Source organism: Hyaena hyaena, unplaced genomic scaffold (assembly GCF_003009895.1).
Source record: "Hyaena hyaena isolate Hyena2069 unplaced genomic scaffold, ASM300989v1 scaffold_582, whole genome shotgun sequence".
In the NCBI taxonomy this organism is placed as follows: Eukaryota; Metazoa; Chordata; class Mammalia; order Carnivora; family Hyaenidae; genus Hyaena; species Hyaena hyaena.
Genome location: NW_024081214.1, coordinates 123,412 through 227,332, shown reverse-complemented (window position 1 = coordinate 227,332; position 103,921 = coordinate 123,412). Strand labels below are relative to the sequence as shown.

The 103,921-nt window shown below is 38.0% G+C and overlaps 3 protein-coding genes across 3 annotated transcripts; all 3 read left to right on the top strand.

Annotated features, from left to right (window-relative positions):
- Positions 1–11,541: 11,541 nt before the first annotated feature.
- Positions 11,542–46,353, top strand: LOC120248338 (cell surface glycoprotein CD200 receptor 1-like). The gene is made up of 7 exons (XM_039256645.1): positions 11,542–11,843; positions 35,822–35,881; positions 39,144–39,461; positions 39,586–39,834; positions 43,908–44,013; positions 44,558–44,603; positions 45,276–46,353. The coding sequence occupies exons 1-7, from the start codon at positions 11,777–11,779 to the stop codon at positions 45,384–45,386; spliced, it is 957 nt and encodes a 318-aa protein (XP_039112576.1). The 5' UTR covers positions 11,542–11,776; the 3' UTR covers positions 45,387–46,353.
- A 16,697-nt stretch (positions 46,354–63,050) lies between these two features.
- On the top strand, positions 63,051–75,889 carry LOC120248328 (cell surface glycoprotein CD200 receptor 1-like). The gene is made up of 3 exons (XM_039256632.1): positions 63,051–63,132; positions 72,500–72,559; positions 75,537–75,889. The coding sequence occupies exons 1-3, from the start codon at positions 63,069–63,071 to the stop codon at positions 75,887–75,889; spliced, it is 477 nt and encodes a 158-aa protein (XP_039112563.1). The 5' UTR covers positions 63,051–63,068.
- A 79-nt stretch (positions 75,890–75,968) lies between these two features.
- Positions 75,969–82,644, top strand: LOC120248327 (cell surface glycoprotein CD200 receptor 1-like). The gene is made up of 3 exons (XM_039256631.1): positions 75,969–76,227; positions 80,317–80,422; positions 81,673–82,644. Exons 1-3 carry the CDS (start codon positions 75,969–75,971, stop codon positions 81,791–81,793), a joined length of 486 nt encoding a protein of 161 aa, XP_039112562.1. The 3' UTR covers positions 81,794–82,644.
- The last annotated feature ends 21,277 nt before the right edge of the window (positions 82,645–103,921 follow it).

Below are 103,921 nucleotides of genomic sequence, written 5' to 3'. Positions count from 1 at the left end.
CTCTCAGAAATAAATAAAACATTAAAAAAAAAATGTTGAGGGGCGCCTGGGTGGCTTAGTCGGTTAAGCGTCCGACTTTCGCTTAGGTCATGATCTCGCAGTTCGTGGGTTCGAGCCCCGCGTCGGGCTCTGTGCTGACTGCCAGCTCAGAGCCTGGAGCCTGTTTCAGAGTCTGTATCTCCCTCTCTCTCTGACCCTCCCCTGCTCACGCTGTCTCTCTCTCTCTCTCTCTCTCCTAGAAATAAATAAAAAATATTAAAAAAAAATGTTGAGCCCTAAGTCATTTTTGTTTCTTTCTATAGAAAGTAAATTTTATATCATGCACCTCTTTGCTTTGTAGAAACATTATTTCTATGGACTCTTGAAGTCATTGGGTAGAAATAATCCCTTTTAATAGACATCCAAATTCGTGTATATAGAGCATAATCGAATTATCTAGTATTTGTACTTCAAGGGAATAGTTTTTGGAAGAAGAAAGCTAGTGGAATAAAAGACTGTAAATAAGGCATTAAAAACAAAAATGGTATTTAGGAAATACTTGAGCATGTCACTTTCCCCAAATTAGTTCCAATCTGTGTATTGAGTCTTATTCATTAATCCAATCTGTGTATTGAGTCTTATTCATTAATCCTGATATCCCAGGAGACAAAGAGTTGTTATTTGCTTCCACATGGGCCTGAAACAAGTATTCAGTGACATATTCCTAAGTCCATCTTGGACAATTCCACCATGATGACTGCTCTATGACCTAGAGCCTTCTTGGGTACAGGACTCCCACTTTCACATTCTTTCCCTTTTTTTTGAGCCACAACCTTAAGTATACCCTCCAGGCATAACACTTTGATCCAGAGATATGACTGTGACTTACATCAATTGTTAAACATTCTCCCGGGTGGTCCTCCAGCAGGTACACAGCCTCTGGGGCTATCCAAACAGGTCCTTGGTGGGGTGGGGTGGCTGAGCTCTACTCATCTTGTGTCTGTAGAGATGCACTCTTGTCTGTAAGCCCCCTTAATGAACCATTTCTCATCAAGCTGGACTTGTCGGCCTTTTTCTTCAGACTTTGGAGGTCATTTTGCATATACCTCCCTTTCACGGAACACCTGGGAAAACTTAACCCTTAGCCATTGTTATAGTTTATTTTCCTCCTTTCCATATCATAAACCAGATTTAAGTAGTCATAAAATGCATTATCTTAGAACAGAAATTATTTAAAACATGTACAATGAACAAAGATGAAAGCAGCCTGCTCTTCAGATCATTGCCTCTTTCCTTTCTCCCAAAAGTATCTCCCAAAACTCAGGGCGTCCTCCCTCTGGATGGAGGTGTCTCGAGAGAGAGATTGTGATAGTGACTGGCTTTTGAAGATAGAGGAATGACTGCTCGTGTTTCCGGTGCTGTTGTTTCTGGGGTTCTCGTTTTGAAGAATTAGGGTTTATAGATCAGCTTGTGGTGTAAGCTTATACTAGATTCATTCTCACCAGGGTTCCTGAAACCAGAGGGGCTCAATCATAATTGGTTGACTCACTCTTCAGACAAATATGTTAGAAGCTGGGCCTGCTTCTCACAGATCTGATTGCTTTATCATTGTCAGCTGAGTAAAATATAGAAACACTAAAAAAAAAAAAAAAAAAAGATCTTATCTACCTTTTCTCAACACAGAGCATTCAACATCTAAACACTTTTAAGTCTCATAACCCTTTTCTTTTCTTTCCCCCCAAAGGTGAGATAATCTTAACAGTATTCTTTAGGAAATTCCCCTTGACACACTTTTTTTTTTTTTAATGTTTTATTTATTTCTAGGAGAGACAGAGAGAGAGAGAGAGACAGCGTGAGCAGGGGAGGGTCAGAGAGAGAGGGAGATACAGACTCTGAAATAGGCTCCAGGCTCTGAGCTGGCAGTCAGCACAGAGCCCGACGCGGGGCTCGAACCCACGAACCGCGAGATCATTACCTAAGCGAAAGTCGGACGCTTAACCGACTAAGCCACCCAGGCGCCCTGCCCTTGACATACTTTCAAATCATGTTTAACCACTCCAAAACTATTGGCAGCATATTAAATAAAAAGAATTTAATCAGAAGAAATGAAGCATACAAGAAAGAAAGATCACTAGTAGGAAAGCAGTCAATGGAAAATAATTTAAATAGATGTTAATGCCGCGAAAACTACTCAAGGAAAAATATCTTAATGTAGGACTTCTGACTTTAAAATTTTTTACATTTGTTGAATGGAGTATCTGAGCCTTTACATTTCATTAACATAATCAATGCAACAGGTGACCAAAATAAAGAAAGATTTGAATAGAGCAGACTTAGGGAAGTTGTATGAAATGGCAGATGCCACCAAACACAAGGGTTCTTCAGCTCCTGCTGTCTATCTTTTTGCTGCTGTCCAACAGTTAAGTGAGAGAGTGATTTATTCTTTTTTTTTTTTTAAATGTTTTATTTATTTCTAGGAGAGAGAGAGAGAGAGCGTGAACAGGGGAGGGTCAGAGAGAGAGGGAGTCACAGACTGAAACAGGATCCAGGCTCTGAGCTGGCAGTCAGCACAGAGCCCGACGCGGGGCTCGAACCCACGAACCGCGAGATCATGACCTAAGCGAAAGTCGGACGCTCAACCGACTAAGCCACCCAGGCGCCCCAAGAGTGATTTATTCTTAAAAGCCATGCTTTGGAATTCATAATTTTATCCTCTTTTTCTTTCCTTCCTTCCTTCCTTCCTTCCTTCCTTCCTTCCTTCCTTCCTTCCTTCCTTCCTTCCTTCCTTCCTTCTTTCTTTCTTTCTTTCTTTCTTTCTTTCATGTGTATTTATGTGGCACCTGACTGGGTGGCTCAGTCGGTTGAGCATCTGACTTCATCTCAGGTCATGATCTCTCAGTTTGCGAGTTCGGGCTGCACGTTGACCTCCCTGCTGTCAGTGCAGAGCTTGCTTTGGATTCTCTGTCCCCCTCTCTCTGCCCCTGCCCCTTTGTGCTCTCTCTCAAAAAATTTTGAGTGCACGAGCGAGGGAGGGGTGCAAAGAGAGGGAGAGAGAGTCCCAGCAGGTTGTGTACTGTCAGTGCAGACACAGGGTTTGATCTCACCAACAGAGAGATCATGACCTGAGCGGAAATCAAGAGTTGCCTTAACTTACTGAGCCTGTTTTCTTTCTCTCCCTTTCTTTCTTTCTTTCTTTCTTTCTTTCTTTCTTTCTTTCTTTCTTTCTTTCTTTCTTTCTTTCTTTCTTCCTTTCTTTCTTTCTTCCTTTCTTTCTTCCTTTCTTTCTTTCTTCCTTTCCTTTCCTTTCCTTTCCTTTCCTTTCCTTTCCTTTCCTTTCCTTTCCTTTCCTTTCCTTTCCTTTCCTTCTTTTCCTTTCCTAACCCAATATAGTGGAGACTGGTAAAGTGGTCAAGTTCAGGAAATATTTAGATGAATAATCAAAAAGATTTGTTGAGGGGCTGTGAGAGATGAGGAATAGTAAAGACTCAAAGGATGAGACTTCTATATCTGGTCATGGCAGACAGGAATTTAGACCAACTTTCTCAGTGAAGAAAAGTAGAAAATAATAATAATTATTATGATTATAATTCTGCTGGAATTTATCTGGGACCATGCAAGGTAACAAAGAATTACCTGGTCAAGATCAAGGGGAAAAAAATACAATTGGTGAGGCTGGTATTTGGAACTACATTTACTTTGGGATATTTATTGATATAGATGAACTGACTGAAAGATTAGGGATGTTTTGACAGCTTCTTGGGGCCGGGGAGAGGGCGGTTGAAGGGGGAGAAAATAAAACCATTCCTTACATAGAGCAATCCAGCTCTGGGCACCTGGTGGTTTATAAAATCTGTCCTTAAAATTGGATTAAGATGATCCCAGGTGGCTAAATTCACAGATAGCTGGCAGAAATAAATGAAATTTGTCTCTGGAGGAAGATAAAATCATTATAGGCCCTCAAATTATTTCCACAGTTTGAAAAACAAAACACAATACCTGGCACATGAGGAGAACAACTTCACAGAAAGAACCAGAAGAAACAGTGGATTATATTTACCCACGGCCACTTTCAATATTGGAATTATCAGAGACTTTAAAATACCCTTTTAATGTTCAAAGAGACCAAAAGTAAAATTAAAGTTTTGGTAGAGAACTACAAATTATAAAAATGACAGATTTTTAAAAAAGGGAATCAAAGAAACATAAAAAGAATAGAAAAAACATTATAGTAACCAAAAACTAAGTTGCAAAACTGAAGTGTGAATTGGAGAAGTTTAACTTCAGAGTTCATATCTTAACAGCTACTTTCAAAACTAGGAAAAAAATTCTGACATTTTCAAACTTCCAAATTTCATTCCTTAAAGTTCAACCAACTTAGACTGCTTTCTAGTTATTTCTTGAAAACATGACATCGTCTTATAAAAGACAGGCAGTATGGTCAAAATGTAATTTGGAAACAAATTTTAAGTTGCTGATATATTAAAAGCGTGATAGATGAACATAACATTTGTTATTCTCCTGAAAAAGGTCCTTTATAAATTAAATGAAATCACAGACAAGTATCAGCTTTTCATTTTTCACATTCTTTTACTAGAAAGTTACATAGAAATAATTTATTATTAATTTAATACTCTCTGAGACATTTAAGGCAATCCCATTTGGCTCATTCTGGAGTATTTCTTTTTCAAATTTCCTACCCCTTCTTGACTCTAGTAATTGGGCCATTTTAGAGATCAGATGTTACCGGTCTCTTTATAGAACAATTTGCCTGAATGTTAGTTTTTAGCTAAGATATAGGACTTAGCTTTTCATTCTTTTCAATTCATTTCTGTATTCTTCTGGACTTCCCCTTCCCAGTTGTCAATCATAGATGAAAATAACATTATTACCTCTAAAGTCCACCCCCAGCCCCCACTGTGAGAATTGCCATCTGCTCCTGAAGTTGCCAAAATCATCACTGAAGATTCACTCAAGGTGCCCAAAGGGAATGAAGGGTCTCAAACACTTGATTGAAGAGCTGGCTGGGAATTTTTAGAAAAGGGTAAAGGTAGAGGGGCTCCCAGCCATCTATCCCTCCTTTTAATACCACGAGAAAGGGGTCGTCCTCTGGCCAGCTCCCCACCCCTTGTCTAGTTTCCCTTTGGGGAGGTGAGATGTGGGGACATCGGAAGAAGGTGTAGGGAAGAAGGTGCAGGAAGGGGAGGGTCCTGGGATCAGGGTGGGGATCACTTTTCCATCTGCATCTTAATGCACAGCTCTCCAAGGTTACATTTTCAATAAGGTTTCTATTTAGTAATTTGGTTTCTTGGGAGTGAAAGACAATTGGTTGACTGGCATACCACTGTACTTGAGGCCAGAATTAGATTTGATTATTTTCCAACATTTACCCACATGGCAGACATTGTGAGGTACCACCTGATTCCTTTAGGGAAGGATTTTCTGCTCCAGTGTTGATAGTATTGTTAGTTAAAGTCAGCCCCTTCATGAATTGCCTCAGCCAAGGCCTTGCACCTTCTTAGAGCTATATCTAAGGACTGATAAATGCAGCAGTATAAAAATATGTCCATTTTAGCATAACAGATGACAACTCTAAAGAACAGTTCAAGCTCAAGAGCTCCCCGTGGGGTTAGCTGAACTTGTGGGCCTACCTTGTAGTTTTATTTCTGGCTCTGCCCACCCCAATTTCTGTTCCTTCATTTTCACAAGTGATGAGTTCAAGGTTATTCCTTAATAAATATCTTTCACATAGACTCCATTTTAGAGTTTGTTTTCCAGGATATTCAACCTATGACAACTTTACTTCAAATTTCTGTGGAATGAGGCATGGAATCTATGGTCCATCCACCCATTCACTCATGCATCCATCTACCCATCCATCCATGCATTCACCAATCCATCCGTTGCTTTACACTACTGTTTTTATTAAGCCATCCTTGCATCTCAGAAGATTATAATTCTTTTCAATAATATTTCTTTAGGTTTTAATATCTACACTACTCATCAAGTAGTCATTTGTTATGTTTAACTAGCCTCCAAAATATGTAAATAAATGTGCAATGTGAGGTAATTGCAATGTGAAGCAATCAAAATCACATCAAAATGTTACCAAAATCTCAAAGTGCTGCTGTTGCTGAATTTACGAAATAAGTTTATGGAAAGCATCAGCACCAAATTATCTCCAGGGGGCAGCAGAGAGTAATCTTAATGCAAATAAAGGATGATAGTCTGAGCTTTTTTCTCTTTTCTTCCTCTTTTACTTACTTCTTTTCTTCTTTTCCTCCTTCTTTCTCCCCATTTTTCCCCACTCTTCTCCCTCTCCCCCCTTCAAAACAAACAACTGTGAAGTTGTAAGAGTGCCCAACTGGGAAAAAGGATGAGTGAATAGATGAATAAATTTAGGAGAGGTGAGAAGTGCAGGAGATGTATAGGAGACAAGGCAGAGAGTTAAAAAAAAAAAAAAAAAAGGTAGTAAATAAATTAGTCACATATCTAAGGGATAGACTTTGGAGTGAAATTTCCTGGGCTTGAATCCTGTCCCTATCATTCATTAGCTGTGTGACTGGACAATTTACTTAAGCCCTCTGGTTTTAGTTTTTTCAACTCTAAAATGGGGATATGAGGGGATAATAATATGTACTTCACAAGGTTGTAAGAGGATTAAGTCAGGCCATATTTACGAAGTGCTTAGAAGTAGCGCTTTGATACTAGGCCAAAGGTTGGACATATGTTGTTTACTATGGATATAAGTGAGGCCTAGAATTAATATTTAAAAAAATATAAAATGTAGTTACTAATTTCCTTGGTCTGGTTTTATTTGCTGATATTGCATACATTTTATTCTCAAACATTTCTAAATTTTGCTTTTTGCATAATCTGTGAATTTGCATTAAAAAAATAATGCTTTTTTTAAGAGAGAGAGAGCACAAGTGAGTGAGGGACACAGAGAGAGGGAATGTCATGAGGGGCAAAGTGAGAGAAGCAGAGCTCTCCTGAAGGGAGCTTGAGCTCACCCAAAGTGGAGCTCAAATTTACCAACTGTGAGATCATGACCTGAGCTGAAGTCAGATCCTTAAATGACTGAGTCACCCGGGGCCCATAAAAAAATAACGATTAGCTCTCATGTGGTATATGTTATGTCAAACTTTTTAAGAAGAATTATAGAGATAACATAGCATCAACTGTATATTGGAAGTAAAACATTTCAAGGTAAATATCGATGTAATAGTAGAAGGTAAAAAATACAAATAACATTTTGTAAGACTCTTTTAAGTTTCTCAGCAGTGTCTTTAATGACTGAGCATGGAGGAAGATCCAGGATTTCAGATGAGCTTGAATCTTCAGAGCTTGAATCAATGAAGACTGCAGAGAAATGAATGGGAGAATGGGATATAGAGTATGGCCAAGAAGGCAGCCATTTCATGCAATTGTGCACTGAATTATCATGCCTCAATTAAGGTGGTAATTCATTAGCTTCAAATCTCACCACTGTACCATGAGGGCAGGGCAGAAGTAAAATACAGACTGGAATGTTGTGGAATTTGAGTTCCTTGAAATTCTACACACTACTAGGCATTGGTCTTTCACCTCTGTGAAATCATTACATTGGTAGTTCGGCAATAGTAGGACAAGGTAAATTGAAGAATTTGGGACTAAGTGTGTAGTAGTGTGCTTATAAGAGAGAGAGAAAGAGAGAGAGAGAGAGAGAGTGTGTGTGCGTGCGTGTGTGCACATGTGTATATGGAAGGGTAAGTCAAGTCGTGTGTCTAAGCCAGAGAGCTCACAGAAAGTGAAAATGATAAGGCAAGTAGGTATTGGCCCATTTTTGCAAGAATACACATCCAGAAAATTCAGCTAAGAAAGAGAGGTGAGTAGGTACTTGAGTTCTAGGCAGACAAGACTCAAATCCAGGAGATGAAAGGATAGGCAGTGGAGAAAGGGGTCAGAGGTAAATAGCCATTAGAGTCTGTGCAGTATGTATTCAAGATCCATGAAATTTCTACATAATGGACAGGGAAGCAACATCTTCCTAACTGGCTTCAATTATCGCTAAGTATGAATCTGACATTGGAGACACTTCACTGGAAGATATTTACTTCAAAAGCATTTATAGGCAGGTAAATGAATTTTTTAGTAAATCAAAAGTGCAAATTTGGGGACATTATATATTAAAGCTGCTCTAACTTACTGAAACTTACTAAGACTTTTTGTTTTGACTACCACAACATTAACCTGCATAATGTCATTTTCTTTGTCTCTCGTGTGCCTGATTCCTTTTTTTTTTTTAATTTTAGTTCCAGTATAGTTAACATACAGTGTTAAGTTAGTTTCAGTGTACAATATGGTGACTCAACAATTCTATGTATTTCTCAGTGCTCCTCATGGTAAGTATACTTTTTATCCCCATCATCTCTTTTACCCTCCCCATCTCCCACCTCCCGTTTAGTAACCATCAGTTTGTTCTCTATAGTTAAGAGTCTGTTTCTTGGTTTGTCTCTCTCTTTCTCTTTCCCTTTGTTCATTTGTTTTGTTTCTTAAATTCCACATATGAGAGAGATCATATGGTATTTGTCTTTTTCTGACTGACTTATTTCATTTAGGGTTTTACTCTTTAGCTCTATCAATGTTGTTGCAAATGTCAAGATATCATTCTTTTTTTTATGGCTGACTAATATTCTTGTGTGTGTGTGTGTGTGTGTGTGTGTGTGTGGACACGGGCTGCTTCCATATGTTGGCTATTGTAAATAATACTGCAATAGACATGGGGTCCGTAGATGCCTTTGAATTAGTGTCTTTGTATTTCTTGGGTAAATACCCACTAGGGCAATTACTGGATCATAAGGTAGTTCTATTCTTAACTTTTTGAGGAACCTCCATACTGTCCTTCACAGTGCCTGCACCAGTTGGAACTCCCACCAACAGTGCATGGGATTCTCATTTCTTCACATTTTCTCCAACACTTTTGTTTCTTGTGTTGTTGATTTTAGCCATTCTGACAGGTGTGAGGTGCTATTTCATTATATGATTTTTTTTAAAATTGTGGTTTTGATTTGCATTTCCCTGATGATGAGTGATGTTGAGCATCTTTTCATGTGTCTGTTGGCCAGATGTATGTCTTCTTTGGAGAAATATCTGTTCATGTCATCTGCCCATTTTTAAATTGGATTATTTGGGGTTTTTTGGTATCGAGTTCTATAAGTTCTTTATATATTTTGGATACTAACCCTTTATTGCTTATGTCATTCACAAATGTTCTCTCCCATTCAGTGTGTTGCCTTTTAGTGTTGTTGTTTCTTTAGTTGTGCTGAAGCTTTTTGTTTTGATGTAGTTCTCATGTGCATTGATTCTTAAGTGGCAATATTGAAGAGGAGTTAGAAGACTGAGGGGGTAAAAGGTTTGGATTTCTGCTTTGAGCTGTACCTTTCTCTTGATCCTGTCTTGTTCTTCTGCTCTGCTTTTGTATTCCTGTGCCAAGGGGCACAGCTAAGGAGAATCTGGGGACTTAAGATTTTTCAAAGAGGTCCATTTACTAGACAAGCACATTTTTCTCTTATTATATTGACTTTCATGGCATATCTTTGGTGGGTGATTATGCTAGCAAGCTCTTGGTCCCTTCACTGGTTTCTCAAGCACTTGCTCTCCATAAGAGGTAAGGGTGAGAGCTGGTTAGGGAGTGCGGCTTGGAGTGGAAGAGGTGAAGGAATGGGGAAGAAAGTCTCATCGTCCCCTATCTACTTTGAGAATTCTATGTTTTTTGACACCATTCTCTTACTCTTAAACTGTTAATTATAGATGTGGTCTGACTGAGATGAGAATGTGAGAGCTTTTCTATGAAAGTTGTTGCCCTAGAATTCAAACCAAAGGAGTTGAGTGGGGGGAACACAGGGCTAACCAACATGAAACTGTAGTTTTACTCCTCGCCATGTTACCAGGTCACTTTGAGATCTTAGGCAGGCCAGTTAGCCTTTCTGTGCTTTAGTTTGGGCTGTGGCATTGAATGGGCATTAAATAGTTGGTCACAGTTTTTTGATGATGTGAGAAAATGCTCATGTTAACATAATACTAAGTGGAAAGAACAGGTTACAGAATTGAATCAGAAACTTGTCTAGTATCATTGGGCTAGTAATTGCCCACCAGAGGTTCAACCCTAGGTCTGTTATCAAAACCCATGATCTTAACCTCTGAACCTTAGCCTCTGTGGTAGAAACCAGAATGCTTTATTTTAAATGACATTTCATCACTGATTTTCTGACACGTGGTGAAATATTAGACAGCAAGGAAGTTGTTTTCGCCAGAGTCCACCATTGTTAGATAGCACATATGTTCAAGTGCTCCATGCCTTCAGTGCCTGATTTCACTGTCTCAGTCACACTGGTTCACTGGAAGGAAATATTGAGAAATGGAAGGAGGAAATATATACAATTTAATGCTTGGCAAGAGAGAATATGAAACTGCTAACCTAAAAGAAAAAAGTGCATGTTGTTTAATCTTTTTCCTGTTTGCAATATTTTCTTCCTCTTCCTAAGGGTTGTGTCTTGGGGTAGAAAATTCTTAGCACATAGAAGATTTCTTTCCTTCCAAACATAATTTAAATGCATATGAACTGATGACATTATGGCAGGGTTTTTTTTGGCAAGTCTAAGTTCCAGATATGTGACAGCTAAAGGTGAGTGTTTATTTATAATTTGGTACAAATGATCAGTCTGGCTCTTCAAAGGCAAAATTCAATGAGAATGAGTATGCAACTGTGAGTGACAGATTAATGGCCTCCTAAAGTGTCCATGTTCTAACCTCTGAAACTTGTAAGTAGGTAACCTTACAGGGGACAAGGGACTTTGCAGATGTGATAGGTTGAGGATTTTGAGATGGGGAGTTTATCTTGGATTATCTGGGTGGTCAGTCCAATGTACTCACAAGGGTCTTTGTAAGAAGAAGGCAAGAAGGTTACCATCAGAGGAGATGTGACAAAGGAACAGAGGTGGGGATGATGTAATCACAAACCAAAGAATGCTGGTGAGCCCTGGAAGCTGGAAAAGGCGATGTAGTGGTTCTCTCTGTGTATCCAGAAAGAATGCAGCCTTGCTGATCCCTTACTTTTAGCCCTGTAAGATTCATTTTGGACTTCTGGCCTTGCAACTGTACGATAAATTTGTGTTGTCTTAAGCCACGGAGTTTGTGGGAATTAGTTAGAGTACCAGTAGGAAACTAATACAATTCTGATTCTTCTAGAGTTGTAGCCATTATAGACAGTAATTTCACCCAAGAATATTCAAGGGAAGATGTTTTATTCCAAACTTTATTACTGAAGCTGTACACCTCTTCATTTGGAGAAAGCTCCTTAAAGTTATTGTGACTGGGAAATTTAAAGGGGTAGGTCAGAGCAGATGAATATCCTGTGTTGCTTTGCAATCCAGGCTCAGACAAATCTGTTTATCTTGAGCGCATGCAGCGCCTTACTGTAAAGTTGATCTGTGTAGAGCAGAAGTGCTAAGGGGACCAATGAGCTGACAGAGAACTCAATCAATCTGCTTCCTCCGTCTCTGCTTCAGTGCTTCATACAGGAAATCTATTGCTGTGTCAAGTTCCAGAGAAGAGTTTCTTCTCTTCCAAGTTGCTAACCAGCCTCAGACACAGAGTTGAAGGAAAAGGCTAGAAGAAAAGGAGTGTCCTGCTCCCAGTGAGCTAAGAGGATCCAGCACAGAGCAGTTGACCAGAGAGAGCCTCACCATGCTCACAGTTCCCCTCATACCTGTGTGGAAGCTAAGTACCAAGTAAAGGGCAGAAAACAAGCAATCAGAAAATGCCCTGCACTTGGAGGACTTTAGACCTATGGCTTCTACTGATTTCCACTGTCTTCTTAGTGGCTGGTAAGTCTGAATTCTCTTTGGAAGAGTGACAGAGGAATGACTGGCGAGAAACTTGGGTCAGCTTTTGCTGAGTTTCCTTTGCCTTTCTTCTGGAGCAATGCAAGATAATGCAATCCCAGAGATGGAAGAGGAGGTTACTCTTGGATTTATTTCAATTTGTTATCCTTAGTTTGCTCTTTGTCTTACTTATTTTACTTTGTATCCTACTGCTTTGTAAATTTCTTTATAATTTCCCCGCACTGTCCACTTCCTTATTTCCCCATACTCCCTCCCCCTTTACTGACCGAGGCAGAATAAATGAAATGTACTCTAGTAGGAATCCAGGTCATCTGGGTTCTCTTGATCCTCTTCTCTCTCTCTCTCTCTCTCTCTCTCTCTCTCTCAAAAAAAAAAAAAAAATCCTACCCCCATTTGGATCAATGTTGTTAACAGTATAAATTAGGAAAGTTTATCGCTTTTGAGAACAATCTATGGCCAGGTGCTTTTAAAATGTAACACACAGTTTAGTAATGCAACTGGGATGGGTGTCTGTATTTATCTTTAAGATGTGTAGGCTGTAAAAGACACTTTCTGGATGAGAGGACACACTCTTCAACATCTAGGTTCCTGTAGGAGTTTGTAAAACACTTGGGGCAATTGTGGGGGTGTCCGGGTTTCATTACAGAGGGTTGGTAGGAGTTGGTGTGGGAGGGAGATTTCAGGTTTCACTTTTAGTAAATGGGAGCAGCTGCAAGGGAACGGTGTAGTTGGGTTTAAATTTTATAATTTGATAATTGAAAAAAGAAAAGACTTTAAAGTATTGCCTACATTCTAGCAAAAGAAAAGCCTGTTTTCCACATGATAATCTTCTGGTGAACCCACGAAAGATAACCCTATAGCATTCCTGTACTTTTCTTTGCAGAATTTTGTCCTTTGATCTGCAAAGCCAACCAGAGAAGTAGGCAAGGAAGACACTTTTCTATTTTATAAAAATCTGAGGCTTAGAGAAGTGAATTGATTTTGTCCAACACTACTAGTCTATGGCAGAGTCACACCCAGTCACGTCTGCAAACATCACTAGACATTTGCAGAAGCATTATGCTTTTCACTGAAAAGTACTACTATTTATAACACCACTAAAAAAATTTATGCCTCAATTTGGTTATAAGCTTAATAGACTATTCACTTTAAAACACATCTAGTGTTGTAAATCTTTCACTGGTTGGGATCTAATTGTAGAAAGCTCTTAGGGAAACCATGCAGGACTCAACTTGGCAGGGAAGCCAGCTAGGCAAGGAGCTGTTTCTTCATGTCAAATTGCATTATGGCTCTTAGGTAAAGGGGGGAAAACCAAGATGAAAATGTAGTTGCTAATTTTGAATTGTAATGGTTTAAATGTTTGAATGTTGAAATTGTTTCTGAATACAACTAGAAGATTCATTGCATAAATCAAATCTCTGAAAACTGTGCTTGTATAATTATAAAGTTATCCAAATGTTTGGAATCAAGATACAAAAACCCAAATTATATTAGATGCAGACATTTGCATGATAAATTCACTGTGACATAATTTAGAATAATGAGAAGCAAACCACTTGCGGCATGACTTTATGTTTTTATTACTAATACTGCACTGTTATTAATACTGCCAAGCAGTATTTTGGCAAAAATAACTCACTTTATCATGCAAGATAAATTCACAAAGGTGCATAAGAGCAGACTTCAAAGTAAAACATGGCATTTAAAAAATCTATTTATTTTTCTGTTGACTTATTTGCCTATAAATTCAAGCAATGTGGTTGTTTGTAGACAAAGTTTATTAAGAAAGTCCATTGGGGGAAAGTGAAAACAGCCTAAGTTATCTGCTGTACAGCAAGGCTTTCCACCTCTTTCTCTGGTCCTCTTCCCTCACACTCTCCTAACTTTAGCCTACCATATTCTACATTTGTCCTTGTGTTAAAATCATATTTTAACACAAGAAAAAATTTTGATTCTACGTTTTATAAGTCCCTGGTATTAAGAACATGATTACTAAAGGACTCCCTCCACCTTTTCTGGTCTTTGGGCTAACTTTGACCATTTATCATTATCTTCCACTAGGGGGCAGACAGTAACAAGAAAAGGAAATAAAAATCAAAACAGGGTGGTTGGTAGATTCAGTGGCTTGCCAAAAATGGGGGGAAAAATTTAAAAGTAATTGCAAAAAAAGAAAGGGTTTGTCTTCATAAATTTCAGTCCTCGATTCCCTTTCTAGCTTGTTATAGTTTTGAATTTACATAATTGTTTTCCTCTAACCATCCATGCTTAATTAATAAAGCAATAAAAAGTCTTTATTAAAAACACTGCATTATTTATGGAGGGTGTGTGTGCATGTGTGTGAAGAGTGCCTAAAAGTTATTAGCAATACAAATTAGGGAGATAAAGCTAACATGACATAATTGGGGAATTATTGGACTGATAATCCATCAGTCTTGAAATCATCTATAAATCTAGTAAAAATCCAAAGACGGGGAAAATCACAGTGAGTTGGAAATGCTGAAGTCTTAATGGAGGAAACGGGTCTTAAATGTTAGGTTCTGATAGATGGGGGAAAGGCAGATATACACATTGGGAGGAGGAGATGGGTGGCCTGAAGCAAGGTACTTCAGGGAGAGAAAGAGCTCTAGCTTGATGGAACAGAGATTGTGTGCTACACTATAGTGGGAAAAAAGACTGAATTCCAGGGGTACTTGATAGCTCAACAGAGGAACTTTGATACTGTGCAGTAAGCATTGAGGACCATCTGTTGCTTTGTGAACAGGAAGATAATATAATAAAGCAACATTGGGGGACAATGTCGTAATAGCAATATTCCACTCAGTGGTAGTGGCACATGGTAAAGATTATTTATTTATTTATTTATTTATTTATTTATTTAAATGTTTATTCAGTTTTGGGTGGGGAGGGGCAGAGAGATCGGGAGACACAAAAATTGAAGGAAGGTCCATGTTCTGAGTTGTCAGCACAGAGCCCGATGGGCAGGGCTCTGGCTCAAGGACTGTGATATCGTGACCTGAGCTAAAGTTGGAGGTTTAACTGAACGAGCTACCTAGGTGCTCTGGTAAAGATTTATTTTAAAGCAAGAGTCAAGAGCTCCTACCTTTGGGCTTTCCATTTTGTAAAGGCCTATTATGAGAGACACTGAGAGCCAAGAAAGGAAGTTTCTTTGCAGAGGACGATATTAGATTTGGTACAGGGAGGGAGAGGACATCTAGGAGGAAAATTCCTCTAGGCACTTAGAAGTATTTGTGAGATCATTTAGGGAGTGGAGGATCCCAAAAAGAAAGTACACATAAAGATAAAAATAGTAGAATGAGCACTAGAGATTTTTGGCTTTGGGTCCTAGGAGTGATAATCATCTCTTTCCTCTCTATAACAGAGAACAAGATCTGAAAAGAGATGAGGAGACAATCTGGGGTATAAATGGAATGCTTAACATTAAAAATGAGGAGGGGAACCCTTCTTAAATTGAGGAGTCAGATGAGAAGTTAGATATAAGGATGATAATAGATTGAGAATAGAAATGTGTAGACAGGGACAAACGAGAGACTTCTACAGTAGATGAATTGTTTCCCAGGAAGGTCATGAGTATTTCAGCTCATGGTGGTATTTAATAAGATAAGTCAGTTGTCACTTGGCTTTATGTTGCACCCAAAAAAACCAGTCTGTTACAGTGATTAAAATGCAGTAACCACTGGCATACTCCCACTTCTTTCTCCTTGTTATCACTGACACACAGTTGATAACCGCTGTCTGGGATTTGGGAGCAGATCTGTGCTTCTAAAATAGCACCAGACTGTGTGATCCTAACAGCTCCTAAGAATCAAATCCACAACCATTACTTTTTTTTTTTTATTGTAACAAAACTAGAAAACAAAGTTGGTATAAAAGTCACAGTCAGCTCATTATTTCTATGAAGAAACAACACTGTTCATGCATTAACAGTGAGCAAATAACCGCAAAGTTTTCTTAGTCTGAATTTATTTGCCTTGTTCGTCCAGACAACCTAGAAACCATCCTAAGAACAAAATTCTATTTGTATTTAAAAAAGCAATATAGAAAAGCCCCAGAGCAAAGTTGGAAAATTGTAGAAGAAAACCATTTTCTTAAAAAAAGTCTCTGTTCCTTTAAGTTGTTAATGCTGTTGCAGGCTCTCCAGGAATCAGACTCTGGTTTGAGAAACGGTTTTGAATAGGGAAAGTTTATTAGGGAGGACCCTCGCAAGACACGCGTGTAAGGAAGGGTAAGTTTGCAGAGAGCGAAGTCCGTCTGTAATTTCAAACACTGACACTCTCATCTGACCTCCGTGGGGGACTGTGGAGTTGGAATGGATGTAGAGAGGCCCTGCATTGGGTCAGAATGGCTGGGGCTTTATACCTCCATCTCAATTAGTCCTTGGATATGGGCTGCCATGAGAAGGTCTGTCTCCCAGTCATGCTCTGAGTAGTAGGAACAAAAAGTCATTCCGTAAAGAGGATTCTGGTTACACATTTTATGCCCCTCATAGCTGCCGTTTCCAATATTCTTCATTCTGTCCTGAATTTCTGAGTTTCTGGCTGGTATTATTTCCCTTCAGCCTGAATAATTTCTTTTATAATCTCTAGCAGTGTATATCTATCTACTGGTGAGTTCTCTTAGTTTCCTTTTTATCTGAATATGCTTCATATTCAGGGATATAGAATTCTGCGTTGGTTTTTTTTTTTTTAATTTCAGCAATATGTTGTGTCACCATTTCTGATGAAAAGTCAGCAGATACTCAATCGTTTCCCTGAATATAATCTGTCATTTTTTTTCTGGTTGCTTTCAAGATTTTCTCTTTGTTACTTTTTTCCTGCCGCACACATAAAGTGTCTGTGTATGGTATTTTTATATTTATTCTGCTTGTAGAGAACTGAAATTTTTGAATCTATAAATTTATGCTTTTCAGCAAATTTGGGGAAATATTTAAATATTATTTCTTCAAATCTGTTTTCTGCCAACTTTGTTTCTCCTTGTGTTCCAGAATTCCAATTGCACATGTATTTGAAGAATTTTTGCTTCTTCATCACACATGCCTGTGGCTCTTATGGTTTTTTTCTTTTTTTCTCTATTCTTCAGATTGGATAATTTCTATTGACATATTTCAAGTTTGCTAACATTTTAATTTAATTTCATTTTCATTTCTTTTTCCACTCCTCTATTAAGTACATCCAGTAAATATTTTATTTAGCTTTTTAAAAGTTTATTTATTTATTTTGAGAGAAGGACAGAGAGAGTGAGTGGGGTAGGAGCAGAGAGGGAAGGAGAGAGAGAATCCCAAAGAGGCTCCACGCTCCTCAGCATAGAGCCTGATGCGGGGCTCAAACTCATGAACTGTGGGATCATGACCTGAGCTGAAACCAAGAATCAGATGGTCAACTGACTGAGCCACCCAGGCATCCCAATATTTTATTTCAGATATTGAATTTTCAATTTTAGAACTTCTATTTATTTATTTTTCCCCAAGATCTTATTAAATTCAAATTAGTTAACATATAATGAGTATTGGTTTCAGGAGTAGAATTTAGTGATTCATCACTTATATACAACACCTCGTACTCATCACAGCAAGTGCCCTCCTTAATACCCATCAGCCATTTAGCCCATCTCCCCATCCCTTCCCTTCAGCAACCCTGTTTGTTCTCTAGAGTTAAGAGTTTCTTATGATTTGCTTTCCTCTCTGTTTTTATCTTATTTTATTTTTCCTTCCCTTCCCCTATGTTCATCTGTTTTGTTTCTTAAATTCCACACATGAGCAAAATTATATGGTATTTGACTTACTCTGATTAACTTATTTCATTTAGCATAATATATTCTAGCTTCATCCAAATTGCTGCAAATGGCAACATTTCATTCCTTTTGAGGGATGAGTAATATTCCACTATATATATATATGTATATATATATATATATATATATATATATACACACTCCATCTTCTTTATCCATTCATCAGTTGATAGACATTTGGGCTCTTTCAATGATTTTGCTATTGTCAATATGCTGCTAAAAATTTTGTGGTTTGTGTGCCCCTCAAAAATCAGTATTTTTGTATCCTTTGGATAAATACTTAGTAGTGCAATTGATGGGTTGTAGGGAATCCAAACTGGTACAGCCACTCTAGAAAACAGTGTTGAGATTCCTCAGAAAGTTAAAGAACTTCTATTTATTTTTTAACTCGTTTTTACCTCTGTTGAGTTTTTTTTTTTTTTTTTTTTTTTTTTTTTTTTTTTTTTTTTTTTTTTTTTTTTTTTTTTTTTTTTTTTTTTTTTTTTTTTTTTTGTTGAGTTTTTTTTTTTTTTTTTTTTTTTTTTTTTACTTTTCACTCACTGTGAGCACATTTTCTTTTACATCATTGAACATAGCTTAATATTTGCTTTAAGGTCTTTGTCTGATAATTCCAATATTTAGGTCACCATGAGGTTGGCCCTCCTTTAATGTTTTCTCTCCTAAGAATGTGCCTCATGTTCCTAGTTCTCTGTATGTTGAATAATTTTATTTGGATTGTGAACACTACATCATAGAGACTTGGGACTCTGTTATGTTGTTCTGTTGATATTTTTTCAGAAAGTATTTACCTTGGTTGGACTCAAACTGTGAACTCTGTCTCTTGCACAGTGTCTTACATCTCAGTGCTTTTACTCTAGCTGGTCAGCTTCAAGTATGCCTCCTCATGTGTGGCTTAAGTTGAGCCAAAAATATGGGTGCAGTTTACACAGAATTTGGAACTCTCAATATCCAGAGACCAAGGTTGCTCTGAAATCTCTCCTCTTGTTCTTTAGAAAAGAGTGGGGTTTTTTATTAGAATTTTAGCTGTCCAGTGTAGTGACAACTTCAATCTCCTCTGAGATGAAAAATGGTCAAATTGGGAAAAAATGGGAATCTATATTCCCCAGTCCTGAGCCATTTCCTTTTTCCAAGGACTTGATTTTGCTTAAGAACTTCTTGCTTCTCTACTCTCCAGTGGCTTCAGGTATTGTTTTTATATGTTGTCCAGAATTTATAGTTATCTATGGAAGCTTACTTTGCTGTAAAGGAAGTGGAAATTTCATCAAGTCTGTATCTTTTTACTATCATTGTGCTTTTGCAAACTGATATTGATTTGGTTGGTTGTATTGTCTTGGTCATTGAAATTGAATGTATTATATAATTTTTTAAACGTTTATTTATTTTTGAGAGAGACTGAGACAGAGTGTGAGTGGGGGAGGGGCAGAGAGAGAGGGAGATACAGAATCTGAAGTAGGCTCCAGGCTCTGAGCTGTCAGCACAGAGTTCAATGTGGGGTTTGAACCCACAAACCGTGAGATCATGACCTCATCCAGAGTCAGATGCTTAACTGACTGAGCCACCCAGGCGCCCCGAATATATTATATTATTAAATGCTCTTTTGCTTCCACATTTGATCCATGAATTGAATATTTTGGAGCTTTTCATTTTCTCAATAAAATCTCAACCTCCTTTCCCCAAATTTCTAAATTCTTACATATCTCTGTGTTGGGTTTAAAGGTTCATCATGAGGTATAATTTTAGCCACTAGCTGTGTCATCTTTAAGAAACTGCTTACCCTCTTTAGACAATAATTTCCTCATTTGTGAAATGAAGGAGATGTATGACAGTTTTTGAGAAATGTTTTCAGACAGGAAGGACTTTAGAAACTTTCAAATTAAATTCTTATGTTTTATACAGGGGCAATTCAAGCCCAGCATTGCTCAAGGAATTACTAAAGAGATCCCCAGCTTTTTTGTAAATGAACTACACTTGAAACTCATCTGTTGTACCAAAAGTATAGGGTAAAAGAGATGTGGCAAGTATATGTGGGAAAATCTATGATTTTTAGGTGTGATGCACTTGAAATGACAGAAGGCATTTGCATCGGGAGAAATAGCAGCTAAAGGGTTGAGATTCTTGTTTAGGAAAAATAAGTCGAAGCTAAAATGTGGGTCAGTTACTCTGTCAGTTAACAAGTAAGAGTGTGCCTGTCATGTGTCAGACACTGTGCTTCATGCGAGGGATACCTGAACAAGATAGACATAAATCGTGCTCTCACAAAGCTTAGAATCTCATCGGAAATGTAGGCATGAAATAAATTCTTGCCCAAGATTAAATAACGTGTAAGTTTGTAAGAATATATAGGGGATGACATAGAAATGTGGAGTTGGTGAATCTAGTCTGGTCTGTGCAGGTCAGGGAGGACTCCCCTTTGGAAGTGATGTTTAAGAAGAAGATGAACAGAAAAGAGCTAGGTAGGAAGAGTTGAGGGATTAACATTCTAGGCAAGTCAAATAGTTTGTATGAAGGGCAGAGGGAGCTGAGCTATGACTGCAGAGCTAAAACAGGAGAAATCAACTCTCTAGAGGCCCCGTGGGGGTTCTAGAAATGGAGAAGCACGATAAGACAAGGTGCAGAGAGAAAGATGGGCTGACGAGACTTTTGGGAATGCCTGCATTAATGTACCTAAGGAGAAAGACAGGTTTGCAGAGAAGACAAAGTGAGACACACAGACAGGCAAAGGACAAGAGTAGTGGTACAGGCTAAGAAAAGGTTTTTACAAGGAAAGGAAAGTGGTTAATAGCATCAAAATCTTCTAAACAACCCAGGAGCACCAGCACTCAAGGAAGGCCATAAGTTTGACTATAAAGGAGCTGATGACCTTCAAAACTGTGCTCTGAATGGAAAGGTATGGGAACCACAAGACTTGGTATTGAGGAGAGAGTGGGCGTGGAGGAAATTGAGCCTGTCGTCATAGACCACTCAATTCTAGACGCTTGGCAGTAACTAAAGGAGAAAGGATCATATCTAGAAAGAGGAAACAGCATCAATTTTTTTTCCCCTCAATCAACATGGGGGAGACCTGTGTGTGTTCAAAGGGTATCATTTGAGAACATTCAGTGATTCAGTAAAGGTACTTCTCCAACTGGGTGTGTGCACATGTGGCTGTTAGCTGCTTAGTGATTTATTTTCTTTTTCCTTGCCATTTTGTTAGGTTGCCATGAAATACTACCCTTTCCCAAAGGTCTAAGTATTGTATGGGAATATCTGGTTATATAGCCCATTTTATGGTATTGATAATTTTTTGGAAAAAATGCCCCGGTCAAAATGAAATCTAGCTTCCTCAAAATGTCTCTGTGTCTAACTTCTCTTGCCCTTTCTGCTTCTCTCTTAGACACTGGTTGTCAGTCTTTCAAAAGCACTCCCCCCCCAACTCTGCTTTGGCCTCATTTCCTTCAGGTACCTCTAGGATCCTGCTTTACTATCACTCTTGTAAGTTCTAGCTCTTCTTCTTCCTATCTACAAATATGCTCTCTTCTGTTAGATACTTTCCCAGTTCTCAGGTCCACGTATCATCCAGCTCTCTCTCTCAGGTTTGACATGAAAAGAGAAAGCCACTTGTCATTCTCCCATACTTTTGAGGCTGAAATCCTTGAAAGAAGAAGTCTGCTGTTGTTGACGGTTTCTTCAGCTTGGCTTTCAATCTTTCTCTCATCCTTCTGTACTAACACTAGTCTCTTACAGCTCCTAAAGATCTCTGGCCACATGCTTGCTAGGAAATCATATTCCTAGTTCTTACTTTAAGACTTTCCCTGCATGAGTTGATATTGATGATTCCTTTCTTGAAATCTCCTCCCTGGTGTAAGGCATTGCATTAATTTTCTTCTCTTTATTGTTTTTGCTACCTTCTTCCAAATAGATTCCTCATTATAAATGTTTTCCACTCTGGTTTGGGCCTCTTCTCAAATTTCCACATCAGAGACTGCAACTTGGCAGCCCATGGATGAGATCTGGCTTGACGGCACTTTCAGTTGACTCATGTAATATTTTTAAAAATCAGAATTAGTTGCCAATACTTTACAATTGGGAGACTTTACCCAAAACCCCTGACTAGTGTCTAGTGTTGTTGCGAGGATTAAGTTAAATTGTGTATATAAAGCACTTAAACCTGGGTCTGAATTTTACATTCAAAAGATGGTATCTTAATTATCACTTTACAGTTTTCAAATATCTTTCATAGATACTATTTTTGAAATGTATTTAATTAGGCCTTACAGATCAAAATCTTTTCTGTTGTTTTCATTTTTCTTTTTGAATTAAGAACTATGTTGGAATTAATATCCTACTACATATATCTCTGTATATTGATATGCATGGATATTCACTATCTATTCAGCACGCTGTCCCTTGTAATCACTAATACACATTTGTACAACATCTGACCTGGGTTAGGGAACAAATCTGTCTCTATTAACTGGTTTTAGTCTATGTGATGGTAACTGCCTGAAAAAAAAATTACCCAACAATATGGGTTTTATTAGCATGCTGTCTTAACCCACTGATACAGGCTTTGTGATGATATCATTTTGGAAACTAGGGTCAAATTCATTATTTACCACAATTATTTTTTCTTTCTAAATTTTATTTCTTCATTGAATTCATTATTGAATTCTTATGTTTTGGAGCTTGTTACTTAAACTTTTCTCTTTCTTTCTCTTTATAAATCATCTGGGTGTCTTATTTTTCTGTCTCTGTTGTATCTGAAGAATATAATTATAGTTACCAGCTAAGACAATTTTCAACGTGTGACTTAACATTATTTGTTGGTCTGTTCATATCTTTTGCCCATTTTTCATTTGGGATGTCCATCTCTTTTTTTTTTTATTGGTTTATGTGTTTTCTGTATGTTTTTTGGAGGATATTAGCTTTTTTTTCAATGTTCACAATATTCAATTGGTTTTTGTGTGTCAACATTAGTTTACACATTATTTTTTCTTTTTTGCCATATAGAAATTTTAAATTCCTTCTATAGTCATCTTTCTCAATATTTTCTTGAATAGTTTCTATTTTGTACCAGGGTTAGAAAGGTTTCTTTACTTACAGTGACAACTGTCCCAGTCTGCCTGGGACTTTCCTGGTTTTAGCACTGAATGTCCTATGTCCCAGGAAATCCCTCATTCCCTGGCAAACTGAGATGTTACTCACTCCATGTCCCATTTAAGATAAAAAGATTATCTGTGTTTTCTTCTAGTACATCTATCTATGTATCTATGTATCTATGTATCTATCTAACTATCTATCTATCACCTATTATTTAAATCTTTGGTTCGTTGTATTTAATTTTGTGTGAGAAGTGAGATGGGAATCTGTTTTTTTTTTCTAAATGAAAAGCTAGTTTTCCTAATACCATTCATCAATGATATAAATTATTATCCTTCCCTTTAGGTATTTGAATGACTATTGTTATCAGATACTAAATTTCTGTATGTATAGATGAATCACTGAGGTTCAGGGAGTAATCTGTGCAAGATTGCAGAGGTAATAAATGGAAGAGCCAAAATATTAGATATTCTTACTCTAATTTTGGTGTTTTTCTGAAGTTGTCTCTGTTAGAACTTTGGGTTTCCACCCATGATTTTGTTTATTGAACACCTAATTCAGTGTTGTCTGCTACCAAATTAATACCTTTGAAAATGTAAATCGGTGTCATAAATTAAACCATAAGAACACAGCATCCTTAATGCTATGATACCAGGATCAATTGCTCACACTGCTATGTTCTAAAAAATTTAAGTACTAATTGTACTTTTTGAACTTGTTATTTTTTCTTTTATATTAACATATATATTTCAGAGTGCATTACACATGTGCATTTCAAAGAACAGTTATACAGTGAGTGTTTATGTAAGTTAAGAAATAGACTATTGCCAGTTTGTCCCCAATTATACCCCCAAACCTTTGCTGCAAGGGTAGCCATACTTTATGGGATGGACATTCCCTGCCTTTCTTAATATTTTACCATATATGTATCTGGCCTTAAACAATGACATTTTTTTTGTATTGTCATAGATGAAATCATATTGTGTATATTACTTTATAGATGCTTTCATTTGCTGAATATTATGTTTGAGATTATTCATGTTTAAGTTTGTACTTATAGTACATTGATATAAATAATCTTTATCCTAAAATTTCAAATGCTTGCAAAACAGGTCTTATCCTTGGAAAAGCTCTGGTGAAGAAATAACAAATATGATTTAAAATAAGAACTCTCCTATTTTGTATTTCAGTTTCTACCTTTCAGAAGCAAGGATTCATGATATTTGAAATTATAAGCTTTAATTCATACAAAGGAGAAAGTTTTCATTTTAAAAACATATTACATTTCATACTGCTAAAATGGCACTTTTATTTTTCTTTTCTGTTGTCCTTCCATAGGAAGATACATTTGTCCCAAGAAAGAAAAGTTCAGAAATCATGATATGAGATAGCATAATAGCAAAAGATGAGATTCTCTTTTTTTAGCCCTGGTCTTTTTTCAGATTCTAGTTGTCTATAGGCCCTCTGGGCATGTTTTCTGCACATAACCGTACTTTTATTTAGGGTATTCTTCCCTCTCTTTCTCTGTCTCTCTTTCTCTCTATTGGCTTCTTGTCTATTGAATCATGTATTAATTACCTATTGTTCCATTATAAATTACCCCCAAACAAATATTTATTTTCTCACAGCAACCCAAGAATGAGAGAGCGAGAGAGCATGAGAGCGCACACCAGGACAGAAACCAGTCTTTTTATTTTTATTTATTTTTATTTTTAAATGTTTTATTTATTTCTGAGAGAGAGAGAGAGAGAGACAGCGTGAGCAGGGGAAGGTCAGAGAGAGAGGGAGATACAGAATCTGAAACAGGCTCCAGGCTCTGAGCTAGCCGGCAGTACAGAGCCCAACAAGGGGCTCGAACCCATGAACCCTAAGATCAAGACCTGAGCGGAAGTCAAACGCTTAACCAACTGAGCCACCCAGGCGCCCCAAACCAGTCTTTTTATAACTATCTCTCGACAGTGACATCTATCACTTTGCTACATTCTGTTTAAGTGAATGAGTGAGTCTAATCCACAGTCAAGAGGAGAGAGTTCTACAGACATGAATACCAGGAAGAGGGAACATCCGGAACCATCTTAGGGGCTGCCCACCACCTCAATTCTAGGATAAGTTGCTCATGATACATTTTTCACACTTCATTTATCGCTATTGCAATTTCACATAATTATTTGACTGTTTGGTTGAGGTTTATTGTCCCTAGTAGACTGAAACTCCATGATAAATAGGCATTTATTAAGCGCCTAGCTATTGTAATTGAATAAATAATTAAGGAATATTATTGTAGCTTCCAATTTCCCTCTACCAGTCCAAAGGCTCTAATATACTTGATAGGGGGTCACTCAGGTGCCATTTGAGTGAAAACTACTAGTGATCATCTTAGAAGGCAGGAAAGAAACATTTCCTATATTTCCAAAATGTATCATAAAATTAACACATTAGTTTTCAGATACTATTAGTAGAGAAAAGGTTCACATGATTCTTTTATGCCAAAGCATTCCTGTTTGCTATTTATAAATAATAGAATTTTGGGGAAATTTTGTGATGCTTTCAATTACTCCTATAGAATGACACTGCGTTTTAATTATATATCAGAAATAAAATTATAATTTAGGATCCCTGCTCCAAAAGTTACGAAGTTCATGGATTTTTTGGTTGAATATCATGGACTTTCACTAGTTCCTAGATCACAATGTGAAAACCATTTCATTAGAGGCAGAAGTGCAGTTAGCTTATTTGGGTGACAATTCATTCTCAGGACCTCTGATAAAGGTCCTGAGACCTTTATTTAATTCCACAATTTCTTACTTGAATCCATTTGTAACTGTTGGGAAATAATACTTTTAGGTCTAACCTACATCCACAATATGCATTTTTATAAACACAACACAAACATTTACTAAAATCTTGTTTGGTATTTTAAGCTTTCCAGAGCCAGAAGATTGAAAATAAAGGTTTCTTTATTGTACTGACTTTACCGTATGTTAATTAGAAAAAGTTACGTGCTTAGTGTAGCTAAATAAAGGTTGTTCTGGCAATGTAATTTGAATTTCTGGGTCTTCGTGTGATTAAAGTCTCAGTCTCAAAGTTGCAGTTATTTTATTTTATCTTATTTTATTTTTCAGGCTCAGTAATAAAAATATTTATTTATTTATTTATTTATTTATTTATCATTTTCCCTTGAAAAATCCTATAATATTTCATTTCTTTTCTGTTTTTAAAATTTTTTAATTTTATTTAAATCCAAGTTAGCTAACATATAGCAATTTCAGGAGTAGAATTTAGTGATTCATCTCCTACATATAACACCGAGTGCTCATCCCAACAAGTGCCCTCCTTAATGTCCATCACCCATGTAGGCCATTCCCCCCACCCAACACCCCTCCAGCAACCCTCAGTTTGTTCTCTGTATTTAAGAGACTCTTGCAGTTTACCTCCCACTCTGTTTTTATCTTGTTTTTTTCAAAGTTGCATTTATTTTATAGAAACCTTTAATCTTTATTATTTTTTAAAAAAATTTTAATGTTTATTCATTTTTGAGAGAGAGAGAAGCAGACAGAGTGGGAGCAGGGGAGGGGGAGAGAGAGAGAGAGAGAGAGAGAGAGAGAGAAAGAATCCAAAGCAGGCTCCAGGCTCTGAGCTGTCAGCACAGACTCTGATGCGGGGCTCCAACCCACAGACTGGAAGATCATGACCTGAGCTAAAGTCAGATGCTCAACTGACTGAGCCACTCAGGCGCCCCAAGAAACCTTGAATCTTTAGATGTGGTGTACTCCTTCTTTATAACTCAGGGTTTAATATCCTGAGGGTTTAATACCTGTTTGTAATGTGCTTTGAATCCCTTCCATGAGTTATTCTTTATTTATTAATTAAGAATGATAAGTCTGTTCTGTGGAGGGGAAAACTAGAGAATACACATTTATTTAATTACCTAAAATGATTCAGAAAAGAAGCAGAGTAAGAAGTAAAACTCATGTCCTTCCTGTTTTGCAGCCAATGCTTAACCCACGATGGTCCAGCGCTGTATTTCTTATAATAACTTGCAGAGTTTTGAAGTCTGAAAGCTTGAAACATCAAATGAAGAATTAAATGGCTATTATTTGGTTTTCCTTGGATAAGATATCAGAATATTCCCACAGATTTCATTGTATTGAAATATATTTCAACATATTCTGTGTTATATATTTTTAAAGTCATAAATTCATTAAATATTAATATCAATAAAAATGACAAAGACCATAATAAGACTTAAGACCATAAGAATGACTTCTATTACTTAGTACTAGCTTTGAGGCCCCAAGTCCTGTAGAGAAATGTCAAAAGAAATGTAAAAATAAAACTATACCACACGATTCCTTTCTGCAGAGACATGGGTATCTTGTTAGAGCGAAGCCAAATATTTTAGGCTCCAGTTTTGCCCCCATTATTTTAGCTTAAAACTCATTTTATTGACCTTCTTACTGCTTTGTCTGGGTTCTCCCTGAAAAACCTGCAAATGAATGAAAGGGCAAGAAATCTTTAACTTTCTTGTTTCCCATTTCCATACCTTAGAAATAATACATGAATCTTAGCAACTGTAATAACTATTTGATTATAACACAGTCCACATTCGATTTAGGTTACTAACAGTTATTCAGCCAGGAGTTTTTATTGGGAGTAGTGAAATATCAACAATGTCTATCATTCACTTTTTTAGTCAGGAGAACACAGCCAACCACAGGATTTTTGAAGAGATAAAAACTGTTTAACCTCACACCAAAAAACCTGTGCTCTTTCTGAGAGCCTTTTTCCCCCTTCACTAGAGGAAGCCTTTGGAGTATGGCTTTGCACAGTCATGCCCATACAATGTCTGTTGTGTGGGTGGCGTGTGCTTGCTCAGACATATGACAATGACGATTTGGGAAAGGAAACTTCTGGTGCTCAAAGTGAGTAAGAGGTTTCATTTGTACTAAAATCACAAAACAATCTTATTTCTACTGATGCTTTTGACTTAGATGGAAAAGTGTTTTTTTTTAAACATTGTTTTCTGTGTCAGGGGTTTTTCCATCTGCATTTTGTTTTGTGTTTGTGTGGATGCATGTTCTGATGTTACGTGTATTAAGATCTCATGTTTCTGATATTGTATTTAATTAAAGTCACGGGCAATTTGTGTACAACTAACTGCGTCTATTTAAACGGTACAGTTTGTGAGCCATCCCAAACAAGATACAGAACATTTTCATTGTTCCCCAAATATTCTTCCGTGTGTGTTTGGGGTTCAATCTTGCCTTTGTCCCCATCTGCAGGCAACCACTGATGTGTTGTTTGGCACCACAGATGAGTTAGCATTTTATATTAATAGCATCCGTTTGTGCGGTGTATAGTGTAGTCTCTTTGTGTCTGCTTGTTTCATTCAACAGAATGGGTTTGAGAATCATCAATGTTGTGTGTTCCTTTTGTTGCAGAGTACTATTTCATGGTATGGACAATTTATCCATTTCTGTGTTGATTGGTATTTAGGTGGTAGCCAACTGTTGGCTATTGTGAATGAAGGTGCTATGGACATCCAGGCACAAGTCTTCGTGTGGACATATGTTTTCATTTCTTTTGAGTAAATATCTAGAATTGAAATGGTAGGATGTATGGTGTGGGCACATGTTTGACTTTTAAAAAACTGCCAGAAATTTTCCAGTATAGTTTCTGCTATTGCCAAAAATGCAATTTCTGGTAATAGTTAAAGATTCTTTTTGCAATTATTTTTGTCAGTAAGTTAAATTCTACTAGGGGCATACAAATTGCTGTGTTTTGAAAGTCAGTTGGAATAGCTGGTCATGCAACCAATTCTACATGCAGTTAGGTACATTTGTTTCACTTTGCTTTATAATCTTAGTGCTTACAAGTGGCTTGGTTATGCTTTCTTCAAAAAACTTTTTTAATGTTGATTTATTTTTGAGAGAGAAAGAGAAGACAGTGTGAATGGGGGAGGGGCAGACAGAGAGGGAGACACAGAATCGGAAGCAGCCTCCAGGATCTGAGCTGTCAGCACAGAGCCTGACCCGGGGCTCAAACCCATTAACTGGGAGATCATGACCTGAGCCGAAGTTGAATGCATAACCGACTGGGCTATCCAAGCTCCCCAGATACTTGGTTATGCTTTCTAATTACATAAAATGGCTACCTGATTCCAAAGTCAAATCTATTAAATCAGGTATATTCAGAAACATATTTCTATTCCTGTTCTCATTTTATCCATTTAGTTTTTAAATTATAAGCAAGGAAAGAAAGAACACACACGTATCCCTCCCATGGTGGCTTAAGTTAATGGTCGTGTACTATACATAATTTTAATGTATCCTGCGTTTTCCACTTAACAATATTTCTTGGAGACCGCTACATAATAGTTTATAGAGCTTCCTTTCATTCTTTTTTTTAAACTTAAAAACAAGTTTATTTATTTTTGAGAGAGAGAGGGTGTGTGAGTGGGGGAGGGACAGAGAAACAGAGAGAGAGAGAATCCTAAGCAGGCTCCACATTGATCAGCATGGAGCTCAATGCTCCATGAGCATCGGCGCGGAGCCCCATGAACCGTGAGATCATGACCTGAGCTGAGATCATGACCTGAGCCGAAATCAAGAGTCAGAAGCCTAACCAACTGAGCCATCCAGGTGCCCCTAACTACCCCTCATTCTTTTTTAAAGTTTCATTATATTTCACTTTCTGGATGTACCATAGGTTAGGACACCAGTCCCCAATTAGTAACCATTGAGCTATTTCTAAAAATCTTGCTATTACAATGTTGTAATGAAGATATATTTTTTTCAAACTGGTGCCTGTATATTTTTAGGATAGATCCTGACAATTGGTATTGCAGTGTTTTGCAGTGTTAAAAGAAAAATGTGCATATAAATTTGCTATATGTTTCTGATTTTCCTCTGTGGAAGTTGTAACATTTTACATTCCATGAGCCTATTGACATGCCTATCTTGCTACAGCTCCAAAGTATGGTCAAATTTTTAGACTTTGGCAGGATAATAGGTGAGAAATGGTATTTCTGCATAGTTTTAATTTGCATTTCTTTTACTATGAATAATGTTTAGTCTCTTTCTATATGACTAAGAGACTTTTGTACTTCTTTTTCTGAAAACTAAGCGTCCATTTCTTAGTACAGTTTGCTATAAAGTTGTGTTGACCTTTATCTTTTTAACACAGCTTGAGCTAGCTACGTGCCAGGGAGCTGTGCAAAGCCCTCTTCTAAGCATGTGGAGTGAAAAATATAGGTGAAACTCTCTGCCTTCATGGACCTTAAAGTCTACTGAGGGAGTGATGACCCACGAATTGCGGCAATTGTCTATCGCCCTTTTTCTTAGTTTAATGATTCCCATTCAGATCTAGAATTCATAATGCTTGTGTCCATATGCCATTATAATCCTAATTCTATGGACCTGTCATTTGATGTGCTCTTTCAGATCTTTGTCTCTCAGTTTCCCCAAAACACGATTTCGGCTTGCATCTTCAGCTCTTTTAATTAGGATTGATTTGGGTAGTGTATTTATCCTAGCACGTTTCTTAGGATCCAACCCTTGCTTTCTAGTCACTCTAGTAGGACCCACCTGTAAAAGAACAGTTGGGCAATTAGAGCAGCTGACAAGCTGGGTGGCCTTGGCTGAACTGCTTCATTATTGTGAGGATAAAATGAAGATAAAAATACCTGTCAGTGTGGAGGGGCTGCAATCAATAACATCTGCTGGTTACCCCAATTTGTTCCGAGTGTAAGTGCTCAAAAATGGTTATTTTAAAACACTGTTTTATTTGGGAAAATGGTAGCTAACAGGAGCAGTGGATTCAAAATTTCTCCAGGAAAACACTGTGCATTAAATTTTACCCTAAAATGCTTCTCTTTGCCGACCAGATACACTCACTATCGGTGCACTAGAAGTGTCTCATTTCCTTGTGAACACTTTCTAGGCTTTTTGTGCCTTCTGCAGTGAGAACCTGCCAATATCTAACCTCAACTCTAATTATACATCCAGTTTTTTTTTCTCACATAATGGTAATTCTGAACTATCTGTAATTCCTTGAAAATTCCACGTGGCTTAATATCTTCTTTTAAATGACTGTCTTTCTGTGTGCAAAAAGATTTCCTTCTATCTTCCTGCAGAAATTCTTCATCTACTGAGATGCAGCTCAAATTTGTTCTATTTAGGGAGTCTTTCCTAATCTCCTGCCCTTGCTCTCTTAAAAATTTCTTCTTTTCAACTTCTGGACATTACAGATACTTCTATCATCACTCTGAAAACATTATGTACATAGTGGCTTCCTCATCTGGACTCTAAGCTTTTGGAGAGAAGAGGGCATTGTTTACTATGCTGTCTCTAGGCCTGGTGAATACTTTGCCAGGAGTTGCTGCTCAAAAAAATGTTTATTAGCAATTCCCACTTAGAGCTTGCCTTGCAGAATTTGAACTTAACAGACAGCTGTCTTCATGATGTAATTTCAACAATGCTTAGAAAAATCCTTTTCTGTTCCATACCAGAACCCAATGAACACGTCACTACTAAACTTTCTTGACCTGGTGTCTAAACAGTCTGTAATACACAGTACCGCGCCCCCCTCCTTTTCACAATTGGAGGTAGACTAAATGCACATAAGCCAGGATGAAGAAATACTTTGACTTGAGGGGCGCCTGGGTAGCTCAGTCGGTTAAGTGACCTACTTCAGCTCAGGTTATAATCTTGCAGTTTGTGAGTTGGAGTACCGTGTCGGGCTCTGTGCTGACAGCTAGCTCAGAGCCTGGAGGTTGCTTTGGATTCCGTGTCTCCCTCTCTTTTTGCCACTCCTCCTCTCTCTAAAAGTAAAATAAACATTAAACAAAAAGTTAAAAAAAAAGAAATAATTTGACTTGAATATAAAGACAGGAAGGTGGTAACAGACACTTTGGATCTAATGTAGGGGTGTGCCAAACAGGTAGGAAGTTCAGGTCAAAAGTTTATCCTGGGGCAAATTCTTCTGAGACTTGCTTGCCCATCATAATTTATGTTTTTATTGGAAACTACAATCCAAAAATGGTCTGAAGAATGTGAAAAAAGTGTGATTTTTAAGTAGGAGTCAGAAATAGTAATGTATTCTCTGATCACCCATCTGTCTTTTTAGAATGCATAAATGCAGGGGTGCTTGGGTGGTTCAGTCGGGTAAGCGTCCGACTTTGGCTCAGGTCATGATCTCGCGGTTTATGAGTTTGAGCCCTGCATCTGGCTCTGTGCTGACAGCCAATTCAGAGCGTGGAACCTGTTTTAGATTCTGTCTCTCTCTCTGACCCTCCCCTGCTCGCACTTCTCTCTCTCTCTCAGAAATAAATAAAACATTTTAAAAAAAAGTAAAAAAAAAAAAATGCATAAATGCAGAAACGAGAAGTCTGGTTCCACCAAGCAACAGATTAAGGCAGCAAGTGAGCAAGGACAATTACAGTGCAAGTAATGGTCATCTTTTAATGACAATTCTACTAGAAATGAGCTTGATGCTGGCATAAGTTTTATGTTTTAGGATGTTGAATTGTCTTAGATGTATTTATAGACCACATTGTTTAAAATTGTCTAAATAAAATATTTATTTTATTATTTAAGAGTACTCTTAAATTTTTCACCCTAAAATTATTTCTGTGCTTGTTTGGTACAGAATATGCTTTATTAGCCAAGAATGTGATCACTAAGTGGACCAATGGCATATTAAAATTTTTTTCATTTAATTTTTAAAATATAAATTATTATATTTCAAACATGGATTTAAAAAATAGGTCTTGGCAGATATTAGTCATTTATTTTCTGTGTTCCTCACCCAGACCGACTGTCTCCCAAAATTGCCATTACAGTTAGCTTTTTATTTATACTTTAAACTTTTATTTTTGTTATATATCTTACTTCATTGAAAAATAGTTCCAGTCATTCCAAAATGCATTCCTGGACTTATAAATATGCTTTCTAATTTCATTCAATTATTCACTATCTAGAAAAATTCAGTTTCAGATCAACTACAGAATAAAATAAGTAAAATAATTATATAGACTATAAATCTAAGGGTTGGGGACAATGCATAGGTGGTGCCCCCTACCCAAGAATGATAGGTTGAATGGCGTCCTTCTCTCCGCAAAGAAATATCCAGTTGGCACCTGTGAGTGTGGCCATATGTGGAAACGGGGTTTTCAAAGATGTTATTAAATTAAAGCTCTTGAGATGAGCTCATCCTGGCTGACAGTTGGGCCCTAAAGCCGTGACAAGAGTCCTCAGAAGAGAAGGGAAAAGACACAGGGAGAAGGCAGTGTGAAGGAGGGGGAGATTGAAATGATACATCTGCAAGCCAAGGAACACTAAGTATTGCTAGCAGCCACCAAAATCTGGGAGAAGAAAGAAAGGATTGTTCCTTAGAGCTGTTGGAAGAAACACAGCTCTGCTGACACCTTGAATCAGATTTCTGGCTTCCAGAAATATAAGGGGGCATATTTCTATTGTTTTATGTGACCACATTGGTCATTATATGTTAAGGCAGCCCGAAGGGGCTAATATAATGACTAATTACGTTGCTTTTCTACTATAAATATGTTCTGAAAAACACAATTCACATTTCTCTCTCTGTCTACACACACTACACACATTGTGAAAGAGTTAAATTGGATTTCTGACATTAACAATGTAAAATTATAATCTTTTTTAAATGCATATTTATTTTTGAGAGACAGCGAGACAGAGCATGAGGCAGGGGAGGAGCAGAGAGAGGGAGAAACAGAATCCAAGGCTCTGAGCTGTCAGCACAGAGGCCGATGTGAGGCTCAAACTCATCAACTGTGAGATCATGGCCTGAGCCGAAGTTGGACGCTTAACCAATTGAGCCACGCGGGTGTCCTGAAAACTAAAACCTTCCTGAACTTCCAAGAAAAATTTGGTTTCAGATGAAGAAATTAAAGAAAGAAATCACAGGATCATTCATTGATCAGAAGTCTTACACATTTGTGGGATGCCTGGGTGGCTCAGTCAGTTAAGCGTCTGACTTTGGCTCAGGTCATGATCTCACGGTTCGTGGGTTCCGGCCCCGTGTCGGGCTCTGTGGTGACTGCCAGCTCAGAGCCTGGAGCCTGTTTCAGATTCTGTGTCTCCCTCTCTTTCTGGCCCTCCCCTGTTCACGCTCTCTCTCTCTCTCTCTCTCTCAGAAATAAATAAAACTTAAAAAATTAAAAAAAAAGAAGTTTCACACATTTGTTTTGCTACTTTGATGTGTACAGAGCTTCCAGCCAGACTGAGTAAGGATGCTTTCTGTTTTCAGTGAAGACGTGATGCTGTATATGAAATTAGCATTCTATGGCAACTAGCTGCCAGTCGAGGTAATAAAACTAAAAGATTCATATACCAACAATTAATGATGCTTAAAAAGTATTTCCAATATCATAAAAATAAATGGAGGAGTATTTATGAAAACAAGCATTTTTTTTTCTCTTCTGAAAATAATCATCTTGCATACTTAAGAGTACCTTCCAACTTGTGGGTTTTATCTTTGGTATGAGAAGTTGCAGGGATAATTTACTGATATTTTTTCTCAGGTCATTCTTTGGAAGGAGGCACATTTTGCTCAATTGTGGGAGAATTTGGTATCTGATTCTAGAGGCCGATTTCTCTATGCACCTTCACTCACTGGAATACCTTTATTAAGGAGAAGTTCTCTCTTTTTTAAAAATTCATTTTAAGTTTTTTATTTCTTTTGAGAGAGAGAGAGATGCAAGGAGGGGCAAAGAGAGAGAGGGAGAAAGAGAATCCCATGCATGCTCTCCACTGTCAGTACAAAGCCAATGTGGCACTCAAACTCACGAACTGTGAGATCATGGCCTGAACCGAAATCTAGAGTCAGACACTCAACCGACTGAGCCACCCAGGTGCCCCAGCAGAAGGTCTCTTTCACATGCCAGCCTCCTGGGAGATCATTCAAGAAAATGCTTGAAAACTTCACTCAAATCAGTTATGAAGGCATCACTTATTGCAAGAGCAGGCTCTTCTAACAGAATCCCATACTACCCAGACACAGACTTAGTTATATCTGACAGGAACTAAATCCTAATATTCCAATAGAAGATGACTAAAATGAGAATCCACTGAAATGACAACAACTTAACAGTTCAGAGCATGAACATCATGTACTTTGTCACTAAAAGTAACAATGTCTACAGGGCATATGAACTAAAATCCAAAGGATAGAAGAAAACCCTTTAAAGGTATCAATCACCACCAAGCTCTTTAAACTTTCCATGGACAACAGCCTGCATCTTTAAAATAGGAGCAGTTCTCAGGGCTGCAGAGGCCAATTTGTTCACAAAAGAAATCCCTCATATACTGAACTAACCTTTGTTACTCATGATCCCCAGACAGCTCCCTTAGCTAGAGTTGGGGGAGGGCTCATTGCAGTTTTCTTATTCCTTTTTTTTTAACTTTTAATTTTTAAAATTTAATTGTGAGAAAGAAAGAGAGAGAGAGAGAGAGAGAGAGAGAGAGACAGCGTGACCAGGGGAGGGTCAGAGAGAGAGGGAGATACAGAATCTGAAGCAGGCTCCAGGCTCTGAGCTAGCCATCAGCACAGAGTCTGACGCAGGGCTTGAACCCACGAACCGCGTGATCATGACCTAAGCCGAAGTCAGATGCTTAACAGACTGAGCTACCCAGGCACTCCTCTTATTCCTATTTCTTATTTCTTATTCCTATCCAGTCCTATTAGGTGCCCTCAATACTTGGCACAAGGAAGGAAAGAAGTGAAGGATGGGGAGGAAGGAAAGAAGGAATGATGGGAAGGAAAGAAAGAAGGAAAGAGTTACCATTGACGGTAAAAATAAAATAGGAAATTAATTTCACTTGAGGGAGATCTTGGCATTGTCAGTGGAGATTTAGTTTATTTTTTACACATAATGATGGGATGACTTCTAATTACTGCTTTGTAAAGGTCTTTGTGGAATTAGGCAACAGTTAACCAATTTTCTATCATGTTGTAAGATGTGGATAAACAGTGGCTTACACTCCATTCAAGTTCCTAAAGTTGATTTCATTTACTTTTCTCTGAATGTTTTGTAGCTTCAACAAATAGTTCACTTACGGACAGACAACAGAGAAGTTCCACACCTCCTGCAGCAGGTAATATGCTTTTAAATTTTTTTCCAGAGGCCAGAGCTAAGGGGAGGAAGAGCTGAACTTCCTTAGAAGCAGGGCTGATGGTCTGGCCAGGGGGCCAGCGTGAGCCCAGCTGAAGAAAACGGTGACCTGAGTGCCGAGGTGTGAGGGACCCCGATGACCCGGCCCTCCTCCCCCGAGGCAGTTCACATTCCCTCTGAGGACTAAGGAGCCCTCCCTGCCAGGCACTGGGCTGGGCCATATGGGGACACGGGGGGCCGGGGGGGGACGAGAGGGGCGAGAGCACCAGAGCACCCTAAGGGGCCCATTTTGTGGGGGAGCCCAGATGTAGCCCAGATGGCATATAACATAGAGGAGATGAGCACCCACATCAGGTGTGCCGGGAACGTAGAGGAGAAGGTTAAGCAGCAAGGCTCTGAGGAGGCTTCACAGCGGATGCAGCATGTGAATTGGCTCTTAGGGGAAGAGGAGCATTTTCGGAGACAGACAGTGGCGTGCAGGCCACCCCAGAGAGGGCAGGAACGATGTGAGGACAGACCTAGATCTGCAGGTGTGCTTGGTGCTTTCTTTGTGAAGTGTGGGGGTGACCTTGGGGTGGCAGGATGGCAAAGGTGAGTCAGTTTGAAAAAGAGGCCTTAGAAGCCAACGCCAGGACATGCAAGGACTGTCTTGGGGCAGAGGGAGGTCTCTGAAGGCTGCTAGTGGGAGGGGATCACACCCGTGTCACAGAATCCTGGACCTGCTGCAAGGCCAGGCGTGAACTGAAGAGTGGAGAGATGGGAGACAGACACAGACGTCAGGAGGCTTCTGCGGGCACCCAGCTGTGTGGACCTAGGGTCTGGCAGTGAGCACAGAAAGGAAAAGCCCAAAAGCCCATGGGGGTTGTCTGTGTGCAGAAGGCGGGAGGAGACGGGAGGAGAGTCGTAGACACAGGAAGCAGGAAAGCTGGGACGTGACTGCTGGTTCCGGAGCAAAGGGGGTGAATCTACCCACTTTCCCTCTGTGACGGGAGGTGAAATCCCCGTAGCTGATCACAGGGCTGTGAGATTATATTTGAGAGACAGGTGCCAGCCCCTCTGAGTGTGGAGGAGACCTGGTCACTGGTAAATTATCACAACCGGTGTGAATGGAGAAAGAGGAAGATTCAGAAAGGGTGAAAAACAGCGGTCACAGGTGGAGGGGGTTGCTGGAGGGCAGAGAGCAGAGGAAGGTGAGAGAACAGACAGTGTCCACGGTGCTTGGGATCCTCGCCCCGGGAGCTACTTCTCTGGAGACGGTGCCCCTGTTAAAGCACATATGATTATTTGGTTAGCTGGTAATTTCCTTTAAAATAAGAGAGTCAGATCTCGAGACTAAAAGCAGGCAAAATATGGAAACCTTAGACTGTTCAGAAGCAGAGGTACAAAGCCCTGAGAACACAAAAGAACATTCACAAGGTCCTCCTCACCAGCCTCTTCCCTTTGTGGTTTCATCGTCAGTATCCCGCTCTTGAGCACATGGAGCTCACCCACACCCCCTCTAGCTGTCCTCCAAGCAGCCACCTTCATGCTTGTTTATAAACCTTGGTCAAGGCGCATTTTCCCTGTGCGTGAGGGTCGCCCCTTCTGAAGTGGATGGATCCTGGATTTCACTGCTCTCTCAGATCTGCTTTAAAATTCACCCCCTTGCTTCACATAGTTATGGGATTTTGATTTGTTTGTGAAATGCAAGGGTATGAGTCCATCACATAAGAAGCAAGTGACACCGGAAGAGAGGAGGAGAGATTTCAACTGCAGAGTTTAGCACTCAGAAGCTCCATCTGGATAGAAGCTTTCCCTTTCACAGCTGTTTCTGCTCATGTTAGACTGATGAGCTCCCTGCCGCTTGCCTGAATCACTGGTGCATCCTAAGGAATGCCCCTACTCCACTCGAAGCAAACACCCCCCAGCCACAGACACATTATGTCAGTTTGTGGGAGAGCCAGAGCTTATAGACTGGAGAATATTCGTAGGTTGTGGGCTCAATTTTTACCTAAAAGATGTACAAAAGAGAGAACTTCTTCATTTAATCCTCATAATTAGGTAGGAAGTACCAGACACTGAATCTGTGAGCAAAATTCACACTTGCACTGTTTGACTGTAGGTGTGACTCAACGGAGAGGAAGGAAGGAAGAAGATCTATGGATTTTATGAGTGTGTGATTCTCCAAATAAAAATAGCTCAAAAAGAGTGCAGCTTGGTCAACCTGAATACCATGTTATTTATAATGGAAGTACCACACGCTTCTTATATTTATGTTTGTCTGAATTACCACCTTAGGGGTAGGCATTTCATTCTGATATTAGTGATGTATTCTCTCTCATTGAAACTTAGGAGGAAAAATTTTCTCCTGGTCAACTTCTCCACTTTTTATCCCAAGGAGCTTGAGTTATTAGAGAAATCTAATAGTCTCTATGACCAAAATATTAGATTCAATCATTTGTCCTTCAATTTATATTGTGTGTTTTTTCATACATATCAAAACTTCTGAATCAATTTTAAGCTCTTAACAATTTCTTTAAAAAATTTTTTTGTTTATTTATTTGGTGAGAGATTGCAGGGGAGGGGTGGAGAGAGATGGGGAGAGAGAATCCCAAGCAGGATCTATGCTGTCAGTACAGAGCCCAAAGTGGGGTGCAAACTCACAAACTGTGAGATCATGTCCTGACCTAAAATAGAGTCAGATGCTCAGCTGACTGTGCCATCCAGGTGCACAAAGCCCTTAATATATTTCTAACACATATGAAAATATAGATTATCTACCATATGTTTTCACTCATATGTGGAACAGGAGAAGCTTAACAGAGGACCATAGGGGAGGGGAAGGGGAAAAAATAGTTAAGGAGAGGGAGGGAGGCAAACCATAAGAGACTCTTATATACTGAGAACAAACTGGGGGTTGATGGGGTGGGAGAGAGGGGAACAAGGGTGATGGGCATGGAAGAGGGCACTTGGGATGAGCACTGGGTGGTATATGGAAACCAACTGGACAATAAATTGCAAAAAATAAAAATAAAAAATATAGATGATCTAAACACATGCAATAAGAAAAACATGCTCATTTTGGAATATTTTTAATGTGTTATATATATTTTGTGCATCTTTAAGTTTTATGTAAGCCTAATATTTTTGGAATAAGATCACCAGGAAAGTCACATTCTCGTATATGTTGTAATATGTTATAGAAAATTTAACATGGATTTCTTTACCAAGTTTTCTATCATCATTCTCTTTGTGTGTGTGTCCAGCTAACACTTCCCTGTCTGTACGTGTGGGTACAAAGGCTGTGCTCTCTTGCCCTCCCGTCACCTCGACAGCTGTGCAGGTAACCACCTGGGAAATAACCCTCAGAGACCAGCCTGCCTGCACTAGAGCCTACAGGAGAGATACGAACGAGACCAGGGCCAAAAACTGTAGTGACGAGACAATATCCTGGGACACCAGACATGATCAGAACCCTGTCCTTCAGATTGATCCAGTGGCCATCACCCATGATGGATATTACAGGTGTGAAGTGGCCACACCTGAAGGGAATTTCTATCAGGGATATCACCTGCAAGTGACAGGTAAGGAGCATCATGTATGGTGGTGTTTCGGATAACCCGATTCGGACTCAAACAAATGTCTCTCTGTATTGGATCCATATCCCTGAGTTAAGACTCAAGTGTTTCCCCCCCTGCATGTCTGCAGTGCCCCCTGAGGCGACCCTTTTTCGAGGCAAGAATGGAACTGTCGTGTGCAGGGCAGCTGCAGGGAGGCCAGCGGCGCAGATCTCCTGGACCCCAGCGGGAGATTGTGACACTGAGGAAGAGCCACTGGGCAATGATACAGTGACTGTGCAGAGCACGTGCCTCTGGGAGGACCACCCGGTGTCCACTGTGTCCTGCTCTGTGTCCCATCTCACTGGCAACCAGAGTCTGTCCATAGACCTAAATTCAGGTTAGTAATTCTAGCTTTTGTATGATGTTTTCATTCTTTCAGAGAAGTTAGGGAAGAATGAAAAAGGAGTGTGTGGAGAATTTCACTCAAGGATAGTCTCCCCAGCCTCTCTTTTATATCCTTCTCTTCCACCGTTAAGGGTTATGTCCACAAGAATCATGCAGAAAATTGGTTTCAGAAGCCATATTTTAAATGATGTTTCCTTGTAAATAATTATAATAAAAATAAATAAAAAGAATTTAAATTATTAAATTTAATTCTTTCTGTTCTATACAAGTAGGAAGTTGGCTTGAGTAGTGAGTGTACTATTAAAATACTACTTATGGTTTTAGGAGAAGGATAAAGTGTGTTTTTAAACAAATATTTATGCTTTTTAAGAAAGGTCCAGTCACTCATAAGTTTTCTTCACAAATGTTTTTGGTAGGATTTTATTTTCCAGGTTCTTCTATAATTTCTTAGCTATTGTATAATAACCTCTATGATCCATTTAAACTTTACTCTTTAGTTTCTTAAAAATATAGGTACTTCCTAATCGTCATAAGCTCAGTGATAAAGTCTGGAAACTCCTCTTACTGCAATTTTCCACATGGCCAAATTTATTTATTTATTTTTTTATTTTTTTTTACAAATAGTTTATTGTCAAATTAGTTTCCACATAACACTCAGTGCTCATCCCCACAAGTGCCCTCCTCCATGCCCCTCCCCCCCTCCCCCCCACATCCATCAGTCCTCAGTTTTTGTCAGCATTCAAGAGTCTCTCATGGTTTGCCTCTCTCCCTTTCCCCCACCATTTCCGCCCTTCTTCTCCCCCTTGTTCCCCCGTCAAGTTCCTCCTAATCCTCCATTACGTGCACACATATGATATTTGTCCTTCTCTGCCCGACTTATTTCGCTCAGCATAACACCCTCAAGGTCCATCCAAGTTGCTACACATGGCCAGATTTCATTGTTTCTCATTGCACATGGCCAAATTTATTAGATAACCTATCATTTCTTTTTTCCCCTGAAGACATCCTTTCTTGAGTGTTTACGCGCTCTTGTTCTAATCTGCCTGCTGGGCCCCTAGACCTGCTGCACAGCTCTGGTCCTGGACACGTTTTGCCCTTGTCCGTCCTCTGCCTGATTCCAAGTCTGTTTAATCTGCGTCCCTTCTGCCTTCCTGACCTTTGCTAGTTTTAGTGTTTTTGGTTTATGTATGAAGCTTTTCTAACCTCTAGTGATCCTTGGTCCCCCGTTCATTTCAAAGTGAGCATTCAAAAGTGAGTTGATTGGAGGCTGTGTCTGTGGGTGGTCCTGCCAACTAGTTGGCATCAATAGGCCGAAAGAGGGTCAATGAACTTTTTTCTAATGAGGGATTCTTTAATTATCTGAAGGTCTTATCTTTGATTCTGCTCAGGGTCTGCAGAAAATAAGTCTCCAGTCTGTTTCCTTAGTGGGCTAAGGCTGACCATTCCTGTTATGGGAGCAGAGAGAGGGAAGTGTGTGTGTGTGTGTGTGTGTGTGTGTGTGAGAGAGAGAGAGACAGAGAGACAGACAGAGACAGAGACAGAGAGGGAGGGAGAGACTGTTCAGAACTCAGCCTTTTCTCTTTAGTCTAGCACGTCATCTCCACCCTCCACTGTGTCTGGATCCTTGACTCTCCAGCTCACTCTGTCTGGGTCAGACTTCCTACTTCCTGCTGTTTGTGAAGGTGTAGTGAGTGACCTGCCTGCTCAGGGTGGGGGTGTACTGGGCAGCCTGCCTCTTTTCAATACAGACCTTCAGGGGCGCCTGGGTGGCTCAGTCGGTTAAGCGTCCGACTTCGGCTCAGGTCATGATCTCACGGTTAGTGGGTTGGAGCCCCGCGTCGGGCTCTGTGCTGACAGCTAACTCAGAGCCTGGAGCCTATTTCAGATTCTGTATCTCCCTCTCTCTCTGACACTCCCCTGCTCGCACTGTCTCTCTCTCTCTCTCAGAAATAAATAAAATATTTTAAAAAATCAATACAGACCTTCAAAGAAGCTTCCAGCATTTAGCTCACACTTCACCCCCTACAAATCCCTTTTTATATATTTAGTCCTTCCTATTCTAGAATCTTCTAGGTCTTCTGTGGGACACTAATATCCTTACTTATTCCACCCTAAATGACTTGCCTTCTTCTGTTCATTTTTCACCTAAAAACAAGTTGAAATATTTCATCTGCTTGTCTTCCTCCATGTTCTCTTTGTCTTTGCAAGTCTATTTTTAAAAAATTGCCTGATATTATAGTAATTTTTAAAAAGGAAGAAGAGAAAAAACCCATTTCTTTAAACTATCATTTTCCAATATCCGTTCATAAAGTGATTTTAAAAATGATTTTAGCAGTATTTCTGGAGAAGAGTAATGGTGCCCTGGTTGTGTATGAAATTCAACCACCAGGTATTACCATATGATGTTATATCAGTAGAATTTCAGAATTGAAAGACAGTCTGGTCCACTCCCAGCCAGTCTCCTTCCGTCTCTCTTGGAGGGCAGATCTTCAGCCTCTACGGTTACGCTTTTTTTGTTTTTATGTTTATTTATTATTGAGAGACAGAGGGAGACAGAGCACTAGCATAGAGGGGTCAGAGAAAGGGGGAGACACAGAATCTGAAGCAGGCTCCAGGCTCTGAGCTGTCAGCACAGAGCCTAATGCAAGGAACTCACAAACTGAGAATTGAACCCAAGGGGGACACTGAACCGACTGAGCCACCCCTGCTCCCCTCTGTGGTTCCACTTCTAAAGAAGGACAGCGCATTAGTTTTCAGGAGGGGGTTTCAAAACAGATGTTGTTGTTTTCAACTGCAAGAAGATGTTTATTTTCAAATAGAATACAGAGAAATGCAATGTGTCAAAACAAACTGTTGAAGGAAGGCAGAGGGAGTGGACAGCAGCCTGCTTAGTCTCCACTCACCCCCTCTGCTGGGGGACCCATTCAGGGCACAGCAGGAGCAAGGTCTAAAACCACTGCCTCTCAGAGCTGGCGATTCCTGTGGTCTTCTTCTCTTGTCAGGCTGAGCTTTATACTGTGACAGCATTTAAGTCATTCAGTCAGCATTCAGCATTCAGTCAGGTTCAGGGCCCTGGAAGAACGGTGACCTCAGAATTAGGTAATTTTCCAAATTACCTCCATTACAGCTCCCCACCCGTTTCTGAATAGTGGAGATGAGAGACCCTGCTGTTCCTGTAACCAAGCAATCTACTCTCCTCACCTCTCCTGTACGAATTCACCATTTTTGAATCCTTAAAACCACAAAATCCCGACTTAGGATGATGTCTTGCCACAATCCTTAGGATCAGAATAGATAAAGCAATTTTATTATAACCATTATTTGAACCCTTAATGGCTCAGAAATGTTTAAAATCACAGAAGTGAATTCCATGACCTATGAGACATCCTTGAATCATATCTATCTATCTATCTATCTATCTATCTATCTATCTATCATCTATCTATCATCTATCTATCTATAATTTTATACTTCATATATATTTAGTTTCAATACACTTTAGTTTTTAGAGCTGTGTTAGGTTCCCAGCAGAACTGAATGGAGGCCACAGAGTTCCCATATGACTCCTGCCCCACCACCTGCACACCCTCCTCCCCTGCCTCCATCACTTATGCCACCGGGTACATTTGGGGTAGTTGATGAGCCAACGGTAACACAACACTATTACTCAAACTATGTGATTTAATTAGGGTCACTCTAGGTGCAAAATTGGTGAATTTTAGCATCTACACAGCTGGCAGGGGTCCCCCATTGTAGTTTCACACAGAGTAGTTTCATTGTCCTAAGGTCCTCCATGCTCCACCTCCTCATCCCTCCCTCCACCTAACCTCTAACAGCCTCTGATCTCTTCACTGTCTCCATAGTTTTGCCTTTTCTGGAATGTCATAAACTTGGAGTCATACAGAATGTAGCAGTCTCAGACTGACTTCTTTCACTTAGTAAGATGCATTTAATTTCTTCTGTGTCTTTTCATGGCTTGGCAGCTCATTTCTTTTTAGTGCTAAATATATTCCATTGTCCAGATGCACCACTTTTAAACCATGTATTTTTTGTCTATATTTGCAGAAGACCAGGCATCATCAAACTCAAAAATCTTATACATCAGCATCTCTATTGCGATTATCTTGATCATTGTGGGATCCATTTGCCTTTTGAAACTTGGTGTCTGCAGGTATTGACTGATGTTTTTTCTTTCCCAGCTTTATTGGGCCAGAAGGGGTCAGAAATAGGGAACTGACAGGTGAAATTAATATACTAACATCAATTGTCCCATAATCAAGAAGCCGTTCTAACTGTGTAGATTTGGACTACTCTAAATGACAACACAGAGTTGTCTTGGTTACTTAGGAATGTAAGCACAGTGAATTAGGCCATTTAGGACAAGATCGTGGGAAAACTAGTGTATGTTAAATTTCTATATCAGTAAATAGTTACAATAATTTAGGCAATAGATGGAGATATCACATTTATTCCATTATATCAAGTTCTATTGCATAATTTCACCCTTATCCCAACATCCAGAGCTATCTTGTCTACATGTATTAACTAAAAGCAGCTTTCTTATTTCTGGTTTCAGTTCTGATTTATTTTGAATTCTACCAAAAATGAACCACACTTGTCCATAGTATACTGTTTTGTTTTCCCATTTTTAACTAAATAGTGATGCTTCCTTCATTCACTCCAGGTCATGTGTGTGTGTTTTTTTTTTTTAACAGAAAATGCAAATTAAAAAAAATAGAAGCTAATTCAGTTGTTGAGGAGGTAAGATAATATAAAGAGAATATTTGCAAACTTGTAAGTCACATGGTCTGAAAATACAGCCACATAATTTGTAATTTGTGTCATATTAGTATTTTAATTTGAATGTATAACTTCTAATTTTATAATGCTAATAGTCAGCCATACTTATTTTATTAATTATCTACCATGTTACTATTTATATACACCATAAATCATTTTTTCCATTTCAGTTACAATATCTTACAAAACACAGAATGTTTAGAATGTAATCTTCAGAGAAACTGAATTGTTTTTTACTCCCCCATGAAACTATCTCTAATCCTTGACTTCCCTTTCTCAATACCATCATCATTTTCCTCTTACCTGGGCATAAATCCTAGCCTGCTCCAAATCTCATATAACTAGTAGCCGACCAAGTGTTTGACCCTCTCCTTTGAAATACCTCTCATATTACTTCAATTCCTCTTCATTCCTACTTTCACACAATCTTTTTCATTTGACACTGAGACCTACATAATCTACACTTTTTTGATAAGATAATAGAAGAAAGTCTTTTATGTCCATCTAAGCCCAGAGATACAGATATTGGCACTATTGGTAGATACTAAAGCTGTGGGCACCAGTTAGGAAAACATAGGTAGTTAATGACTTCTAGATTTTTTTATTTGATTTTGACTTTGAGTTCTTTCTCAGGAGGAAATGCAGCCCTATGCCAGCTACACAGAGAAGAACAATCCACTGTATGATACCGTGAGCAAGGTGAAGCAGTCTGGGGTGTTGCAAAATGAAATTGATGGGCTGTGACTCCAAACTTCATAAGTTACTGGAATCTAGCACTAGGACAAATGAATAAAGATACAGTACAGCTACCATTCTGATTTTCTTAGGGTCTTACAATAGAAAACCTATTTTGAGATTAGCTTTTCAGAGATTCTGAGAACATACAGACTTTTAAAGTGTTTGGTTTCATATTCTTACTTATATAATTGATATTTTAGAATGTTAGCTGCTATTAGCTAGTTCTCTGAAGAACTGATATTATTACAAAGAAAGCAAATGCACATGATAAAATATTCTAACGGCTTAGTACCGTAGATAATGAAAAATTAATTCCTTCAAGAAAGAACTCTGCAGAAGGAACAATCATCAATAGGTTTTATGTATTCCTCCAGAAAATTTTGTGTACATACATATGCTAAAGGTATGTATATGTGTACATTTATAAGGCCTTACATATATACCCATTTCATTGTCAAGATTCATATGGGAACATACCATGATGCTCTTCTGTACTGATAGAAAGCTATAATATAATAGGTCTTGGAGATCTTTTATATGAATGCAATCAGAGCTACCTCATTCTTTTTAATGGTTATAAAACATTCCATTGTATGGTCATGTCATAATTTAAATAGCCATAGCCCTGGTGATAGACATTTAGATTGCTTTAAGTTTTGTTTGCATGTTTTGCTGTTATAACCAATGACACATAGAATGTTTTTTGTGGATATGACTCTTTGTATTTGTTTCAGTATATTTATAGCGTAATTTCCCTGAGTGGAATTACCAGGTCAAAAGGGTTTGTGCATTTTTGTATTGATTGATATGTCAAATCGTATCAATTTACATTCCCTTCAACTGTGTTTGAATGTGTGTTTCCATACACTGTTATTTTAATATATGCCAGATTCCCACTTCTTGTTTTTAATCAACCAGTTAACTAATGTGATGTAAGATTATAATAAAAATTACACTATTTGACAAAACTGGATTTATGTTTTCCTGTCATGTTTATGAGACAGCATGAATGAGAGGGAACACTTGATGAATTAGCTTTCTGAACTCATTTGCTGTCAATAGAGATTTTGATGGCTAATGCCTAACAGTTTTGCAGATGTGGTAAATTTAAAATGAGTATTTTAGTGAAGTACATTTTATTGTGAGGTACTTGGCAAATAATAGATGTTCACTGATTATATAAGCAGCTAAATTTACATTTTGAAGAATTTTTTAAAAAATTTATTTCTGAGAGAGAGAGAGAGAGAGAGAGAGAGACAGCGTGAGCAAGGGAGGGTCAGAGGGAGGGAGACACAGAATCTGAAATAGGCTCCAGTCTCTGAGCTGTCAGCACAGAGCCTGACGCGGGGCCCGAACCCACGACCTGTGATATCATGATTAAGCCGAAGTCGGACACCTAAACGACTGAGCCACCCAGGCGCCCCTGAAGAACTCCCCCCTGAAGAAGTCCCCCCCTGAAGAATTCCCCCCGTGAAGAATTCTTTTTAATGGTTATCCCTAAAATTGGTTTATATGCTAAGAGAATGACCAAAGGATGACATGACCCTTCCCCTCAATTTTTCTGTGGAATGTACTATTCTGTGGAATGTAGTATTAAGAGTGTATAGATTGGGTCACCTGGGTGGCTCAATTGGTTAGTGCCCAACTTGAGCTCAGGTCATGATCTCACAGTTTGTGGGTTCAAGCCCTGCGTCGGGCTCAGTGCTCACAGCTAGCTCAGAGCCTGGAGCCTGTTTTCAGATTCTGTGTCTCCCTCTCTCTCTGACCCTCCCCTGCTCACGCTGTCTCTCTCTCAGAAACAAATAAAACATTTTAAAAATTTTAAAAAAAGATAATGAACTTATCCATCACCCCCAAGTGCTCTTATTCTTCTTGGTAATCCTACGCTATACTCTTGCCCTCTTTCCTCCCCAAGCAACCACTGACCTGCTTTCTATAACTATATCAGTTTGAATTTTCTAGAGTTTTATATAGATGTGATCATACAATATGTGCTCCTTTTTTGTGGGGAGATAGTCCTAGCATCTTTCATTCAGCATAATTATTTGAAATAAGTTCACACATTAATAATTTTATTACTAAAAATTATTTTTATTTTTATTATTTATTTAATTTTTATTTTTACCACCTCATTTATGGATATACCACAGTTTGTTTATCCATTTACTTGTTGATGGACATTTGAGTTTCTCCAGTTTTAGGCTATTACAAATAAAACTGCAAACATTCTTGTATAAGTATTTTTGTGCACATGTGCTTCTATCTTTCTGAGTAAAAAGCTGTGAAGGGGTGAGCTGTATCATACAGTATGTGGATGTTTAACTTTTAAGGACGTTACCAAATTGGGGCATCCATGGCTCAGTTGGTTAAGCATCCAACTCTTAGTTTCAGCATAGGTTATGATCTCATGGTTTGTGAGTATGAACCCCTCATTAGGCTCTGTGCTCACAGTGCAGAGCATACTTGGTCTCCCTCTCTCTCTGCCCTTCCTCTGCTCATGTATTCTATCTCTCTCTCAAAGTAATAAACTAACTAACTAAGTAAATAACCAAATTGTTTTTTCAAAGTGGTCATGCTATTTTACAATCCACCCACCAATGTCTGAGATTTCTAGTTCTTGCATATTTTTATCAATACATGGTATGATCAGTCATTTTAATTTTAGACATGACAGTAGATGTGTATTTCTCTTTCATGATTTTAAAATGTTTTTTTTTTTTATTATTTCTAGGAGAGAGAGAGAGACAGCGTGAGCAGGGGAGGGTCAGAGAGAGAGGGAGTCACAGACTCTGAAATAGGCTCCAGGCTCTGAGCTGGCAGTCAGCACAGAGCCCGACGCGGGGCTCGAACCCACGAACCGCGAGATCATGACCTGGGCGAAAGTCGGACGCTTAACCGACTAAGCCACCCGGGCGCCCCTTCTCTTTCATGATTTTAAAAATGCTTTATTATTGGGGCACCTGCATGGCTCAGTTGGTAAAGTGTCTGAATCTTGATTTTGGCTCAGGTCATGATCTCACTATTGTGAAATCGAGCCCTTGTTGGGCTCATGCTGAGTGTGGAGCCTGCTTAAGGTTATCTCTCCCTCTGCCCCTCCTCTACTCATGCTCTCTCTCAAAAAAAAAAAAAAAAGATGAGGTATCTAGGCAGCTCAGTCAGTTAAGATTTAACTTCGGCTCAGGTCATGATCTCACAATTCATGAGTTCAAGCCCCATGTCGAGCTCTGTGATGACAGCTCAGAGCCTGGGTCCTGCTTCAGATTCTTTGTCTCCCTCTCTCTCTGTCCCTTCCATGCTCTCGTTCTGTCTGTCTCTCAAAAATAAGTAAACATAAAGAAATTAAAATTTTTTTAAAGAAAGAAAAAGAGATTTATTTATCAGAGTATAGTTGACACACAATGTTATTTTAAAATGTGGTTTTAATGTATAACTCCCTAAACACTAATAATGACTGTCTTTACCATATACTTCTTTATCACTCATATATTTTATTTAGTAAGTGCTGAAATGTTTCTCTCTTTTAAAAATCTGAGAAGTTTATTGATTTTGCTTTGTTTTTCTGAATAAAAGTCCTTTCATTCTCTTTGCAGTGTTCACTGTCTTTTGAAGAGATGCTTTTGTTGTTGTGGATTTGTTTTGTTTTGTTTCTAAGAGAAGACATTTTTGATAAATAATTTATTGAGTTTTTCCTTTATGTATTTGCATTTAGGAAATTTTTTTCTTTCTTTTTTTTTTATATTTTTATTATTTCTAGGGGAGAAAGAGAGAGAGAGTGTGAGCAGGGGAGGGTCAGAGAGAGAGGGAGACATAGACTCTGAAACAGGCTCCAGGCTCTGAGCTGGCAGTCAGCACAGAGCCCGACGCGGGGCTTGAACCCACGAACCGCGAGATCATGACCTAAGCGAGAAAATCGGACCCTTAACTGACTAAGCCACCGAGGCGCCCCAAGAAATTTTTTTCTAATTCACAGGTTAAAGTGTTTTATTCTAGAAGTTATGTATTCTTATACAGTTAGGTCTGTAATCCATTTTGATGAAATTTTGGTATATGGTGTCAGATATAGACTGGAGTTCTTTTTTTTTTTTTTTTTGCATAGTGATATTCATGTGCATATTCCAGCACCACTAAATTACCTTTTATCTTTGTCAAAACCACTTGTACCCATAAGGATGTGTCTATTTATGGACTCATGGACTCTCTGCTCTGTTTTGTTGAACAATGAGTCTATTGTGTCAACATCACACCGCCTTGTAGCTTTGTAAGTCTTAAAATCAGGTAGTGTCAGCTTTCCGACTTTGTTCTTTCTCAAAGTTATTTTGGCTATACCTGGTACTTTTGTTTGTAAATTTCTGCAAAAAAAAGGACTTTTTGGATTTTCACTGGGTTATGTTGAAGTAAACAGCATTTTGAGAAGAATTGATGTCTTAGCAATAATGAGTCTTCCAACCCATGAGAATAGTACAACTCCCATTTCTTTAGACCTTCTTTCATTTCTCTCTGCAATGTTTTATACTTCATAACTTTCATACATATTGGTCAGGCTTATCCCTAACTATTATATTTCATTCTCTTTGATGCTACTCTAAAGGGTACTAGTTTTTAGATGTCAATTTCTTATTGTTCCTCGATGTTATATAAAAATACAATTGAGTTTTGTATATTGACCTTATATGTCCTACAACCTAGACAAATATACTTAGAGTTTCTAATAGATTTTGAAGATTTTATCAGATTTACTACATAGATGATCATGACTGATGCAAATGCAGACAGTTTTGTTTCTTCCTTTCTAACCTGGATGACTTTTATTTGTTTTTACTTACTGAATAATAACTGTTTCTTTACTCATGACATTTCTGACACCAAATATGTAGATTTTCTATACCAAGTAATTCTCCAATTCTCTGTGGACACCAACTGGGTGATGTACAATTCCATTCAATGTTGACACTAATTATCTAGAATTGGCCCAGACCCCACAGATACAGGCTCAGTACTAAAAGATATTCCTCTACTTCAGATGTCAATTGCAAGTGGTGGGTCTCCAGGTTACTAACATTTCTGTCTAACATGGCTACCAACAGGCTCCCATGAGACCTGTTCCTCTAAGGTTGATAATTTGCTATAATGGCTCACAGAACTCAGGGCAACACTTTATTATTATTACTGGTTTATTATAAAGAATATTAAAAAGGATGCAAAGGAACAGCTGGATGAAGATGTACATAGGCCAGATCTAACGTGTTCTCAAGCATAGAGGCTCTGTTGTCCCCATGGAGTCTGCAATGCATTCACCAAAGCAGAAGCCTTCTGAACTCAGTGTTCAGGATTTCTACACAGGTTCGATTATGTAGGCATAATGATTAAATCACTAAGTTCTGGAGGTCATGGGATAAGCCTGAAGTTGCCAACCCTTAATCATGTGGTTGCTTCCCCTGGAACCAGCCACCATCCTGAAGCTATTCAGAGGCATGTCAAGGTCACTTTATTAGCATAAACTCAGGTATGCTTGAAAGGGACTTGTTATGAATAATGAAAGGCATTCTCACGTCTATCATTTAGGAAATTGCAAGAGTTTTAGGAGTTCTTGCAAGGAACCAATTATATATTTCTTATTATAACCCAAGATTGTTTTCCTGTATTTGTGAATGCCTTATAATTAAAAATGTTTTGTAAATATACATAACATGAAATTGACCATTTTAACCATTTTTAAGTGTGCAGTTTAGTGGTATTAAGTACATTCTCACTGTTGTGTGTATAGGAATTATGTCTTTTGTTACATATCATGTAACTGAGTTAAAAATTATGACAGTTTTAATGTTTATTGTTATATTTCTATACTTGATATAATATTGAAATATTTATATATATTATACTTTATATTTATCCTGATTTTTCTCTACTTATCCTTTTTCCCCTTCCTTTTAGACTTTACAGAGCTTTAAAAGTTCTATTTTTATTGTATTGGAAATTATATACTCCATTTTATTCCTTTGAGATTACCCTTCAAAATTTATGCTTAAAATCTACACTTAATCAACATTATTTTACTAAAAGAATGAAAATACCTCGGAACATGTTAACTCCAATTACTTTATCTTCTATCTAGGAGTTATATTATCTAATAGTGAAATTTTAGAATTAAAAAAACATTCTCCAAACTTGTATTATTATAATGGTTTATAAAAGTTTATCCATATATTTACCAATTTTGTTTGTTCAGCATTTCTTCCTGAAACTTAGACCTTCCTTTTGAGATTACTTTTCTCCTTCCCTTTGTTCTTTTCAAGTTTTGTTCAAAAGTTTATGACGCAAGGGTCTGTATTTGTTGGTAATAAGATAGAGAGGAAAGGTCTTTATTTTCTCTCAATTTGTGAAAAATACGTTTTTTTCTGTATAGCTAAATCAGTTAGAGTACTTTGAAGACATTCCATTTATTTTCAACTTCATCATTGTAAAGAATTCTACTTGTGGAGCTTAGGTGGCTCAGTTGGTTAGGTGTCTGAGCTTTGATTTTGGCTAGGGTCATGATCACAAGGTTGTGGGATTGAGGCCCATGTCAGGCTCTGTGCTGAGTGTGGTACTGTTTGAGGTTCTCTCTCTCCCTCTTTCCATCTGTTTCTCTCTCTATCTCTCTGTCTCTCTTAAAAAATAATAATAAAAGAAAGAATTCTACTGTTGGTACAAGTGTTATTCCCTGGTAAGTAATCTGCCTTGTCTTCCTAATTGCCCTTAAGACATCTCTTCGTCATCAGTGTGTTGTAGTTTCACTGTTGTGCATTTAAATATGGATTTTTTTTTTTTTCTGGCTTAGGATCTGCTGTGTATCCTGAATTAGAGGATTCTGTTTTGTTTTGTTTTGTTTTAATTCAGTACTGGAGAACTCTTAGCTATTATTTCTTTCAACATAGGTCTCATCATTTTTAACTATTTTCTTCTTCTGGAAGTCTAATGAAGTCTTTTCTATCTTCCATGACTCAATGTATGTCTCATATTTTCTATATTTTTGTTTCTCCGTGTAGTATTTTATGTAATTTTCTTTTCAGATGTCCCTTAGAGACCACAAATTTTTCCTCACTTCTGTCTAATCTACTGTTTGGTCTGTTCATGGCATTTTAACTTTAAATAATATTAAATTTTATTCTGTAAGTTCTATTCAGTTTCATTAAATCTCTTTTCATATTTGAATATCATTTTGAATTTGTATAAACATGTTAAAATAATTATTTGTAAATATGTTTCGTATATTTTATAAATGTATTTGACTGTTATAACACATATCTTTTTAAATGTCTTTTTACTTTCTTTGTTTTTGTCATCTTCTGCTATGGTTATTTGTCTTGATGTTCTTTTTGGATTGTAAACTCATATTTAATCTATATCTATGGGTATCACGTGGAATCTGAAATCTTGGGGCAAGGAGTTCTTCAAAAGAGGATTTACTGGCTTGGGATTGCTACTAAGATGGGAATCATGTATTGCAATTTCTAGATTAGAGTTTCTTAATTAACACAAGTAAGAAAACACAAATTACATCCCTGGACCCATATGAGGGCAGTGTAGTAACACATCCATGGTGGAAACCTTTCTATTGTTATTATAAAAATAAGAAGTAAGGGTATGACAAGTAATTTCCCCTTTATTTGCTAATAATATCTTATTTAAATTTTATCCTGTCTTTATTCAGAGGAGGGGACTCTCAGTTTCTACTTCCTGATTTGCAGGGGTTCAGTGTTCTCTTGTTCTCTAAATGGCTCTTAAAATGCTAGCCTCTAAGTGGTGAAGCTGAGATTTGAGACTGAAGAGTCAGACTCCAGAGTTCAGTCTTAACCAGTACTTTAGAGTGCTTCTTATGATCCTGCAAACTTATTTTGCATAAGTTTCTGGTCTCTTTTTCCGTGTGTAAGTAGTCATTTTCCTGTGTCTCAATTTCTGTGAGATCTAATAAACTTGAATTTGTGTAAAAAACACAAAAAACAGAAAACCATTAGCCTCTAGGTTCCTAATACCAGTCTTGATAGTGTTTGGGTTATCTCAATCTTTCCACTCCATATTTGCTGAATTTCAGTTTTGATTCCAGATGTTCTCCTTTATTACTTGAGAGCTCAGTTAAGCATTAAAAATTTATTCAAACTTCAGCCCCCATTTTGGTGTTTTTAATTATAGTTTTTCTCAGAGTATATAATTAACAATATTTCCAGAAATAGAAGCCCTAAATGGAACTAAAATTAGATCCTCCTTTAAATCTATTTACTACATTAGATCTAACTTTTCAGCAATCAGTTGTTAGTAACATGAAGATATATAAAAGTCTAAAACATCCTGGCAATGATAAGCATATAGTCAGATTCAGACTATCCTAACACTGTAATGCTGGTATCTAAATCATGTAGCTCTAGTATAAAGATGAACAGACAAAAGCATTCAAAATAACTATAGCTGTGATAATATGTTAATGGATACACAATATAAAGTGATGTAAATTATGACATCAAATACATAAAATGTTTGGGAAGCAGTGAAAGAGTAGAGTTTTTATGTAAGTAAAGTTAAATTGTCATCAGTTTAAAATAGACTGCTATGACTATGTTTTATATAAACTTCATGGTAACCACAAAGGGAAAACCTGTAGTAAATGCATGAAACATAAGGAGAAAGTAATGAAAGGATACCAATATGAAAGATCATCGAATCACAAGGCAAAACTGCAAAAGAGACAGAAAGCTACAAAGGATCTACAAAACAGCTAGAAAACAATAAAAGTACTGTATTAAGTGCTTACTTTTCAATAATTACTTTAAATGTAAATGGATCAAGTTCTTCAGTCTAAAGACAGAGAGTGGCTGAATGGATGAGAAAACAAAATCCAACTGTATGCTGCCCACGAGACTCACTTCAGCTTTCAGGATACACATAGGCTGAATGTGATGAGATGCAAAAAGATATTCCACACAAATGGAAACTAAAGGAGAGCAGGGATAATGATGCTTATATCAGATAAAATAGATTTTAAGATAAAACTTTAACAAGAGACAAAGATCATTATATCATGATAAAGGGGTCAGTTCTCAAGAGGATATAACAATTGTAAATATGTATGCCCCTAAATATATTAAGCCAATACTAACAAATCTGAAATACAGCAATATAATAATTAGAAGAGACTGCAATACCCACTTAGGATATTTGGAATATCCTTAGGAAATTAAAAGGCAACATTGAACCTGAACTATACTGTGGCCTAAATGGACCTTACAGAAATATACTGAACATTTCATCCAGCAGCAGCAGCATTCACATTCTTTTCTAACATACACAGAGTATTACCCAGGATAGATCACAAATTAAGGCAAAAAATGTTATCAAATTTAAGAAGTATGAGCATATCAACTATCTTTTCCAACACAGCGGTATGAGACTAGAAATTGATAATAAGAGGCAAATTGGAAAACTCACAAATACCTGGAAATGAAACAGCACACTCCAGAACCAACAATGTGTAAAAGAAGAAATCAAAAGGAAAATCAAAAAGTATATTTAAGCAAGTGAAGATGGAAACACGATATACCAAAACTCATAAGAAGCAGCAAAATACATTCCACGAGGGAAGGGAGAAAATCAATAACTATCATATTCACTGGTGAAAAGCTGCAAGCTTTCCCCCTAAGGTCAGGAAGAAGACAAGAATGCCCACTTTTGCTACTTCTATTAACATCATACCAGAAATTCTACCAGGGCAATTAAACGAGGAAAAGAAATAAAAAGTATCTAAACTGCAGAGGAAGACATAGAACTATCTGTTCACATGACGTGATGTTATATATAGAAATCCTAAGTATTGCCAAGCCCCATCCCCAATACAATTGGGGCTAATAAAAAAATGCAGTTAAGTTGCAGAATCCCAAACCAAAAGCAACATACAGAAGTGAGTTGTATTTCCATCCATTAGCAGTGAACAACCTGAGAAGGAAATTAAGAAAACGGTTCCATTTACAATAGCATCAAAAAAAGTAAGACACTGAAGAATAAATTTAACCAAGTAGTTGCAAGACTTACACACTGAAAACTGTAAAACATTGCTGAAAGGAAGTAAAGGGAGATAAATGGAAAGAGTTCCTATATTCATGGATTAGAGACAATATTGATAAAACATCAATAGTCATCAAAGAGATCTACATATTTAATGAAATTACTATCAAAATCCCAATGGTCCTTTTGGGTATAAATGGGAAATCCTCTAATTCATTTGGAATTTCAAGAGATCTCAAATAATAAAAACAATATTGAAATATGAGAATAAGTTTGGAGAACTGACATTCACAATTTTAAAACTTCCTACAAAGCAGGGGCACCTGGGTGGCTCAGTCGGTTAAGTGTCCAACTGTGGCTCAGGTCATGACCTCACTGTTCATGAGTTTGAACCCAGAATCAGGCTCTGTGCTGCCAACTCAAAGCCTGGAGTCTGCTTCCGATTCTGTGTCTTGCTCTCTCTCTGCTCCTCCCCCACTTGCCATCTCATGCTGTCTCTCTCTCTCTCAAAAATAAATAAACATTAAAAAAAAACTTTCTACAAAGCCGTAAAAAGCAAAACAGTTTGGTATTGGCCACAGCATAGGCATGCAGATCAATGGAAAATAATTTAGAGTCCACAGATAAAACCATACTTGGATGGATCATTAATTTTCAGTAAAAGTGCGAAGACCACTCAATGAGGATAAGAATAATCTCTCCAACAAGTGAAGAAACTGGATCACCACCTGCAAAAGAATGAAGCTGGATCTTTATCTGGCCCCATATTCAAAAAATAATCCCAAGTAGGTCAAAGTCCTAAGTATGATTGCTAAAATGATTAAACTCTTAGAAGAGGAAGGTCTTCTTTGGATGCACAAGCATCCAAAGAAAAGAGGAATTAGTACTCATTAAAATGAACTACTTTTGTGTATCAAAGTATACTCTTAAGCATGAAAAATAACCCATAGAAAGTGAAAATTATATATCTGATGAGATTCGAGTATTCAGAATATATAAAGAAAAATTTTACTACTCAAAATCAAACAACCCAGTTAAACAATGGATGAAAGACTTGTATAGGCATTTTCCCAAGGAAGATTTACAAAAGGCCAATAAACACATGATAAAGTGGTCAATGTTAGTCGTTATTAGGGAAAGCTGAATCAAAGCTGCAATGAGATACCCCTTCATACCAAATATGATGGCTAATAATTATGAAAATAACAAGTGCAGGCAAGGATTGGAGGAATTGGAACTCTCATGTATTGCTAGTAGAAATGTTCCATGGTGTTACCGTGATGAACAACAATTTGGTGAGTGTGTAGTAAGTGAAACGTAGAATTACACATGGCTTAGCAATTCCACTTGTAGGTACATAGCCAAGAGAGTTGAAAACAGGTGTTCCAACAAAAACTTATATGGTAATATTCATAGCAACACAATTCATAATAGCCAAAGTGGGAACCAAATCCAAAAGCTAATCAATTGTTGGATGTATACAAAAAGGAGTTATATACATACAATGGAATATTATTGAGTCATGAAAGTGTACTGATACCTGCCACAATGTGGATAAACCTTTAAAACACCATGCTATGTGAAAGAAGCCAGACACAAAATGCCCCATATCATATGATCCCATTCATCTGAAATATCTAGAATAGGCAAGTCCATAGAGACAGAAAGCAGATTAATGACTGCCAGGGACTATCAGGTGAGTATGATACAGAGTTTCCTTTGGGGACGATGAGAATCCTCTGGAACTTGGTGGTGGTGATGGTTTCTTAACATTGTGAATGTACTAAATGCCACTGAGTTGTACACTTTCAAACAGGTAAAATGGTGAAATTTAAGTTAGGCATATTTGCCACAATAAAAAGAGTGCACTTTCCTTGTAACACCTGAGAGGAGATTATGAGAAAAAAAATGGGAGAGCGGAATTTTCTTTTAATTTTAATTTTTAAATTATTTTTTAAATTTTGAGATGATTACAGATTCACAAGCAATTGTAAGAAATAATCTAGAAGGATTCCACGTGTGTTTAATGTAGTTTTCTCCAATAGTAACATTTTGCAAAACTATAAGACAATAACAACTAGGATATTGACATTGATCAAGATATAAAACAGTTCCATCATGTCATCCTCAAATAGGAACAGATTTCTTTTTATTTTTTTATACACATAGGCTTTATTTAGTTTCCTTGCCTTATCGCACTGGCTAGAACATTCAACAGCATGTTGAATAAAAGTTGTGATAGTAGACATCCTTGCCTCATTCATTGAATGGAAAACAGTCTTTCGGAGTTAATTAATATGTGAACTCTAGGTTTTTAATAGATGCTCTTTATCAAAATGGGGAAGGTTTCTTTATTTCTGTGAGAGTTTTTATTACCAGTTTGTGTTATGACAATAGATACGTTGAAGCCCTAATCCCTAACGTGACTATAGTAGGAAGTAGAATCTTTAGTGAAGTGATAAGGATGGGGCCCTAACCTAATGTAACTTTCAGTCTTAGAGGAAGAAGAGACACCAGAGGTGTCTCTCACTCAAGCGCATATGCAGAAGAAAGCCATCTGAAAACATGACTAGAAGGCAGCTCTTAGCCAGGAAGAGAATTCTCACCAGAACCCTGCTGATATCTTGATCTTAGACATCTATATTCCAGAGCTGTGAGATAATAAATTCTAAAGTCACTAAGTTTGTGATATTTTGCCACAGCAGCTCTAGCAGACTAAGACAAAGGGTTGTAGAATTTGTCAAGTGCTTTTTCTGTGAATGATCAATTCGCTTTATTACCTGAAGTATGGAAGAGGGGGAAAAAAAAGAAACTTTAAGGAAACTTAAAGAGAATGGGATTTTCTCCTTCTCCTCCTCCTCCTCCTCCTCAGTGTGTTGTCACCAAAGTCATACATCAATTCATTTAAGTTCTACTGCAAAATTTGAGTAAACATTTTCAAAAGAATTTAAAGTTTATGTATATTTTGAGGCTGTTTTATAAACTGTATCTCTACCATTTAAAATTGTGTATTGAAAATAGTTCAGAATAATTTTTTGGCAATATTCTCATATTGCCAAAATATGAGGAAAGGAATAAGTACATTTGTTCCTTTAAGAAATAATGTTATTGATCCACCTGGGTGGCTCAGTTGGTTGAGTGTCCAACCCTTTATTTCAGCTCAGCTCAGGATCCCAGGGCCGTGGGGTCAAGTCCCACATTGGGATCCCTGCTGAGCATGGAGCTTGCTTTATATTCTCTCTTTCTCCCTTAGCGCCTCACACACATATACTCTCTCTCTAAAACATAAGATACATTTTTAAAAGAAAAATTTAAAAAATGAAGAAAGCTATCAAAAAATTTTGAGCATCATAAGGTCCATAAAAACAAATAATGCTCTAGGATATCACATCCAATATCTTATTTGTCAGCCACAGGGCTGGTGACTACTTGTAATGTGGCCAATCTCAATAGAGATGTAAGATGTGACAAAGTGTCTTGGCAGGTGTGCTGAGGATGTGTGCAACTGGCCATCTGCAATTGGTAGGAATGAAAAACGGCACTATTAGTTTGGAAGAGTGTTGGTTTTCTAGGGCTGCCTCAATAAAGAACCACAAACTAAGTGGCTAAAACAACAGAAATGATTGTGTCACAGTTTTAAGGGCTAGAATTCCAAGATCATGGTGTCAGCAGGGTGGGTTCTTTCTTTTTTTTTTTTTTTTTTTTACAAATAGTTTATTGTCAAATTAGTTTCCACATAACACTCAGTGCTCGTCCCCAAAGTGCCCTCCTCCATGCCCATCCCCCCCTCCCCCCCACATCCATCAGTCCTCAGTTTTTGTCAGCATTCAAGAGTCTCTCATGGTTTGCCTCTCTCCTTTTCCCCCACCATTTCCGCCCTTCTCCCCCTTGTTCCTCCGTCAAGTTCCTCCTAATCCTCCTATACGTGCAAACATATGATATTTGTCCTTCTCTGCCTGACTTATTTCGCTCAGCATAACACCCTCAAGGTCCATCCATGTTGCTACACATGGCCAGATTTCATTGTTTCTCATTGCCATGTAGTATTCCATGGTATAGACAAACCACATCTTCTTGATCCATTCATCTGTTGATGGACACTTAGGCTCTTTCCATGTTTCAGCTATTGTGGAGAGTGCTGCTGTGAACATTGGGGTACATGTGCTCCTATGCCTCAGCATTTCTGTATCCCTTGGGTAAATTCCTAGCAGTGCTATTGCTGGGTCATAGGGGAGTTCTATTGTTAGTTTCCTGAGGAACCTCCACACTGTTTCCAGAAGGGCTGTACCAGTTTACATTCAGGGTAGGTTCTTTCTAAGAGCTATTTAAGACATGTTTTTCAGTGCTGTCTTGGTTCAGTTTTGAGGCCCTGGCTAGAGGCAGTCAGTTCCCCTTGTGGATCACTTGATTAAGTTCACATCTCAACCACTTCCTTATGAGGGATCCCACTCCAGAGCGCTATCCAATGTGTGCCTACCCTGACTGCCCCAGGACCCAACCCCAGACCACTAGGGATATCCCTTGTGCCCTGGATCCCATGAAATCATTCAAATTAGCCAATGCATGGGAACCCAGGGCACCTAGTGAACTCCACTCTACCTGCCACACAAAAGTTTCTCCCTACAATTACTAGAACAGAACCTGGCTCATTCCCTGTGTGGCCAAGTATGGCAGCCATTTTTCATTTGGAATTGTCACAGACAGTTTGCCATTCATCTATCTGAGTATCATTGTGTTGTGTCCCTCAAAACAATCTTTCTGATGCACTGTGGGCAAGATTGCATGACTGTAACTGCTTAATCTTGCATAGCTTCTTGGGGTACTGCTTTTGGCTTACTAATTTATTCCAAACCACCAGGAGAACATCTTGGAAAGGAAACATTGCCTGTTGGTTAGCTTGTGCTTTAACTTGCAGCTTGCTGCTGTGTCTGCTGGTGGTTTCTATATGTCTCCTTACCCAACTTTTCTTGGTATTGGAAGATTAAGAAAAATCAAACAACAGGCCTAAAAAGCTAGACTCCACTTCCTGGATACTAGCCCAAGTGGGAGTCACCTCAGGGTAAGGAGCCATAGGCCACATGGGCCACTCTTTCCATGTCCAACCTTAAGGTGTGTCTTCAGTCTTTTCTAGACTGCGTATTTGTGTCTCCCTCACCCAAATTTTTGTATTGAAACCTATTTTCCCGATGTGATGGCATTTGGAGGTGGGGACTTTGGGAGCTGATTAAAGTATAAGGACATAGGCTTCATGAATGGGAGGACTGCCCAAAGAAACTGCATAGATCTAGCTTATCCTTTCTACCATGTGAGGACACTGAACAGCTGGCCTATGCACTAGCAAGCAGATTCTCAGCAGACACCAAATGTGTTGGTGTCTTGTTCTTAGACTTCCCAGCTCTAGAACCTTAAGAAATAAATTTCTATTGTTTATAAGTCACCCAGTCTGCAGTGTTTCGTTGTAGTAGCCTGAACAGACTAAAATAATAGGCATACATTACTCTGATGCAATAAGTAATCAATAAGTAAACAAATGGATTAAGTATGTCATAAATTAAGTTAGACAAAATAGGACCCTGTGATCTTTAATTAAGATAGTTAATTTGGCTCAATGTAAGTTTAAATAGGCCCCTTAATGATTGAAACATTCTGTAAGACATAATCAATAATTATGCGATTATTCCCACCGGTTCCCAATTTGACAGCTCAATTGTGCTTGTGCTAAAACATGTGAAGAATAAATGCTGCCTCAGGGTAGCTTACTGCAACCTTAATTGCAGTGCTACATCCATTAAAACCCACATGCCCAAAATACAACATTATTAAAACTAGTAACAACATCTAATATGTTTTATTCAGTGCTTATTTCAGCAGCCTTTGAGTTTGCCTTCAAAGGGGAACAACACACATTTACTGGATGGCCCTTGGATTATCTCAACAGCCCTGCCGTCACACACAGGCTTTGCAGGCAAGATTTTAATTGCATCCGTCTTTCCCCATAAACACCAAGTATGATATTACATTAATAACATTTTTATCCAAGGAGTTTTGTTTAACATACTCACTAAGGACATACAAATCCAACAACTTTTAATCCCTTTTTGGGTTCTGGAGGCAACATATTTCTCATTTACTGATTTTATATTCTCCCTGATGCTGCTACTAATGACCTTAGATTAAATAACACTCATCCCCAATAAAAGGAAACTGATTAGGGCAATTTATGTACTCAAATACCCCAAATAATCAAGACTCAACCTGATATAAGGGTCAATTTTAATGTAGGTCTTAATTTTTAAAAATGTTTTCTAGACCCATTTTTGAGGCTTTGTCTAGAGGAGTCAGTTTCCCTTCTTGAGCAACTGATTAAATCAACTTCCCACCAATTTCCCTAATCTGGGCTTTCACACTCCAGGCCCCAGGACCAAGTACCAGACAAGTAGGAACAGGCCCATATACAGTTATACACAGGAACCTGGAAAATTATTCAAAGTAGCCTGTCTGGGAGCCCTTCAAACCTAACTCCACCCCACTTGCCTTCTACAGCTCTAGCTTGGTGTTAACGCTGTCTGTGAGGGCCCTGTGTGGCCCTCTGTTGCAGTCTTCTGTTTTTTGGAGCTATAAGTAAGAAAGAGCTCTGCTTCTCATCTATTCAAATGTGTTGTGTCCCACCATCAAATGCATCTTGAAATCTTCAAGAGCAGGAAGAATGTGTTCCTTGCTTCTCTCCTAGCTTCTAGTGGTGTGCTGGAAATCTTTGGACTTCATTGGCTTGTGAAGGTTGTGTCTTGATTTCTGCCTTCATTTCTACATGGCATTCCCCCTGTGTGTATGTGTCCAATTTCCTTCTTTTTTATAATGAACCAGTCACTGGATTAGGGCTTAACCTAATCCTGTGGCCTCATCGCAACTAATTACATCTGCAATGACCCTGATCAAAATAAGGTCACTTTTAAGGAAGTGAGGGTTAGAATTTCAACATATGAATTTTGACAGAACACAATTCGACTCATAATAGGAAATCTTTATTGAAGCTACATATTATGTCTATCCTATCTATGGCAATCAATTTTAATTTTTTTGGTATATACCGAAGAAAATAAATGCCCAAGTAAACCAAAAAAATATGTACACAAAACACAAGTGTTCATAGAAGCCTTAATTGTGTTATTCCTGAAATGGAAAATCCAAGTACACAGCAAAATAGATGAATAAATTTGGCATGGTCAGACCAAAGAACCATTACATGGCATTACAAAAATGAACTATGTAAAGAATTTCATTTTTATGGAGTTCAAAAACTGGCAAAATGGTGATAGAAATCAGAGTAGAGTTTCTCTCTTGGGAAGGGATATTGACAGAGAAGGAGCAGGAAGAAAACTTCTTGGAGAGTGGAAATGGTCCTACCTTGGTTTTGGAGGTGACTATCTGGGTGCATATACAGGTAAAAATCCGTGAAGCTGTCCACTAAAGATTTGTGCATCTTACCATGTATAATCTATGCTTCCCAAAATGCTACTTTCTAAATGAATTGCTACATAATTCATTTTGTCACTTCAAATGCAGGAACCAATGAATGTGTTGGGTTTTTTTCTTTATCACTCAACAAAACTCAGCAACGTTTCCTGTCCGTGGCTGGTCTGTAGCTAACCACTCCAAATGCATGCTTTGGGGAGGATGTCAGCTTTGTGGGTTCTGATCTCCGTCAATATCATGGTGTCTGGTAAGTCTTATGCTGTGACTTTTTTTGCAAAAAGTAAACATATTTTCAGTTGTAACAAGGAGGCCCTTTGTCCACTCATAAAATGGTTTATTATTTCTCCTAGTGGTAGTGATTAGTTTGTTTATTACCAGCAAGCCTTCTGATCTACCCTATGTCAATGGTGCACTGACTAGTTGTCCGGCTGAGTCCAGAGTAATATGAGGGGTCCTAGAATGGAGTGAAACTGAACTTGTGTGACTAGGTAAAATGTAGTGTTTCCTCCGGTGTTTCAGTTTACACTTTTATTGTCTCTTTGAATTCTTATTTTTTGGACCTAATGTTTATTTGTGTGATTATTGTTTCTCCTTTGATATTTCTAGTATTTCTAGCTCACAGGCTAAGAAGGAAACCCTAAAGTTCTACTTGGGGTTTTTAAATTTTAAAATAGAGGCAAAAAGTATATGGGGGGAATATTTGTTTCAGAAAATGAGGATCAGAGAACATAAATAAGAATGATTATTTATTCGAAGTCCATTAATGATTTCAAGCTGACACCACAACAAATGGAAAGTTTTCCCAAAGCATGAACAGTAAACTAATGATTGGAGTGGCTAAAACTAGAGCAGCTTAGGCAGGTGAAAACAAACTTTTGAATCCATCCTGTATTTCCCTGCAGTCATCCGAAAGAAGTTCCAAAACATTCTGAGCAACACTGGCTTCCGCATTTCCATATATGTCTAGTTAACTGTGAAGAAGATCAGTTCTTTAGAGAAAGAAAGATGGGAAACTAGGGGCAGAAAAGATGAAAGAAATTGAGAGGGAGGGAGGAACATTTGGGAAGAACTCAAAAGACAGTGAGTAGAAGATTTGACTCATGAAAACACTAGAGAAATATTTAGATGTGGCAGGAAACAGACTTAACAAAAAGACATAATTGAAAAGAATAATTAAAACCTGTTCATGTGACTGGCTCCATTATGTGTTTGAAGGGGCAAACCCATAAGATTGCAATGTATATTTTATAAAATTAAACATCCATTTAGTATAAAAAGGTTTTCTGCCATTTGTATTTTAAGACTTAATTTTTTCTTGAGTGCAGTTTTATGTTTACAGCAAAATTGAGAGGAAGGTGCAGAGATTTCCCATGGACTATACCACCTAACCCCACCTAGCTGCAGCTTCTATTTCATCATCAACATCCCCTCCAGAGTGTTACATTTGTTACAAGTGCTGAACCTACAGTGACACATAATTATCACCCCAAGGCCATAGTTTACGTATGTGTTCTGTGTATTTATCCTCTCTCCCCTCTAAACCGTCACAACCACTAATCTTTTTAGTGTCTCCACAGTTTCTGCCTTTTTCTAAATGTCATATAGTTGGAATTATGTGATATGTAGCCTTTTCTTAGGCTTCTTTCACTTAGTAATAGGTATTTCAGTTTCCGCGTTGTCTTTTCATGGCTCTATAGGTTATTCATTTCAGCACTGCATAATAGTCCATTGTCTGCATATATCCCAGTTTATTCAGCCATTTACCTACTGAAGGGCAACTTGGTTATTTCCAAGTGTTGGCAACTAAGAATAAAGTTGTTATTAACATCCGCATGGGGGACTTTGTGTAGACATAATTTTTAACCCAATTGGGTAAATACCAAGGAGTGCTTTTGCTGGATTGCATTGTAAGAGTGTGTTCAGTTTTTTAAGAACTTACCAAACTGTATTCCAAAGTTGCTGTAGCATTTTGCATTCCCACCTGTAATCAACGAGTCCATGTTGCTTCTTATCCTTGCCAGCATTGGATAGTATTAGAGCTCTATATTTTGGCCATTCCTGTGAGATCGTATATGTTTCTCTTATATATATAAATATACTCTATCCAATTAAACATATAAAAATCTACCTTATATATTTATATATTTAACATCTATATCCTATATAAAACATATAAATATATATTCAAAGACTACATTACTGCTATCATTATATTGAATAAAATGTTATCTGTTAGATCAATTAAGAAAAATAAAGCTTTTATTTTACATTCTCTTATTCATTCTCCAATTGTCTTTCTTCATTTACGTAATTCCAAATTTCTGACTTATATTATTTCCTTCTCCTTGAAGGACTCTTAACATTTCTTCCAAGGTAGGTCCACTGGAAACAGCTTCCCGCAATTTTTGTTTGTTTGAAAAAGTATTTTATTTCTCTTTTACTTTTGAAGGGTAACATTCTAGGATACAGAATTTTAGGGTGGTGGTTTTTTTTCTATTAACATGTTTAATATTTTACTTCATTCTCTCTTTGCATGGTTTCTTAGGAAAAGTTGGATATAATTCTCATCTTTGTCTACAAGGTGTTTATTTCTCTGTTTTTTTTTTCCAGATTTTTTCTTTATCTTTGATTTTCTGTAGTTTGAATATGATATACCAGGTCTAGGTGATTTTCCTCAGATTTTTTCCTGTTAGTGTTCTCCAAGCTTCCTGGAACTTTATTTGGTATCTGATAGGAACTTGGAGAAATTCGCAGTCATTGTTTCAAAGATTTCCTCTATTCCTTTGTCTCATTCTTCTTTCTTTTGTTTTTTCCAGTACACGTGTTTTACACATTTTGGGAGTTGTCCCACAGTCTTTGGATATCCTGTTCTGTCTTTTTAATGTTTATTCTCTTTGCTTTTCAGTTTTGGAGAATTCGATTGATAGAATTCTAGCTTAGAGATTCTTTCCTCAGCCATATCCAGCCTATTAATAAGGTCATCAAAGACATTCTTCATTTCTGTTACAGTATTTCTTATTTAGTTTTCTAAATTTTGCCTCATGTATTTTGAATCTGTTACCAGATATACAAGCATATCTTGTTGTTTTATTGCATTTCACTTTATTGCATTTTGAAGGTATTGTGGTTTTTATAAGTTGAAGGTGTGTGCCAAATGCACATCGAGTATGTCTATCAAGCACCATTTTTCCAACAGCATTTGCTCACCTTGCATCTCTGTGTCACATTTTGGTAATTCCTGAATTAGTTGAAGCTTTGTCATTACATTATATTTGTTGTGGTGATCTGGAATCAGTAATCTCTGATGTTACTATGCAATTATTTTGTGGTGTCAGTAACCATGCCCATATGAGATGGTGAATGTAAGTGGTACGTGTGAGTCTGTGTGTGTGTGTGTGTGTGTGTGTGTGTGTGTGTGTTCTGGCTCTTCCCCCATCTCTATCTCCCTCTCATCAGGCCTCCCTATTCCTTGATACACAACAATATTGATATTGGGGCAATTAATAACCTCCCAATGACTTCGAAGTGTTCAAGTGAAAGAAGTTGCATTTTCTCACTTATAATAAAAACTTATAATAAACGACTTATAAGCTTAGTGAGGAAGGCATGCTGAAAACTGAGACAGGTCAAAAGTTGTACCTCTTGTGCCAGCAGTTGGCCAGTTATGAATGTGAAGGAAAAATTCCTGAAGGAAACGAAAGTGCTACTCTAGTGAACACACTAATGATAAGGAAGTGAAACAGCCTTATTGCTGATCAGGAGAAAGTTTTAGTGATCTGGAAAGAAGACCAAAACAGCTACAACATTCCCTTAAGGCAAAGCCTAATGCAGAGCAAGGCCCTAACTCTTCTTGATTCGATGGAGGCTGAAGGAGGTGAGGAAGCTGCAGAAGAAAAGTTGGAAGCTAGCAAAGGGTGGCTCATAAGGTTTAAGGAAAGAAATCATCTTCATAACACAAAAGTACAAGGTGAAGCAGCAGGTGCTGATGTAGAAGCTGCAGCAAGTTACCCGGATGATGTAGCTAAAATAATGCATGAAAGTGACTACACTAGGGGCACCTGGGTTTCTCAATGGGTTAACCATCCATGTTGGCTGAGGTCATGATCTCACGGTTTGTGAGTTTGAGTCCCACATCAGTATCTGTGCTGACAACTCAGAGCCTCAAGTGTGCTTCAGATTCTGTGTCTCCCTCTCTCTCTGTCCCTCCCACACTTGTGCTCTGTCTCTCAAAACTGAATAAATGTTAAAAAAAAAAGTGACTACACTAAAGAGCAGATTTTTAAGGCACAAAATGGTCTTATATTGGAAGAAGATGTCATTTAGGACTTTCTGAAATTCTCCCTTTCTTGTATGCTATAGGTTTGTGTTTTTCACTATAGTTTTCCAGGTTGACTAAGCAGAGAGTCAATGAGTAAATTGAACTCTGTTGTATTCTCCTAATCTGCCTAGTTATTTTGGGGGGATTGAGGGATAGGAGAGGCATATATTTCTTGTTTTATAATTCTCCTCTTATGTCTTTAAACACTCTCAACACATTTATTTTATGTCCTATGTTTTGTAATTCTACTATCTGAAGTTCTGAATCTTATTCTTCTCTCTAGGAATAACAGAGGGAAGCCAATAGAAAGAATATTATCTGACTTTATGGTTCCTTGTTTCTTCCTGTGTTTTGTAATTTGAAATGTGAGCTCATCATCGTGTGACTTTGAGTCTGAAAACTGGTTTGAATATAGAAACTGGGTGAAGGACCATGATTTTCCATTGTGGCAACTAACCCGAGTCTTTACTCACTGCTATGGACTGAATGTGTCATCCAAAATTCATATGTTGAAACCTAATCTCAATGGGATGGTATTTGGAGATGGAGGGTTTGAGAGGTAATTCAGTCATGAGGATGGAGCTCTCAGATTAGTACCTTTATAAGAATAGACCCAAGAAAGCTTGTTTTTTCTCTTTATCTCTCTTTCTGCCACTCCATGCGAGAATACAGTGAGAAGACAGCTGTCTACAAGCCAGGAAGTGGGCTCCCACTGGACACCATGTCTGCTAGTGCTTTGATCTTACACTTATAGCTTCTAGAACTGTGAGATAAAGTATTTGTTACTTAAGCCACTTTATGGTATTTTTGTTGCAGGAGGCAAAACTGATGCAAGACATTCATTTATCCTTGATCTGGTCATATAGGGCAAATCATACTGTCTTTGGCCGCCCTTCTCTCTTACTCCTAAGAACACTAAGATTTATCTGATTTTGCCACAAATCTTTCAGGTCAGAGCCTCTTGGTTGCCATTCTGGCCTTGCTACTGTTTATGATTATCTACTTTGCCCCTGACTATTAGGTGCTGTCACCTTGTCTTGGTAATACAGAATCCTATCCCCCTCTCTGTGGCCAGCACCACACTTTCCCGCAGATCCAGGTTCTACAGGAACCTCTGTAGATAGTGTGCATGGGTATCAGCAGTCACTTGATTCACTGGATTGGGAGAAGGCCCACAACCCTGAACACTTCAGGGCATTTCCTAGTGCAAATAAATAGTAGGATTTCAGAATTCTGTCTGGTTTTGTGGGATGGAGAGAAAACACAGAATCCCTAAGACTTCTACCTCAAGAAGGAACCTGGGGAATGGAGAAGGTGCATCCTTAGGAAAGGTCTGAGAGACCTCCCAGAATTTTTAGCTGGCTTGACAGGAGAAGACCTTTTTCTGAAGAAATCAGTCAGTAAAGACTGGGGGAGCTTCTTCAAGTATGAAGACACTAGCAATGCCAAGCTTTCAAAAAAGTTTTGAAAGGAACATGACCCCACTAACGGAACAAAATCAAGCCCCAGTGGCTGATCTCAAAGAAATGGAGCCCTGCATGCTTGACAAAGACTTCCAAAATAGCCTACTTAATGAAGCTCAGTGAGCTACAGGAAAACACAGATAGACACCTAAATAAAATCTGGAAAAAAATCTATGAACAAAGGGAATGTTCAAAAAAAGAGGTAGAAATCATGTAAAGGAACCAACCACGAATTTTATGCAAAGAATACTGAAAAATTCAATTTAAAATTCCAACAGTGGATTCATCAAGCAGAAGAAAGAATTAGTTGACACAAAAACATAATTTGTAATCATCCAGTCAGAGATAATAAGTGAACAAACAGAAAAAGTGGAAGTGAGTGAAGAAACGCTGAGTGTTATGAAACACCAAGAAAACAAAATAATATAGGCATTACTGGAGCCCCAGATGAGCATAAAAGAAAGGAGCAGAAAGCTTAGGAAAAGTAATAATGAGAAGTAATCTCCTAAATCTGTGGGGAATGAACATTCAGATCTATGAAGACCAAAGAACTTGACTGACCATAAAGAAATTTGCACTGAGACATATTATAATCAAATGGAAAAGAGAAATTTATGAAAGCAGCGAAGGAAAAGTGACTGGTCACATATAAAGGAAGCTTATATTTCTCAGCACAGAACTTACAGACCCAGAAAGTGGAATCATACATTCAAAGTCCTGAAAGAAAAATCCAGCCATGGAAATCCTTCACTTAGCAAATCAGAAATATAGGTGAGATAAAGACTTCCCTGGAAGAAAAATAGAAGCTGACAGACTTCATTAGTACTAAACTTGCTTACAAGAAATTCTAAAGGAAGATCTTCAAATTGAAATAAGAAGATGCTGGGCACTTGGGTGGCTCAGTAGGTTAGGGGTACGACTCTCAGTTCATGATCTCCTGGTCGTAGGATTGAGCCCAGATTGGACTCTGTGCTGACAGTGTGGAGCCAGCTTGAGATTCTCTCTCTATCCCTCTCACTCTGCCCCTCCCCAATCGAACTGTCTCTCAAAAACAAATAAATCAATTTAAAATGAATAAATAATAAATAAATAAATAAATAAATAAATAAATAAATAAATAAAATGAAAGATGTTAACCAGCAATACAGTGACACATGGACATTAAAACACACTGGTAAATGCCAATATAAAATTAAATTCAGAATAATGTAATACCATAATGGTGGTGTGTGAATTACTTTTAATACTAGTACAAATGCTAAAAACAACTTTTAAAAATAATTATAGCTATAATAATCTGTTAGTGAATACACAAGGTAAAAATATATAAATTGTGACACCAGTAAAATAAAATGAAGGAGGAGATGTAAAAATATTGAGTATTGTATGCCATAAAATTACACTGTAATCAGCTTAAAATAAGTATAAGGTGTTGTAAATATGCCTCATAGTTACCACAAAGAAAAACATTTGTTAGATACAAAAAAGATACAGAAAAAGAAATCCAATCACCGCTACAAAAAAATCATCAAATCACAAAGGAAGCCAGCAAGAGAGGAAGAAAGGAAAAACAGAACTTCAAAACAGTGAGAAAACAATGAACACAAAGGCAATAATAAGTACATACTTTCCTATCAGTTGTCTTAATATAAATATAGGCACCTGGGTGGCTTAGTTGGTTGGGCGTCTCAGTTAGCTCAGGTCATGATCTTGTGGTTTGGGAATTTGAGCCCCATATTGGGAGCCTGTTTGGGTCCTCTGTCCTCCTCTCTCTGCCCGTCACCAGTTTGCACTCTCTCTCTCTCTCTCTCAAAAATAAGTAAACATTAAAAAATATTAAATGGACTAAATCCTCCAATCACATGGCATATAGTGGGTGAATGTGTAAAAAACCAAGATTCAACAAAATGTCATCTACAAGAGACTGACTCTAGCCAAGGATACATGTAGGCTGAAAGTGAATGGATGGAAAAAGGTGTTCCAGGGAAATGAAAACCAAGAAAGTAGGGATAGCTCTACTTAATACTAGAGAAAATAGACTTTAAGTCAAAAACTGTAACTAAAGACAGAGAATTTCACTTTCAAATGGTAAAGAAGTCATTTCATCAAGAGGATTTAACCCTTGTCAATATTTATGCCTCCAACATGAGAGTACCTAAATATATAGAGCAGATATTAACAGACTGAAGAAGAAATAGAAAACAATACAGCATTTTCAGGGAACTGTAACACCTTACAATGAAAAATGAGCAGATCATTCCAACATAAAACCAATAAGGAAACAGTGGACTTGAACAACACTGTAGGCCAAATGGCCCAACAGACATGTTTAGAACATTCTTTCCAACAATAGTAGAATATTCTCAAGCACACACAGAATATTCCACAGGATAAATCATAATTTAAAAAATTGTGTTTTACATCAATACAGATCTTTTTCAGAACCCAGATTTGAAGTCGATCAGAACTACTTTGTCAGAAAGTCTTTGATTGCCAGAAAGTCCAAGGGAAGGAATGCATGTGGGTCTCAGGAATGATGGAATTAGAAACTTCCTTTAGATGAGGAGTATCATTCTCTCTCTTTCTTTCTCTCTCTATCTCTCCATGCTTCTGCTTCATTCTTCCAGGATAGATGCATTAGTCAGCAGTCCTCATGGAAACAGATTAACAGATAGAGAAGGGAGGGACAGAAGGAGAGAGGAAGGGAGAGGAAAGAGAGAGATTTATTTTAATGAATTGGCTCATGTAATTGTAGAGACTTGGCAAGTCTAGAATCAGCAGACTGGGCCAGCAGCTAGAGACCCAGGGAAGAGGAGCAGTTTGAGTCTGAAGGCAGTCTGCTACAGAACTTTCCTTTCCCAGCAGGTCAATTTTTTTTTTTTAAATAAGGCCTTCAACTGTTGAACAAGCCCTATCCACATTATGGAAGGCAGTTTGCTTTACTGGAAGTCTACTCATTTAAATGCTAATCTTATCTTAAAAAAAAAAAAAAACCACCACAACAACGAGGAACACTACTTTGACAGAAATTATGTTTAACTAAAGATATTAGGAACTATGGCTTAACCAAGTGGACACATAAAATTAGCCATCACTGTAAGAAAGTGGGAGGAAAAGAAGGGTGAACTATTCTCAATCTGGTTCCAAAATTCTTGTGAAAGTACTCACATTTGTGTGGCTGGGTGAGGTGCTCATGAGTGGGTCAAAAAAGTTTAATCCGGGAGTGGATCTGTAGAAAGCACTATACTCAGCCCCCCTCATGTGAGGCACCCATGATGGATTAATCCACTGTGGCTAGGAGAGGGGTGGAGGCAGGGTTCCTAAGGGTACTTAGGAAATTATTCTAAGTACAGAGCAAGGTGTCTCATGAATGGTAAATCATTGATTAAGAGCTTATGGTGTAAGTTTTAAATGTTAACATGTTTGTCAACATAATGATGGAAGAACTTCTAACTTCTGCTTTGTAAAGCTTTTTGTGGAATTTATTTACAAATAACTGATTTTCTTTTTCTATTTTTTTAACTCTTCATTTATTTTTGAGACAGAGAGAGACAGAGCATGAGCAGGGGAGGAACAAAGGGAAAGGGGGACACAGAATATTAAACAGGCTCTAGGCTCTAAGCTGTTGGCACAGAGCCCCACACTAGGCTCAAAACCACAGACTGTGAGATTATGACCCAAGCCAATGTCGCTCAAATGGCTGAACCACCCAGGCACCCCAAAAATAACTGATTTTCTATCTTAGTGTGTGTAAGATGTGGATAAACAGTGACTTGCACTCCATTTAAATCACTAAAGTTTATTTCATTTCCTTTTCTCTGAATGTTTTGTAGCTTCAACAAATAGTTCACTTACAGACAGACAACAGAGAAGTTTCATACCTCCTGCAGCAGGTAATATGTTTTTAAATTTTTTTCCAGAGGCCAGAGCTAAGGGGAGGAAGAGCTGAACTTCCTTAGAAGCAGGGCTGATGGTCTGGCCAGGGGGCCAGCGTGAGCCCAGCTGAAGAAAACGGTGACCTGAGTGCCGAGGTGTGAGGGACCCCGATGACCCGGCCCTCCTCCCCCGAGGCAGTTCACATTCCCTCTGAGGACTAAGGAGCCCTCCCTGCCAGGCACTGGGCTGGGCCATATGGGGACACGGGGGGCCGGGGGGGGACGAGAGGGGCGAGAGCACCAGAGCACCCTAAGGGGCCCATTTTGTGGGGGAGCCCAGATGTAGCCCAGATGGCATATAACATAGAGGAGATGAGCACCCACATCAGGTGTGCCGGGAACGTAGAGGAGAAGGTTAAGCAGCAAGGCTCTGAGGAGGCTTCACAGCGGATGCAGCATGTGAATTGGCTCTTAGGGGAAGAGGAGCATTTTCGGAGACAGACAGTGGCGTGCAGGCCACCCCAGAGAGGGCAGGAACGATGTGAGGACAGACCTAGATCTGCAGGTGTGCTTGGTGCTTTCTTTGTGAAGTGTGGGGGTGACCTTGGGGTGGCAGGATGGCAAAGGTGAGTCAGTTTGAAAAAGAGGCCTTAGAAGCCAACGCCAGGACATGCAAGGACTGTCTTGGGGCAGAGGGAGGTCTCTGAAGGCTGCTAGTGGGAGGGGATCACACCCGTGTCACAGAATCCTGGACCTGCTGCAAGGCCAGGCGTGAACTGAAGAGTGGAGAGATGGGAGACAGACACAGACGTCAGGAGGCTTCTGCGGGCACCCAGCTGTGTGGACCTAGGGTCTGGCAGTGAGCACAGAAAGGAAAAGCCCAAAAGCCCATGGGGGTTGTCTGTGTGCAGAAGGCGGGAGGAGACGGGAGGAGAGTCGTAGACACAGGAAGCAGGAAAGCTGGGACGTGACTGCTGGTTCCGGAGCAAAGGGGGTGAATCTACCCACTTTCCTCTGTGACGGGAGGTGAAATCCCCGTAGCTGATCACAGGGCTGTGAGATTATATTTGAGAGACAGGTGCCAGCCCCTCTGAGTGTGGAGGAGACCTGGTCACTGGTAAATTATCACAACCGGTGTGAATGGAGAAAGAGGAAGATTCAGAAAGGGTGAAAAACAGCGGTCACAGGTGGAGGGGGTTGCTGGAGGGCAGAGAGCAGAGGAAGGTGAGAGAACAGACAGTGTCCACGGTGCTTGGGATCCTCGCCCCGGGAGCTACTTCTCTGGAGACGGTGCCCCTGTTAAAGCACATATGATTATTTGGTTAGCTGGTAATTTCCTTTAAAATAAGAGAGTCAGATCTCGAGAATAAAAGCAGGCAAAATATGGAAACCTTAGACTGTTCAGAAGCAGAGGTACAAAGCCCTGAGAACACAAAAGAACATTCACAAGGTCCTCCTCATCAGCCTCTTCCCTTTGTGGTTTCATCGTCAGCATCTTGTTGGGGCACACGGAGCTCACCCTCACCCCCCTGTAGCTGTTCTCCAAGCAGCCACCTTCTTGCTTGCCTCTAACATTGGCCGGGGCGCATTTTCCCTGTGCGGGGGGTGCGGGAGTGGGGGGTGCCATGTGCAGTGGTGGATGCATCATGGGTTTCACTGGCCTTCAGATCTGCTTTAAAATCCACCCCCCACCGCCCCACTGGGGTGCATGGTGCATGGGTGTGAGTCAGTTATTTAAGTGTCTGACTCTTGATTTAGGCTCAGGTCATGATTTTATAGTCGTGGGATCAAGCTCCATCTGGATTTCATGCTGGGCTGGGTGCGGAGCCTGCTTAAGTTTCTTTCACTTCCTCTCCTTCAGTCTCTGTGTCAAAAATAAATAAACAAATAAACAAACAAACAAACAAACAAATAAAGTGAGGAAGGAAGTAAATATCCTCCCTCCCCTGATTCCTGTAGTTATGGGATCTTGATTGGTCTGTGAAATTTGAGGGCATGAGCCCATCACAGAAGAGGCAAGTACGCCAAAGAAGGAGAGGAGGGATCTCAGACGAGAGTTTAGCACTCACAAGCTCCATCCACAAAACAACTTTGCCCCATCACACCGGTTCTGCCCTTGTGAAAGTGATGGGCTCCTTGCCAGTCACCTGGGTTATAGGTGCCTAGACCCTGACTTCCTTAATCCTCTCTCAGCAAACCCCTCCCAGTCAGGGACCCATTATGTTGTATGTTGTAGGGCTTAATTGTGACTTTAAAGTTGGACAAAAGGAGTGAATTCATGTAATTCTCCTAATAATATAGAATATACAGACACAATCTGTGAGCAAAGTTCACAGTTGAACAGTTTGCAGCTTATGTGTGACTCAATAGGAAGGAAGGAAGATCTGTTTATATTACTGACTGTGTGATTCTCAAAAAAAAAAAATTAGTGTTAAAAATGTCCAGACTGGTCAACGTGAATGCCATCTTATGTTTTTAATGTTTATATTTGTCTGAAGTGCCACCTTTAGGGATAGGCATTTAGTTCTGATATTACTAATCCATTCTCTCTCGTTAATACTTAGGAGGAGGATATCAAATCACAATTTTTCTACTTTCTATACTAAGGAGCATGAGTTATAAGATAAATCTAATAGTCTCTATTACCAAAAGGTTAGATTTAGATGATTTTTTCCCATTAATTTATATTGTGTTTTCTTGTTTGTTTCTACATATCAAAACTTCTGAATCAATGTACAAGTACTTCAAATATTTCTCACACTGATAATAGGTATAGGTTACCTAAGACCACAGGATAAGGGAGAAAAATGGGTTCATCTTTGGATAAGTTTTAATGTGTTATATGCATTTTGCATATGCTTTATTTTTTATGTAAACCTCATATTTTTGGAATAAGGTCACATCCTAGTACAATTTTATGTAGTATGTTATGGAAAATATAACACATGAAGTTCTTTATCAAGCTTCTCTTTCATCATTTCTTGCATGTGTCCAGCTAACACTTCCCTGTCTGTACGTGTGGGTACAAAGGCTGTGCTCTCTTGCCCTCCCGTCACCTCGACAGCTGTGCAGGTAACCACCTGGGAAATAACCCTCAGAGACCAGCCTGCCTGCACTAGAGCCTACAGGAGAGATACGAACGAGACCAGGGCCAAAAACTGTAGTGACGAGACAATATCCTGGGACACCAGACATGATCAGAACCCTGTCCTTCAGATTGATCCAGTGGCCATCACCCATGATGGATATTACAGGTGTGAAGTGGCCACACCTGAAGGGAATTTCTATCAAGGATATCACCTGCAAGTGACAGGTAAGGAGCATCATGTATGGTGGTGTTTCGGATAACCCGATTCGGACTCAAACAAATGTCTCTCTGTATTGGATCCATATCCCTGAGTTAAGACTCAAGTGTTTCCCCCCCTGCATGTCTGCAGTGCCCCCTGAGGCGACCCTCTTTCGAGGCAAGAATGGAACTGTCGTGTGCAGGGCAGCTGCAGGGAGGCCAGCGGCGCAGATCTCCTGGACCCCAGCGGGAGATTGTGACACTGAGGAAGAGCCACTGGGCAATGACACAGTGACTGTGCAGAGCACGTGCCTCTGGGAGGACCACCCGGTGTCCACTGTGTCCTGCTCTGTGTCCCATCTCACTGGCAACCAGAGTCTGTCCATAGACCTAAATTCAGGTTAGTAATTCTAGCTTTTGTATGATGTTTTCATTCTTTCAGAGAAGTTAGGGAAGAATGAAAAAGGAGTGTGTGGAGAATTTCACTCAAGGATAGTCTCCCCAGCCTCTCTTTTATATCCTTCTCTTCCACCGTTAAGGGTTATGTCCACAAGAATCATGCAGAAAATTGGTTTCAGAAGCCATATTTTAAATGATGTTTCCTTGTAAATAATTATAATAAAAATAAATAAAAAGAATTTAAATTATTAAATTTAATTCTTTCTGTTCTATACAAGTAGGAAGTTGGCTTGAGTAGTGAGTGTACTATTAAAATACTACTTATGGTTTTAGGAGAAGGATAAAGTGTGTTTTTAAACAAATATTTATGCTTTTTAAGAAAGGTCCAGTCACTCATAAGTTTTCTTCACAAATGTTTTTGGTAGGATTTTATTTTCCAGGTTCTTCTATAATTTCTTAGCTATTGTATAATAACCTCTATGATCCATTTAAACTTTACTCTTTAGTTTCTTAAAAATATAGGTACTTCCTAATCGTCATAAGCTCAGTGATAAAGTCTGGAAACTCCTCTTACTGCAATTTTCCACATGGCCAAATTTATTTATTTATTTATTTATTTTTTTACAAATAGTTTATTGTCAAATTAGTTTCCACATAACACTCAGTGCTCATCCCCACAAGTGCCCTCCTCCATGCCCACCCCCCTCCCCCCCACATCCATCAGTCCTCAGTTTTTGTCAGCATTCAAGAGTCTCTCATGGTTTGCCTCTCTCCCTTTCCCCCACCATTTCCGCCCTTCTTCTCCCCCTTGTTCCCCCGTCAAGTTCCTCCTAATCCTCCATTACGTGCACACATATGATATTTGTCCTTCTCTGCCCGACTTATTTCGCTCAGCATAACACCCTCAAGGTCCATCCAAGTTGCTACACATGGCCAGATTTCATTGTTTCTCATTGCACATGGCCAAATTTATTAGATAACCTATCATTTCTTTTTTCCCCTGAAGACATCCTTTCTTGAGTGTTTACGCGCTCTTGTTCTAATCTGCCTGCTGGGCCCCTAGACCTGCTGCACAGCTCTGGTCCTGGACACGTTTTGCCCTTGTCCGTCCTCTGCCTGATTCCAAGTCTGTTTAATCTGCGTCCCTTCTGCCTTCCTGACCTTTGCTAGTTTTAGTGTTTTTGGTTTATGTATGAAGCTTTTCTAACCTCTAGTGATCCTTGGTCCCCCGTTCATTTCAAAGTGAGCATTCAAAAGTGAGTTGATTGGAGGCTGTGTCTGTGGGTGGTCCTGCCAACTAGTTGGCATCAATAGGCCGAAAGAGGGTCAATGAACTTTTTTCTAATGAGGGATTCTTTAATTATCTGAAGGTCTTATCTTTGATTCTGCTCAGGGTCTGCAGAAAATAAGTCTCCAGTCTGTTTCCTTAGTGGGCTAAGGCTGACCATTCCTGTTATGGGAGCAGAGAGAGGGAAGTGTGTGTGTGTGTGTGTGTGTGTGTGTGTGAGAGAGAGAGAGACAGAGAGACAGACAGAGACAGAGACAGAGAGGGAGGGAGAGACTGTTCAGAACTCAGCCTTTTCTCTTTAGTCTAGCACGTCATCTCCACCCTCCACTGTGTCTGGATCCTTGACTCTCCAGCTCACTCTGTCTGGGTCAGACTTCCTACTTCCTGCTGTTTGTGAAGGTGTAGTGAGTGACCTGCCTGCTCAGGGTGGGGGTGTACTGGGCAGCCTGCCTCTTTTCAATACAGACCTTCAGGGGCGCCTGGGTGGCTCAGTCGGTTAAGCGTCCGACTTCGGCTCAGGTCATGATCTCACGGTTAGTGGGTTGGAGCCCCGCGTCGGGCTCTGTGCTGACAGCTAACTCAGAGCCTGGAGCCTATTTCAGATTCTGTATCTCCCTCTCTCTCTGACACTCCCCTGCTCGCACTGTCTCTCTCTCTCTCTCAGAAATAAATAAAATATTTTAAAAAATCAATACAGACCTTCAAAGAAGCTTCCAGCATTTAGCTCACACTTCACCCCCTACAAATCCCTTTTTATATATTTAGTCCTTCCTATTCTAGAATCTTCTAGGTCTTCTGTGGGACACTAATATCCTTACTTATTCCACCCTAAATGACTTGCCTTCTTCTGTTCATTTTTCACCTAAAAACAAGTTGAAATATTTCATCTGCTTGTCTTCCTCCATGTTCTCTTTGTCTTTGCAAGTCTATTTTTAAAAAATTGCCTGATATTATAGTAATTTTTAAAAAGGAAGAAGAGAAAAAACCCATTTCTTTAAACTATCATTTTCCAATATCCTTTCATAAAGTGATTTTAAAAATGATTTTAGCAGTATTTCTGGAGAAGAGTAATGGTGCCCTGGTTGTGTATGAAATTCAACCACCAGGTATTACCATATGATGTTATATCAGTAGAATTTCAGAATTGAAAGACAGTCTGGTCCACTCCCAGCCAGTCTCCTTCCGTCTCTCTTGGAGGGCAGATCTTCAGCCTCTACGGTTACGCTTTTTTTGTTTTTATGTTTATTTATTATTGAGAGACAGAGGGAGACAGAGCACTAGCATAGAGGGGTCAGAGAAAGGGGGAGACACAGAATCTGAAGCAGGCTCCAGGCTCTGAGCTGTCAGCACAGAGCCTAATGCAAGGAACTCACAAACTGTGAGAATTGAACCCAAGGGGGACACTGAACCGACTGAGCCACCCCTGCTCCCCTCTGTGGTTCCACTTCTAAAGAAGGACAGCGCATTAGTTTTCAGGAGGGGGTTTCAAAACAGATGTTGTTGTTTTCAACTGCAAGAAGATGTTTATTTTCAAATAGAATACAGAGAAATGCAATGTGTCAAAACAAACTGTTGAAGGAAGGCAGAGGGAGTGGACAGCAGCCTGCTTAGTCTCCACTCACCCCCTCTGCTGGGGGACCCATTCAGGGCACAGCAGGAGCAAGGTCTAAAACCACTGCCTCTCAGAGCTGGCGATTCCTGTGGTCTTCTTCTCTTGTCAGGCTGAGCTTTATACTGTGACAGCATTTAAGTCATTCAGTCAGCATTCAGCATTCAGTCAGGTTCAGGGCCCTGGAAGAACGGTGACCTCAGAATTAGGTAATTTTCCAAATTACCTCCATTACAGCTCCCCACCCGTTTCTGAATAGTGGAGATGAGAGACCCTGCTGTTCCTGTAACCAAGCAATCTACTCTCCTCACCTCTCCTGTACGAATTCACCATTTTTGAATCCTTAAAACCACAAAATCCCGACTTAGGATGATGTCTTGCCACAATCCTTAGGATCAGAATAGATAAAGCAATTTTATTATAACCATTATTTGAACCCTTAATGGCTCAGAAATGTTTAAAATCACAGAAGTGAATTCCATGACCTATGAGACATCCTTGAACCATTTCTATCTATCTATCTATCTATCTATCTATCTATCTATCTATCTATCTATCTATCATCTATCTATCATCTATCTATCTATAATTTTATACTTCATATATATTTAGTTTCAATACACTTTAGTTTTTAGAGCTGTGTTAGGTTCCCAGCAGAACTGAATGGAGGCCACAGAGTTCCCATATGACTCCTGCCCCACCACCTGCACACCCTCCTCCCCTGCCTCCATCACTTATGCCACCGGTTACATTTGGGGTAGTTGATGAGCCAACGGTAACACAACATTATTACTCAAACTATGTGATTTAATTAGGGTCACTCTAGTTGCAAAATTGGTGAATTTTAGCATCTACACAGCTGGCAGGGGTCCCCCATTGTAGTTTCACACAGAGTAGTTTCATTGTCCTAAGGTCCTCCATGCTCCACCTCCTCATCCCTCCCTCCACCTAACCTCTAACAGCCTCTGATCTCTTCACTGTCTCCATAGTTTTGCCTTTTCTGGAATGTCATAAACTTGGAGTCATACAGAATGTAGCAGTCTCAGACTGACTTCTTTCACTTAGTAAGATGCATTTAATTTCTTCTGTGTCTTTTCATGGCTTGGCAGCTCATTTCTTTTTAGTGCTAAATATATTTCATTGTCCAGATTCACCACAGTTAAACTATGTATTTTTTGTATCTATTTTTACAGGAGACCAGTCATCACTAAATTTAAATATTGTATATATCTCCTTCTTTACTTTGATTATCTTGATCATTGTGGGATCCATTTGCCTTTTGAAACTTGGTGTCTGCAGGTATTGACTGATGTTTTTTCTTCCTCAGCCTTATTGGGCCAGAAGGGGTCAGAAATAGGGAACTGACAGGTGAAATTAATATGCTAACATCAACTTTCCTATAATCAAGAAGCCATCCTAAATGTGTAGATTTGGACTAGTCTAAATGACAAGAGGGATTTTGCTTGGTTACTTAGGCATGTAAGCACAGTGAATTAGGCCATTTAGGACAGCGTCTTGGGAGAGATGGTGTATGCTAAATTTCTAAACCAGTGAAGAATTACAGTAATTCATTTAATGTCACATATTTTCCATATATTAGGCTTCTGTTTCATAATTCCACTTCCTTTTCCGAAATCTGGAATTATCTTTTCTACATGTATTAACTAAAAGTAGCATTCTTATTTCTGGTAGTTCAGTTCTGACTTATTATGGATTCTATCAAAAAGAATCCGCACTTGTCAATAGTGTACTGTTCTGTTTTCCCATCTTAAAGTAAATAATGATGTTTCCTACATTCACTCCAGCTTATTTTTATATTTTTCAGAAAATGATAATTAAAAAAAACAGATGTTACCTCACTTGTTGAGGAGGTAAGACAACATTAAAAAGAATGTTTGCAAACTGTTAGGCCACAAAGTCAAAATATAGCTACAGACTTTTAAATTTGCATTATATTAGTATTTTAATTGGAAAGTAAAAATTCTAATTTTATAATGCTAATAGTCAGCCATACTTACTTTGTTAATTATCTACCATGTACTATTTATATGTACCCTAAACCATATTTTTATTTCAAGAACCATACCTTACAAAACACAGAGTGTTTGCCTCATTTAGACTATAATCTTTAGAGAAATTGAATTTTTCTTTCCTCCCCCATGAAACTATCTCTAATCCTTGACTTCTCTTTCTCAACACCATCATCATTTTCTTCTTACCTGGGCTTAAATCCTATCCTGCTCCAAATCTCATTGCTAGGAGCTTACCAAGTCTTTGACTCTCTCCTTTGAAATGCCTCTTATGTTACTCAATTCTTCTCCATCCCTACTTTCACACAATCTTTTTCATTTGACACTGAGACCTACATAATCAACAAATTTTTTGATAAGATAATAGAAAAATGTCTTTCTCTTATGTCCATGTAAGCTCAGAGATAAATACAAGCACTATTGGTAGATACTACAGCTGTGGGAACCAGTTAGGAAAATGTAGGTAGTTAGTGACTTCTGGATTTTTTGAATTGATTTTGACTTTGAGTTATTTTTCAGGATGAAATGCAATCCTATGCCAGTGACACACAGAAGAACAATCTATGACACTGTGAACAGAGTGAAGAGGTCTGAGGTGTTACAAAGTGAAGTTGATGGGCTATGTCTCCATACTTCATAAGTTACTGGAATCTAGCACCAGGACAAATGAATAAAGATACAGTAAAGCTACTCTTTTGATTTTCTTAGAATTCTAGAATGGAGAATATAATCAGTCTTTAAGATGTTTTATAACAACACAAGCAGAGCTATTGCATTCATTTGAATGGTTACAGAAAATTCCATTTTATGGTTATGTAAAAATTTAGTTAACCATAGACCTAATTATGGACATTTATAGGATTTAAATTTTATTTGTTTGCTTTGCTATTATAAACAATACCACATAGAGATATCTCTTTGCATTTGATTGAGTACATTTGTATAATAATTTCCTTGAGAGGAATTGTGCATTTTCATTATTGATTGATATGTCAAATTGCATTAATTTACATTCCTTTCAACTGTGTTTGAATGTGTCTTTCCCTATACCATTACTTTTATATCTGTAATATAAGCCATTTCTTGTTTTTAATCAACCATTTAATTAATATGATGTCAGAGTATAATAAGAACTTCACTGCTTAACAAAACTGGGTTTATGTTTTCTGTCATGTTTATGAGAAAGAGCAGGGATGAGAGAGAGGGAACACATGTGAGCAATTAGTATTCTGAAAGCCTTATATGGCTGTAGAAATATTGATAACTAATACTTGCACTTGTGATAAATTGAGAATGTGTATTTTTATGGTGTACATTTTATGGTGAGACATTGAGCAAGTAACAGATGTTGATTGACTATGTAAGCAGCTAAATATGGACTATGAAGAATTTGGGTATCCATAAAATATGGTCCATATGATAAGAGGATAGATAAGAGGTGACATGACATTCCCCTATTGTTTTAGTGGAATACAGTATTAATCATGTGTACATTGACTGTTTTTAAATTTTTTAAAAAATTGTTTTAATTATGAAAAATTATGAAAAAAATCAGTCTACTTCTCCATATCAGGAAAAACATTAAACATTTTCATCATCATAGGGATGCCTGGTTGGCTCAGTCGATTAAGCATCCAACTCTTGACTTTTGTTCAGGTCCTGATCTCATGGTTTGTGGGACTGAGCCCCATGCCTGTCTCTGCACTGTCACTGCCAGTCTTGCTTGGGATTCATTCTCCCCCCCTCTCTCTCTGCCCCTCTCCCTGCACATGTGCGTACACTCTTTTTATTTTTCTCTAAGAATAAATGGATAAACCTTTTTCATCATGGTAGAAATTAAAACAAAATTCATTCATTCTTCAGTTATGCCATTTGAAACACTTATGAAAGTTCCTCTGTCACTGTTTTTCTCCCTCCAGACATTTTGGCTACACTAGGCTTTATCCTTAAAAAGATTCTTCATTTATTTTGGAGATAAAACTAATGTAATGACATGTGGTACATGATTCTGACCAAACCAGTTTGACATCATTTGACTATTACAACAAAACAATCCATTAAGTTTCCCCATATAAGTATTACCAAGTAATGCACACAGCAGACATCATAACCCTGTCCTTGACATTCTTAGTTCTCCATCCATCCCTGCTTGGGAGGAGGTTTATAGTTAATTGGGTTCAAAAATATCTGTTAAAATATTACTGAAAAACAAAACAAAGAATGATTGTGTTTACATCTTAACTTGATAATGCCAAAACAGCCATGTAAATGATACTTTAAAGACTTCAAGATAGTTTATAAATGCTAAATTACATTGTACAGGAAATTAATGTATTAAAATCTTCCACCACAGGGGTGCTAATTGTGTTGGACATCAGAATCATGTGAGGAAATACAAAATTATATAGATTACCCAAATCCACTTTAGATCTGCTGAATAAGAAAAATATCGAAACTAAAACAAAGGTGTGTCAGGTTCTCCAGGAAGCAGAGGCTGAGATGGAGTTAGGAGCACTAAAGGTTAATTGGGAGAGAGGGCTTATACCTGTGAAAGAAGAAAGGGGCAGGAAGTAGGAGAGGGGAGGGAAAGCCATCAGACCCTGATGCTGATCTGAATCAAACCTGTGAAAGGAAAGAGGAGGAAGCAGGATACAAGAGCCTCAGATCACATATAGAACTGTCAAAGTCTTGTCCAAACCCATAAGAAACCCTGCAGCAAAGCTGACTTATATGAAGTAGTTTAAAAGAGCAGAAATGGCCAAACCCTAATATGCCTTCACACTTAGTCATTGTCTGGGAAGAGTATGGCCTCAACTCAAAAGCTGAAATAGAGCGGCTCATGGGTGGCTCAGTTGGTTGAGCATTGGACTTTGGCTCAGGTCATCACCTCATGGTTCATGAGTTCCAGACCTGCATTGGGCTCTGTACTGACAGGTCAGAGGGTAGAGCCTGCTTGGGATTCCGTGTCTCCCTCTCTGCCCCTCCCCTGCTCATACTCTGTCTCTCTCTCTTTTTCAAAAATAAATAAAAACATTTTTTAAAAAGGTGAAATGGATCTTGAAAGCATTAACAGCTGGAGACCATCAGCTCATTGCATTCCTTGTGTTGAATGGTAAGTTTTCTATTGATGGGAAACGTGAACCACTTACCTCCTTGGCTGCCCAGTCCATCTTTTCCATCTTTCACTGGTTAGTCTTTGGTATGTCATTCACTGCATGTCTTCAACTTCTCTGTGACATTTTATTTTAGGTATACCTTTCACAAGGAGATTGCAGCTTTTTAATAAAGAAGGTACAGCTGATTTTTATTACCTTTTTGAAAATTTTAACTTTTAGTACAAGAATTTAAACCATACACATTTGTTGTGGTTACTTACATATTTGGTCATATTTCTACAATTTTATTTTATATGTCTTACTTAATGTGTTTTATTCCCCTGCCCTGTTTTATTTTTTTCTTTTACTCTGCTTTGCTGGATTGGCTAATATTTTCCCGTTTTCTTTCTTTTCCTTTAGTAGTTTAAAAGATATCCATTGTAATCTACATCTAGTAGTAGTTATGCTTTATTTCCAAACACCTAAGCATAGCTTTAATGTGGTTTAACTGATATAATAATTTGTTAAATTCTGCACGTATTTCAAGGGTACAATTTGTTAAATTTTGACACAGTTTTACATTTGATCAGTACAATCAAGGTAATGAGCTTATCTATCACCCCTGTTTTCTTATTCTTCTTTTTAATTCTACCCTCAAACTCTTGCTCTCCTCCAAGGAACTACTGATCTGCATATATAGCAGTTTACGGTTTCTAGATTTTTATGTAAGTATGATCATACAATATGAACTCCTTTTGCGGGGCTGTTTTTCTTCACTGAGCATAATTATTTAACATTAGGTCACACATTAAAGTTCATTATTTTTATTGCTAAGTAGCATTTCATTGTATGGATATACCAGAGTTCGTTTATCCATTTACCTGTTGATGGACATTTGGGTTGTTTCCAGTTTTAGGCTATTACGAATAAAGCTGCAAACATTCTTGTGCAAGTATTTTTGTGGACATGTGCTTCTAATTTCTAGGCAAAAAGCTTTGAAGGGTTTAGCTGTATCATACAGTATGTGGATTTTTAACTTTTAAAGAAATTTGCCAAACTGTTTTTACTGAGCGGTCATACTCTTTTATGTTCCTCCTACCAATGTCCAAGATTTTTAGTTCTTCTGATTTTTATCAATACATGGTATGGTCGGTCTTTTTTTTTTTTTTTTAATTTATTTACTTTACAAGAGAGAGCACAGAGGAGGGCAGAGAGAGATCCCAAACAGGCTCCACACTGCCAGCATGGAGCCCGGTGTGAGGATCAAATTCACAAACCGTGAGATCAAAACCTGAACTGAAATCAAGAGTCAGACGCTTAACCAACTAAACCACCCAGGCGCCCAGGTATGACAGTTTTTATAGATTTCATAGCAGATGTGTATTTCTCTCTAATGGTTTTATAAAAGTATATATCGAAGTATAGTTGACACGCAATGTTATATTAATCTCTCATTATGGTTTTAATGTATATCTCTCTAAAGACTAATGATGACTGTCTTATAAACTTATAAATCACTCATATATTTTCTTTTCTTTTTTTTTAATGTTTTATTTATTTCTAGGAGAGAGAGAGAGAGAGACAGCGTGAGCAGCGGAGGGTCAGAGAGAGAGGGAGTCACAGACTGAAACAGGCTCGGCTCTGAGCTGGCAGTCAACACAGAGCCCGATGCGGGGCTCAAACCCACGAACCGCGAGATCATGACCTAAGCGAAAGTCGGACGCTTAACTGACTAAGCCACCCAGGCGCCCCAAATCACTCATATATTTTCTTTGGTAAGTGCTGAAATGTTTTTCTCATTAAAGAAAACTCAGTACTTTCTTTGATGAAATTCCTTGTATTTTCTAAATACAAGTCTTTTCTCTCTTATGTTCACTGTCTTTTGAAGAGATGTATTTTTGTTGTTGTTGTTGTGTTTGCTATTTGTTTTGTTTTTAAGAGAAGACATTTTTTAATTTGATGAATGATATATAAACATTCCTTTTTTTTTGTATTTATGCATTTGAGTATTTTTTTTTCAAATAGTTTATTGTCAAATTAGTTTCTACATAACACTCAGTGCTCATCCCCAAAGTGCCCTCCTCCATGCCCATCCCCCCCTCCCCCCCACATCCATCAGTCCTCATATAAACATTCCTTTTATGGACAATGCTTTTGCTTGCATCTAAGAAATTTTTCTTTTTCTTTTCCCTTTTCTCTTTTTCTTTTTTAATGTTTATATATTTTTGAGAGAGAGAGAAATAGGGCTCGAGTGGGGAAGGACATAGAGAGAGGGAGACACAGAATCTGAAACAGGCTCCAGAGTCTGAGCCGTCAGCACAGAGCCTGATATGGGCCTTGTACTAACAGATGCGAGATCATGACCTGAGCCAAAGTCAGAAGCTCAACTGACTGAGCCACCCAGGAGCCCCTAAGAATTTTTTTTCTAATACAAAGGTTTCATAGTGTTTTCTTCTAGAGTATTTCTAGAATTAGGTTGTACATTCATATCTATAATCCATTTTGATGGAATTTTTATATATGGTGTGAGATAAAGACCTAGATTCTTTTAGTTTTGTTTTTTTTTGTTTTTGTTTTTTTTGCATACTGATATTCATGTGAATATTCCAACACCACTAAATTACCTCTTGTCTTTGTTGAAAATCATATGTGCCCATGTGTAAGAGTCTATTTATGGACACTCTATGCTGTCTATTGAACAATGAGTCTATTGTTGTGCCAACACCACATTGTTTGTAGCTGTATAAGTCTTGAAATCAGTTAATGTTAGCTCTCTGACTTGGTTCTTTGGCAAAGTTGTTTTGGCTATCCTAGGTATTTTGCATTTCCATATAAATTTTAGACTTAGTTTGTCAATTTCTGCAAAAAAGACTTTTTGGATTTTGACTGGATTATGCTGAAATATATATCAGTTTGAGGAGAACTGATATCTTAGCAATAATGAGTCTTCTAATACTTGAGCATAGCAGATCTTTCATTTATTTGTCTTCTTTCGTTTCTCTCTGCAATGCTTTGTACATTTTAGTGTATAGCTTTTACACATCTTGTCCAGGCTATTCCCTAAATACTATATTTCATACTCTGTGATGCTACTGTAAAGGATATTATTATTTTTTATGTTTATTTTTGAGAGAACATGAGCAGGGGTAGGGCAGGGAGAGAAGGGGACAGAGGATCTGAAGAGAGCTTCACACTGACAGCAGGGAGCCTGCTACAGGGCTCAGACTCACGTGAACCATGAGATTATGACCTGAACTGAAGTCAGATGCTCAACTGACAGAGCCACTCAGGTGCCCCAAGGATATTATTTTTCAAATTTCAATTTCTAATTGTTCCTTGATATTATATTAAGATACAATTGAGTTCTGTGTATTGACCTTATATATTCTGCAACCTAGATAATTATACTTAGTTGTTCTAATAGTTTTTTTTGATGATTCTATCAGATTTACTATAGAGATGTTCATGATGTATGTAAATTAAGACAGTTTCATTTCTTCCTTTCCAATCTGGATGACTTTTATTTGTTTTTACTTATTGAATAATAAGTTTATCTACTCATGTGCCATCAAAAGTTTCCACACCAAGCAATTCTCCAATTGTCTGTACACATCAACTGGGTGCTGTACAATCCCACTCAAATTTGACACTAATTATCCGGAATTAGCACAGACCCCACAGATAAAGACTCAGTACCAAAAGACAGCCTGCTACTTCAGATGCCAGTTGTAAGTGGTGGGTCTCCAGGTTACTCACACTTCTGTCCAACTTGGCTACAAATTGAGAGCTTCCATGAGACCCCTTCCTCCAGGTTTGATAATTTGCTATAATGGCTCACAGAACTCAGGACAACACTTTATTATTATTACTGGTTTATTATAAAAAATATTAAAAATGATATAAAGGAACATCCAGATGAAGATGTATGTAGGTCAGATCTGAAAAGTGCCCAAGCATAGAGTCTCTGTTGTCCCCACAGAGTCTTGGATGCATTCACCAAAACAGAAGCCTTCTGAACCCTTTTGGTAGGGCTTTTTATCAGCTTCCATTATGTAGGCATGCTGCCTGAATCATTGGCTCTGGAGGTCATGGGATAGGCCTGAAGTTGCCAACGCTTAATGATGTGGTTGCTTCCCCTGGTACCAGCCACCATCCTGGAGCAATTCAGAGGCATGTCAAGGTTGCCTCATTAGTATAAACTCAGGTCTGGTTGAAAGAGGCTTGTTATAGGGGCATCTGGGTGGCTCAGTCGGTTAAGCGTCCAACTCTCGCTTTCGGCTCATGGTTAGTGAGTTCAAGCCCCAAATCGGACTCCATGTTGACAGTGTAGAGCCTGCTTGGAATTCTCTCTCTCGCTCTGTCTCTGCTCCTTCTCCCCTGCTAGCTCTCTCTGTCTCTTTCATCAAAACTAAATTGATAAACTTAAAAAAAAGTTTTTTAAAAGAAAGAGGCTTGTTATGAATAACAAAGGGCACTTCTCTCATCTCTATCACTCAGGAAATTACAAGGGTTTTAGGAGCTCTGTGCAAGCATTCAAATATATATTTCTTAGCATCACCCAAGATCATGCTTACCTACTGCACTGGCTAAATACTTCAGTGAAAGGTTGATTAGGAGCAGTGAACGTCCACATGCTTGTCTTATACATGGTCGTGGGGAGATGTATGCAGACTTTCACCATGAAATACAATGTTAGCTGCTGGATTTTGTTTATTTTGTAGATTCCCTCTATTGGGCAAAGGAGTTTTTCTTCTATTCCTAGTTTCTCAGAGTTTTATTTTATATATTATTTTATTTTATTTTATTTTATTTTAACTTTATTTACATCCACTTGGTTAGCATATATATTGCAATAATGATTTCAGGAGTAGAACCCAGTGATTCATCACCTGTGTAAAACACCCAGTGGTCATCCCAACAACTGTCTTCCTTAATGCCATTTACACATTTAGCCCACCCACTCACCCCAAACCCCTCCAAGCAACCCTCAGTTTGTCCTTTGTATTTACAAACCTTTTATGTTTTTTACCCCTCCATGTTTTTATATTATTTTTGCTTTCCTTCTCATATGTTCATCTGTTTTGTATCTTAAATTCCACATGAGTGAAGTCATATATTTGTCTTTCTCTGACTAATTTTGTTGAGCATAATACACTCTATTTCTATCTCCTTTGATGCAAATGGCAAGATTTCATTCTTTCTGATTGCTGAGTAATATTCCATTGTGTATATATATATATATACGTACATATATATGTATGTATCCATTTATCTGTTGATGGACATTTGGGTTCTTTCCATGCTTTGGCTATTGTTAGCGGTGCTATAAACATTGGGGTGCATGTGCCCCTTTAAAACAGCACTGCTGTATCCTTTGGACAAATACCTAGTAGTGCAATTGCTGGGTCACGGAGTAATTCTATTTCTTTTTATTTTTTAAAATTTATTATTATTAAAAACATTTTTTAACATTTATTTATTTTTGAGACAGTTAGAGAGACAGAGTGTGAGGAGGGAAGTGGCAGAGAGAAAGGGAGACCCAGGATCTGAAGCAGGCTCCATCCAGGCTCCAAGGTGTCAGCACAGAGGCTGACATGGGGCTCAAATCCATGAACCATGAGATCATGACCTGAGCCGAAGTTGGACAGTTAACTGGCTGAGCCACCCAGGCACCCCAGAGTAGTTCTATTTTTAATTTTTTGAGGAACCTCCATACTGTCTCCAGAGTGGCTGCAACAGTTTGCATTCCCTCTGTTGTTGCCTAAGTTGTTAATTTTAGCCATTCTGACCAGTGTGAGGTGGTATCTCATTGTGGTTTTGACTTGTATTTCCTTGATGCTGAGTGATGTTGAGCATTGTTTCAATGTGTCTGTTAGCCATCTGGATGTCTTCTTTGGAAAAGTGTCTATTCATGTCTTTTGCCCATTTTTTGACTGGATTATTTGATTTTTGGGGTGTTGAGTTTGATAAATTCTTTATAGATTTTGGATACTAACCCTTCATCTGATATGTCATTTGCCAATATCTTCTCTCATTCCATTAGTTGCCTTTTAGTTTTGCTAATTGCTTCCTTTGCCATGCAGAAGTTTTTTTATCTTAATGAGGTCCCGATAGTTTATTTTTGCTTTTGTTTTTCTTGCCTCCAGAGATATGTCATATAAGAAGTTGCTGCAGCTGAGGTCAAAGAGGTTTTTGCCTGTTTTTTCCTCTAGGATTTTGATGGCTTCCTGTTTTATGTTTAGGTCTTTCATCCATTTTGAATTTATTTTTGTGTATAGTGTAAGAAAGTGGTCCAAGTTCCTTCTTCTGCATGTTGCTGTCCAGTTTTCCTAACACCATTTGCTGAAGAGACGGTCTTTATTCCATTGGACATTTTTCCCTGTTTTGTTGAAGGTTAGTTGGCTACATATTTGTGCATCCGTTTCTGGGTGCTCTGTTCTGTTCGACTGATCTAAGTGTGTGTTTGTGCCAGTACCTTGCTGTCTTGATGATTAGAGCTTTGTAGTATATCTTGAAGTCCAGAATTGTGATGCCTCCAGCTTTGGTTTTCTTTTTCAGAACTGCTTTGGCTATTTGGGGTATTTTCTGGTTCCATACAAATATTAGGACTGTTTGTTCTAGCTCTGTAAAGAATGCTGGTGTTATTTTAATCAGGATTACATTGAATACATAGATTGCTTTGGGTAGCATTGATATTTTAACAATATTTGTTCTTCCAATCCATGAGCATGGAATGTTTTTCTATTTCTTTGTGTCTTCTTCAATTTCTTTCATAGGCTTTTTATAGTTTTCAGTGTATAGATTTTTCACCTCTTCAGTTAGGTTTATTCCTAGGTATTTTATGGGTTTTGGTACAATTGCAAATGGGATCCATTCTTTGATTTCTCTTTTCGCTGCTTCATTATTGGTGTACAGAAATGCAACTAATTTTAAAATGCAACTAATATTAAAACTAAATAGATTTAATATTCTGTGACTTTGCTGAATTCATGGATCAGTTCTAGTGGTTTTTTGGTGGAATGGTTTGGTTTTCTACATAGTGTATCATGTTTTCTGTGAAGAGTTAAAATTTGACTTCCTCCTTGCCAGTTTGGATACTTCTTATTTCTTTGTGTTGTCTGATTGCTGAGGCTCCGACTTTGAACACTGCTGAATGAGTGCTGAGAGTGAACATCCGTGTTGTGTTCCAGACCTTAAGGTGTAAGATTTCAGTTTTTCCCCATTGAGGATGATAATAGTGGTGGCTCTTTCATATATGGCTTTTATGATATTGAGGTATAGTCCTTCTTTCTCTACTTTCTTGAGGATTTTTATCAAGAAATGATACTCTATTTTGTCAAATGCTTTCTCTGCATCTGTTGAAAGGATCATGTGGTTCTTTCTTTTGTTAATGTGATGTATCACGTTGATTGATTTGTGAATATTGAACCAGCCCTGCATCCCAGGTATAAATTCCACTTGATCATGGTGAATAATTCTTTTAATGTATTGTTGGATCTGGTTGGCTAGTATCTTGTTGAGATTTTTTTGCTCCATGTTCACCAGGGTCTCAGAGTTTTAAGTAGGAACAGATGCTTGATTTAGTAAAAAGCTTTTTTGTGTGTGTGCTAATTGATATGATCAGAATTTTTTCTTTTTTAACTCTTAATATTGTAAGATTGTTTTACAATATTGTAATATTGTTTTTTTTTGAATATTAAATTCAGATGGCATTCTTGGATTAAAACCCACTTGGACATATGTGTCATCCTTAATTTATATATGGTTAGATTCTATATATTACAATTTTCCTCAGAATTTTTGCATCTATGTTCATGAAGGATACTAATCTGCAGTCTTCTGGTAATATTTTACCTTTTTTTAAATCTGGTACCAGGGTCATGCTGGTTGTATTGAATGAATTGGCACAGGGATATGGACTGATGTTTGTGTCTTTTTGAAATTCAATTTAATCATCAACTTGTTGTATCAGGAGATTGGGGTTTGGGTGGTAATTAAATTTAGATGAGATTATGAGGGTTCCATGATGGGAGTAGTGTCCTTGTAAAAAAAAAAGGAGGAGAGAGAAGAACTCTCTCTCTCTACCACTAAGGACACAGTGAAAAAGAAGCTGTCTATAAGTCAGAAAGAGGCAATCTTACCAAGAACGAAATTGGCCAGCATCTTGATTTTGGACCTCCCAGCCTCTACAACTGCGAGAAATAATGTCTCTTACTTAAGCCATCCAGTCTATGGTATTTTGTTACAGTAGCCTGAGCTGACTAATATAGGAAGTAATCCTTCTGTTTTAATTATTTTAAAAGAATTTGTGTATAATTTGGAATGTTTTTTGAAATGCTTGGTTTAAGGGGGTCCTATGTGCTTGGAATTTTCTTTTGTGAACAGCTTTTCATTTCCATTTACTTCAAAATACTTAATCAACTCTTTTAGATTGTTTCTTGACCAATGGATTATTTAGAAAAGAGCTATTCAGTTTCCAAATATTTGAGGATTTTCCAGATATATTTCTATAATTGGTTTCTAATTTCACTCCCTGGTGGTCAGAGAACATATTTTGTATGAGTTGAGATCTTTTAAATATATTGAGACATGATCTGTGACTCTAATAGAGGATTAACTTCATAAATGTTCCATGTGTACTTGAAAATAGTGTGTATTCTGGTGCTTTTGGAGTGCTCAACAAACATTAGTGAGTTCAAGTTGGTTGATTGTGGTTTTTAAATCTTCTATGTGCTTGTTGATTTTCTGTTAACTTCTATTGTGGAGGAGGTATAGGAAAATCTCTGACTGTGATGGTAAATTTGTCTCATTTTCGTTGTGATTCTATCAGTGTTTGCTTCATATGTTTTGAAGGTCGTTTATAAAGGGCACAGACTTTTAGGAATGTTAAGTGTTCTTTACGAACTTACTTCCTTATCATTATGAAATAAAGTTCTTTATCTCTGGTAATAATTTTTCTCTCAAATTTACCATGCCTGATATTCACATAATCTCTCCAGAATTCTTTCAGTTAGCGTTAGTACTGTGTGTCTTTTCCCATTATGTTCCCATCAAACTACTTGTATTTATATTTAAAGTATGTTACTTATAGGTAATATATGGTTGTATTTTTTTAATCCAATCAGACCATTTTGTTTAATTGGTAGAATCAAATCATTTACATAAGATATGCTTAGGGCGAGATCTATTAATTTGCTACTTTGTTTTCTTCATATTTTATTTTTTGTATTTTCCCCACTTTTGCCACTTGGAAATTTAGCAATGTTTATGATACCATGTTAATCCTATTAGCCACAAGTCTTTTGTGGTGGTGGTGGTGGTGGTGGTGGTGGTGGTGGTGGATGTTTTAGGATCTATGGTACATATCTTTAACTGATATCACCCTACCTTCAAGTGATATAATGGTGCTTTGCATACAGTATAATTGTCTTGCAATCACATACTTCCATGTTTTCCCCCTAGCATTTGTGCTATTGTTTCATGTTATAACTATCTAAGGTGTTGACTTTATGTTACATAGTAAATAATTAATCCAATTTTGGGATTTAAATAGTTTAAAAATGCTTCATTATTTTATTCTATTTTTAAATGGTGAATTTTATTTTTTAAATATTTATTTATTTTTGGCAGAGAGAGAGAGAGAGAGAGAGAGACACTGCTTGAGTGGGAAAGGAGAAGATAGAGAGAGACACACAGAATCCCAAATAGCTCCTTGCTGTAGGCACAGAGCCTGACATGGGGCTTGAACTCGTAAACTGTGAGATCATGATCTGAGCCAAAATTAAGTGTTGGATGCTTAAATGCCTGAGCCACCCAGTGCTCGTAAATATTTTATTTACAATTTTAATATTAAGAAGATATAAATATTTTATTAAAAAGGCAGTTATCTTTCAAAGATATTTAAATACTAGAGAAAATCTTATATATTTGCCATGTAGTTACCACAACTAGTGTCTTCATTTTTTTGTGTGGAGCCATATTTATATCTGGTATCATTTTCCTTCTGCCTGAAATATTCTTTTAAACATTTCTTATAGTGTGGATCATCAGGTGATAAATTATTTCAGCTTTTCTATTCTCCCCAAAGTTGATTTTGCCTCTTTATTTTAAAATTATATGTGCTGCATATAGCATTCTAAATGACCATTTTTTCTTCGTAGTACTCTAACAAATTTCTCCATTTTCTGCTTACTTCCCTTGCTTTCTATGAGCAACCTACGATCATTCTTCCTTTGTGTCTTTTTTCTCTGTATGCTTTTAAGATTTTTTCTTTACCACAGATTTTTCAGTAGGTTGATGACAACGTGCTTTGGTATAGTTTTCTTCAGATTTTTTGTGCCTGGAATTCTTTAATCTTCTTGGATCTATACGTTTTTTTCTTTTTATCAAACTAGGAAGCTTTTTTCATTATTATTTCCTCAAAAAACTTTTTCTGTCTCATTTTTTTCTCTTCTGTCCTTTGGTTACTGAAAATGTATATGTATAACAGGGCCTCTTGAAACTGGCCCATATCTTGCTCCATTTATGTTAATGTTTTCTTTTCTGTTTTTGTTTTTGCATAATTTCTGCTATCAGGTTCAGTAATTTTTTTTCTTTTGTAATGGGTAATCTGCTCTTAATTCTACCTAGTGTATTTTTCACCTCACATATTGTATCATCTTTAGAAATTTGATTTGTGTCTTAGGTTAATACCTTCCATGTCTTGAATTAGCTTTTGGAACATATAAACTATAGTAATATTGTAATAATTCTCAGTGCCCTTGTCCACTGTATCTTTCACTTGTGTCAGTTTTGAGTTGGTTTTAATTGAATGTCCTTCAATTTTTTAAAATTTTTCCTCCATGTGGATTACATTTTCCTGTTTCTTTGAATGCCTTACAATTAAATGAATCTTTGTGTGTGTGTGTATACAATGCAAAATCAACCATTTTCACCAATTTTAAGTATACCGTTAATTGGTATTAAGTACATTCTTGCTGTTGTGTGTATAAGATTTAAGTAAGTCTTTTATTATATAACCTATACCTGGGTTGAAAAATTATGACAATTGTAATGTTCATTGTTATGTTTGTATATTTGATATGATGATATTTAATATTAATATAATTTATATTTATCTTGAGTTTTCTGTGCTTATCCTTTTTCTCCCACCCTTTTAGACGTTACAGAACTTTAATAGTTCCATTTTTATTGTACTAGAAATTACACACTATATTTCTATTCTTTTGAGATTCCACTCCAATGTTTATGCTTTGGATCATCACCTGCAAAGAATGAAACTGGATCTTTGTCTGACACCATACTAGAAAACTAACCCCAAGTATATCAGTCTTAAGTATGATTGTTAAAATGATAAAAATTCAAGAAGTGTAAGGTCTTAACCATATTTAGATTTGGCAATGATTTTTAGATATGACATCAAGTGCTCAAGGATCCAAAGAAGACATAGTTAAAATTAGGTTTTATCAAAACTAACAACTCTTGTCTACAAAGTTTTGTGTATCAGAATACACTATCAAGAAAGAAAAACACAGCCCATAGAATGTACAAAACTAATTGCAAATAATAAATCTGATAAAATTTAAGTATGCAGAACATATAAAAATTTTTTTACTACTCAAATCAAACAATCTAATTAAACACTGGGTGAAGATCTTTAATTGGCCTTTTTCCAAAGAACATTTACAAATAGCCAATGATAGATGGCTAATAACACATGATAAAGTAGTCAGTGTTATTCGTTATTAGGGAAAGGCAAATCCAAACTACAATGAGATCACTTCACACCAAATAGGATGGTTAATAATCCTATTGTTATGAAAATAACAAGTATAGGCAAGGATTGGAGGAATTGGAACTCTCATGTATTGCTTATACAAATGTTCCGTGGTATTACCGTGACGAACAACAATTTGGTGAGTGTGTAATAAGTGAAACAGAATTACACATGGCTTAGCAACTCCACTTGTAGGTATATAGCCAAGAGAGTTGAAAACAGGTGCTCGAACAAAAATCTATATTCTAATGTTCATAGGAGCACTATTTACAATAGTGAAAGTAGGAATCAATCCAAATGCTCATTAAGTGTTGGATGTATACACAAAGGTGGTATATCCATACAAGGGAATGTTAGTAAGCCACGAAAAGAAAAGAGGTACTGATACATGCCACGACATGGATAAAACTTTAAAATGCTATGCTACATGAAAGAACCCAGGCATAAAATACTAAGTATCATACGATATCATCTATCTGAAATATCTAGAATAGGCAAATCCATAGAGACAGAAAGCAGATTAATGATTGCTAGGGTGTGTGGAATGAATACTTAAGAGTACAGAGCTTCTTTTTAGGATGGTGAAAATCCTCTGGAACTTGGTAGTGGTGATGATTTCTTTAAATTGTGAATGTACTAAATAGCACTGAATCGCACACTTTCAAATGGATAAAATGGTAAAATTTGAATTATGCATAATTGCCACAATAAAAAAAAAGTGTTTTTAGTTACTTGTAATACATGAGGGGAAATTATCTGGGCATACTTATGAATGAGAAAATAGAATTCTATTTTAATTTTAATTTTTTAAATTAAATTTTTATTTTGAGCTGATTGTAGATTCACAAGCAGTTGTAAGAAATAATCTAGAGGAATCCTATGTGCCTTTAGCCCAGTTTTCTCCAATAGTAACATTTTGCAAACTATAGTACAAAAACAACTAGGATATTGGCATTGATCAAGATACAAAACCGTTCCATCATGTCATCTTCAAATAGGAACAGATTTCTTTCTTTTCTTATGTGTATGCCCTTTATTTACTTTTCCTCCCTTATTACACTGGCTAGAACTTTCAAAATTATATTGAATAAGAGTTGTGAGAACAGGCATCCTTGCCTCAGCCTCTTTTTTAGGTGGGAAACATTCCATTTTCCACAATTAATTGATATGTGAGCTGTAGGTTTTTATAGATTCTCTTCATCAAAACGGGGACGTTTCCTTTATTCCTATTTACTGAGAGGTTTTATCGCCAGTTTGTGTTATGTCAATAGATGTGTTGAAGCCCTAATCTCCAATGTGACTATATTAAGGGGTAGGGCCTTTAATGAGGTCATCAAGGTGGGACCCTAATCTAATGTAACTGTTAGTCTTCAAGGAAGAAGAGACGCCAGAGGTACCTCTCATGCAAGCACATAGGCAGAACAAAGACATCTGAAAACAAGACAATAAGATAGTTGTCTCTTAGACAGGAAGAGAAGACTTACCAGAACCTTGCTGGCATCTTGATCTTGGACACCTATGTTCTAGAGCTGTGAGATAAACAATTTATCTGAAGTCACTAAGTTTGTGATGTTTTGCCATAGCATCCAGAGTGGACTTATATACCTGTTTGTTGAGTTTTTTTAAGTGTTTTTTCTGTGATTGATAAATGCACTTTAGTTACCTGTAGCATGGAAGAGGAAAAAAAAAAAGAAACTTTAAGGAAATTTACAGAGAATGGAATTTTCTTTTTTCCTTTTTTGTTCTTGTTCTTGTTCTCCTTCCTCTTCTCCTTCTGTTCTCCTTCTTTTTCCCCTTCTCCTCCTCCCCCTCCTCCTCTCCTTCTTCTCCTTTTTCCTTTTCTTCTTCTTGTTCCTATGTTGTTATCCAGATCATACATTTAAATTCTACTGCAAAATTTGAGTAAACAATTCCAGAAGAATTCAGAATTTGTGTATATTTTGATGGCTGTTTTATAAACTGTATCTCTACCATTTAAAATTGTATGTTGAAGAATAGTTCAGAATAATTTTTGACAATATTCTCACATCCTGTGGAAGAATTAAACCTATTTTCGCTTTTAAACCATAATGTTATCAGAAAAATTTTGAGCATACTAAGGACAATAAAAACAAATAATGCTCTAGGATATCACATCCAGTATCTTATTTGTTAGCCACAGGGCTGGTGACTACTTGAAATGTGGCCAATCTCAGTTGAGTTGTAAGATGTGACAAAGTGTTTCAGGAGATGTGCTGAGGATGAGTGCAAATGGCCATCTGCAGTGAAAGGAATAAAAAATAGCACTATTACAGCTTTGTAGTAGAGGCTAAAACCTGGGATGGTGATGCCTCCCGTTTTGGTTTTCTTATTCAATATTACTTTGGCTATTCGGGGTCTTTTGTGGTTCCATACAAATTTTAGGATAGTGTGTTCTAGTTTTGAGAAGAATGCTGGTACAATTTTGATTTGGATTGCACTGAACGTGTAGATTGCTTTGGGTAGTAAAGACATTTTAACGATATTTATTTTTCCAATCCATGAACATGGAATGTTTTTCCATTTCTTTGTGTCTTCTTCAATTTCCTTCATAAGTTTTCTATAATTTTCATCATACAGATCTCTTATATCTTTGGTTAGGTTTATTCCTAGGTATTTTATGGTTTTTTGTGCAATTGTGAATGGGATCAGTTTCTTGATTTCTTTTTCTGTTGCTTCATTGTAGGTGTATAAAAATGCAACCAATTTCTGCATGTTGATTTTGTATCCTGCAACTTTGCTGAATTCATGGATCAGTTCTAGTAATCTTCTGGTGGAATCTGTTGGGTTTTCTATGTAGAATATCATGTCGTCTGCGAAAAGTGAAAGTTTGATTTCTTTGCCAATTCTGATGCCTTTTATTTCATTTTGTTGTCTGATGGCTGATTTTAGGACTTCCAGCACTATGTTAAACAACAGTGGTGAGAGTGGACATCCCTGTTGTGTTCCTGATTTCAGGGGGAAAGCTCTCAGTTTTTCCCCGTTCAGGATGATGTTAGCTGAAGGCTTTTCATAGATGGCTTTTAGGATGTTTAAGTCAGTTCCTTTTATCCTGACTTTCTCGAGGGTCTTTATTAAAAACGGATGCTGTATTTTGTCAAATGCTTTTTCTGCATCTATCAACAGGATTATATGGTTTTTAACTTTTCTTTTGTTAATGTGATGTATCACATTGATTGATTTGCATTTAGCCTCTACTACAAAGCTGTAATCATCAATACAGTATGGTATTGGCACAAAAACAGACACATAGACCAATGGAATAGAATAGAGAACTCAGAATTGGACCCAAAAATGTACAGCTTACTAATCTTTGACAAAGCAGGAAAGAATATCCAATGGAAAAAAGACAGCCTCTTTAACAGATCGTGCTGAGTGAACTGGACAGCAGCATGCAGAATAATGAAACTAGATCATTTTCTCACACCATACACAAAAATAAACTCAAAATGGATAAAAGACCTGAATGTGAGACAGGAAACCATGAAAACCCTAGAAGAGAAAGCAGGAAACAACCTCCTTGGCCTCCACCGCAGCAATTTCTTACTTGACAAATCCCCAATGGCAGGGGAATCAAGAGCAAAAATGAACTATTGGGACCTCATCAAGATTAAAAACGTCTGCAGTGCAAAGGAAACAATCCATAAAACTAATAGGCAACCGACAGAATGGGAAAAAATAGTTGCAAATAACATATCAGATAAAGGGCTAGTATCCAAAATCTATAAGGAACTCACTAAACTCCACACCTTAAAATCAAACAATCCAGTGAAGAAATGGGCAGAAGATATGAACAGACACTTCTCCAAAGAGGACATCCAGATGGCCAACAGACACTTGAAACGATGCTCAGCATCCCTCCTCATCAGGGAAATACAAATCAAAACCACACTGAGATAGCAACTCACGCCGGTCAGAGTGACTAAAATGAGCAAATCAGAGGACTCTAGATACGGGCGAGGATGTGGAGAAACGAGCACCCTCCTACACTGTTGGTGGGAATGTAAACTGGTACAGCCCCTCTGGAAAACAGTGTGGAGGTTCCTCAAAAAACTAACAATAGAACTCTCCTATGACCCAACAATAGCACTGCTCGCAATTTACCCAAGGGATACAGGAGTGCTGATGCATAGGAACACATGTACCCCAATGTTCATGGCAGCACTCTCAACAAGAGCCAAAACATGGCAAGAGCCCAAGTGTCCATCAACTGACGAATGAGTCAAGAAGATGTGGTTCATCTATACTATGGAATACTACATGGCAATGGGAAAGAATGAAATCTGGCCATGTATAGCAACATGGATGGACCTTGAGGATGTTATGCTGAACGAAATAAGTCAGGCAGAGAAGGACAGATACCATATGTTTGCACATATAAGAGAATTAGGAAGAATTTAATGGAGGACCATGGGGGAGAAAAAGGGGAAAAATAGTGGGGGAGAGGGAGGGGGGCAACCCATGATAGACCCTTGAATGCTGAGAACAAACTGAGGGCTGATGGGAGTGGGGGGAGAGGGGAAGGAGGGTGATGGGCATGGAGGAGGGCACTTGTTGGTATGAGCACTGGGTGTTATATGGAAACCAACTTGACAATAAACTATTTAAAAAAAAGAAACGTGGCACTATTAGTTTGGAAGAGTATCAGTTTTCTAGGGCTGTCTCAATAAAGGACCACAAACTAGGTGACTGAAACAACAGATATGATTGTGTCACATTTCTGAAGACTAGAATTCCAAGATCACAGTGTCAGCAGGGTGGGTTCTCTCTAAGAGCTATTTGAGACAGGTTTTCAGTGCTTGTCATGGTTCAGTTTTGAAGCCCTGGCTAGAGGCAGTCAGTTCCACTTGTGGAGCCCTTGATTAAGTTCACATCTCAACCACTTCCTTACGAGGCATCCCACTCCAGAGTGCTATCCGATGTGTGCCTACCCTGATTGCCCCAGGACTCAACCCCAGACCACTGGGGACATCCCTTGTGCCCTGGATTCCAGGAAATTATCAAATTAGCCAACATACGGGAAATCAGGAAATCTAATAAACTCTGCTCTACCTGCCATACAAAAGCTTTTCCCTACAGTTTTCGCTGTCACCCTGAACCCAGTTCATCCCTGCATGGCCAAATGTGGCAGCCGTCTTTCATTTGGAATTGTCACAGACAGTTTGCCGTTCATCTATCTGACGGTCATTGTGTTGTGTCCCTCAGAACAATCTGTCTGATGCACTGTGGGCAAGATTGTATGACCACGACTGCTTAACTCTTGCATGGCTTCTTGGGGGGCTGTTTTTGGCTTACTAATTTGTTTCAAACCACCAGGAGAACAGCTTGGGAAGGAAGTTTTGCTTGTTTGTAAGCTTGTGCTTCAACTTGCAGCTTGCTGCTGTGTCTGCTGGTGGTTTTCATGTGTCTCCTTACCCAAATTTTCTTGGTGTTGGAAGATTAAGAAAAAACAAATGACAGTCCTAAATGGCTAGACTCCACTTCCTGGATACTAGCCCAAGTGGGAGCCACCTTAGGGTCACATGGGCCACACTTTCCAGGATCCAGCCATAAGTTGTGTTTTCAGTCTGCTATAGACTGCATGTTTATGTCTCCCTCACCCAAAGTTTTGTACTGAAACCTATTTTTCCAACGTGATGGCATTTGGAGGCAGGGACTTTGGGAGCTGATTAGTCCATAAGGACATAGCCTTCATAAGTGGGATGAGTGGCCAGAGAGCTAGCTCATCCTTTTACCATGTGAGGACACACCGAAAAATTGGCCTATGCACTAGCAAGCAGATCCTCAGCAGACACCAATGTGTTGTTGTCTTGTTCTTAGACTTCCCAGCTCTAGAACTGTGAGAAATAACTTTTCTTGTTGATAAGTCACCCAGTCTGCGGTGTTTAGTTGTAGTAGCCTGAACAGACTAAAGTAGTAGACATACACACTCTGACACAATAAATAATCAACTAAAATAAATAAATAAATAAATAAGGAAATAAGTAAAGAAATAAATACACAAATACATAAATTATGTCACAAAATTGATAAGCTCAGAACCCACCAGCTTCAGTTAAAATCTTTAATATGGCTCAGTGTGAGTTAAAACAAGCCCCTTAATGACTGAAGCATTCTATGAGACCTAATCCATAAATAGGTCATTAGTCCCACTGAATCCCCATTTGACAGCTCAGTTTGGCCTGTTCTTAAATCTGCAAAGAATGAATGGTGCTAGATTATTGCAACCTTAATGCCATTGCTGCACCTATTAAAGCCCAATATCCAACATTATTAAAAATAGTAACATCATCTAATATGTTTTATTCAGCGTTTGTTTCAACAGCCTCTCAGTTTGCTGTCAGCTCCAAAGGGGCACAATGTACCTTTACTGGACTGCCATGGACTATCTCAATAGCCCTGCCATTACACACAGGTTTTGCAGACGGGACTCTTTACAAAATTTATTTATTTAAATTCAAGTTAGTTAACACACAGTGTAGTATCAGTTTCCAGAGTAGAACTCAGTGATTCATCACTTACATATAACACCCAGTGCTGGTCCCAACAAGTGCCCTTCTTAATGCCCATCACCCATTTAGCCCATCCCCCATCTCTGTCCCCTCCAGTAACCCTCAGTTTGTCTTTTGTAATTAAGAATTACAGTTTACCTCCCTCTCCTTTTCCCTTCTCTTACCCTATGTTCATTTGTTTTGTTTCTTAAATCTACATATGAGTGAAATAATATGATATTTGTCTTTCTTTTACTGACCTTAGTGCAGCCAGTCTGGAAAACAGTATGGAGGTTCCTCAAAAAATTAAAAATGGAACTACTCTGTCACCCAGCCATTACACTACTAAGTATTGATTCAGGCACGATTTTAACTGTATCCACCTTTCCTCATGAATACAAGTAGACATTGCATGAAAAGCATTCTCATCCAAGGAGTTTTGTCTAACATAATCAGTAAGGACATAGAAATCCAACTTTTTATTAGTCCCTTTTGGGTTCTGGAGGCAAGATATTCCTCATTTACTAATTCTACTTCATCTTCCTGAAGCTGTTACCTTAAAATGAGGTCATGTTAAATGACGTTCATCCAGGGTACAAAATCAACGTATAGAAATCAGTTGCATTTTTATATACCAACAATGAAGCAACAGAAAGAGAAGTCAAGAAGCTGATCCCATTCACAATTGCACAAAAAACCATAAAATACCTAGGAATAAACCTAACCAAGGATACAAAAGATCTGTATGATGAAAACTACAGAAAACTTATGAAGGAAATTGAAGAAGACACAAAGAAATGGAAAAACATCCTATGCTCATGGATAGGAAGAATAAATATAGTTAAGATGTCATTACTACCCAAAGCTATCTGCACATTCAACGCAATTCCAATCAAAATTGCCCAGCATACTTCTCAAAGTTAGAGCAAACTATCCTAAAATTTGTATGGAACCACAAAAGACCCCGAATAGCCAAAGTAATACTGAAAAATAAAACCAAAACGGGAGGGATCACCATCCCAGACTTTAACCTCTACTACAAAGCTGTCATCATCAAGACAGTATGGTATTGGCACAAAAACAGACACATAGACCAATGGAACAGAATTGAGAACTCAGAAGTGGACCCAAAAGTATACAGCCAACTGATCTTTGACAAAGCAGGAAAGAATATCCAATGGAAAAAAGACAGCCTCTTTAACAGATGGTGTTGGGAGAATTGGACAGCAACATGCAGAAGAATGGAACTAGATCAATTTCTCACACCATGCACAAAAATAAACTCAAAATGGATAAAGGACCTGAATGTGAGACAGGAAACCATCAAAACGCTAGAGGAGAAAGCAGGAAACAACCTCTTTGACCTCCACCGCAGCAACCTTACTTGA

Bases quoted from the DNA above. Each gene is read 5' to 3' on its own strand.
- LOC120248338 (XM_039256645.1), top strand. From the start codon at position 11,777: ATGCCCTGCACTTGGAGGACTTTAGACCTATGGCTTCTACTGATTTCC. The intron at 39,835-43,907 runs GTTAGTAATTCT...CTATATTTGCAG, and splicing joins GTCCATAGACCTAAATTCAG to AAGACCAGGCATCATCAAAC. The intron at 44,014-44,557 runs GTATTGACTGAT...TTTTTTTAACAG, and splicing joins TTGAAACTTGGTGTCTGCAG to AAAATGCAAATTAAAAAAAA.
- LOC120248328 (XM_039256632.1), top strand. From the start codon at position 63,069: ATGCATGCTTTGGGGAGGATGTCAGCTTTGTGGGTTCTGATCTCCGTC. The intron at 63,133-72,499 runs GTAAGTCTTATG...AATGTTTTGTAG, and splicing joins CGTCAATATCATGGTGTCTG to CTTCAACAAATAGTTCACTT. The intron at 72,560-75,536 runs GTAATATGTTTT...GCATGTGTCCAG, and splicing joins TTTCATACCTCCTGCAGCAG to CTAACACTTCCCTGTCTGTA.
- LOC120248327 (XM_039256631.1), top strand. From the start codon at position 75,969: ATGTCTGCAGTGCCCCCTGAGGCGACCCTCTTTCGAGGCAAGAATGGA. The intron at 76,228-80,316 runs GTTAGTAATTCT...CTATTTTTACAG, and splicing joins GTCCATAGACCTAAATTCAG to GAGACCAGTCATCACTAAAT. The intron at 80,423-81,672 runs GTATTGACTGAT...GTTATTTTTCAG, and splicing joins TTGAAACTTGGTGTCTGCAG to GATGAAATGCAATCCTATGC.